Source organism: Erpetoichthys calabaricus, chromosome 10, assembly GCF_900747795.2.
Source record: "Erpetoichthys calabaricus chromosome 10, fErpCal1.3, whole genome shotgun sequence".
NCBI classification, from domain to species: domain Eukaryota; kingdom Metazoa; phylum Chordata; class Cladistia; order Polypteriformes; family Polypteridae; genus Erpetoichthys; species Erpetoichthys calabaricus.
The window spans coordinates 50,483,452-50,627,630 of record NC_041403.2 but is presented as its reverse complement, the minus strand read 5'-3'; the positions used below and the strand labels follow the sequence as shown (position 1 = coordinate 50,627,630).

At 38.0% G+C, this 144,179-nt stretch overlaps 3 protein-coding genes across 4 annotated transcripts in view; 2 read left to right on the top strand and 1 right to left on the bottom strand.

Moving 5' to 3' along the window:
• st6galnac5a (ST6 (alpha-N-acetyl-neuraminyl-2,3-beta-galactosyl-1,3)-N-acetylgalactosaminide alpha-2,6-sialyltransferase 5a) overlaps positions 1-33,372 on the top strand; it is a 259,090-nt gene extending 225,718 nt beyond the window's left edge. Inside the window, exons 4-5 of one of the 2 annotated variants that reach the window (XM_028811189.2) lie at positions 22,121-22,228; positions 31,572-33,372. In XM_028811189.2, coding sequence (XP_028667022.1) covers positions 22,121-22,228; positions 31,572-31,803 — 340 coding nt within the window. In that variant the 3' untranslated portion in view covers positions 31,804-33,372. The remainder of the gene's footprint in view (positions 1-22,120; positions 22,229-31,571) is intronic. The other variant, XM_051933117.1, reaches the window with a different exon arrangement.
• A 15,086-nt stretch (positions 33,373-48,458) lies between these two features.
• On the bottom strand, positions 48,459-117,706 carry pigk (phosphatidylinositol glycan anchor biosynthesis, class K). Its single transcript, XM_028811188.2, has 11 exons — positions 117,354-117,706; positions 116,915-116,968; positions 110,849-110,940; positions 103,666-103,801; positions 94,638-94,749; positions 94,176-94,272; positions 87,147-87,264; positions 86,262-86,372; positions 81,399-81,571; positions 60,659-60,734; positions 48,459-48,836 (listed from the first exon to the last, which is right to left on the bottom strand). The coding sequence occupies exons 1-11, from the start codon at positions 117,456-117,458 to the stop codon at positions 48,720-48,722; spliced, it is 1,191 nt and encodes a 396-aa protein (XP_028667021.1). The 5' UTR covers positions 117,459-117,706; the 3' UTR covers positions 48,459-48,719.
• A 23,558-nt stretch (positions 117,707-141,264) lies between these two features.
• ak5 (adenylate kinase 5) overlaps positions 141,265-144,179 on the top strand; it is a 480,651-nt gene continuing 477,736 nt past the window's right edge. Inside the window, 2 exon segments of the mRNA XM_028811187.2 lie at positions 141,265-141,390; positions 141,392-141,449. Of these exon segments, the coding sequence (XP_028667020.2) occupies positions 141,280-141,390; positions 141,392-141,449 (169 nt within the window). The 5' untranslated portion in view covers positions 141,265-141,279.

Here is a 144,179-nt window from a genome sequence, read left to right as displayed (position 1 = left end):
ATTGCTTACACAACTGTCCTGCCACCCTCGTGTTTGTCTTAATGATTAACTACACAAGTCAATGTTAACAACAAACAATAAATCAATTATGTGACAATACACAATTCAGTGAAATAGCAGAAGTGATTGGTGACCTCCTTATACTCCTCACTCTTTAAATTTAAAAACAAAAAAGCCTCAATGCACTTTGTGTCGATATGTTAGGATTTTAAGAAAAATAGTGGCCGAAATTCAAACTCTGGTCAAGGAGATATCCCCGCATGGTTCTTTGTGCTCACACGTCGGTCTCATCGCTGAATTTGGCACCCGATCAGTCCTCAAGGCAACTGTCAGCTTTACTTGGCATTGTGTTCAGTAAACTGACTGTACGTCAGTAGTCAGAAAAGAAGACGCTCATGAAAAATAAAAGAGAGTTCTAATTTATTTGCCATACATGGCAGCAACCCAGATATTAAAAAAAGCAATAACCGTGGGGAATGGCTTGTTCCCTGTATGGATTGTTGCATTCATTTGCACCGTAGCTTTGATTTTATTTCTGTGCCTACCCCTACAGTGCTCATAGAGCGCAAAAGCAAATCACATTATAGGCAGCACGTTGTGACTGATTGACATTTTCATGTGCTGCTTGTCGGGGGCTCAGACAATACGATGACGCTTATCTATTCTTACCAATGCTAATAAGAATCTCCGAAGGGCCCTGTTCTGTATTAGTGGGAGGACTGCATGCACTGCATGGACATGCCATTGTAATCCTAGAAAATATGTTCTAATCACAAAGATTCCCCCCGACAAATCTGGTCTCTGTATTCAAACACTTTTCAATTTAATTAACAAGTGTAGTATTGGGCAGAGGCTGATAAATGAGAGCACTGTATTTGCTTTCATTAATGTTGTGAAAATGAATAGCCAGCAGAGTGGAGCAGCCTTATAAATGAGGTCAGATCTGCGATGGATAGAAAATGAGAAAAGAGGAGGCCAGACCGATTGCTGGATAACGAAGACAGAACTGTGGTGCTTTATTAATTGAGGGCAGCTAACTCTGTTTGTCCCCAATATTTTGCATCCTTTATAGCTAAAGTCTCAGTCTATATAGAGAACAGAAGCACATAGAGTATCAAGGGGGCATTTAAGACCATACTTTGGCAGAATTTAGAATCACAGTCCCTATTCTGGTTTAAAGTGGGACTTGAAACTGTTGTGCAAACCAATGATATATTTCTTTACAACTGGCTGTTTAAATATAAGACATATATGGTTTGAAGAGATGTTAAGGCTCCTGCTGAGCTGATCAAAACCCTTCATTCAGTATAAGGCAGTGGGTTCAAAGGGAAACAAGATGATCAATAACACAGCAAATAGGATAAAGCAGCATTGCTTTGACTCACCAGTGCACTTGTCAGGATTCAGTCGTGAATTCAGTTTTGACCTTTACACTGTATATGCCCCCTAATACAGGTTAACTAGTTTGTATTCTTTTGGGATTAAAATCTTTGCTCATCTGGTCATCTGATAGGGGACACAATTTCACCTCACTACAGGATCTGATGGCAAAACCAGAACAGTTACCAGACGTATTCCTGGCTTGAAGGACATAGCAATGTTCAAGCTTGATGTGTTTAACTGAAACACCTTTGAAAAGTACTTGAAATAGAAAATAAAAAAAATAGATGAAAGGTACTTTTTAAAATCTAGGGGGCTTTGCCCCCTGCTCGCTTCGCTCACCAACCCCTGTGTTTGGTTAATTGGATATGCAGTTTAAAAAATTTTTTTTCTTTGGAATTGTTTCAATTTCATTATTTGCACTTTTACTTTAAAGCTTCATTAAAAGCAATATTTTTTGGAGACACATTGTGACAACGCAACGTATACCTGCCCGTGAGTGAATATTGTTTCTGTTTCTCTAATAAATTATTCGACTTTTTCTAATGTTTGTCCCTGTGATTTATTGATTGTCATAGCAAAAGCTATTCTCACGGTAAACTGTAAACATTTTAATACGAATGGCATATCACGATCTCCTTTAGTGTGTAATGTCATTCGCGGAATATATACATTACCTTTCTTTTTGCCTGTTAAAATTTGCATCACTTCTCCGTTGTCATCAATATACACCTGACCAAATTGTGTATTCTTTGAAATTTAACTTGTTGTTCCTTTAACTGTTCCGGGACCACAGATTCTCATAGCGTATGGTCCATTATTGTGTGAATCCACATTTTGTGCATTGAATGATGCGAATGTGAAAAGACTTCGTTGTCTACTCTTTGCCTTTTATTTCTGACCTCGATTTGTCCTGCTATTTTTTCAATTACACCTGGTTCTGATGATTAATCACCTTTTGTTTGCGGTAATGCGATCTTTTCTATCTTTTCTTTGATAATGTAGCAACTGACATGATAAAGTATCACAAAAGTTTTACTTCAACAATCGCTGACTTCTAACCCCAAACATAACTTTCTAGCACCCTCTCCAATGGCCCCCCCTTACCGCCCCAATCAATACCCTGCTATCTGTCTTCCGTGCTGTACTCCGCCCTCCCTCAATCGGACCTAACAGTCACTTAAAACCAAAAAGCCCTCAACCTAGCTGTGATGCTACAATACTTTCGAATTTTACTGCTTTCATATTCTGTACCCTTCTCTGCATGTGTATCATGCCATCGTTTGTTTGAGCCTTTCGAATTCCACTGCTTTCATAATCTCTTATCTGCCTTTTTTTCTCTCCAACGCCTTTGAGTCTCTATTCTCCGTATTGTCCTTATACGCTTTATATGTGCTGAGAGCACATGATCTGTGTGTACTATGTGCTTTTACACCACTGAGTGTTTTTAGATGGGTGTGCTGTTGTTTGATATCTTTGGTAAGTAGGGCGTGTCTTGCAAGAATCTCATGTTCCACGTCCCCGCGAAACGTCCCTGGGACAATCTCTTTGCACCAAGTCTCATGTTTACGGTCCCTGCAAGCCGCTCCATGGCAAGTCTCTTTTGTCTCGCGGGTCTTTTAAATGTCTTCCGAGAAGATCACGTATCGTAGCCTTGCTTTTGCTTTCCAGGATTTTTTTTTATAATAGAGAGATAAAGGGTTGAAAAATCCTAGCCACATTATCTCATTGTCACCCTACTGTTGTTTCTTGCTGGTTATTCTGCAAGACATGGACAATGATGTGCTTAAATGAAGCATCTTTGAATGTTCAACAAAAACAGAGATCACAGTCCACACAGTTTGAGAGCCTTAGTTTATCACATACATAGCATAAACAAAAGGCTCCTTAGCATGAGTATATTACTACTTTTAGAACAAACATGACCTGATGATATTGAGATATGTTATGAACTTGCGTGTGAAGCCACGGACTGGGTGTATTGAGGGGTCATCTGTTAGAAACAAAAGAGTGCAAGAAATAACAAACTGCAAAAAACAGAAAAATCACATCCACGTCTGAGTTCATTACACAGTAAATCATAAGTAAAACAAACTTAATAATCTGAACGTGGTCCAAACCTTAGGGAGTGTTAGGTTTAACGTGTTGCAGTACTAGTCTCTAAAAGCATTTTGTTACATTGGAAGCATATGTCACTGTTCTGTAGTTATTGTGACTATCCATTTTGTCCACCTGAAGCAGATGTGGGTCACAGATTCACTCAGTGAGACATTAAAGATGATTGTTGAAATGCCAGCCTCTACAACGTTTTAAAAGACATCCTGAAGTGCCACCTAGATTGTTTGCGCCAGAGACATAGAAGGATTAATCATGAAGTGCTGCAGGTATTTGGGATCAGAGAGTGAAGAAAGAATCGTGTTAATCCATATGAGAAAATGTAAATGCGGTAGGGTTAGGCTTTAGTTTGTCATATGGAAGTATCTGTAAACGTGTATTTTATGTGAATCATAACTGTCACTATACTGTGGCCAATATTTACATTTAGAAAAATTGTTTTCTGAGGGCATATCTGCATTTCTTGTATGTTTCAATTTCCCCCAATCTAAAATGCTTTGCAGAGAACATGTAGAATCTTTTTCCGACGTCAATGCTGCTCTATGCTTTCTTATTAGGAAATAAGCTGATTGTTTTGTAGACGCATAGCTGTCCATATATTATTATTATTATTTTTATTTATTTTTAAAAGATCTGGTTACTATGGTGGGCAGCATGGTGGCGCAGTGGGTAGCGCTGCTGCCTCGCAGTTGGGAGATCTGGGGACCTGGGTTCGATTCCCGGGTCCTCCCTGCGTGGAGTTTGCATGTTCTCCCCGTGTCTGCGTGGGTTTCCTCCGGGCGCTCCGGTTTCCTCCCACAGTCCAAAGACATGCAGGTTAGGTGGATTGGCGATTCTAAATTGGCCCTAGTGTGTGCTTGGTGTGTGGGTGTGTTTGTGTGTGTCCTGCGGTGGGTTGGCACCCTGCCCAGGATTGTTTCCTGCCTTGTGCCCTGTGTTGGCTGGGATTGGCTCCGGCAGACCCCCGTGACCCTGTGTTCGGATTCAGCGGGTTGGAAAATGGATGGATGGATGGATGGTTACTATGGTTGCTTACTCATCCAGATCTGATGACAAATCCCTAAACATGCCCCATTGTTATGAATGAAATGTGCTCCCTGTTTTTTCTTCCCCTTCTTTAGGCCCACAATGTTTCTTTTCTGCACCTTCCATTTTAGTCTTCCTCGTAAGTTGTTTCAGAGTGAGACATCATTACAAGTGTTTTCTCAGCTGGGTGAAGACAAGAGTGTGCACAATGTTTTCATGTTTGAGGCAGGCTTTGTCTGTGTGATTCATTGAAAAAACTGCTTGAATAGAGAAAGGGACTGTGACAAACAAACTAGCACTTTTTAAGCCCTGGTGGACCAAGGGGAACTGAGCCTGCACTCAATGAAGAGCACTACACAAAAATACACTGAACTGAATAGAATTAATCTGAGATATGTTTACTACTTTAGACCAGAGCCCACCGGGACCATTGGACACTTTGTACTAGTTGCCTATATTTCGGCAAAACGAAGTGATTAATTGAATAAAGGCTGTTTAATTGAATAATACAGTGTTAATTACTGTATTTAAAGGATTGCAGAAGATGTTCACATTGTGTTGTAAAGAAAAAGTGGAAGGAGTTGTTTAGCTTAGTGATTCTTAAATTTTTTATTCTTGAAACCCAATTTTGCCTATTGTTTCTTCATGACCGGTAATCATCATAGAATAGTGGCTAATCATTGTGCCATCTCCCCAAGCATCGGCTGGCGTTGGGGGGAGTTTCACTTGGAGAATGGTATCCAGGGAGAATTTGCACCCGCCTTGAAGATTCACCGACAAACAATATATCTGGGTGGTTTGTTTCAGCTATACAAGCAGTGACCCATCGCAAGGCTTTCCGCAAACCTTTTGTGACTTTCTTTCATTTCAGTTGTACTTCACCGCATGACCCGAGGTGCAATAGTACATAAATAATAAAATTATGTATTTTTTTTTACTGTATATGTTACTTACCCCATTTAGTTTATAGTGATGGCTGAGAAAAAAAAATGATTCCATGCAGAATGTACAGTAGATAACAAAGCTTCTGATATAATAGGGCTGTATAGTGACCAATACTGTATAACAGTAAACAATATCACAATATCCACAAACATCTCTGCTTACTCGCTTTGCATTGTCCATATGTGATGTCATGTCACCCAGTCATATGCTCACAACATCCCAAACACACATTTATATGAAAAATAAATATTGCAAAATAAACCACTTTTGAATACTTTGATGAAGTTTTCCATTTCCTTTCAGAGAGAGGTTAATGTCTACAAGGTAATCTCTTGGTGTAGTTGGCAATGGTGGTCCCAAAAAATACATTGACCTCAAGACTTGGTTCTACAGTTTTCTCTTTTGTAACTCTAATGTGGAGTAATGAGCATGACAATACAAAATATGCAAAGATTTATTTTTCACTTTATTATATAAAGAGAACTCGTTTGTCTGAAAATTTCCCACACATTCTCATAGCTCCAGGATGCAACATCTAATGTACTGTACCATCATATGACATGTCATATAGTCAGGTTGGGTTTAGAATCACTCATGTGGCTTACAATTTAATGTCTGCACTTATTAGTTGGTAGTTGCTTCTTCATCTTCTCCTTCTTAGTATTATTCACTTCTTTTGCTGACACTTCTATTCAAAGTGACTTTTTTGAGAGATGTTATTTGCTACATTTTTTTCCAGTGTCACTCGGCGTCAGTGGCAGGATTTGAACCCACAACCTCATGGTTTGAAGTCCAAAATCCAAAGCCTTAAGCATTACACCACACTGGTTTCTTACATACAGTGGATTCAGAAAGTGCTCAGACACTGTATAATTTCAAAAACAAGTACAATGTTTTAAGCACATTTAAGGTTCCAGTTCAGTTTTTTACTGACACATAGTAATCTTTTAATATATTAGATTAGACACACTTTGTAACGCTCTCTAATTAGAAAGTCTCTGTGCCATCCATTAATAAAATCTTGCCAAATACAAATAACCCCGAAGGTTAAGGCTGCTGTGGCATAACTGAAAGATTATGGAAAAAGAAAATGTCTGGAAATAGTAGGTCCAGTAGATAAACTTTAAATCTGACTGAAGAGTAAATAGGAGGAAACATAGTGAGCAGTATTTTAATAATATCCTCATTATGGTCAGCTAATGTACCCCTCAAATGAAAATATTGCAGGTTTTGTTTTTTCTCATTTTTAAATGCATGAGGAGTATTAATCCTGCTGAAGTACTGATCTGGTTGTGACATCACACATCATAAATTAATTACGCATGCTCAAAGGAGATTGGACAGTGATGTAAAGTGTGAGGTGGAGTATGCTTATAGTACGCATGCATGAAAGTTCTGTACTTGTGCAGAGCTAATCAGGCAGGTAGCTCAGATCAGTAGTAACATCCTCATCCAACATGGCTGCTACATCTCTGTGATTTCATGCTAGTCTGGCAAAACATCATGGGGTGCTGGGGAAAAATGTCTAAGCTGGACGCATGGGAAATTGTCAGGTAAAACTTCAGCGAACATATTCACCAGTAAACTCTGCAAATTCACTGCAAAAAAGACTTTGACGAATTTTGCCATGAACTCTACCGGTTAATAGAGAGTGAGCCATGTAATGGACTCGTACCCCATGTGTGGTCAGCTGCCGGAATAGGAACCAGCATTCTTCTACTCTGAACTGGATAAGCAGGAGTGAAAATGGATAAAAAGTGTCAACTGTAGTTGATTTATTTCAAAACAACACTTTTTGTTGTTACACTTACGAAAACACTGCGATCAGATACCTCAGCAGTAACTGAAGAATTCACTGAAAAAAAATGCCCCCTTCTATTGTTTTCTTTTGTGTAAGAGGCATTGGTAAGGTGCAGGGTGCCCAGACTACTTTACAACTGCAACGCTGAGCAGACGCCTAAATATTTTATGGATCCTGCCTGACCCTGTCATTCCCAGTGAGCCGAATAACTGTACGTCCAGAGGCACCCCAGGTCGCTTGCAAAGGCAGATCACGCAAAAAGCCATAACATTAGAAATGAGACAGCTATACGAAACATATTCCTGCTTCCCAAGATAAATCCATCTGGACTACTAAGACAGCAGACTGCTGCTCGGTTCCACTGCCTGTAAAATGTCTAGTGCGAGTGTGCTTCTTATGCCGGCTTAACAAGAATTATTATTTTTATATGCCTTTTTTTGTTGTGTTCATGTTTAAAAAAAGACATCTAAAAATAGATGTGGGAAGAAAGATTTCATAAATCAAAAAATATGACATTTTATTATCGACTGCTACATTGACTTACTTTAAAGGCATCCTGTCCTTGGTTTTGATGAAAGTGTCCATTTTTTTTTATTCAGCATCATCCATGTCGGTTGGCTTGACCTGCAGTATATGAGAAACCTCACCTGTTGAACACTTTTGGAGAAGCAATAAAGAGAATAAGCCAGGAGTGCAGTCAGCTCTTAGATAATATACTGTAGGACATTAATAGAGAGCTTTTAATAGACTGCCATCTGTATTGGTACCAAGGGTGCCAAAGCTGTGTTATATTGCTGTATAGTGAATTTGAAATATTGTCTTGAGGTATACGGCAGCGGTTGGATATACACGGCATCTTCAGTGCCATTAAACGGCTCGCTTTGCATTTGGACATGGGAGTGTATAAAACTGCTTTGTATTCTGGTCACAATTATACAGGCATGCCATGAATTCTGGATTCACCCTTTTAGTTTAAAGGCGCAGACATATTCTTTGAATGCTCTATGGTGGGTTTATAAAAACACCATTCTGTATTCATCAAGTCACCAGATTTTGGGAGGTTGTCACTTTTATTGATGCTTTTCTATATTTTTATGTTTTAAGATTTAGTCTGTTATATTGGTGTATATATAGAGATGCTTTAGAATATCAACTCTAGAGCTTCACTAACAGAATAAATTTTTTTTCTTTGCATGAATGAAATGCTAAGCACACCTCTCTTATTATAGCTTGATGGAAACATTTTTTCTGAGTAACCCAGTGCTGAAGCATAAGTTAAAGTAAAGCTAGTTGAAAACATCTGGTTCTCAAGCTGGTCGTGGGGGGGAAGGGGGGGGGGGGGGTTAAAATACAAGGACACAGCAGTATGGGATGGTATAAGCTTCAAGGCACAACTGGCCCTCGTATATAAAGTTTCATCTAAACATTTCTTTTACTTATTTAAGTACAGAAATTTTACTAAAAGACTGGATAAATTTATGAAACTTCTCTCAATATTAACTATAGAATTAAAAATGTAGATAGTAAGCCTTAGCTGTGCCAGTGTTTTCAAAAGAATACACTTTTACATAAACAGTGACACTGTTGGGTGTTGGACCTTTTAATTGGAGTCTCAGTTAATGAGAGGAAGTCAGTACCAAATAAGATATCCTTTTTCAGTCCCTGCAAAACTTGGCCTAACTCAACTCAGAATTATACATTACACCTTGTTCTCTTGATTCAGAATATCCAAAATTTATGTGAATGAAGAGCCAAAGAGTAAGTGATGTCGCCAAGCATCTGCTTCACTGGCTCGCATATGTTGGAAACGCTTCATGTAAAAACCACACTGGGATAAAATACTTATTTTTCAGACAGCCAATAATTCCCAGTCGTACATAGGTGTTGACATCCAATAGGACATCACTGCTTAATGAACAATTTATTGTGATAGATAAGCCGTGTTAAGAGCCTGTCACCTTAAGCCTGTGTCACATTTAGACGACTTTTCCAATGATTTTCAGTCGTAGCCTTCATTTACATCTTAGCAAGTCAGAGGCAGTCTTTGGCACAATCTTAATGAAGACTGGTCATCTAGTGATTCTAGTCCGTAACTCACCTCTGTCATAGAGGTGGGCTTTCTGTGCCTGAGAAATGACAAATAATAAATGCTCATCCAAAGTTACATTTCATATGATGCAGCAATGAGGAATAAGGAACATAGGTGTTTGAATCTCACAAACAGAAGAGAAGCTTGTCTGCCTAATGTCTTGTGTTTTATGTACTACAACAGAATGGAGATTGCAGCTGAACTTTGCATGCGTGTTAACCCTTCGTACAACATCAGCTATGACATGCCCAGGATCTTGTAGTGATTTCAATTGAAATGGTCCAGCAATAGGCAACTGCAGTCAGCAAGTCAGACATACCCAATGACTAGAAATTGTGTAATGGGACCTCATCTTTATTTTACTTAGCTGAACGAATCATATCCCACCCACCATAAAACAAGAAAAAGATGTCCTAGTTTACTTAAAATGAGAACTACTCAAATTCAGTTTGAGGTACTCTTTAGAATCTGCCAGGCATTTATGAGCCTCCTTGGGATTAACCTCGAGTATGACTTGGGCTCGGAATTCTGTGTAATTATGGTTTATCTTGCATGTTTAGCTACCAGGTGGCTGCCTGTCTTACTATGTTGATTGATATCATGGCCTTTGGTTGCTAGCATGATTCTGCAAGCATTAATTTATTCAATCCTTGTTAGTGATTCTGCCCTTTGACATGACTTGGCCCATGCGACCAGCTGCTGGTCAGCACGGACCTACCTGCTCATGTTCTCTCATCTCCGCCACCAGCTCTTCATTCCATCTATGCCTTTTCATTTTGGCCACGTGCATTTCCCCAGGCCATTTTTTCCAGGAAAATGGTGCTAATGTTTCTAAATTTGTCCTCCTTCCCAAGGTTCATATATTCTACAACCAGAGTGATGCAAATTACATACTTCAGAACAGCACTTAACAAAGGCTGATGGTTGGGTCATAAAAGTGTCCAAGCAACAACTGGCTTATTCAGTTCCCCTGCCTAGTTAAATGTTAAATGTTTTAGAATTAGATATTGTTATATCTAACATGAATAAATATATAAATAAAAAACTATCAATCTACATGATAGGCATTACTCTCCATTACAGAAACTGAATTAACATAATTAATGTCCATTAATTAATTGTTGAACAATGGCAGTGAAGGAGAGGAAAACAAAAAAAAAAAAACTCAAGTCAGCTGCATCCCTGTAGAAAATAAACCTCAGGATGTCCTCAGTTAGTTATTTAGAATTTTCCAAGGAATTTAGCATACAAGTGTTGGAGATATGGGAGGAGAAAGCACAACTCTCTTGGCTATTTATACATGTGACAATTTTCTGCTATTACTGTACAAATACCACTACTACTACAACAAAGAAAATCCTTATGCAAGCATCAAAATGTGTAATGCGCCTTGGAATGACAGGTGAATGCGAAGAGACAGTTAGCAACAGTGCCTCCTGTCTTCTTGGAGTAATGTCTCTTATGTCATTCTGAGCAGCGAAAAGAAACCCACCGACAGCAATTAACCTCAGCCCTAATGACCAGCAGGCTATAAATTAACAGACTTCCAGGAGAAAGTGTGCTTATATCAGAACCGTGTTATGGTCAACCTGGAGCTCCTGACAACGACCCCATTTGACTTCCGTCATGAGAAGACTAAAAGCTTGATTGAGATTCCCACTTATTTCTGACTATTTTAACACAATCGAGTGTTGTTTTTGTTTAGTTTTTGTGATGGATTAAAAGGGGAGGCCTGACACTTCATCACTTTCTAGTCTTTGAAGTTAACCACATTATTTGGAAGGAAGAGAATAAATATATATATATTTCTAGTCCAAATTCCAAATGTTGCAGGATAGCGACATTCTGAAAAGGATCATTCTCTAGGCAAACAACAACATTTCAGGCGATATTGTAAAATATGCCCATCATACAAGTATGTGACAATGCATCCACTGAACCACTGACCAAGTAAAAAGAAAAAAAAATGGTGAAGACTTGGCAAGGGAAAATCAAAAACAATAATTACAGTTTATTAAAAACATGAAACAGCCTCAGCAGCAGCTTCTCCATGTGAGGCCAATGCTAAAACACTGATGGTTTGGCCTTGCTTTAACCAGCGAGGCGTCTCTGTCCATATTCCCTACCTGTTTCCTGTCTGCTCCTTTATCTGATCACAGTTCTTGCTGTTTATTATAAGCCCTACAGACATGTTGTGTGAGCAGATAATTTTCACACACAAAATTAGAGTGGAAATTAGAGTGGAATTTATTATGATTCTTTTAATGAACTTTAATTATATGCAGCCTTTGAAAAAGAAAAGTGTGTTTTGACAGTATTGTGTTTATAGCTTCACCTCCATTAAGTAATTGAGATATATATTTAAAAATATTTATAAAAAATAAAACTTCAGCCGACCTTTGCCAAATATGCCATGGTATCAGGCTCCAGCAGTATATACTGTATCAAAGCCTGTGTCATTTGGGGACAGAGTAGGGAGTTGGCTTCAAAAAAAAAAAAGTTAACTTTTCATCATAATTTTTTAGTGACATTATTAATTTAAATGCATTTATTAGATATCATAGTTGTTGTTTTTTTTTCTTCCTTGAAACTGAATTGAAGCAAATACACAGAATCTATCCACCTGTTTTGTAAACCATTTAAATAAATTCAAGATTATGGTGAGCGGGTCCCATATCTTAAGCGCTTGTTGCAAGCCAGAAACCAACCCTGGATAGCATGCCATTGTATCTCAGTACACATGGTACATAAGGTCTCATTTTAGAGTTATTAGTTAATCTAACACACACACACACACACACATCTTTGGAATGTCCATCCAGGAATTACACTACCTTACATTCTCACTCCTGTTTATTTAAATTCTTAGTAGGCTATTAGGGGGATAACAACTATCCTGGCAGCACTGGGTGCAACACAGAAAAAAAATCCTAGACACGGCTACAGGTCAATTGAACGTCCGACTCACTGAGGTCAATGTAGAATTATCAATCAGTCTAATCTGCATGATTATGGGATGGAAAGGATCACAGGAGAAACCTCATGCAGAAATGTGGAGAACATGCAAATGCCACCCAGAGAACAACTAGGTAAGGAATTCAAACCCAGTACACTGGGTCCATGATGCAGTGGACCAAGAATACCAGTAATAAGATAATAGCAACTGAAATTCAATAGCTGAGGTAGAAATATTACCTCAGAGATTATAAATGTGATTACAGTCCAGCTGAAAAGTCCTAAATTTCTAACCAATTAGCCACCACAGTGCTCCTCCAATGACATGCATGTGTTGTAGGTGAGCTCAACAGCCGAAGAAATTTTGAAAAGGTGCAAACAGGCAGTAGATCATTTTTGGCTATTTAAGAATAAATTTTAGAAACAAACAACCCTGTTTGGGTCAGTTAATCAACAAAAGTATTGATGATTTGTTGTCCCTAAGGCTTCTGCTAGTCAATATTTTTCGTAGCGTTATTTAAAGAAACGTATATTAGTGTTTTGTATCAGACCAAAATATGAACTAATATCACTTTGGGCTTTGCTGTTGCATTTTATATGGATTCTACAGGTTGTCATTCAGGCCTTTTTTATATACTGTGAATAAATACATATGGACTATGTAGCAAGTTTATTACTGTTTAATACTGTTTGCTATTTGACTGCATGTATGATCTGTAGTCCTGTGACAAATGGGCTCCGAATATGGATGCTTGGATGGACTGTTCAGTTAAAGGCTTCTGGTTTAAATCACCCTTCAGGCACTCACGCACTATATGACCTTCAGCAAGTCAATTACGTCTGTGTGTTCCATCCTTTTACATGTGATGTGAAAGCTAAGGTCCTATTTCAAGTGATGTTGCCACAGCCACTGAGGTCTGTTGCTTAGTTTTTGAAAAGTGCCAGGCGATCCCCGGAGGCTGAAAGGAGTTATGTAAATGTAAGACAATGCAGTTATAATTGTCAGGCCTCGGTAGTTTATGACTAGATGAAACTGTGGTTTTTCCCACTTGTATATTAAAACTTGCTAAATGTGTTTCAAACTGGCTGATTTAAAATGAGCAACATATTGTGTGTTGTTCTGAGGTGAAACATGAAGTGATTCTGTGTCTCTGGTAATACAAAAGAAAATATGACTTTAGGAAATCTGAGTCTTTCTGATGTTAAATATCAGTTAATAAAACGTAAAATATAGATCATTGGGCAATTTGTCAATAGCTGTTCTCAAGGTCTATGAAGAAGGAGTTAAACAAATTGCCATCTGCTGCAAAAGGCTTGTATAAATGAAGTCATGTTGATTTTGTGCAACACAGCTGTTTAAGATGAATGAATGATTAAGGATAATTTAAAAAGTGACTAACAAAATGTGACTTATAACCAAGAATCTCAGTAATTAGATAATAGCAACTGAAATGGAATAATTTAGGTAGAAATATTACCTCAGAGATTATAAATGTGATTGCAGTGAAGCAGAAAAGTCCTCAACTGCAAATTACAGCCAATCACAGAGTTCTAATCAATGTACTGTCAGTTAATGCAGTGGGGTAATTTGTTTTTTGGATGATTCCATGTAAATGATGCATGACAGTCCCTTTATTACCTCATATTAAATTAAAAACTAATAAATGTTCAGTTATTACTGTTCATACTGCAAATTGCTTTCGTCAGTGATTTAATTAATTAATTATTTATTTATGCTTAAGCATGCTTTTTTGAATATGGTTGCTTTACTGCTGTCGGAAGTGAAACTTTCAGATATAATACAGCATAATATAGTTCAAAGAACTGAAATTTCAGGCGCAATTTACTTTTACACTGACTTCTATAGTGCATAGAAAACTTGACTTTGGCCACATTTAATTAAGATCATTGTGGAAGCTTGAAACTGCTTTGAAAGGACAATCGCGGTGCTGTAATTACTAGTGGTCAGTCCTCTGAAAGGAATACTCCACCCTAAAAGTGCAATTTTTTATTTTTCGTCTGTTACCTAGCCTGTATTGTTTGTAGTGGTGGCTGAGAAAACTTTTTATCTCGTGTTTTCATGGAGAACGGAGACAAGAAATTCATAATGCAATGTGTTTCATTGGAGACCCAACAAAAACAAACAGAAAACTTCCATGATAAAATCTCATTACTTGTGTTGCATTATCCAAATATCACGTATCAAGTCATATGTTCACAATGTCTCAAATACAAGTATTTTGGCTAAAATCTTGTTAAATCAAACAATTTCTACAAAAAGGCTTCCAACAAGACAGAAAAGCACAATCAAATAACATTGAGCTTTTGAATTGAAGACCCTTCTTGTCCCACCTATATTCGTTGGTTATCAATAGTGATGACCGAAACAGGCAAGTTTCAATTTGCGTACAGTTTTATGAAGCAGACACTAAACTTTGTTTCACAGGTGATTTTGCAATTGCAAACTGCAAAACTCATTACACTCTTCACTACAAAACACTTTTTAGGGGGTTTAAAAGTTTTTTTTTGTTTTTGGAAAACAAGAAATACCGTTTTCTAAAGCATTGATCAAACTCTCGCGTTTCCCCTGTGCTCTGTTGTGTGTTAACACACACACACCGCAGTTTTGCACCGTGGTAATGGCCAGCTGTGAACCTGTTACCTCTGGATTGTAATGGCCCTCTAAATGAGTCTCACTGTCAGCATTGTGAGCGTAAGGTGAAACTTCCCTGTCTCCAGGCTCAAGGAAAGGCAATAAGCAGAGAGCTTCCTGGTGATGTCAGCTGCACTCTCTCACACTCTGTCTCACCCAGACCCAACTGTACTACTCTGCCTCACACTGGCACTACACCTTGGGCTCTTTTCTACAGCTGGGTAAAGCATGTAATTTGTATCATTCCTGTTTATACCTCTCATTCACATCACCACGGACAAGTGCAGTACGTTTGTTCACAAGTGTAACATACTGCATATACGCTGGATGAAGACCCACTAAAATGCACCATTTTACACATCACTAAGGTTTTAGACTCACTCGCATGGAACTGTGCTGGTGTTAAGCAACATTTTCTAGAAAACCCTTTGAGAACATGCACATTTCCAGTGAGAACTACTAGAGATCTTTATTCAATGAATTAATAACAAATAGAAGAATGTGAAATTAATGCATGAAAGTGCTCCCAAACAGGAACTAAACACCCTTCTTCTTGTGTAAATGGTAATGGTAAATGAATTTTGCTGGAAGCAAAACACAATTCATTTTGATAATTTTTGTGTGAAATGAAATGCTGAGTTTTGCTGCAAGTTAAATTTTGTACAGATTGTTTTGCTCATCACTAGCCATCAAGCCACTGCTTTAGTACTTCCAGATTTTTGAACTGGACCAGTGAACTGACCTTCTGCTTTGTTGAAAAATCTCAGATATACTTGCATAGGAAGCATATTCTATCCAGGACTACTGACCAGTGAGTTAGGGGGAGCTGGGTCTGCAATTCAAAAGCTTGCTGTCTTTGTAACTCTCTCTCTCTCTGTCGTACAGGAACATTTTCCAAAAAGTGGTTTATTTTAACAATATGTTAGCCAAAATGTGTGTGTTTGGGACGTTGTGAGAATTTGACCGGATAGTTGACATTTGGCTTATGCAACACGTACTGTAATCTGGACATTTTTAACCAGCTAAAAGAGACAAGTTTAGATAAAGGTGGGCGTTCAGCTCTGGTTAATAATAATAATAATACATTTTATTTATTTGTAGGCACCTTTCTAAACACTCAACGAACAATAGATAAGACACAGATTATAAACAAAACTAAATTACAAAAATTTTGCTTATTGTAGTGAAAACCTACAGCTGCTCATTATGAGACTGCATTATCTATCTATCTATCTATCTATCTATCTATCTATCTATCTATCTATCTATCTATCTATCTATCTATCTAGGTTTGGAAATCTATTTGATATATTTGCCTACATTATTAATGTATTACTCTTTAATTTGAACTACAGTTTTAATGTAGCTTTATTATCAAATACATTCTACTGGAATCATTTGCTTTCCTTATGATATTATGCGTGTCTGTTTTAAGGAGAGAAAAAAAAACCTCAACAGTCAGACCTCCTCCTTAAAGAATTTTTAACAAAAATTGAATGCAACTTCAAAGGTAACATTTCTTCATGTCTAAGATTAGGCTCTTTTACTCCCTCTACTGGCAAAAAAGCATACTGATTTATAAAGAATTGGATTATTAGAAGTCCCTTCTGCACTGAGTTATGGTGTTAAAATACATTACTGTTAGTTTAATATACAAAGAAAAGTTTAAAATAATCTGAAGTTTTGAAAAATATATTCAAATGTACAGTATGTATGTGCTTATAGCGTACATATTTGGAACAAATATGGGATGGCAGGTTAGAGAGTGAGAACTTTATTTGTCCCCACGGGGAAATTTTGCAGATTTGGTTAGATGTCTTATTATGATTTACAAATGTAATTACATTGTATTTTCTTATTTATTAATGCCATTCCTTAATTCACAACCATGTCTTTTGCCAACATTAATGCTTCTTGCATATGCAGCAGCTCCAATGAAGTAGGAGAAGGTCCTGCACGGCCACTGAAATCATGCAGATTATGATATTAGAACACTGTAGACAACTGATAGCACATATCAAATCAACAATGACAACAAAAGCAGGAAGCAGACCACTAACTACAAATTCTAGACTTGTAAACCAAATCCAGTCAGCAATGTTACTGACAGCCATGCTGTAATTTACAAAAAATCTGAATTTAAAAATGTTCTTTCTTAACTGGAGTTGCTGGGCTGCTAATCTGTCTGTCTGTTTGATTTCTCTCTTGGAGTTGTGTTCATTTGAATAAAGCAGGCTACCTCAGTGAGGGTACACAGTGACATAAGCGTGAGCCACACAATCTCAGAACCTTTGGGTGGTCTGATCTGGCCTGTTTTCATTAGAAGTGAAATGTTTAGAGATTAAGCATACAGGAATGCATCAGTCTGCAGCCAAAAAGATGAAATAGTCACTGCAATGAAATTACTGCAAAGACAAATGGATTATGTTAACATTAAAGGACACACTATTTTTCCTTTAGGATTTTAATTAATAAGTCTAGAAATTAACATTGAGGTGGCATACATGACATTCCTAGTTAATTTGGGACAACTGCCAACCTGTGTATGTTCAGTTTGTTCAAACACAAATCAGTTGACAAAACTAAAAGCGTTTATAAATGTCGTTACACAGGTGTATGGCCCTTAATGATCTGTGAATGACTTGTACTTTCTTAAGCAACCAAGGTCCTTGATCTGCATCGGAGTGGATATAAATTCTCCACACCCTTCTTGAAGTTTCAGCATTTGTTAATTTAAAGGCTGACAAAAAAACAAGTCATATCAGATATTTTTCATCTTTTACAAGTTTTTGTATTTAGCGTTATTTCTGTGATTTTTTTTTTCTTATCTATGAATTTACTGTTCTTTTTCAGATTATTTATATATGTTCCATTCTAAGTGCACCTTTTTTGTATTGAATTTTTGTCAGCTATATGAGGCTACATCCATACTTTTAGCTTTTTGTCAAAAACGCAGATATTATTCATTATTTTGGCCTTTTGTCTTACTACCCCTGCGTTTTTAACCTCTGAAAACAGAGACTTTTGAAAATGCTCTCCAGAGCTGTTTACTTCTGGAAAATATCAGCTCAGCATTACATTGTGGATGGCTGAAAACAGACTTTTAAAAAACGCAGACCGTAATTGCACATTGATTTGTTCATGCTTATTACATGGCCCTTTCCCAAATGGATTACAACATCTCATTCCTTGATTGGTCACCCCTTGTGCAAGAAAAACATTCCAACATAGCAGGTACAGATGAGTTGCTTCCATAGTGCTTGTTATATTGCTTACCTGTGTGCATCTCAATTGCATTCTGTAATGTTTGAATGCTGCACACATGCACAAGACAAATAACTGACAGGTCACTACAGTTTTGTGATAAATCCCATGGAGGAAAACGTTACTGTCCCTTCAAGGATCTTTTCACCAATGCACGCATGTCCACTGTAGACAAATGTCTATGTCATATGCCTTTAAGATTGTTTTAGTGAAGATGAAAATACTTAAATAGACAATATGAAAATGCTAGTGTGACCAGTGATCATTTTCATTTAAAAAAAAAAAAAAAAAACATTTTTAAATGAAAAATTAGTAGTGTCGATATAGCCTGAGGAGACATGCAAGTGTGAATTTCATTGTACTATGCATATCTGATGATACACTTGACTTGATTTGAAATCCTATGAAATATGAAAAAGGCCAGTCCTGGTTGTAGTCTTTACATCAACAAAAGCAAGATTTCAATTAAGTGATACAGACTTTTGATATCTGCTATATCTTAAAATGACACTGGACACAGAGAACTGTCACTTTCCTGTTGTACTATGCAGAAACTGTGAGCCAGTAAACTGGGGGTCCTCCAATTTGATCCTGTAGGGCTGCGATGGCTGCAGATCTTTGTTCCAACCCAGTTGCTTAATTAGATGCCACTTACTGCTGCTGAACCAACTCTTCCTCAGACAACATTGTGCTTCATTTTAGTTGGGCTGTGTGTTAAAGTTGAAGTTATGCAGGGGTTGGATATTTCATCAAGACAATGACCCAAAGCACAGTTCAAAATCTACAAAGGCATTCATGCAGAGGGAGAAATACAATGTTCTGGAATGGCCGTCACAGTCCCCTGACTTTTGAATATCATCGAAAATCTATCGGGTGATTTGGAGCAGGCTGTCCATGCTTGGCAGCCATCAAATTTAACTGAACTGCAGAGATTTTGTATGGAAGAATGGTCAAAGATACCTCCATCCAGAATCCAGACATTCATCAAATGCTATAGGAGATGTCTAGAGGTTGTTATATTTGCAAAAGGAGATTCAACTAAGTATTGATGTAATATCTCTGTTGGGGTGCCCAAATTTATGCACTTGTCTAATTTTGTTATGATGCATATTGCATATTTTCTGTTAATCCAATAAACTTAATGTCACTACTGAAATACTACTGTTTCCATAAGGCATGTCATATATTAAAAGGAAGTTGCTACTTTGAAAGCGCAGCCAATGATAAACAAAAATCCAAAGAATTAAGAGGGGTTCCCAGACTTTTTATATATATATATATATATATATATATATATATATATATATATATATATATATATACAGTGGAACCTCTACATACGAGTTTAATTCGTTCCAGCACTGAGCATGTATAGCGAATTTCTCGTATCTAGAACAAACTTCCCCATTGAAAATAATGGAAATCCAGTTAATCCGTTCCGCACCCCAAATATATTAACATAAAAATCAATTTTCCTAACAAATAACACTGATAAATTATATATACTGTAATTATATATACTAACCCTAACCCTAACCCTTTAATAAATAACACTGGTAAATAATATAACTGATTATTAAAAGAATCAAAACAGGTGTCCAAAGTGCAGTAGAGCATTCAATAAATCTTTAAATAAATAATCCTTAAAACAGTTGTGAAGTGGAGGTTTAAAATACACAAGAATAACAATCCTTTTACATGAGGTTAAAACGTCAAAAGGATGCAGTCTTTAAAAAACAGATGACAATCCCCGGTGCTTCTTCTCTGTTAGCGTCTCACCTGCGGGCTCTGCAACAGGCGAGACGCTCTTAATGCAGCTGACCTTCTCTACACCGTCCTGCTTCAGCTGTTTGGCTCGCCTGTTCAGCTACACGCGAGCCTGCACTCGCTCGCTCTCCTGCACCGACTTCCTACTACTACTACAACTGCTGCCTGCCTGCCTCAACCTCCGTTCTCTCTCCTCTCTTTTCTTTTACTTCTTCTCCTCCTTAACCGGCTCGCGCTTCTCTATATATGTGGGGAGGACATGGCAGCTGCAGCCCATCAGCCACAGGAACAATCATGGATGTGGGCAGTTTGCCACCTGTGCACTTAAGTGAGAAACGCAGACACCGCAGATCGCGGCTCGCAACTGCTACCACGCCCCCTCGCTAAGCCGCGAGCTATACCCACAGCCTGGCTCGTGGCTCGTTACGTGAGCCAATGCTCGCATTTAGATCTGAATTTTTCGCTCATACTTTCCTCGTATTTTGAATTTCTCGTATACAGAGGTGATCGTATCTCGAGGTTCCACTGTATATATATTCATTTAAACATATATATGTATACATAACTAGAGGTTTACTTACCTTGGCAGTGACATTCATGTCTCTGGTGACTCGTCCTATGAAGTCAGTGGACGGATTGGGAGAGCATGGGGGGTCATGAGGTCGGTGGAGAAGGGTGTGTGGCGCTTCCAATGTCTATGCAAAAGGACGAAGGTCCAAGTTTTTAGAGTCCTGGTGCTTCCTGTTTTGCTATATGGTTGTGAGACATGGACGCTATCCAGTGACCTGAGACTATGACTGGACTCCTTTGGTACTGTGTCTCTCCGGAAAATCCTTGGGTACCGTTGGTTTGACTTTGTGTCAAATGAGTGGTTGCTCATGGAGTCCCGAATGAGGCACATTACCTGCATTGTGAGGGAGCGACAGTTACGGCACTACGGCCATGTGGCGCGTTTCCCCGAGAGTGATCCGGCTCATAAAATCCTCATTGTTGGGGACCCGAGTGGCTGGACCAGGCCAAGGGGTCGCCCACGTAACACCTGGCTGCGGCAGATAGAGGGTCATTTCCGGAGGGTGGGACTGGACCGCGTGTCTGCCTGGGGGGTTGCAAACCGGGATCCTGAGTTGTTTCGTCATGTGGTGGGTGTGGCGATGCGCTGTACCAGTGCATGCTTTCCAACTTCACTTGATATATATGTGTGTGTATATATATATATATATATATATATATATATATATATATATATATATATATATATATATATATATATACAGTATGTGTGTGTATATATATAATGTGTATATATGTGTGTATATATAATATATGTGTGTGTGTGTGTGTGTGTATATGTAAACATTAAACATATAGGCTGGATGTTTACTGACACTTTATCTTGGCACAGATAGTTTATGATCATTTTATGAATGATGTCCGATGTTGTGAGGAGTTGTTGCTCCAGGTTCAAGTGGAAGATTCTTCTTGCGTTGGAGTGCACTCTTGGTAATACTTCTAAGTGATACTGAGTTTTGTTGCAAACTCAATTTCATGCAAATCTTTTCACTCATTAGTGGTGTCAATATCATATTGTCAGTTGCTTTTCTTTGATAGGGAGTGTTTGGGAAAAGGTGTAATGAACTGAGTAACATTTAGAGTAAAACTGGAGCAAAGCCTCGTGTAGCCCAGATATATTTGAAAACTGGACAGCAATTCATACGTCAACAAAATACAAGGTTAAAGTTCCTCGTGATGGCTTAAATTGATTTAAATTTGATTTAAGGTTACTCTACCCCATCACTCCTCAAGTCACCTGCTGCAGTTAGAACACTTTACAATGAAGAGCAGGCAAATACTAAACCTCCAAAAGATGAAAAATCTGTTACAATATGCCACAAAGGACTGTGGACAGCAGTCAGACCTGAAGAAGATGAATCATTTTCAAAGCTAGGTTGTTCAGTCTTTTATTTCCTTGTCTTTTATAATAAAAGCGACTTTAGTCCATGAAACCATAATTTATGTTTTGTTAACCATATAAAAAAACCAAAATGTGTTAACACAGCAAATTGTAATAGTGTTCTGGGGCACCCAGAATTCCTTTCATTAAGATGTCAACCTTATTCTGTTGCAGACGAATATCAAACTCCTGGCTGAGCACCGGCTGGTTCACAATGACGATAGCCCTGGAGCTGTGTGACAGAATAAACGTCTATGGCATGGTGCCACCAGACTTCTGCAGGTATGCCACTTATTTCTAAAGCTGTGAGACACAGATATAGATGGTTACGGTCAATTTGATGTGTCCTCTATTGCCTTTGAAGGCTGCGCTGCCATTTAGATGTGCACTCTCTCTTTGTACCACAGCACATTGTCTGCCACCCTCCATTCAATTGATAGGATTTTAATCAATCGATTTAGCTGTCAGCTTCTATTTTTCAGTAACCTAAAAGAAGAGAGAGAAGAGCTGATATTTTTGACATATCTTGGTTTGAACAGAATTTTTGATGCACAGATAAGTTTCATCTTAAATTCCTGAGGTCACAGATGGCGTTGCCATTTGACTGGTATGAAAGAGAAAGGCTTCACATTTTCTGTTTCTATGGAGACTTTTAGCTTTTATCTGCAGGCATTGCGTCTGCAGAAGATTAAGGGGAAGTGCATTCATGATGGAAACCAGGAAACACTTCTTCACAAAAAGTGTAGTACAATAACAGACCAAATTACATTTAATTAAAGCAGAAAAGTATCTGAATGAGATATTGGGACAAGTCAGTTATGAGCTATCCTAATGAACTTGATGGACACTTTCCCCTTGTCTTTCAAACCCAAGTTCCTGCACTACTTCTGGCACTGTAGGTATAAGAGACTGGCTTGCATAATGACACAAGTGAAAACATTTTTCAGAATGCAAATTTATTAAAAATCAAGAACTGAAATCTGTAATTCATACAAGTACTCAGACTGTTAATTCAGTACTTTTTTATGATGGATATGTAAGATATAAGATTTTTTTCTGCAAACAGAAGTACAATGTGTGAAATTCTTTTTTTAAAGGTAAGCAGACATACTCAGTCTTTATTGTTCTAATAAATGACTTGAGCACTGTTCCATAAGTGATGAAGGATTTCTTAGATGGTAGCTTCATCTTTGTTATAACAGCTCAATGGTTTTGTTAACCGCATGATTTGTAGCAGGCTGGGAACTGAACTCTCAAATTATGAAACAGGCCAGATTACACTAGCACCTCTAAGGAGGACTAAATGCTATCAGATAAAAGTGTAATGACTAACATACTTTTTCATCTAACACCAGAAACAAGGCAGAATCAGGCAAAGCATGGCCCCTGTGTTATTTCCACAAGCCGGAGACACCTAAGGCGTGAAAATGACCAGGAAGCTTCAAGGCTTAACTGGCCCCTACTTTGTTTGTGGATCCCTTGTTTTCATCTTATAAAGACAAGTCAAAGCATTGGTGCTATGCATGCCATTTTTTAATCATTTGCTTGGGCGGCTTGACTCCTTTTGGCCAAAACACTTTCATGAGCACCCTGGACCAAAGATGAAGTGAGACCAAAGAGAGACTACAGCATTACATTCAAAAGACTGGAACAAAGAGCTCAGCTATCAAACATAAACTTTTCCAAGTAAAGAAAATATAGCAGTGAACATAATGTGTATGGCATGACATCAGATTGTATCTATTAAATGTAAAAATTAAAACAATAAGTGCACACAAATCCAGACTAATGATTGATATGAATCAGCCTTTGGATGTTTATTTAAGTAAAACCTATTTATAAAATGGATAGCAACTGGGATGAAGGAGTATTTGAAGCAGTTGCTTTTTATCTGTGGAGCCTTGAACCTGTGACCTGATGGTACAAACTGGAAATTTTGAATGAATGCAGTGGATGAGCTTTCTGAGATACACGCTCTGTTTTCTTCTGTACTTGCTTATTAAATAGGTCTGGTATATTTAACTGTTGGGACCTTATTGTTTTACTGTTTTATTTTACAAGTTTGATTTGTTTTTGTTCCTAATATTAAGATCTCCAAACCAAGCCAGCAGAACATAAGTTAAAACTGGCTCAGTGCAAGATTTATATATAAAAAAAAAAGGTTTTATGCTCGAATTCACACTAAAAAGACTCATCTTCCTTAGACAGTAGAGGGTAGAGGCCTCATTGTCCCTATATGCAGATGGCTTCTGTATTTTCATTTTAAAAAAAGTAACTTAGAATTAGAGTAGAATTAAGAGTACTTAGAATTTTCAACAGTCTCCATTGCCTAGACTTTGATGATTGTATTATGTGGGTGAAGTGTTTTTTCTGAAATCAGCTGTTAACTTTTTATAGAAAAGACTCATCACATCAGTTGAGAAAATCTTCTGCAACTTGACTGTGACTTATTTCATTCTCATTAAAGGATAAGTTCTTATTTTTCAAGTTAAGTTAGCTCTTCACAATCACAGTATATATTAAGTTACCACATAACTTCACTTTAGAATGCAAATTTTTTTTTTTTATACATTTTAAAAATATGTTGTCTGTTCTTGCAGCTTACAATAGGGCTTAAGGGTGCGCAAGGCCATAGGTGAATGATAAGGCCTTAAAACTTAAGTCCACTTAGAAGCTGCAAAAGTTTTACGTTTAGGAAACTATGTCTTCCGTATTTATGAGCCATCTTTGTGACAACGAAAAGAATCTAGAAATAATTATTTTGTCACAGATTCTTGGAACTCATTTTCTTGAATTATTTAGAAAATATAAAATATCACGAAAAGCCCCAACAAACGAAGGAAACCATAAACTTTGGCTTGTGCAGGATGTATTAACAAAAGCAGTGACAATGAATTGCTCCAAATAGGGCAAAAAGGGCATAAAAGGAATATCCAAAGGGCAAATCCGAAAAGAAAGCAAAGACCTAATAAAGTATTCCAAAGGGGATAGTTAAAAATAGAGTTAAAAGATCAAAATCCATTCATCATAAAACAAAGTAAATGCAAAACTTAAGTGAGAACTTGCCAACATCAGGCTTGAGCAATGTATTCCACTGAACTCCATGTCTCCATAGCCTTTATAGGCCTGTGGGAAGTTTTTAAATGGAAATGGACAGGTGGCCCCACCTCTTGGGGAACCACCCACAAAACATAAAGAACATAACAGAACCCAAACTTCCACATAGAAACATATTTTTACACAAAAATGAAATACTCGTATTATGAACTTAAAAAAAATTATCTCTCTATATATAAAAGGAAATCCTGGAATGGAAAGCAAATGCAAGGCTACGATATGTGATAATCTCAAAAGACATTTAAAAGACCGGTGAGACCAAGGAGACTTGCCACGGTGCGTCTCGCGGGGACCATAAACATGAGACTTGGTGCCAAGAGATTGTCCCAGGGCCGTAGCAAAAAGGACAGCGGCTGTACAGGCTTTAAAGAGATCGAAGGGCAGCGCGAGAGCAGCTATAACATACCCCCCAACCGGAACACGAGCAGCGTTATACATTCTGCAAGAAAGAATTCAAACACGCCCGGGGCCAGTAATAAAATACAGGTATTGCTTTAACAACGTCACGCGAGACCAGGCAGTGAGCCATCATTTAAAACAAGTCAACAGACCTCTAAGCTAGCAGTTGTTGGATTGCTTTTGGCAGGCAAGCATCATGTGCTCCGAACTCTTAACGACATGCGACAGGCAGAAGAGGCAGCTAGCAAGCAGCAAAAAGACAGCAAATGATCCAAAGGCATATCCTTAGCGTACGTTCAGCCACAACACCCTTCACAACACGAGCAGTATTATACGTCTGGGAAGAAAGAGATGTAACCAGGCACGTGGCCGAAAATAAAGGACAAGTATTGTTTTTACAAAAGTTTTTAAAGTAAAAGTGAAAATAATGCATATGTAACAATTCACAAGAAAATAACAATCTCTTTAAATTGTAGATTGCCTGCCCAAGGTAAAGTCATCCCTGATGAATGGGGAAGTGGGAATGAGGGGTCCTTTCATCGGATTAACGCTATTTCAGATGTTGAATGGCAAAATGGGGGAGGCAGCTTGATGAATGAGGTCTCCAGGACTTAAAACAAATCCAAATCATATTATGTGATATCATCTAATGTGAAATTCTACTCCGTACTTCTAGAATTTTTATTTTTATATTGTATTGAGGATTTATTTTGTTCTATGTATTGTACTGTACAGCTCAAATTAAAAGACTGAGTAAAATGAGAAACTAGAACTTCATAAAGATGTTTACAAACATTGACGCTAAACACATGCAGAGCAGGTTAGAGACTATGAAACCAGTGAAATTAGAAAGGCTCAAAAAAAAAAACAGCGCTATACACATGTGGAGAAAGTTAAAGGATATGAAAGTAGGAAAATTAGAAAATATAAAAAAAGAAAGTAACGACCGCAGTAGCACAAACAAACAAACTGCCTCATTTAACTATGCACCAGTCTAACTTTGGTTTTGGATAATAATTACTACACTTTTGCACCTTAACACTTAATTCAGCTTTATTCACATAATTTTACTTATTTATTATGTTCTACTATACTGTTATCTTTCAATCTATGACTTTTTGCTAATCTAACTGATATTCTTCTAACTTTGCACAGTTTTTGATAAGTGGATCAGGATTCATTTCACTGCGTGTTGTCCTGTATAACTATGCATGTGACAAATAAAGAATCTTGAGAATTTCAAAAACGGAGTTTACCGCACATGCATTTATTGATTACTTTGTTCATGTATATATATTTATCTGTCTGCTTATTTAAAAAGCTACATTTACCCCAGGAGTCAAAAACGTTCTGTCTAGCCCTTGTACAAAAATCTAGACAAAAGCTGGGGTATCACCTTGGTAACCTCATGTACCTTTGGAACTGTGAGAGGAAAATAGCACGACTTTACAGACAGGAGTCCAATGCAGAACTCTACTTACTTTTTTACTTTGTAAAAAAAAATTAACTGCTGATGATATAGATCGTTTTGTCTGTGCTGAAATTCCAAACAAAGAAACTTGTCCTGACCTCATTAAAAAGATTCAGCATATTGGGACTCGCAAGATTACAAATACAGTAATCCCTCCTCTATCACGGGGGTTGCGTTCCAGACCCCCCCCGCGAAAGGTGAAAATCCGCGAAGTAGAAACCATATATTTATATGGTTATTTTTATATTGTCATACTTGGGTCACAGATTTGCACAGAAACACAGGAGGTTGTAGAGAGACAGGAACTTTATTCAAACACTGCAAACAAACATTTGTCTCTTTTTCAAAAATTTAAACTGTGCTCCATGACAAGACAGAGATGACAGTTCCGTCTCACAATTAAAAGAATGCAAACATATCTTCCTCTTCAAAGGAGTGCTCGTCAGGAGCAGAGAATATCAGAGAGAGAGAGAGAGAGAGAAAAAAGCAAACAATCAAAAATCAATAGGGCTGTTTGGCTTTTAAGTATGCGAAGCACCGCCGGACAAAGCAGCTGCAAGGATGTACAATGTAAAGGTAGTCTTTCAGCATTTTTTAGAGGAGCGTCCATATCCTCTAGGCCAGTGTGCGAACAGCCCTTCTGCTCACACCCCCTCCATCAGGAGCAGAGAATGTCAGAGAGAGAGAGAGACAGAGAAAAACAAACAGTCAAAAATCAATACGTGCCCTTCGAGCTTTTAAGTATGCGAAGCAGTGTGCGGGAGGCATGTCGCTTGACAAAGCAGCTGCACAGAAGGGAGCAACGTGAAGGTAATCTTTCGGCATTTTTAGACGAGCGTCCGTATCATCTAGGGGTGCGAACAGCCCCCCTGCTCACACCCCCTCCGTCAGGAGCAGAGAATGTCAGAGCAAGAGAGAGAGAAAAGTAAACAATCAAAAATCAATACGTGCTGTTTGATCTTTTAAGTATGCGAAACACAGTGCGGGAAGCATATCGCTTGACAAAGCAGCCATATGTAAGCCCAGCAAGGAAGAGAGCAATGTGAAGGTAATCTTTCAGCGTTTTTTGAGGAGCGGCCGTATCCTCTAGGGGTGTAAACAGCCCCCGTGCTCACAATATATTTGAGGAGTTTTATTTAATACGTAATACGCGCTCTGGTTGGGTAGCTTCTCAGCCATCTACCAATAGCGTCCCTTGTATGAAATCAACTGGGCAAACCAACTGAGGAAGCATGTACCAGAAATTAAAAGACCCATTGTCCACAGAAACCCGCGAACCAGCAAAAAATCCGCGATATATATTTAAATATGCTTACATATAAAATCCGCGATAGAGTGAAGCCGCGAAAGTCGAAGCGCAATATAGCGAGGGATTACTGTATTGTTTTTACAGAAGTTCTGAAATAAAAGTGAAACTAATGAAATAGCAACAATTCAAAGAAAAAAAATCTTAAAAGTGTGTATCCGGAAAACCAAACACGGGGGTTGGCGAGCGAAGCCCCCTAGTAAATATATAAAAAGCTCATTAGATTAAATGGAAAAGACAAAAAAGAGGCATAAATAGAATATACAGAACATGAATGTGTAGACACAACACTCTCTTGATTGTTTTGTAGCAAAGATGAAGAGATTATTGTTCATTGTTGTGCAGGTTACAGTACTCAGACATTTTTCAAGAGTTCCTCAAACTGCAGTGATTGAAGTCTGTTAGAACAAAATGTGCAGACACATCCACTCTTCTTACTATGTCTCCTCCACAACAATATTACATTATTCTGCTAATGTAAAGAAATATTCCTTCCACTTATGAGACAAATGTTGATGTCTCTCCTGCAGCAGGTTATGCATACATTTGCCATGTCTCCTACCTTTTCTGCCATACAGACCTGAAACAACATGTACGTCATTTCAGACAGAAAGGTGGTAGGCACACACCTGAATGTCATTTAAGGTCTAGGCAGGTGTCACCACTACCTTCATAACCCTATTTCGATTTTGTGAAGCACAGCAACACAATTACAGGGTAGCCTCACCAATTAATGGGAAAGTAGATTACTTCCCTGCTGACCATACCTTTATCTGCTGAAATCTGTGCTTCAACCTCACTACAGAGCAACAAGAGACAGACAAAGAGTTTTTGGGTGCATGTGTTCTGGGAGACGCATATTACATTTATTATCTACTGTAAATTCATTTTAAGTTACATTAGTTTACCCAATTACAGATTTTTTCTACAATGAACAAAATTATATGTAAATATTATTTAAATCTCTATTCAGCATGTCTCAATATCGCTAACACTTGCCAAGTCTGTACACTTTCTTGAGGTGGTGATCGATGACCAGCTGTCCTTCAGGGACTATATTCGAACCATCTCTCAGTCTTGCTGATTGACTTTATACAACATTTGCAAGATCAGACTTACAATCTGATCAGACTATGCAGCACACTTCCTGGTCCAGGATTTGGTCTTGTCACGTCTGGACTATTGCAGCAGTCTGCATGTACAGTAGGAGTACCAGCAAGTGTTACCAAGGCGCTGCAGATGATTCAAAAAATGGTGGCATGTGTGGTGTTCAACCAGCCGAGCTGGGCACATGTCACTCCTCTTTTCAGATCTCCACACTGCCTTCCTGTAGCATCATGTGTTAAGTGCAAATCTTTGATCCTTGCCTACAGAGGTAGTCAGTATATCTGTATATGTGTATATACACGACACTTGTATTACTTGGCAGGTACTGTATCACATATCTTTGATCTGCTTCTTGCACCTGAGAGGTTGTGGTGAATGTTTGCTGACTGGCCGACCAACCACAAGCATTACTTGCTAGGTAACCACTCAAAATAATCAGATTGCGATTCAGACCTATGAAGAAAGAAGAAGATAAAAAAAAAAGTGGGTGCCCAGTCCAGTGTAGGCCCTACTGATGCAGGAAAAGTTCAGAAATGCCACTTAGCCAAACATGCAAGACTTTAGGCTGTGAAGAAAAATCCAGAGACAGCTTAGCTATTATCTAAACAAATAAACCTGATCAAGCGGAGGTCTCCTCCCAAATGTTGTGTGTTCTTATGTGCACCAAGCAAAATCCACATAGTTCCCAAGATATCAAAGTAAAAGTTTGGATTGCCTAATTTGTTACTCACATTATGAATGTTAATATTATCATTATCAGAAAGTTCAGCCCATAAGGATATTAGTATGACCCGGCATTTAGATAAGAAGAAAGAGAAGAGTCAATAGTCGGTATAGACGAACTACTACATGTGTCGCTTTCTTTTATATGAGATGTGTATTGGCATCATATGTCACTAAGCTGGTAATGGCTGCAAAAAATATTATAATGCCCATGCAACACCAACACTAAAATAATGATATGAATAAATAAAAACAAAATTGTATAATACATATTATAGTAAATGGCAATAGTCCAAAAAAATGAAAAATGGAAGAAACATTTAATGGGTTGTACTATCTTTTTCACATGAGTATAGATAAGGCAGCATTTGAACTACATATTATCCACAAATGGATAAAATAACCTCAAGAAATATGTAGGGTTAAGGCCATGCCACATTAAATGACTTTTCCAGCACTTTTCAGCTGTAGCCTTAATTTATATAATCTCAGCAAGTCAGAGGCGGTCGTCAGTGTGCTCTCGTGCAGGCTAGTCACATTATTTGAAATGCCTAAGTCTCACACCGAGAAAATCAAGCCAGTTTGATATTGACTTTAGGGAAATAAGGAACACGGGTATTTTGGACCACACAAACCGAAGAAGAGCTTGTCTCTCTGCTGTCTTGTGTTTTATATACCATGACTGAACGGAAAAAATAAAAAAGGAACAAGACCGCAGCTAAACTCACCATACCTGTTAATCCTTTTTACAGCAACAGCTCCATCAGGAAGTATTGCCTGTCAGAAAAAGGGGCGAGAAAGACTGTGCTGGAAAGTCAGCACACACTTAGTAAATGTTTGACCTGCCCGGTGATTTTCAGTCATTTAAATTGACATGATCGGGCAAGAAGATCAGCAATACCAGTCAGCAAGTCTGGCATATCTTACAACTCAAAGTTGCGTAATGTGACATCGACTTTAGTGATGTGAACGGAATCGTTTTGGTCATCAGTTTGAAAGAAACTCGAAATTGTCATGTGGGTCTATCTGATCAAGGGCTCTGTGACAAACTCTTAGCATTCTGTACAGGAGGGCTTATGAAGAAAGATTAAGAGAGCTGAGCCTTTTTAGTTAAAGCTAAAGAAGATTAACAGGTGACATGATTGAAGTGTTTAAAATTATGAAGAGAATGAGTACAGTGCATTGGGACTGTTACTTTAAAATGAGCTCATCAAGAGCATGGGGACAATTTCTTATGTAAATTTTGCACAAGCATTAGGAACTTTTTCTTTACACAGAGAACCAAAGACACATGGAATAAGTTAGTAGTGTGGTAGACAGCAGGACTTTAGGGACTTCCAAAACTAGACTTGGTGTTATTTTAGAAGATTTAAGTGGATGAGCTTTGTTGGGCTGAATGGCCTGTTCTTGTCTATTTTTTGTTTATGGATGAAAGAGTGAATTCCCTGGGTGTTTTTAAATTCCTCTGTTTACTCCTTTCTTTTTTCTTTCTCATTCTCTAGGGAACCTTACCATGCGTCAGTCCCTTACCATTACTATGAGCCCTCAGGACCTGACGAATGCACAATGTACATTTCCCATGAACGAGGCCGCAAGGGAAGCCACCACCGTTTTATCACAGAGAAGCGAGTTTTTGCCAAATGGGCACGAACCTATAACATTTTGTTTTACCAGCCAGACTGGAGTCCAACGGCAGCTTCGGTAAACAGGACCACAATGCTTCCTGCTTCTTAAAGGCCATGCTGCTTCGTCCTGGCAGCTGAGCAACATTGTTTTTAAGGTTATTGGGTCATTTATCATTCTTCTACTGTTACAGCCACTCTGGATTATGTGAATGAAAGCACTAACAGCTCGTCATTTGGCACATTCATCTCCCAAACTGCCGCTACTGAGATGTTGCTTTATAAAAAAAAAAAAAATCCAGCAGGCAGTGTTACTAAATTTTCTGGGCTCACAGCACTGGAGCACTTGCTGCCACATCCATTTGGAGAGCGGGAGCAGCTTGCTTTAGATCATTTAATCTCTCGGTTGTCAGCCTGAGGATTGCGTACACGGTAATGTTTTTTCACCCAAGGAACGAAAGAAAAGTAATTAGTTTATGGGTGATTAATGATTCTCCGGTCTGTATTTCTGGATGCTGTCAGAGCAAATAAGAGTCGTGGTGAATTTCATGTGTGAGGTTACTGGTGGCACTTGTGACTGGACTTGCTGGACCTAACAGCTTGAATCTTTTCCTTCCTGCCCCTTTCTCTCTTTCTCAGTTCAAATTAATTCTTCATTGGAATGATGTGTATGTAGTGTTACCAAAGTGTTAATAAAACATCTAAATACTTCTAAAAATCAAGCCATTATAATCTCCATACAAATGCACAAACACACATCTGTATAACATTATGGTGTAACAGAGGAGAAGTGGCTGAAGCTCAAATTAGAGGGGTGCTGCCCTTTTGCACAGGGGTCTCCAACTCCAGTCCTGGAGTGCTACTGTGGCTGCAGATTTTCATTCTAACCCTTTTCTTAATTAGTGAGCAGATTTTGCTGCTAATTAACTCTTTGCCTTAATTTTAATTGATGCACATCTTAAGACTCAGGCCCCTGAATTATTTCTTTTTCCCTTAATTAGCAACCAAACAATATTAAGACACAAAATGTACCAACACATAAACAACAACCTGCGTCCATCACACAATAAGTGAAAATAAAGAAAGGTGGAGGACTCAGTAATGTTGATCTGCTCAGGTCCACAAAACATTTTGACAGCGCTCTTAAAAAAGAAAATCAACAATTTTGGAAATGTGTGCCATGGCAGAATGAGCACCATGGAATTAAATAACGGGTTTAACTAGCAATGAGAATTGGCTTCAAATTAAGAAACTGAATGAAGTGAAGTTGGTTGGAGTTTGAGGCCCCAATTTAGTTGGTCATCTGTTGGCTCACTTCACATCAAATTTATGTTTAGGTGCCATTTAAGGAAAAAAAGGATCAATTCAGCAGTCAGAGTTTCAAGAAAAGTCAATTAAAATAAAGGGGAATAGTTAAATAGCAGCAAAAACTGGTCACTAATTAAGAAAAGAGTTAGAATGAAAACTTACAGCCATAGTCGCTCTCCAGGACTGGAGTTGGAGACCCCTGCTTTAGCATATCAAGAGAGTAAGTATTCATAAGACGTAGTCTGTCCCAGTCCTTCTATCGCACTGGCTTCCTGAACAAGTAATGGTCCCTGTTCCATCCCGGCTAGGATGCTAGCCCACCCATGTGTGCTGCCCATCATACCTATTCTGTCTCTCTGTCCCTGGCTGACATTCCCCAGCTGGAAGGCGATGCTGATGAACGCCTATAAACAAACAGACCTCAAGCATGTCTTGGTTTTGTATTCTTGTTTTCATCTCCCTGTAATGCCCATCAGAAAAGGACGCCTTTATTGGCCAAATGATGTTTAACAAAAAAGGTACAGAATAACCATGGTGAGAGGGTCTTCTTTTTACAGGAAATTTCAGAATGCTGGGTGGAGAAAACTGCTTGCCACCATGTACAAGCAAAAGGCTAAGAAACTTGACTCCATTTGAGATTCCTTCCCACCCCGATCATCTGCTGCTGTTTTTAATGAAAATGGGATACCTTTTTCAGGTTGATGGGATTTAACTGAGATGCATACCTCATTTTGATAAGTTGACATCTGTTTTGAAAGCCTGTTTATTTAAGCAAAATGTTTTCTGGGGAAGAATGATTTCTGTTATTTGGGTATCAGGATGGTTTGCTTTTTTTAAAGTGTTGTACTCCCTGACACCCCCAACTCCACGCCACGATGCATCTGTATGTTCTAAAAGTTGTAGTTTTCCATTTTATGGAGATTTGCAAGTTTAGGCATATTTCTCACAGACTTGGGAAAATTATATTGGTACCCTTGGAGCTCTTTGAAAAAGTGCCGTATGGCTCCTGAAAAGTGATTAAATGAAAATCAATTTTCTGGTGTTTAACTGCACGCCTTTGATATGTCATCGAGTAAAGCAAAGAAAGTGTGACAAGAGATCAGGTATTGCTTATTCTACAAAGATATTTTAGAATGGCCTGGACACGTGTTGGTACCCCTAGAAATCGATTATAAATTAGAGGGATTTTTTTCAAACTAGCTGTTTTCTTTCATCAGTATCACACATCTCTACAATTGTGCAGTCAGCCATGCAGCCCACTTAAATGGGGAAAAGTCGTCACTCTGCTGTTCAGTGTGAGACACACGATGATACAAAACATGGACCAGAGAAAGCAAAGCAGAGTTGTTTAAGGAGATCGGAAAGAAATTTAAAGGCAAGCATGTCAAAGGCAAAGGCTATAAGACCATCTGCAAGTAGCTACAGTAGATGTTCCTATGATAGCAGTTACAAATAGCATGAAGAAGTTTAAGGTCCACGGGACTGTAGTCTGCCTCCCTGGACATGGCTGCAAAAGGGTAATCAACCCCAGAATGGGCAGAAGGATAATGAGAATGGTAAAGAAAAAGTCAAGGACAACTTCCAAAGAGATACAAGCTGAACTCCAAGGTCGAGGTCCATCAGTGTCAGATCACACCATCCATCACTTTTTGAGTGACAGTGGGCTCAAAGAAAGAAGACCCAGGTGGAATCAAGTGTTGAAAGAAAAAGATAAAAAGCCAAACTGAAATTTGCTAGAGTGCATATTGAGAGGCTGCACTGCTTCTGGGAGCTTTTTGGCAAGTCATATCAGCTCAATGTCCACAGATGAAAAAAATAAAGCTTTCAAAGAAAAGAATGCCTTACATTCTCTGAAACATGGAGGGGGCTCAGTTATGCTTTGGGGCTGCTTTGCTGTGTCTGGCACAGGGTACCTCGAATCTGTGCAGGGAACAATGAAATCTCAAAATTATCAAAACCTCCTGGAGGGAAACGTACTGCGTACTGAGTCACAGGTCATGGATCCTCCTACCGGATACAGACTCGCAACACACTGCTAAAAGCACCCAAACATGGCTAAACACTTTTGGACCAGCCGGAAGTGGCCTTCTATGAGCCCTGATTTGAATCCTTTTGAACATCTATGGAGAGAACTGAAACATGAAGTCAGGAGAAGACCCCCCTTCAAACCTGACGCAGCTGGACAAGAAGAGTGGGCCAAACTACCTGTGGTCGGCGCAGAAGTCTCACTGAGAGCTCCAGGAGTTGCTTGTATGAGGTTAAGGGTCCCATCATTACTGTTGATGCCATTTTCATTTGTGTTGTTATTTGAAATATTATGTTGCATTAAAACTCTAAAGTAAAATTAGATTGTTGTTGAATGCAGAATAAACAACGATGGGTGCCAATTACTTTTGTAAGTTTCAAGTTATTTCACAGACAATTGTGGGTTTTTTGGTTTTCCTGGAGGTGTACCAACATATTTGTTCTGTCAGCCGCCTACTCTCCAGACTTGGACATTTACCTACATGTTTGGTTTGCCTGGTTTTATTCTCATAATGTGCCTATCAGCTACGTCATATTCAGCATTGCTGCCATTAGAACCTGCAAAAGGAACTCCGAAGTAGTAGAAAATGTGCCACAGGCATTGACGGCTCCTCAAGACAACTCAAGCACCCTCGATTATGCTTTCCCAGTGTAAGGTTAAAAGAGATGACCGCACTGACCCACCTTCTCGGAGGCGTCCTCAGAGTGAAGCATACACACATGGCACACTTATAGCTGAGAATCCCCACATCACTGCCTGCCGGGCAGCTCTAAACCCTTTACGTTCTGAAGTTTGCAGTAATCGAATCTGTGGGCTCCCCTAGAATTGAATGGACAGCAAAACAGCAAACATACAAGAAATTAGGGAAAAGACGATCTTGGTGTGCCAGATGAATTTGTTCTTGGTATCTGTGCAGGCTGACCATCTTAAGATGTCCATCTGCTTCTCCAGTCAGTGACCACATCGGATGAGCACACAGGTAGGAAAGAAAAAACAGACTGTGTGAATGCAGATCAGAGGAGGAATGGGCTAAAGACTAAAACATTTAGTGACTGTTGGTACAGAGTGGTTGATTAAGAGTCTGGAAGCTCATCTGATGCCAACTGCATTTAAGTAGCAATAGGAAGACATATCAAGGGATCATGAGTGCAGTCCATCACTGGATCTCCATTCACCCTAAGCTCTATGTCTTTCCACACAAACGGGGAGAATATGCAAACCACAATGAAAGCATGACCCAGTTGGGATTTGAACCCAAGTCCTTGCAGCTGTAATGCAGCAGCATGCTAAACCTGTACAGACATATTAGAAAAACCTAGAACTGGGTTGAAAAAGGCCAAGCAGAAGAGTCTCTGGGACATTTGTTCATGCTTAAATAGAAGGAATTAACTGCCCTCTGCAAAGACACATGTGATCTAAATGATACAGCTTGGTTGAGACTGGAAACAGACAAAGAAAAGAAGGTGTGGGATCTGAAGCTACCTGCTGAAAATGAGATGGTCAGTCCCAACAGGCACATGGAACCCGAAGGTGCGACACTCCGGGTTGGCTCCATGCTCACTTGTGTCCGGAGAGCCTCTTGAACCTGGATCATCCATAGTCATAACCGAGATGAGCGGGTGAGGACTCGCATGCAGCAGTAAGGGGTACGTGCATCTTCTTGTTTTGACTGCTCTTGTTAGGGGTCACCACAGTGGATCATCTTCTTCCATATCTTTCTGTCCTCTGCATCTTGTTCTGTTCACCCTTCACCTGCATGTCCTCTTTCACCACATCCATAAACCTTCTCTTAGGCCTTCCTCTTTTCCTCTTACCTGGCAGCTCTATCCATAGTATCCTTTGCACAAAGTGTCTAAAATAAAATGCAGTGCAGATCTTCAATGAAATAAATAATCCATTAAAATCGGCGACAGTCCGCGAGTTAAAAACGAGAGTAAAACCAACACAATCATTGGGTCCCAGCCCAACTCCATCTTTGCCTCCGCGTCTCACACGTTACTCGCTCAGCCAGCTGAGACTCCCAACAGCCACGGTCCTCACCTCCCGACCCCTGTCTTAGCTGTGTCAAGTGCCACTGGCCAGACCACTCGGCGTTGGTTGTCCTCCCATCATCCTTCACACTCCTGTGTTGTACTTCATATCCCTGGTGAGGACTCCTTGATGATTGCACCCACTCTTCTATAAATAATCAGTGGGGACAAGCCGATGCTTTGCTCCTCCATGGGGCCAGTGAGCATGTTGTGTCTCACGTGCTGCCTGGCTCGTCCTGCCAGCCCACCGACATTGTTCTCAGCAGCTCTGTCTGTGTTTCCCTTTTTGCTTTTTCTCTTCCATGCAGACCCCTCTTATCCTGGCTCACCTAATTGTTGCAGGTGCAAGATGGCACTATCGCCGAGGTGCAAATGAGGCACCTGACTGACACTCACAATCAGACAGGCACCCCAACCGTCCCTGGAGCAGAGCACAGCATGCCTGATTGGAGCCTGCACTTTACGGGGCACAGTTATTTATTTAAAATCTGTACGATGCCATGGACCACTTATCAAAGAAGGCTACTGCAAAAATCCATCACGAGAAGAGCCAGCACCTCAGAATCCATCAGGTGTAGATTGCTAAAAGCCAGACAGTGGAATTTATTACCAAACAAGTAAGAATTTGGAGACTAGGTTAGCTGGTTTTAAAGGAGTGTTTTTAAATTCATTGTTATCACAATTTTACTACATATTTTTGCTACAGTGAATCATATTCAGAAATAATACAGATACTGTAATATATTTCAATTACATGTACTAGTAGTGTGCATAAAATGTTTTTAGTGTCACATTTTAATATTGTGGCTGAAACTGCTTTCATAGAATTGCAGATTCCATCTCAACTGATGAAGATTCATGTGCTGTTTTTAGTTGTTGGATGTGGAGGGTCTCTGGCTAATTGTAGTTAAAATTTCATAAACGTAAACATTTTTAAAGAAGTGCCTGCTGGAGATTTAAACTCTGTTCTGAAGTCTCAAGCTAAAATTGTTGGCTGCATCCAAACATGACAGATAGTGGATCAATACAGTGCTTTGCAGATAAATTACACTGTCAGTGACATGTTGAATCAATAGAATCCTTAGATAATGCAGCAGTGAGGTTTAGGACCACTAGGGGACATTGCAACAATCCAAACCCCAGAGTCCCAGGTGCAAATACAGGTTTCTTTAAACAAATACCTTACAAAAAGCCTCTTGTAATTATAAACACAGGCGCAATTCTCTTCTTCCCTCTCCTTCCCCTCCTCCAGGTGAGTTTTATCCACTTGAACCCGAGTTCAGCTTGCCTGGATGAGGTTGAGCAGCTCCTTTATCTAAAACCTGGGAGATCTTATGGTAGGGCTAGGGCATTGGAAGTGGGTCAAATGAAAGTTCCACAAAGGGAATACATATTCCTGCGGCACCTCTAGTGGCCTCCACGGAACCAATAGGACTCTTGTTCCCAGCATGCTTTGCGGGTTTCCACACAGCGCCACCTAGCATGTCAGGGGGAGTAAGTAACCTGTCAGGTTGTCTCACCCTGTCCTTCCATCCTGCTGGCCTCATGGCCAGCTAAGGGTCTTCAGTCCATCCCTGTTGGGAAGCCAACATGCCCACGTTTTATCAGTCTTGGCAAGGGCAGGAAACATCTTGCCCATCTTTGCATTCACTCAGTGCCATGGGCTCCTGGCCAGGTAAGGGATTGGAACCCATTACGATGGATGCCAGTGCATGTGTGCTATCCATCATGGGGTCTTTTTAGTGTAACAGAAATACTGAGAACAGATTGTCACTGAGCCATCTTGCAGACATTTCTACATAAGGTAAGTTGCTTTTATTTTTTTATATTTACACACATCATGCTCCAGGAGAAGTGAGCTGCTGTGACTGAGGTTCAAAGAAAGTGCCACACAGCCGAATAGACGAGTGCAGGATGGACGCAGATAGAAGCCAGAATGTCGGCACGTAATGAGGCCTACCACTACATTCTGGTACGGTAAAGGATGGTGATGAATAAATAAAGAATACTATTAACACATCTAATGTCATCGCTTTCTTATATGGTAACACTTGGTCATCCAGCAGTGCGGGCTACTTGCTTCAGTGGGCACAGCTGCAGATGTTTCACTGTTTTGCATCTGGAGCAGCTGCTGAATGAGTAAAAGAAAAACAAAATATACAAAAATTGACAAGTTGAGGTAACCTCTCTCATGGTAAAATAGAAACTGTAAACTAATTCTTAGTTTAAATCTTACCGAAATTTGCTCATTTGTCAATGCTTTTCAATGGGATGTTTTTAGAAGCAGGGTGTACCGTGTTAGCCATTATGGATGTGATGACAGGTCAAGCAGAATGACACTTTTAATGGCTGACTGAACAGATTACAACATGCAAGCTTTCAAGTTACAACCTGCCTGATTGACGGGGCCTAAGCAGCCTTGAAATCTCGCGTATTGTAATCTGTTCAGTTAGCCAATTAAAGGTGTCATTCTGCTTGACTTCTCAACGGCAGGTTTTGAATTTTCAAAAATATTTACTTGACATTGAACTGTCTTGATAAATTTCCTTGAGTGTTCCAAATTTCGTAATGACAGATCCAGTGGAAGCTGAGCCGTTTCATGGGTACAGACGAGTGTCTGTTACAGTTGTGAACATCACGGCCGTGCACCACCAGGAGACTGGCATCAAATCGCGGCCTGATTGTGGTCTTAATTATCCTCCCGCATCCCAAAGACGTTCACATTAGCTTAACTGGCGACTGGCCTGTTGTGAGCGAGTGTGGGTGTGTGATGGGCCGAGACCCCAGCCAGGGCCCATTTAGGCCTTGTGCCTGATGCTGCCAGGGATGGCTCTGGTCTCTTGTGAACCAGAACTGGAGTAAACTGGTTTAATTGACAGTTAAAAGAAGAGTAACAGGACCTGCACAGAGGACGCATAAAATGAACACTCGGAACGCGTGGCAGCCATGATGCGGGCGCGTACGCGTTCTGAGCGTGAAGTATAAATGGACCCTAACGTCCCTGCCCTCACAATATTCTCCAGAGGCACTACAGCTGCACTGTTTCGGATCAGAAGTCCCTCCAGCGAGTGGTGAGGATAGCAGAGGAAATCACTGGAAACACCCTCCCGTCTACACATGATCTGTACTTGTCACGCTGCCTTAGTCGGAGACCCCCTTCACCCGGCCCATGGACTCCTCAATCTTGGTCTTCTAGCAAACGGCAGCGCAGTGTTGTGAGAGACTGGCAGAAGGCCTTCAGACTTCTCGGCTCCCACTAATGCCACACACACCATTGTGACTGTTGAATTTGCGAATGCATATATTTGGGATCTCATATCTCCTAAAATGCTTTTATGTCTGTGCATTAAGTTGATGTTTTTTTTGTTGCTTTCTACCGCTCCCTGAGCTGGCATGATTATAATATGAAGAGAGAAAAAAAAATAAACAAAGGAATGATCCGAGGCACAGGTGAACAACGCTACATCCCTACTTGAGTTAAACGAGAATTGTTATTGTGCAGTAAATACTGTAAGTGTACAAAACAAACAACCCCCCCGTACACACTTTATTGGGCCCTCCCAGTCAGGTGCTCCCTTCCCCATGGACCATTACAAATCCAGTCATTCCACAATTATCAGGACCAGGGGAAGGTACAACCAGCTAATGACACCACACACATACACAACGAACGTTACAATTTGAACACTTTACAACCATTCACCGATGTGTCTATTGGATTAAACACTCAGTCTATAATGTCTGTCTGTTGTTGTGTAGCGGGACTACATAATAATAAGCATTTCGTTTGTTTTTTTTTTTTTGTCTGGGCCGAGTGCGTTTTGTTTTCATTGTCCCGTTTACTATATGTGTGTATCTGTAAATGTCCCCGTAAGTTAAAAGAGGAAGGATGATGAAGGGAGACCACAACCCCAAGACGGAACTTACCTGTTCAATCCACCAGTTACATCCGGGACATTCTGTATTTAAACAAGAGCGAAAGGGAAAAGAAGGAGAGGAGAGAGAAGAAAAAGAATCATTTACACATCCGTATTTCAACTCATTTCTGTTCATCGTACAAGTCCATTACTCGCTTCTTAAGGATCTGCGGACCATTATCACAACTGCCAGCACTGAGAAACCCCGGGGTTTGGATACTCCTCAACCACTGATGAGGACGCTTACGGTGAGGTCGTTTTTTGTATTGTTGGAAGGAAGCAAAATATCACATCAGTCAATATTCAACTATTACCGGACTTTATTAGCTTTTGGACTCATTTATCACTTTCATTTCAATTGCTGTTTATCATTCATCTGTGCTTGTGTTTCGTGTTTATTTGTTTATTATTTGGAGGCAAGGGAGGGTTTTGTAAAAATTTGTATTTTTGTATGATTAATAATTATTCGGGCAGCACGGTGGCACAGTGGTAGTGCTGCTGCCTTGCAGTTAGGAGACCTGGGTTTGCTTCCTGGGTCCTCCCTGCGTGGAGTTTGCATGTTCTCCCCGTGTCTGCGTGGGTTTCCTCCCACAGTCCAAAGACATGCAGGTTAGGTGGATTGGCGATCCTAAATTGTCCCTAGTGTGTGTGCTGTGTGTCCTGCCCGGGGTTTGTTCCTGCCTTGCGCCCTGTGTTGGCTGGGATTGGCTCCAGCAGACCCCCGTGACCCTGTGTTAGGATATAGCGGGTTGGATAATGGATGGATGGATGGATAATTATTCACTGGTGTTATTGGGATAGTGGTGGTTTGTGTGCAGATATACTGTATATTATTGAATATTTATCTGTCTTCATGTGTATTTATATTTATCATTGTCAATATATCCGTATTTGGTTTTACATATTTATACTATCATATCTACTGTTTGTCCTATTTTTCCCGACACGACAAAATAACAAGCAATCTGTAAGGAGTACAGTGATGTAGTGGTCGGCTGTTACAGTTGTATAACATGCCCTTGTCTTTATGTTTGTGTTCGTTCAGCTGTGCACTCCTTCTTATATGGTTTGAATGACAATTAAGTAAATCCATCAATCGAGATGGCTGACTCCGTTATCCAAGGTGACATAACATTTATGACACAATTGGTTCCATTTCTTTTGGTTTTCTAATTGGATCACAGGCAGGTCAGGTGACTTGGGGTCAGGATCACACAGCGTCAGTGGTGGGATTTGAACCCCCAACCTCAGGGTTTGAAGTCCAGAGCTTTACCCACTATACCAGACTGCCTGTGTAAAGGGTGGAGACAGGTCACCTCTAGGGAACACTCTTGACTGCACTTGGTACGACAGATTTAAGGGACAGCCTTCTACCAAATGGACATTCAAGGAAGGCCCAGGCAATATCTGAGTGGCAGACAGTGAAACTGAAACCTGAGTGGAGGGTCAATCAGCCATTGAATGTTTCAATGTATTACGAGCGACGCCTCTGAAGTGACATTAAGCCAAGCAAACACTGAAGGATTTATTTACAACGTAATAGAGGCAGCCGCTTGGTTTCACGTCTGGCATGAAATACAATAAATGCATCTGACGTCTCAAAAAGCAATTGAGACCTGCACAGGGTCACCATGCAGACAGCTCATCTAAACGTTAGCGGGTTAGACGCACGCAGGCCTTTTAGTGTGCCGCTCAATCATTGGATGCTATTACACTGGGGCTGCTTAACGGCTAATTCCTGGTCTGGCAGCTTACCTTGTGGGAAATCAGGCTGGTCTCCCACGTGTCTAGTGCCTTTTCTGGACACGATTTGTGAGGCCTTTGAAGCACACGCAACTTTCATTCATCTGTCCATCTCCACAACCATCTTTGCAAATCATGGAGCACCTGCCCTAAGCTCAGCACACACTGTAGCAGCAAAAGAAGTATATCAGGGGAGGGCAAATGAACCAAAATGAGCAAAACTAGGACTACGTTAACATAAGAAGATGGCTCAGCTGCTAGCACTTCTGCCTCCCAGCCCTGGGGAGCCGGGTTCAAGTCTTCACCTGGTCACTCTCTGTGTGAGGTGTCATCTGGAGATTCTCAAGTCCTCTCACTTCCTGGAGACATGCAGGTTATGTTAGCTGGCATCTCGAAACATTGGCTACTACCCTTGGTATCATGGCTACCCAGGAGGCATGGGTGAAAAAGTAAAGAGCAGCCGAGAGAGAGCCCTAGTGTTGTATCTTCAGACAGCCATCAGGGCAACAAGTATGACAACACAGAAGTTGAACTTCACGTCATGCCGTTTACAGTGGATCTAAAACGTCTACACACCCCTGGCAAAATGGCAGGTTTTGTGTGATTAAAAAAAAAAATGAAACCAAGAGAATTCCTGTCAGAACGTACTCCACCTTTACTTCAAAATTACAAATGATACAACAAAGGTGAAAACAAATCAAAAAGTGTTTAGTGAAAAAAGTTCAACCAATCCTACAAAAACCTGGTTGCATTAGTGTGCACAGTTCCTAAACTGTCAGCACTCTGTCTTTTTGGGTGACTGACATCTATTAGTTTGGCACATCTGGATTTGCCTAATTTTCCTTCTTAAAATGTCCAGCTCTGTCAAACGATATTTGGGGGTATGGGGGGTGTCTCATGTGCACCACTCTCTTAAGTTCACACCCCAGATTTTCAATTGGATCCTCCTTTGCTTTGGGTTGTTGTGATGCTGAAAGGTAAGGTTCCTCTTCATCTTCAGTTTCCTAGCAGGTGCTTGAAGGTTTTGTGCCAGAACAGATGGATACTTGGAGCTATTCATGACTCCATCCACCTGGACTACTCACAAAGCCCCAGTCCCAGCTGAACAAAAGCAGCCCCAAAGTGTGATGATGCTGCCTCCACCTTGCTTCACAGTGGCTATGGTGGACACCCATTTCTCATTCTCCGCAGTTTCAGTGATTTCATTGGACTTTGTGTATGTGAATGTTTGTTGGTTATTTTGTAAATTGTACGCGTTTTCTGGTTAACACAATGGAGGACGAGGGAGATGGGGGCGAGGTCCGTTTTTTTTTTCCTTCTTTGAATTACTGTATATTTGCATCTGATTGTGGAATACAGAGATTTATGTATAATTTATTTCATCCTTTTCCAATATAGTCAAACCTAACCTGGCCTAGGTGGGGAATGGTGGTCTAAAAACAGATTAACGAGGGCTGAACCTTTAATCTTTGACCAACTTGTTTGTTTTTACAGTTGACTGGGAAACTTGAGTGGATGGCAGCTAAGAAACAAAAGGGTAAATACGGTTTGACCAGATCAGCCGGAGCAAGTAACTTGCTGCCACCCGAGTGCGAGTGCGGTTATTACAACTTTATTAATCTCCAATTGTAAATTTTTTTTTTGCATGACCTTTGGGGATCAGAGTGCAGGGTCAGCCACTGTACAGCACCTTTGGCGCAACTTTCAGGTTTAGGGTCTTGCTCAAGAGCCTAATGGAGTAGGATCCCTTCTGGCAATAATGGATTTGAACTGTCAACATTCCACATACCAGCACAGATCCTTAGCCACAGAGCCACCACTTCACCCTGTTGCGAGTTTCATGGGGGTACGCTGACCACTAGATACTACAAAACTAATTACCATATATACAGCCGTATAAGTTGGGTTTTGAAACCCAAAAAATCAATCATAAAATCAGACTCTGACTTATACGCCTGTTCAAAAATACGGTAAATACTTCTTGCCTCCTCCAATCTCACATCAGTTTCTCAGACGCATCAAATTTTGTTGCAGCAGCGCAGCTAACAATTTCTTTCACCACTTCAATGACTTTTAATGTAAAACCAGCTTCATATTTTCTTCAGAGTGAACGCTCCATCGTAGATAAGGGATGCTCTTACGATAAAGGTGTATGAGGTTGTGAGATACAAAAAACACAATTCAGTGCAAACGTTGCTTTGGAATAGTTTGGGTATTACTGTGTGGTCACGTGGGCACAATACATAGAAAAAAGAAGCAATGTGCTCTGTGGTTACTGTCTCAGGTGGGCCTTAGCATATGATAATCTCTTGGACCAATAGCGTGAGTGTTCCGCCTTCAGCTTATATGACCAACATAAAATACCAGAAATTATACGGTAAAATCAAATCATGACTTATCCGCGGGGGAACTTAAACACTAGTGTATACGGTATTAATTATATCTAAATATTTTGTTGGCTGGCAGTGCAGCAGATTTTTTTTTCACATACAGTAAGTGTGCTAACTGTCCTAACCTGGCCTAGGTGGGGAATGGCGCTCTGAAAACAGATTAACAATGGCTGCAGATTAATCTACACAGTAGTAGGTTTACACCAATAAGCTCTGAGCTACAAGTCTACATAAACTTGATACCCAACTGAAGGTTTTGTGGCACAAGACTAAACTTAGGAGCTGTGAGCGGAAGTGGGTGGTTAGATTATAGCCGTGATTAACAGTGGAGTAGTTCAAGAGTGCCAAAAATAACACTTCATTTACCAATTAACGGCACATTTACTTTACAAACACTCTGATGTCTCTCTGCTCATCACAATGATATATTCTGCCTTGCATCTTCATCTGCTTTTCTTTTTGTGGGCACTGAAGCATCTATTTTACGGATTATTTATTTAATGACTTTTTGAATGCACTGCACTTTATTTGGACACTGTTGTTTTGTTGTTGCTTTTAAATAAGGGCACTTTTGCAGCTTTTTACACCATCCCCTTGCTCCATTGTGCCTCACTGCCGAGCTCATCGGTGACATTACCGACGGTGAAGGGTTCAAGGGCTCCCAGAAGCTGAAAGGGAGCATGGAGTGAACCCGCATCGTCACAATAAGACTACACCAAGATTGAACAAAAAGCTGAGGCTGCAGTGGGCATGGGCTGACCAAAACAGACGTCCAGTTGAAGACTGGAAAACACAGCTTGGTCTGACAAATCTTGATTTCTGATGAGGCTGACAGATGGTGCCAAATTCTAACCCTAACAACAGCATGAATCCATGCACTTAACTTGGCATCTGGCAACAGTCCAGGCAGGTGGTTGTGGCGTAATGGTGTGGGGAATGTTTTCTTTGCACACTTTGGGCCCACTAATACTAATCAATCATTGCTAGAATGCCACGGCTTATCTGAGTATTGTTGCTGACCATGTGCATCCCTGCACTGCCAAAATTTACACATCTTCTAACAGCTAATTCCAGCATGATAATGCACCATGTCACAAATCAAAAGTCGTCTCATACTGGTTTGATGAACGTGACAATGATCTCCGTGCTCTTCAGTGGCCTTCCCATTCACTGGATCTGAATCCAATTGGACACCTTTGAGATGTGCTAGAAGGGGATTTTGCAGCATGAATGTCAGTTGACATTGCAGAAATTGTGTGATGCAATCACATCAACACAGTTCAGAATCTCAAACGAATGTTTCCAACATCTTGTGTAATCCATGCCATGAAGAACTGAGACCGTTTTGAAAGCAAACAGAGGCCCCACCCAGTGCTAGTACAGTGGTCCTAATAATTTAATTAGCGAGTACATGTAATGCAATATTAAAGATCCACCTGCTCCTCAGCCTCGTGACTCGTTTGAACTTCCCTACAAATAAAGCCATGGGGAACACACCTAAACTGTACCTTTTCCTTTACCTTTTCTCTGTCAGCCACTCTGTTCCACCTCAGTTCTCTTGCTGTGATCACGCTGGCACTCAGGCTCTCCCTCTTTCCTGGCACATTGTTCAGTCTTCTGCTCTCTCCTCGAGCTAATGGCATCTCTTTTACCATTCGTCCATCACATCAGCTGGAGCTCTACATCCTATAATAAGTATTCCAGAAGGCCACAACATATATTTATATGTAAAGATCTGGAAATCTAAATATTTGCAGACACTCAACATCCTTGCTTGAATTTGATCTGTCTGCCATCTGTACATTTAGCCATAATCTACTGAAATGTTTTACTGTAACTTAGACTTTAATTCCAGTCTTTACCCACATTTTACACTACGACAGCAATACCTTAGCTCTCAGACCACTCATCAACTGTTTTACTATACTTCAATAGTTGCACATTGCTTTCATAAATACAATAGCATTAAACAAAACTGTAATATGCAACTTTTCAATTTTTACAACTTAGCAATATTATAAGAAACACTGAAATAAGAAATTGACACCACAGAAACGTTCAGTTTCACCCTCTGCCACTTGGGCATATTTATTTTTCAAGGCAATTCCAAATGCCACACGTTTGGCACCAATGCTGTTGGTTTGCCAGCCTTTATGTTAACTTCATGGCAGTAGGCTTTCATGGATCAATGACTGAAACCTGGGACTTCAAAATGCAAATCCAACAAAGTATTTCTCACATAAACAGAAAGCAAAACAAATGTAGCAGATGTAACTCAGAAATTATGCTAAGGCCAGAGTGACTGTGGGCCAGAGGTGGAATACTGTAGCTTTGACTTTGGCAAAGTGGTCTTCAGTCCAAAACATTTTGATAACCTGAATTCAACACCTTCCATCTGTTTATCCAATTTCCCAACCCAATAGGTGCACCCATTCAGGGCTGGGCCATCACCCCTTTCTACGACAGTCTACAAACAGATTGTGTGTACTGAACACAGTTAGACAACTGAGAAGAGTTACCTGTAATCTCTCTCTAGAAGTAACATCATGCAACGCATTCAATGCAAGCAGTATCTTGGATAGGGCGTGCTGTACCTTGATCAAACAATTCTGAAATCAGCAGTAATTATTACTGGTGCTGTTAATGTAGATACAAGCTTTATATTCCTGTAAACTGATTCTTTATCTTTTTATGTGCCCCCTGTGTTGGACTGGCACATTTGTAAAGGATTGGTCTCTGTGGGATGTGCTTTGTATCTTTGTAACCCTAAAACTGGATTAAGCAGGTTCAATAAATGGTTTGTGGAATTTGCCTTCAACTGCCTCAATTTGCCTCACTCCAGCCAGACAGCCGATACAAACAGCAGGGTCAACATGGTCTCTCAGCACACCAGATACATAACAGTACATCCAAAAGGTGAGGGAATTCTATGAAAACTCCATTAACATATTACAGCCAAATATATAAACACGAAGAGCCACTGTCCCGAGCTGAGATTATTGCACTGCAACTTGTACATGAGTGGCAGCAGGAGAACAAGTCTCAGAGTACTTGCCAATGTGCAGCCTGGCATTGCTCTAACAATTATTTGTTTAAACCTTGCAAATCTGTTTTGACTTTTTGACAGCTGATATGAAGTTGATGCAAGTCATGTATGTGTGAGTTTACAACATTTCTAAGGCAGACAAAAGCTTGTGCAATGATGGACTAAGTGCAGCTGATATTTGGTTTAAAACGCTGGGGTAGGCTGTTGTCTTTGCGTTATCTATAATGAAGAAATTGCAGGAATATTTGGTTACCTCTTGTAGCATTCACAGAATTACTCAAATACTGTTTGATAAAAATAAAATAAATTTCAAAAACAAAAGGTTTATTGTAATTTAAATATTGTTTGATTTTAGTAACCCAAATATTTGTTATTGGCAAATATAATCACAATAAATAAACAATTTATAAACAACTGTAAATGTTGTCTTTCAAATATTAAAAATTGCATAAATATTAAACAATATGGATAAAAAGCAACATTCTAATAACTTTGTTAAAAAGTGACTTCGAAATTCTGAACAAATCAATTCATGTGGCATAACACTACTAGATGCATACCGTACGTCTTAAAATACATGTTTTAGGTGCTTGATTCCGTAAGTTTGAAAGAATATAAGAATTATTAATGTCCATAAACCAAGAATGAATCCATCTGGAGGATGCCAGTCTTTCTGCTTTGGTTTCTGTAAAACAGACAGAAAAAAAATATTATATAATATTGTCTTCAACTATAACTGTTGGTTAAGAATGTAAAACCTGGAAAAGTGTAGTGTACTGCCAGTGCAGAAATGTACTACAATGAAAAAAATACTCTTGAACACCTTGAGGACTGTGAAGGAAATTAGTCTTTTAATATAATACATTTTTTCATGGAAAAAACTTGCTGAATGGAGTCTTTTAGAATAATTTCACATTGACAAAGCTAGCAGTATTTATTGCAGAACTACACACACACACACAAAAAAAAAATCTCTGGGCAGAAATTCTACAGTATAACATTGCTGTAACACAAAAAGAAAGTCAAATACGCCATCTTCTAACATTTACAACCTTTTTGTTATCTCCTTTATGCTTTGCTTCTTTTACAATCAACTACAATTGCAAACACATATTTTGGGTTTGAGAGTAACCTGAAAGCACCTGCATGACCAACTGGATTAATGTACACTCACTGGCATCTTTATTAGGTACACCTTGCTAGTAACAGGTTGGACTCCCTTTTGACTTCAGAACTGTTTTAATTCTTTATGGCATAGATTCAACAAGGTGCTGAAAACATTCCTCTGGACTTCTGGTCCATATTGACGATGGCATCACGCAGTTGATGCAGATTTATTAGGTGCACATCCATGGTGCAAATCTCCAATTCCACTACATTCTAAAGGTGCTGTGTTGGATTGAGATAGGGGGCCTCATGCATAAACGGTGCGTATGTACAAAAATGTTGTGTACACCCGTTTCCACGCTCACATTGTGATGTATAAAAACTAAACTTGGCGTAAAGCCATACACATTTTCAAGCCAACTCAATCCCTGGTGTACGCAAGTTCTGCATGCAGTTTTGCAAACTGGCAGCACCCAGAGTCAAAGCAATGCTATTTTTCCCGTGTGGTTTTCCTTTCTTTTTTAGATCCACATCCCTGATGTATTTATCAAATACACTGAAATTAACTGCATATCGTTTATTAGTTTAAGTTTTCAGATTGTAATTAACCTGTAACAATATAATGGTCCACGGAATGGCCAAACTATTTCAAATACCATAGCTGCTTTAGTGTTGTTACTCTCACTGTATTTACAGTATTTCTCCCACTGTATCTGAGTGCAGAATCACAGCTCTACAGCAGCTGATCGGAAAGAGAATTATCAGTATACAACATCAAGCACACGCTGCCTCAACCATGCACACAGTCTATTGGAACTGCACCTATACAGCAAACGCTTCAGAGCCTTTCCTGTAGGGACCTCATGGTTCATAAACAGTTTCATCCCAAGAACTATAAATGCACTCAATCAGTCCATCAAGTGCTATGGTAGAACTGTTTGTACTTATAAATATAATTACCTCACTGTAAACTTGCGATACAGCTATAATATTGCACAACCTGAACCTCTTTATAAAGCGTGTATTTACATATGACGACTGGCTTCAATGTCGATGTAGATTTCCAACCGCTATCTTCTTGGAGCTCTTCATATCATTTTTAAGATAAAATGCAACAAAGTATGTTTATTACATTATACAGATAAAATTTTAACATCATTTAAATAATCTATATTGTTAATAATTAAACATGTGAGGAAACGGTGTCACAGCGCTAGTGATGAGCTGGCATCCCATTCAGGGATTGTTCCTGCCTCATGCTGTATGCTTGCTGGGGTTGGCGCAACCATGGATGGATAGATGGATGGAGTAATTAAACATGTACTACGAATATATTTCAATGTTCATTAAAAGTTTTGAAGAATTGGCGTTCTAAGCTTACAGATGGCTTTACATCTATTACAGAGCTGATTTTCTGGCGATTAGTTACTTGGAGAAGGTAAGGACAAGAATTGGGGGTTAGTACGTTTGACAGAGACAGTACTGCTGCAATAAATTATTTCATTGAAGGTCGTGCACGGCGCAGCAAGCATCTTACGGGAGGCTGGAACAATCTTTGGACGGGGCGCCAGCTTGTCAGTATCACTGCACCACCGTGTTCCCATGTTTAATACATGCTTTAATTCCTATCATCATGAAAATGATACCACGTATACATCCATCCATCCATTATCCAACCTGCTGAATCCGAACACAGGGTCACGGGGGTCTGCTGGAGCCAATCCCAGCCAACACAGGGCACAAGGCAGGAACCAAACGTATACATCTTAGTATTTAAATAGTTCAGAGAGCTGTAATATCACAAATGTAATGTATTCTGTATCCTGTCGGAGGAAGAGAAAGCCTGTTTAAGAAACACGTAGTGATTCACACACACAGAGCACATAGAAGAACACACAGAATATGAAGCATTTAATGTGGTACTTTAGTTACGCTGAGATTTGAGAAATTAGTAAATTAAACGATTTTAAGATGAAGTTTACGACATTCTACTTTAATGACAAAATAAACTACGTGATTAAAGTGGAAATTTCGAGATTAAAGTTGACATTTCAAATTTTTTTCCCCACTGCTTCCATATGACAGTCAAACAGTGGGCTACGACTCGCCATTTGACGGCAACTTTGATATCTGACAACTTCTTTTTTATTTCGGGCTCTGTGCGACTTTGTTTCTCCGACACTCTATGTCAGTCGATCAACTTCCTTTTGTTGTTAATACCACTGTTTAAACCAACAAATAGTACATTTTTCCTTGGCTCCACTTGGTATTCGCTGAAATTCTTCTATTCCCCCCCAACCCTGTGCTTTTTCCATTGTCTTTTCACAGAACGCTGAACTTAAGGGCTATTTATATTGATTTGTATCTATCTATCTATCTACAGTGTAACTCATTGTCACGTTCAAGAAACCAGTTTGAGATGATCTGAGCTTTGTGACATGGCATGTTTTCCTGCTGGAAGTAACCATCAGAAGATGGATGGGCATGGTCAGCAACAATACTCCAGTAGGCTGCTGCATTTAAATGATGCTTAACTGGTACTAAGGGGCCCAAAGTGTGCCAAGAAAATATCCCACACACCATTACACCACCACCACCAGCTTCAACCATTGACACAAGCTAGGATGGATCCATGCTTTCATGTTGTTGATGCCAAATTCTGAACCTACCATCTGAATTTCGCAGCAGAAATCGAGACTCAAACCAGGCAACATTTTTTCCAGTCTTCTGTTGTCCAATTTTGGTGAGCTTGTGTGAATTGTAGCCTCAGTTGCCTGTTCTTAGCTGACAGGAGTGGCACCCGGTGTGTAGTCCGTCTGCTTCAAGGTTCGACATATTGTGCATTCAGAGATATGCATACCTTAGTTGTAACAAGTGGTTATTTGAGTTACTGTTGCCTTTCTATCAGCTCCAACCAGTCTAACCATTCTTCTGTGACCTCTGGCATCAACAATGCATTTCCGCCCACCTAGTGATGGCTGTGTGCGAAAATTTGAGCAAATCAGCAGTTTCTGAAATACTCAGACCAGCCTGCCTGGCACCAACAGCCATGCCAAGTTCAAAGTCACTTCAATAACCTTTCTTCCCCATTCTGATGCTCAGTTTGAACTTCAGTAGGTTGCCTCGATAATGTTTACATGCCTAAATGCAATGAGTTGCTGCAATGTTTTTGGCTGATTAGATATTTGTGTTAACAAGTGGCTGAACAGGAGTTCCTAATAAAGTAGCCGGCGAGTGTATATTATCAGGTAGATTTAAAGCATTTATAAAGCATGTTTGGTTTTACTTAAACAGTAGTTTTAAAATTGCTCATTTAAAATAAGTGTTACATAATATAGAAAGCTGAAAGTAAGCAAGTGACACAGGTGATTTCATTCTTTACTTAGGTAATATCCCATGTGATAGCCACCACATTTTAAGATTATTCAGGATATCTGAAATCTTACCTGGTTACAAAATAAATGGAGAATAATTAAGAATTATTGTTGCATCTATAATGCAAGCAGCTTTATTAGCAGCTGTTCTACTCTCTCTCCTTTCAATTGTGTCTATTATCAAGATGAACATTGTATCCTGTTTTAATTTTATAGATGTTATGATTCATTTCCCATTTCTCACTAAATATTGTGCTGAAGGCATGTTCGCATTTCCAAATACTAGCAGAATGGTATGAGATCTAAACTTAAGCGCTCAACTCTAATTTGGGACAGTTTGAATGCTTTAAAACCTCACAAGTTTTAGGCCTCCCTAGATAATATTTAGAGATTACAAACACTGATTATTTGCTATACAGTCTAAAATAAATTTGAAAATGAGTGTATTGGGTACTCATCATTCTCAACTAAGAACCAAAGCTCAAGCAAGACAGTTAAAAGAAAGCAAGCATTTTTTCATCAATAATCCATTCAAAAATAAATGTAGTTTAGAAAGAGAGACTGAATCTAATGAAAAAATAGTCTGTTGACTGCATGCATAAAACAAATTAAATTATGGTGGAAGTGACAGCATCACAACCATAAAAGAAAATAATGTACTTATGACAAGCTCAGTCAGGCACATCCCTTGCTTATAAACAAAACAATGTTAAAATTCATACAACAAGGAAAACCTTCATTTTTTTTCTAAGCTTTGATATCTTATCCATAAGAAACAGGAAATTTTTAATAACAATTCAAGACGTATTATTTAGAAAGATGACTGCCATTCAAAGATGCCAATACTGTTATGAGCCATCATTCATCATCCATACATCTCTGAGCTCCCCCACTTTATGAAATTCACATTGTTCTACTGAACATAAGCTCTTAAAATTTTAGAAAAACTATACTCATTTTTTAATATTGACATAAAAATGAATACAGTAAATATAATAATTTTATCAATATTCCTGCAACCATGTTCAATAATAAACAGAAATGCTGATAATTATTAATTGACACACATTTTTTTTTTTTTTTACCACTTTTCAATGTGCAATTTTCTTATTATAACTATAGGAATTATAACTGAAGTAACTATAGGAGGATTCACTCAAATTTCACTTTAACTAGTCCTCAAAAATACATTATTTTTAAAAATTAGCTTTCTAAAGCAAAAGATGCACTTTGAAAATTCTACTTATCCGAACTGCCATAGCTCTGTCAGCAAGATAATAATGAATAAAGCATGAACAAATTTAATCTGTATCACAAAGTCAACATCCAGCCAGTTCATATTTCTTTCTCAGAGAAAATACACCAGGCAGACAGTACATACCTTTAAAAATGAATAACGTTTGCTATAGTTAAACACTTGTAATGTTAAATGTAAGACTTAATATCTGTGCTGTATCATTTGTGAAAAGAAGACCGTGGAGGTTTCAAAGCCAGGCTCAAGTTTGACTAATAACATCAGCTGATCAAGACATATGATGCATGTTGTTTAGACAAACAACTGGCAAGTTCCGTTTTCAAATGCTCTTCCAATGTTGTTATTTTTATCTGCACCTGTCATCAGCCTAATAGAATTTAGGGACTTCATAAGAGGCCAAAAGGCATATCATGAGCCTCTAATAGTATGGCCATGTCTAGCATATATACTTTTGTGTTTCTAGGCAGAGAATTGCATTGGTGGTCTCCTTCAGGAAATTCAACATATCATTGTGTAAAAGTTTTGCTACCTGAAATATGTGTCTGTATTTACCTCCTTCTAATTTGGTTATCTTTTCTGACAAGTTTCTTGTAACTTCTTGAATTACTACTTGACAGGAACCTTGTAATAACATGATATGTTACAATCATTGATAAAAGTTGACAAATACTTTTAAAATGAGAGCACAGGCAGAGAAAGTGTCCCTAAACACAAGCAGGCACAGAACTAGCAGGTTTGCAACAATGTACAACTTCATAGCAAAAGGCCACAGTGCCTGTCTGGGACATAATTAAGCTTTCCATAATGTTACTGCTGTCAGTCACAAAAAAACAGTAATGTCAGGAGTCTACCTTCTAATCTAAAGTACAGCTTGCTGTCACCTACAAATACTCCAACTTTCACATTCTTGTGGCACCAAAATACTTAAGTGAAGCTCAGTTTGTCACACATACAAACCTACTGTAGGACTGCTTCACTCTAGTAAAAACTACAGTGGGCACCATTAACTCACCAATTCTCATTGACTGCTGCTTGAACATACAGTATATTATCTTCATCTTAAGTGATGTTGAAGTGGACTGTTAATCAATCTAATATAAAATCCCAGTATTATAAATGCAGACTGATCTTAATGGAATATATACTGACTGGTATGAAATTAAACAGTACTATTTTGAAAAAAATTAAAATGTAATGGTTCAGATAGCTGTATAAGGGAGGAGCGGAGGAATTTAATTCAAGATGATTTTATAGGCTGTCTGTAATATCGGCTATGGTGTTGATGGATGGTAGACAGTAGTACTTTGTGAAACTTCAAAAGATAACTGACATTTTGGGAAAACTAGTGGAGCAGGATTGATAAAATGTTTTGGTCTGAATGGCCCGTTCTTTCCAAAACTGTTTTAATTATCAAGAGTTTTATTTCAGTAGTTTTCTGACGCAGAGTAGCTTCTTACACAACACCACCACAACATCCTCCTAACTTACTGTATTATGAATATTTTGATTGTACATGTAGCTAATTAACATTTATTCAGTTAACACAGACAACCATAACACAACCGTAATAATTAAGGGAGCTTGGTGAAAACAACAATCACTAAAACTGATATTTTCAGCCCCTGTTCTTCTAAGTTTTATGGTAATTTAGTTGCCATGCTCCCTTACATGAGGTAATAAGGTAGTTGAACAAGCCACATGTCCTTTTTGTTCTTTTGCAGCAAACTTCCTGCAGTGTAAACAAACAGCAGTAACTGGATCAGTGAAGAGAGGTGATTGGTATATTACCTATTACATTAAAGAAAGTGGAGTAATAAACTGGAAAAAAAAGTATTAATCTGAGAAGTTGTCCTGTGCAAATAGACAAATGGCCAAAAAAGCTACCTTAAGGAATTCAGACCTTTATTTTTGTCCTTAAAATTATAACAGACTCCGCTCGAGTTAATTGGACGCAACAAGAAGTCAAGCAAAATTACACCTTTTATTGGCCAACTGAACAGACTACAATATGCAGGCTTTCGAGGCAGGTAGGTTGTAAAAAGAAAAAAGAAAAGATAAACGCAAATTTGAAATTGCTACTTAGAAGATTTGTACTGTGGTTATATTTTGAAGCTGTGTGTCATACAGTATACGTTTTGGTAAGAAACCAGTACATCATCATTAAAATGCTAATCCATATTTTACAATTACACCTGAAGAATTATGAATGTCTAGCTGATACACTGAAGGAAAAAACACACCAATATAAATATACTAAACGTATATTTAACAGCAAAAAGCTGTAGTGCAGTTAATGCCTTAACATGATTAAGTGCATGTATATTTACATTTAAGCAGTTTTTAATTGCCAAAATCAATTAATTGATTGTGTGGGAATATATATATACACACACATATATATATATATATATTATAGATATAGTTGCTGTTAGAGAAATGGTGAAAACTACTTATTTTTTAAATTAAGTCTTGTTTCAGATAGGTACATTACAGAATAAATTAATATGACCACTTGTAATTATGAGAAGCATTTTATTTTCTTTTATGCCATATGTTTAAAAAAAACATTTTAGTATTTTACAGTCATTTTGATAATAAAAAATGAACAGTTAACACCTTTGGTCTATTAGTTACAAGTATACACTTTAATATAGGACATACAGTGCATCCGGAAAGTATTCACAGCGCATCACTTTTTCCACATTTTGTTATGTTACAGCCTTATTCCAAAATGGATTAAATTAATTTTTTCCCTCAGAATTCTACACACAACACCCATAATGACAACGTGAAAAAAGTTTGAGATTTTTGCAAATTTATTAAAAATAAAAAAATTGAGAAAGCACATGCACATAAGTATTCACAGCCTTTGCCATGAAGCTCAAAATTGAGCTCAGGTGCATCCTGTTTCCCCTGATCATCCTTGAGATGTTTCTGCAGCTTAACTGGAGTCCACCTGTGGTAAATTCAGTTGATTGGACATGATTTGGAAAGGCACACACCTGTCTATATAAGGTCCCACAGTTGACAGTTCATGTCAGAGCACAAACCAAGCATGAAGTCAAAGGAATTGTCTGTAGACCTCCGAGACAGGATTGTCTCGAGGCACAAATCTGGGGAAGGTTACAGAAAAATTTCTGCTGCTTTGAAGGTCCCAATGAGCACAGTGGCCTCCATCATCCGGAAATGGAAGAAGTTCGAAACCACTAGGACTCTTCCTACAGCTGGCCAGCCATCTAAACTGAGCGATCGGGGGAGAAAGGCCTTAGTCAGGGAGGTGACCAAGAACCCGATGGTCACTCTGTCAGAGCTCCAGAGGTCCTCTGTGCAGAGGGGAGAACCTTCCAGAAGGACAACCATCTCTGCAGCAATCCACCAATCAGGCCTGTATGGTAGAGTGGCCAGACGGAAGCCACTCCTTAGTAAAAGGCACATGGCAGCCCGCCTGGAGTTTACCAAAAGACACCTGAAAGACTCTCAGACCATGAGAAAGAAAATTCTCTGGTCTGATGAGACAAAGATTGAACTCTTTGGTGTGAATGCCAGACATCACCTTTGGTGGAAACCTGGCCCCATCCCTACAGTGAAGCATGGTGGTGGCAGCATCATGCTGTGGGGATGTTTTTCAGTGGCAGGAACTGGGAGACTAGTCAGGATAAAGGGAAAGATGACTGCAGCAATGTACAGAGACATCCTGGATGAAAACCTGCTCCAGAGCGCTCTTGACCTCAGACTGGGGTGACGGTTCATCTTTCAGCAGGACAATGACCCTAAGCACACAGCCAAGATATCAAAGGAGTGGCTTCAGGACAACTCTGTGAATGTCCTTGAGTGGCCCAACCAGAGCCCAGACTTGAATCCGATTGAACATCTCTGGAGAGATGGAGCTTGAGAGGTGCTGCAAAGAGGAATGGGCGAAACTGGCCAAGGATAGGTGTGCCAAGCTTGTGGCATCATATTCAAAAAGATTTGAGGCTGTAATTGCTACCAAAGGTGCATCGACAAAGTATTGAACAAAGGCTGTGAATACTTATGTACATGTGATTTCTCTTTTTTTTTTTTATTTTTAATAAATTTGCAAAAACCTCAAATAAACCTTTTTCACGTTGTCATTATAGGGTGTTGTGTGTAGAAGTCTGAGGGAAAAAAATGAATTTAATCCATTCTGGAATAAGGCTATAACATAAGAAAATGTGGAAAAAGTGATGTGCTGTGAATACTTTCTGGATGCACTGTAAGGCTTTTATGTGTCTAGTTATGCAGGAGCTTAATTTAAAAAGTATTTTAAAGGGATTATATTAAAACACAAAACAAAAAAACAAAAACAAAAAAGACAAAATCGGCCGATCGAGTAACATGAAAATCAGAGAATCCCCAATAATAATCTGTTACTTGTTCATAATAAATAAATGACTGATTTGAGTTTTTTGCTCTATAATTAGAAATCAATTAAACCTCTCATTCAAAATTAGTTTTGCAATGAATTTCACTAATGGTCCATCCTCATAATTTCATTTTTGTATTTAGATTTGCTAGTTTAACTGCACCAATTTCTGTTAATAGAAATTATATAATTACTATTAGTTTTTATTTTTTCTTTCATTTCTCGGAGTTACCTCAGTGTAAACCTGGGGAATGTAGTAGCTGTTTTAGTTTGTCAAAATAAAGTAAAATTTAACACAAAATACCATACGGACAAATAAGATGCAACTATTTATAAAAGAAAAACAAAGTATATTATAAAATGTAGAAGGAATACATTTCATTATAAACTAAAGCCTTTTAACATTATATACAGTAATGTGTGGTATGCATCTAGTATAGGGATCAGTAGTTGAAATATTGTACTGGGTAAATATTTAAAGATTTATTATTACTTGGTAAACTACTTTTTAAAATAAAACTAAGTAAGATGAAATGTAGTCAGTCAAGAGTGAGCAATATTGAGCACCTGAGAATTGATAGCAGAGTGTATTATTCCTGTGTTCTGCAGCTAACTTGTCAATAATTTTGAAACATGGTTCTTTCAGATATAAAGTGGCAATAAAAACAATATTAAATCCATTTGTCTTTTACAATGAATGTTTACAAATCTTTACCCGAACAAATAGTCTCCGAGTCTCATACAAGATTTAATTTTTATTTGGATTGACAATGAAAAACTGTTCTGAACATGAAAAACTACATTATAAAAGAGAAACATAACATAAAAGTAAATTAGCTGTTTAAAGTGGCTTTATGACTACTTAAGCGTGGAAATTTTCAGCAAACACATTATTGAGGTAAAAGAAAGCTTATAGAAACCAAAATGGATTTAAAATATTTTTTAGAGTACATCACTTATGTAAATAAGAACAAAGGAAAATAGTGTTACTGAAAAATTACATGAAAAGGAGATCCTTAAATTAGTTTTAGGCAAAGGGGTGGAAACTACGCTTCGGTTTATAAAATAAATTTCCAAGGATAGCTAATATATACTGCACATTTCTCTCTAGACTTTTCATGAAACCGTTATATTCAGTCTGTTCTAACTCTTTGCTTTGCATTACTTAATGTTATTATGATTTTGAAAACGTATACAGCATAATTAATAAAAAAGTAAACAAATCCATCTGCATTTGTAAGAGTAATGTGCATCTATATGTTCAAAAATATGGTCTATTCCATTCAGGTCCTTGTTTTAGGATTCACCAGCTCTTGCTGTTTCAAGAAAAGTGACTTGTTGAATATATATCTGTTCATTTAAGGAATGAATACTGAATTTTAAACATGTGACATTTACAGCCTGTTTGGCTATTTGAAGCTCAGACAACTCCAGGGAGTCCCTACCACAGTACCTGGTTCACATTTTTTAATCTTCCCTGCACATCACTTTTTATCCCCTCAGGTGAAAATTTCAAAGAATTGACTTGGACACCTTTCTGAATATACATAAGAAAAAAAAAACGTTAAACTATAAATGAGACTTGTGTCTTTTTATGTTTTAAAAGGAGGTGCCTGTGGGCAATTAAGGCCATAACGGAGGAGACAATCATAGAGGACAAGCTTATGAAGTTGTATATTTTCACCATGGATAAATACAGGAAAAGTATGAGATTTCATAACCCAGTAAATGAAAGGAACGTGCTTAACATGCACAAGGCAAGAAGTGAAGAAGCATAAATATACGTAGAATGCAAAATAATTAAACGGTCTTCTTGTTTTTTAAACAACATTTTAAAAAGTATAAAGACTGAGGAAAGTACAAAGGTCAGTGGAAATTTGCTTTCTACTAAAATTCAGTTTGCCTCCACTGATTCTGAAATCAAGAAAAACATTAATATGCTATTTCCACTTACATTCTTTATATGTCAGTGCCCCATTTTTAATAGCCCCACACAAGATTCGCAAAATGGTAATACTGCATATTATTTCATAATATAAAAAAAGATAAATATTTCTGCTTTAAAATAATGTAAAATTAAATGACTTTTATGACATCTGTTCCAGCATTCAACCAGTCAAACAACTGACATTTACTGACAGAAACTACACTTATTTAAGAAGAAGAATTCTGCCACTTTATAAATTTTTAAAAAACATTAGTCCCATTTAGTCCAATGTTTGCAAAGGCTTGCTAAACAATACCTTCATTTTTAACAAACGTGAAGTCTGCTTATATAAATCCACCTATTATGATAAATAACTGTGTTAAGACTGGTTAAATGAGTTTGTGTTATTTGCAGATTTGAAGCAAAACTAACCAGCAGACAAAAGAAATAAAGTTCTTACCTGATGAATTATTTCTGCAACTGGCAGCTGGTCAACATAGTGTTGTAATGTTGTTACCATTTCTTCATTGACATCTCTAAAATAAGATAAGAGTTGTATTACTATAATACTCACCATTTCAGAAAGTAAATCTACATTTTATTTATTTAAGCACACATCCATAATGTGAAACGAAACAGAAAAGTCACTGAAATACAGCGAGGTGGACAAATAAATAGCGTGGATGCCAAGGACTACCAGTTTTAAATTCTGGACAACCAAACAACAGAGTCAAAAAATGGCAGGACTACCAAATATATCGGATCTTTGGTCCATGCAATATTTTCCTGATCAAACACAATCTGATAAAAATTAAAGACCCAATATTTTATGTATGATTGTAATTTTGGTGTCACTTTTAAAGACAGCGGCTTATAGTGGGTCAGACTGATGTATCTCCTGTCTAAAGCCTGGTTTATACTTGACACATCAAAATTGTGGTGAGGGCAGCACAGCAAAAATAGCATCAGAAGTAGTGGCATACACTGGGTTTTTGCTATGTGCTGTGCATGGAATTTTTTTTTTCTAACCATGTGGCGATGCAGGTAAGGCACTGTGCACCCTAAATGGTAAATTCTGAAGAGAGGCTGGGTACGTCGGTGACAGAATAAACAACGAAGGACTGAATATGACGCGGGCGGCATGGTGGCGCAGTGGTAGCACTGCTGCCTCGCAGTTAGGAGACCTGGGTTCGCTTCCCGGGTCCTCCCTGCGTGGAGTTTGCATGTTCTCCCTGTGTCTGCGTGGGTTTCCTCCCACAGTCCAAAGACATGCAGGTTACGTGGATTGGCGATTCTAAATTGGCCCTAGTGTGTGCTTGTTGTGTGGGTGTGTTTGTGTGTGTGTCCTGCGGTGGGTTGGCACCCTACCCGGGATTGGTTCCTGCCTTGTGCCCTGTGTTGGCTGGGATTAGCTCCAGCAGACCCCCATGACCCTGTGTTCGGATTCAGCGGGTTGGAAAATGGATGGATGGATGAATATGACGCAACAAGTCATAAATGTGCAAAGGTGCACATGCACCTCACCCACTCACAAGAATATTATACTCAACTCCGTTTGCCACATTTGTTTTAACACGTTTCTTTGCACGCACATGGTAGTAAGCAAGAGAAATTGTGCAGCAAGTCTATAAAAGCACTGTCACAAACATATGCAGTCACAGAGAGGAATTTCATAATTTTCTTTATTTCCCCCATTTAGCACAGACAGGCTGCAAATTGAATGCCATCAGAACAACAATGCTATTTGCTAAAAAAAGTGAACAGACAAGTGAATAAGTGGAAGTGTTCTGACAAGGGAAAAGAAACTGAATGATTTGTGGCGTGACCTCTGGAAGAGGGAATGTTCACTGAAGCTGAACTAAAATGTGGTTACACATCCAAGATGCGCTATATACCTTGAGTCCAGCTGTCAGGGAGGGAGAGAGAAATACAGGAGTTAAGATTCCTCACACCTAAAACAATAAGCCATGACTGATGCCACTAGCACAGTTCAGAAGAGAGAGAAGATGGACACTGTATACAATGCTAGCGTGTAACAGCAAGGGGGACACAGCCCTTCCACTATCTATATCTATATACACACATTCAGTATATTATATATCCCCCCCCCTTTATTATACCAAGAACTGAACATGTGGACACTATACACCAAGCCCCTAAAACCCAACTCTCAGGCATTGTATGGAAAAATGGCATCAAAATTCCCAAGCAAGGGCATGATATTCACACAGTTCGCCTTGGATACCAACAATGCTAGCACCAACACCAACCATACATGCATACATGATTTCTTTTCTACAAGGTTCCATTTGCGACTGAATTTAGTTTTCATAGTACATACACAAAATACTGCGTACACGGTGTATGAAAACATATACACAATCTGTTGCGTTAATATATAGTCAAATTTTATTCTCTTTGCCAGTGTTCTCCTCCTCTGGTTGTGACAATAAAACATATGTTGAAATTTTCATAAACAATACACAAACATTTACTGATGTGTCTGTTACAGACCAATTACAGATCAGATCAAAAAAGGATTTTGTTTTTTATACGGTCAACTTCCTGCCAAGTAATGCCTGGGGGTGAGCATTACTCTGATTCAAATTGTGGTGTGGGGCGGCATGGTGGCACAGTGGTAGTGCTGCTGCCTCGCAGTTAGGAGACCTGGGTTCACTTCCTGGGTCCTCCATGCATGGAGTTTTCATGTTCTCCCAGTGTCTGCATGGGTTTCCTCCCACAGTCCAAAGACATGCAGATTAGGTGCACTGGCGATCCTAAATTCTCCCTAGTCTGTGCTTGGTGTGTGTGGCCTGCGGTGGGTTGGTGCCCTGCCCAGGATTTGTACCTGCCTTGCGCCCTTTGTTGGCTGACCCCCCCGTAACCCTGCGTTAGGATATAGCAGGTTGGACAATGACTGACTGACATTGTGGTGTGATGCCCTGAAAATTGCACAACACATTATTCTCCTTTTAACAACAAAAAACCTGTTCTTTGTTATTTTACCAATAGGTTCCATTGAACATAGATGTATATTCCATTGCTTTTCAACATTTAGTTCCATTCTCATGAACAGCCCAATCCCATTCCTGGCCTCTTGGCTCAAGGAGGTGGTGGTGGTTTCACTTCTGTATGCTGTGCATGTATTTTAGTATAAAATGTGAGCATTTGAGAAATTTAAGTCATTGCATGCGCCGTATAAAAGTAAAATATGATTCAGTGTTACAACTTTATTATCAGGCTATAGCTAAGGCGAAAAAAAAAAAAAACACCTTAAGTTTGAACATGCAACTCACAAAATACATGAACATAAACATGAACATAAACAATGCTTAGGGGAACGATGTAAACAAACAAAAATCATTACCAAATAATAACAGTAATCCATCCATCCATTTTGTAACTCTGCGTTTTCCTGAGCAGGGTTGCCAGGGAAACTGGACTCTATCCCAGCAAGCATAGGGTGGTAAGGCAGATGGACATAAAAACTCAAAATTCCTATTGTTCCTACTAATCACCTCTCTGAATTTGAAAGAACAGTTTCAAGAGTACGGAGCTCTAGTGAGCTAATAACACTTGCCCCTAGTTAATTATAATAAAAAAACCTATTACAAATATTGTTTACAAAAAATAGTTAGATACGTAGTACTTCTAATACATCCAATTAACTAACAGCTCTAAGGCGGGTAGCATAGCTAGTCTAAGGTATAAAAGTCTAAGGCATAAGGACCCAGTGAATTGCTCCAGCTGCAGCATGCATGTCTGACTCTGTGTGTTATCTTTGTTCTCTTGGTCATGTTATTCTAAGTGTTAGTTTAAGTTGTATTTAATATCTCACAGATCCTGGAGTATAAATTTTCATCAGCCAAGGTATCTACCTGCATTTGGATGCAGTAGTTGGATGAGCCAAAACAGCCTAGCTGTTGTATGTAAGCGTGTCCTTGGTTTCTGGACACTGAGCAACAATAACATCCAAGTCATTAACAAATAAATGATGAATAATGAACAATTTATTAACTACTGCATTAAGTTATTTTTTTTTTGTGAAATGTATGTTGTGTCAGCTATGTACTATAATAATGTCAACAACAATCCTTTTGCTCTTATGACATATTGAATGTAGTGTGCAGAAAATGAAGTCAATTAATACACAACGGTGACTTATGTTTTAACTGGTTATGCAAATATATAATTTTTTTATATACTTATATACATAACACATAAATATAGCTTACACACACACACAAGTACTTTAGCTTGTACTGGGAAGATTAGATACTGTTAGTCAGTTACAGTGTGCTATGAGCTCTGGTGTTAGTACAATAAATATTTATGGTAACAAAACTAACTTCTGAATTTAGCACCCTTACAGGGTGCTTCAGAGCTGTGAGTTAGCAGTGGATCAAGACTATGTGCAGCTGTAGTGTGCTTTTTGGAGTAATAGAATGGAAACAAAACTGTGTGCTAACTTAGACCACCTCGTGAGTAGGTTTAATGGACTTAGTATGGCTGGTAATGTTACAAAATGAAATCTGTGCAAACTAGGCTCCAAATTTTTGGTATATTAACATAATCACAAAAAAATGTGTAGCTTATATCACAGGAAAATCAGCAATTTCATAGACAGCTTGAATTAACACATTTTTATGAATCGCAGAGTGGACTCTAAATTGGTGCTTTACAAGGGAGGATTGGTAGGAGAGAGAGTGCTTTGCGATGGACTGGTGTACCATCAAGGGTTAAGTTCAGCATTGCGCCCAATGCTGCAAGGTTCTGGCCCAATATCAAACTATAACAGAATTTTCTATATTTGGAAGTTTAAAGTGATTCAAAACTTTATGAACCACACATTAATCTTACTGTCAAAATTTTAGCTTTTATTTTATTAGCTAACACTACTGGACCTATTTATAACTCAATTAGTTACAGGAAGCTATTAAAGCCATTATTCTTCAAATTCTCTATTAATGGCAAATGGTAACATGGATGCATGTTTTAAATGAGCCAATTAGATACTCATTATGTTCTGCAAAATGAAATAAAGAACAAGTTTTTAGCTTCTATACCAGGGTATTCAACTGCAATCCAGAAGGTCCACAGTGGCAGCATGTTTTTGCTTTAACCAAATTTTAATTGTGAAGTACTAGGGGGCTTCGCTCGCCAACCGCCGCGTTTGGTTTTCCAGATACACACTTTTAAGATTTTTTTTTTCTTTGAATTGTTGCTATTTATTAGTTATTAGTTTCACGTTTATTTCAGAACTTCTTTAAAAACAATATTTGGAATCTTTCCAGTCCCAATATGCTGAATCTTTTAAATGAGGTCCGTGAGACATGTGTTTAATGACCTTGTACCATAATTCATGATAATTTCCATCCATCCATCGTCCAACCCGCTGAATCCGAACACAGGGCCCTGCTGGAGCCAATCCCAGCCAACACAGGGCACAAGGCAGGAACCAATCCCGGGCAGGGTGCCAACCCACCGCAGGACACACACAAACACACCCACACACCAAGCACACGCTAGGGTCAATTTAGAATCGCCAATCCACCTAACCTGCATGTCTTTGGACTGTGGGAGGAAACCGGAGCGCCCGGAGGAAACCCACGCAGACACGGGGAGAACATGCAAACTCCACGCAGGGAAGACCCGGGAAGTGAACCCAGGTCCCCAGATCTCCCAACTGCGAGGCAGCAGCGCTACCCACTGCGCCACCGTGCCGCCCATGATAAGTTTCTCTGTTTGGAATTTCAGCAGAAAAAGCAATCTACATCATCAGCAGTTAATAATCTTTTTTGCAAAGTAACCAATAAATGCATGTGAGGTAAACCCCGTTTTTGAAATTCTCTGACTTAAACTTCAAAGCCTTACAATACTTTACAAAGCCTTTACATACTTATGACATATCACCTATGTCCATATATTCGATCTCTATTTGCCTTTTCGTTATTTCTCAGAGTAATGATTTCTCTTTGCGCTAATGCAATGTTTACTTTCTTTGTTTTGACACTGTTGTTTTTTTCTGCTTTCATAATCTGTATCTTGCTCCACATGTTTCACGCCTACGTTTTTTTTTTTGTCTTTTGAATTCCAGTTTTCATTATCTCTAACCTGCTCTGCATGTGTTTGGCCCCCTTGTTTTTTAACCTCTTTATGACGTTTTACTTTGTTTTCTACTCTTTGACTTCTATCACTGACCTCGCTTTGTCCTGCTATTTTTTCAATTACACTTGGTCCATGATGATTATTTTCCCTTTTTTCAAGTAATAATTTCCTTTTGTTTGCGTTAATGCAATCTTTACTATCTTTTTTTGATACTGTAGCAACGTCCGTGTCCGGCTCGAAAAGAGAAGTAGTAAAAAAAAAAAAAAAAAAGACAGACAGACATAGTATAGTCTCATAAAAGTTTTACTTGAATCAAGAAAAAAAGAACGCCGACTTAATAACCCCAAACACAACCCTCTAGCATCCTCTCCAACCACCTCCTCCCATCCCGGGACCCACCCCATCAACCAATACCCCGCTGTCAGTCTTCTGTGCTGTACTCCGTGCCCCCCCCCAATCGAACCTAACAGTCACTCTAAAAAAAAAAAGGCTTCAACCTGGCTGGGACGCTACAATACTTTCGAATGTTCCTGCTTTCATATTCTTTACCTTTCTCTGCATGTGTTTCACGCCATCGTTTTTTTTGAGCCTTTCGAATTCCACTGCTTTCATAATCTCTAATCTGCTCTGCATGTGTATAGCGCCAACATTGTTGAACGTCTTTATGGAGTTATACTTTGTCTTTTAATTCTGAGCACGATTGGATGTGCTTTTTTTTAATTCCACTTGTTCCAGACTGATTATTACTTTGCTTATTTTCTGAATTTGCACCTAGATTATTCTTTTTTTTTTTTGCATTTTTTTTCTTTCCAGCGCTTTTGAGTCTCTTTTCTCCGCGCTGCACTTTCTTCTTCGCTTAGTCGTCGACGTTTCATCTATAACGTATTGTCCTTATACGCTTTAAATGTGCTGAGAGCCCTGGATCTGTGTGTGCTCAAAGCCTTGACACGACTTAGTGTTTTTCTGCCCATGGTCTTATTTGATATTGGTTGTAAGTAGGGTGTGCCTTGCAAGAATCTTATGTTCTATGTCCCTGTGAGACGGTTTTGGGTCAATCTCTTGGCACAAAGTCTCATGTTTAAGGTCCCTGCGAGACACTCCGTGGCCAATTTCTTTCGTCTCACAGGTCTTTTAAGTGTCTTCCGTGATCTTCACGTGAAGATCACGTCTCGTCTCCCTAGTCACTCTCTCCCAGGATTATTATTATTTTTTTTTTTTTAACAATAGAGAGATATAGTTGTCTATACATATGTCACAGCTATACCTAAAAAGCAGGAAATACAATGAGTTTGCAACAGCTCATCTTTATGCACCAAGCTTCTGTGAGCGTCTTATTTGAGTTTATACTAGGGAAAAATGTCTTCCAAAAAAAAAAGAAAAGTTACAGAATGCTAGTGATATGGAACATGAAGACCCTGAATTACAGCTTTGTCCCTGAGTTAAAGCTGCATGATTTGTGAGAAATGCTTATAACTCTGAAGTATTGCAGCATTTAGTTTTACCAGTTCAAGCACTGTGTGTTCAATTACCATATTCAAACGATGTCTGCTGCACTCTCTCCCAGTTTTTGAAGTAGTGCACTTCCGGTGTCAACTTCGCAGCATACTGTCAAAGTACCATTACACTGCTTGATGCTTTGATCAACTGTCACTGAATCACACCATGTAAACTTTCATAAGGGATCGCTCTTCGATTGAACGTGTTGAATGTACTTGTATCGAGCCATGCCATGCTGCTGCTCACAGTTTTATGTGTGTAATTCCCCCTTATCCAAAGTCACTTAAATCACACCACATGAACTTTCACAGGTGACTGCTCTTTAATTGTATGCATTTGTCTCATGCCATACCACCACACACAGTTTTATGTTGGGGAACCCTAGAACGTTGTTCAAAATATCACTGTTTTACTCTCCTCTTTCTGAGTATGCCAGTTTTCAATCTGCATTCCAAAAATGTTCTGTTTAGGTTGATTGTCCCCATGTGAATGGTTTAGGTTTATGTGTGTGCCCTGCCGGGAATGGTGTTGCCTCCGGCACTGGAGAAAGCTGGTATGAAAATGTATGTACGTACGTACGTACTTAGTTTATTCTAGATGTGAAACGTATGAAAAAAAAAAAAAAAAGGCAACAACATATATAATAAATAACTACACAAATAAATAAACAAACAAATCTTTGTGGGATGACTTCAACAGATGATGGGAGATGTGTGAACTGCAGTACAAAAAACCCAATACATTTTGTACAATAGAAGGTTTCTCTGTGTCTGGAGGTAAACAGAAATTGTTTCAAGAACTGGCAGGAAAAAGTTTTGAAAGTAAAGGTTTAGAGGAGTATGTTATTATACATATAAAGTTGCAAATTGTTTACTTGTAGCTTGTGTGGGTGTATTTTTTTTTCTTGTTTTTGAGAGGTTGATTAGGTGCAAGTAACTATATATTTCCAAAAAAGGGGACACCTTGTGCTAAACAGTTAAAGTTTGCGATGCTATGTTATATGAAATCTAAACTTGGTACAATGATAGCGGACAGATTTGGTGACATGAAATATTAATTATATATTGTAAAATCCAGTTTTTTGGGGAGAAATTCCTAAAATGCCAATTTTTTATGGTTTATTTAGTTGGTATTGGTGTGAAAAGTTAGGTTTTTACTCAAATAAAGACTTTTTTTGTAAAATTTGGAGTGTTATACTCATTACTCTTCAGTCATTTGAAGCTCCTTTATTACATAAGCAGAATAATAATCATTTTTCTGTACATGATTTTCACACAATAATGCCAAAAACCCCTTCGGGCATAAGGGGCTAACAGTAATAGGCCTTTTAGTTGTAATACCAGATGGTGCATCTGGTGCTTAAATTACCATAATCTTTCTAGCAGTGTTATAAAGTACTAGGTGTTGTTTTTTTTTTTCCTTTACATACATAAATATATTCTCATATAACTGTTTTTCTTTTTGCTTCATTTGGTGAGGCAGAGAGATTTGAATGTGATACCTAGATAACACATCAATTCTACAGTTGCACTCAGTTTAGTAATTTGCAATATGCATTAAACCCTCATTATAAGGAAAATATGAACTTACAACAGCAAATGTGTACCTAAACAAAGTGGAAAAACACACATAAACTAAGTTGGGAGAGTAAAAACATTTACTGACACGATACCTCCATATGAAAAACATTTTCAATAAAAGAAATGGTGTAAATTCTATTACTTAATGAAAGATAACTGAATAAGTCAACTGCTACATTTGCTAAAAGATGAGATTATTTATAAAGAATTTATGCAAAAAGTTGGTTGCAATAATTACTGTTATAATTAAAGTGAAATGTAGTAGTTGAAGCTTTTTATATTAATAATATAGAACGGTAAAGTTTGTGAGGTGAAATTATGCCTGAAATGTTCTAAGCACCTTTATTTAGATAAGTGTGCCTTTAAATACTTTTAACAATAAGGAAAACTTTCTAGATTATTTGTTTGCAGCAACATGGCAGACCAGTCTAACAATACTTATTCATTTAGAACCCATTAAAGCCCGATGCTGCTATGCTTTAAGAAATAATGTATTGTTTTTGTAAGAAAACACAATGGCAGATGTAATGTAATGTAATGATGTATTGAGGGTCTCAGCTTTTAAATCCCAGCTGAAGACTCACTACTTCAGTTTAGCATATCCTGACTAGAGCTGCTGATTATCATTACCACTAAAACATAAGTAACATGATAGTTATGATTTGTTACTAACCCTCACCTATTCTGTTTCTCTTCTCGGCACTCAAATGTGGCACATGGTGCCACGGCCCACCTGCCAAGTTGTTTTGCCTGCCTAATGTAAAGTCATGCCTAATAGAGGATCACAGGAATCGTGGGGTAGAGGGGTCCTTTCATCGGATTGGCTTGCCCAGCGCTGTTTCAGCTGTGGAATGGCCAACAGGGGGAGGCAGCTTGATGGCTGAGATCTCTAAGACTCTAAACAAATCCAAATCATATTGTATAATATCATCTACTGTTAAATTCTGTTCTGTACTTGTAAATTTTTATATTGTATTGAGGATTTGTGCTGTTCTCTGTATTGTATTGACCCCCTTCTTTTTGACACCCACTGCATGCCCAACCTGCCTGGTCTCTTTGAACTGCCTTTCCCAAGGTTTCTTCCATTTTTTCCCTACAAGGATTTTTTTGGGAGTTTTTCCTTGTCTTCTTAGAGAGTCAAGGCTGGGGGACTGTCAAAAGCCAGGGCCTGTTAAAGCCCATTGCGCCACTTCTTGTGTGATTTTGAGCTATATAAAATTAAATTGTATTGTATTGTAATAACATCAAGTGATAAACGCACATAAAATTTTAATTTTGTCTAAAAAGCTGAAAACAAATGATGATGAAAAAAATGAAGTTATTAGTTACATTTCTGTCATACGAAATAACTTCATAACTGCATTTTAAAATAATTCACTTAAGGTTTCCTAAAGCTACTAACAGGTTACAGCTACCTTTTTGCTCTTGCTTTTTGGTCTGGATGCTGACAATCTTAACAATTTCCAGCCTATTTCCCACTTACCTTTCCTGTCAAAAGTTCTTCAGCGTGTTGTAGCTTCCCAACTCACCAATTACCTAACCTCTAATAATTTGATGGAACCCTTTCAGTCTGGTTTCAGGACCCGGCACAGCTGTGAAACTGCTCTTCTTCGGGTAACCAATGATTTGCTTATGGCAGCAGACTCTGGACAAACCAGCATATTAATTCTGTTAGAACTCAGTGCAGCATTTGACACTGTTAGACATGACATCCTACTGTCCAGAATGGAGAACATGCTGGGTATCTCTGGCACTGCCCTCCATTGGTTCAAGTCCTATCTGACTGATAGGCAAGAGTTTGTTAGTCTTGGCAACAGCAGATACAGCTCGGCGCCGGTCACACAAGGAGTTCCTCAGGGCTCTGTCCTCGGTCCTCTGTTTTTCTGTATTTACATGCTTCCCCTTGGCCATATTATCTGTAGCTATGGACTGGGTTATCATTTTTATGCAGATGATACTCAACTCTACTTCAATTTTAAAAGTGGAACGTCAGAGCTTTCTCAACTCACAGCCTCCCTTAGTGAAATTAAAACCTGGATGGAGCAGAACTCTTTAAAATTAAATTGCAATAAAACTGAACTCCTGCAAATTGGGACTAAAATGCAACTTAATAAAATGAGCTCCTTCCCAGTCTATCTTGGCGATGATCTCATCAGACCTGCCTCTACCGTAAAGAATCTTGGTGTCATTTTTAATTCCTCCCGCTCTTATTCCGCCCACATAAATCACATTAAGAAACTTTCTTACTTTCACCTCCGTAACATTTCCCGTGTTCGCTCCTTCCTCTCCTTCTCTAATGCTGAGAAACTTGTCCATGCTTTTATCACATCCCGATTGGAAGGTGCCCTTTCTAATCTTTGATATAAGATCAAAACAGCTTATTCAAAACTCAGCTGCAAGAGTCCTTACTCGAACCAGCAGCAGCGAGCACATCACACCCATCCTGCTCCGTCTTCACTGGCTTCCTGTGTCTTACAGAATCGAATATAAAATCTTACTAATAACCTACAAAGCCTTAAATAACCTTGCGCCAAACTACATCAGTGACCTTCTCCATCACTATGTGCCTGCCCGCCCACTAAGGTCCTCTGATTCTGGCAATCTTGTTGTGCCCCTCACTAATCTACACTCCATGGGTGACAGGGCCTTCAGCTGTATAGCGCCCAGACTCTGGAATGACCTACCGAAATTAATCAGGTCAGCTGACTCCACGAATTCTTTTAAAGAACAACTCAAAACTCATCTGTTCAGGAAGGCTTTTAGCTCTACTTGACTTTACTACCCTTCTCTCAGTTTACCTCTCTATCAAGATACTAATGTAACCTCTGTGTGTGTGTGCTATGCCATCAATTATGTTGTTTTTTTTTCTCCAGAATTCACTGTCTTAATCTTCTTTATTTATCTGGTTTGTACAATGCTATATACTGTATATGCTGCCGTTGTTTACTATATTCTGTAAGTGCCTTGAGCATGGGAAAGGCGCTATATAAATAAAATGTATTATTATTAACTTGTGAAAGTTTGTAAAATGACATTGTTCCAGAGGTATACAAAGTTTTGGACTGGGATGAAAACTATAGTGATGTTGAGTGACTGCTTTTTACCTGCACTACAGTTACATATGATGAGAGAGATTTGTGGTGCTGTGCGTTTTTTAAAGTTAAATAATCCGAGGCATGTTGGCTCCAGGTGGGAGCAGATGCACGTGAATACATTCACAAGCCACCCAGGGGTGGATTGAGGTGCTTGGCTGATCGTGTTTTCACATGCAGATGTGAGTGGGTCAGTAAAGTGTTTCTTTCACACTTTTGAGTTGGTGACTGCAGCACCTGTGCCTGGAGGCAGCTTAAATAAAAAAGAACCTGCATAGGGAAACAGGGAAAAGCAGTACAGTAAGAGAACTGTGAGTGAGAAAACAGGTTCAGGTGTACCAGCTGTTGTGAAGAGGAGGAGGCAGCTGATTCATGATCCCAAATGGAGAATGACAGGAACTACTCTGAACTACTCTCTATGGAAGAATCATCCCCCACCGAGTATATATGGAGGTGTGGAGGATGATGGTGGTGTTCCCCTAGGGTACCCAAAGACGGTGAATGGAGATTAATGGAAGACAGAGGGCCAGGAGACTCAGTGCATTCTGGCAAATGTGGGTGGAAACGGTCGGGACGAGACCAGGAAGTGGGGACCACACCTGCTGATGTCTCTTGTCAGCTGGGAACACCAATGTGGTGAGCTGAGAAGATAATGAATGGTGCTAGGCTCAGAGAGAGGAAGGAAGCAGAAAGTACACGATTAATGCATGGTTTTATTCACAGATTATTTATGAATTGATTTTCAACTCACGGATAGGCACAGCTTTTATGGATTCTTTATTTATTTAGTAGAAGGAGCATCGCACTATATTGCACATGACATTGATTTCATTTTGTTTTTTAAATAAAAACACTAATGCACCTTTCACCACCTCTTACTGAATGCATGTGCTCTCACTTGCAGGGCTCATCCTTGGGTACAGGTTCAAGCTGCTAAAAAGACATTGACCGTCACAAGAAAATTGGAAAAAAATTTACTAGCTAAATAATTAAGTAATTTATACAAATAAGAGGAGTTAAAATACATTAACAGAACAAAATAAGCAGAATTAATAAAGGAATTCAATCAACAAGAAAGAACATACTAAGACAAAAAAAAATTTTCAAAGGGAATACTTGACAGATGAATTGTGGTTACATCCACTGTAGCTGCAATTCAAAGCACTTTTCATAGAACTGTATTATGCTTAGGTGTTGCAAAATGACAAAATGGTGGGAGAGAAACTGTGCAGGCAACATAAAAAAACATTGAATCATAATGGACTACACTTAGACATGGATATGAACTGCTGCAAAATCTCAAAAGTAGAAAATGCACTTGACGGACACAATACTAGTAAACCTGATGTCTGACTGCAGGTACCAGGGACAATAATAGGATGTACGCACGGATGGTCCACGAGAGGGTTGATACCTCCCCTGGGCCACGAGAGGGCAGCCACCCGGGTCTGCTTGGGGGCCATTGGAACGGAGCTGAGAAGCTCATCCCTATGGGAGGACGTGGCTACTGCCAGGGGGCGCCCGGACAATTATGGAACCCTGGATGGCAGCACTTCTGCAACACCAGGAAGTGCTGCCGAAGAAATCCCAGGGATGCCCGGAGTGCTTCCGGGTGCTCTCATGATACTTCCGCCACACCAGGAAGTGTCGTCAGACGGAGCACCTGGAGCTTATCCGGGTCATTATAAAAGGGGCCACCTCCCTCCAGTAAGAGGGCCGGAGTTGGGAGGAAGGAGACCAAGCTTGTGAGGAGGGGAGTGGAGGTCCAAGAAAGAGAAAGAAAAGAAGAAAGTTGTTGGGATAAGGCATTGTGGAGCTGTACAGAAAATAAAGGACTGTGCTTTTGGACATTCTGGTGTCTGTCTGTCTGTCTGTGTCCAGGGGTATGCTTTCCACAGATGTTATTACAATGTAATGTTTTCTTGGATATTCCCTCTTAATAGCAGAGGTATGTCTGTAAGACTTCACCAAAGGTTTTTATCCTGGAAGTTTAAAAGCACTTTTTCCCCCAGAATTTTACTTTGCCTCATTGATGGACCTGCATTCATTTCCTGAAGGGATTCATTTTTTTGTTTTTACTGCATTACTGTATTGTGAGACATGTCCATTTTTTTTGTTTTCTTTATCTTGTTTTAGATTTTAGGGCATACTTCTTGGAAGAATGTTACTCAGCAATGGTGCACACAAGGCATCAGTGTGGCATATTTTGTTGGGCAATAGCCATAGCTTATATAACATTTTTAAGTTTACAGTTCATATGGCAACATTACCGAGGCAGTTAAGTCTATCACTTGCTGTCTGTGGTATTCTGATAACAGATGGGCGGAAGAATACAAAGAATACTTCCTTTGCTCCAAAATATAAAAGCAGGAAACAAATTAATTTTGAAATACTGAAAAAATACATTAGAATAAACTTTGCTGATCTTAGATTTACAAGCACTGTTCAAAGTGTAGGAAGCAGCAATGTATTTAATATATCATTGGTTTTAAACGTTGAAAAGTTTCGGTGTGGTGTGGGAAAAGACTTTATTAGAGTATACTTTTGGGACAAACATCATAAACAAATATTAAAGCATTGGGTCTGGTAAAAGTTGAAACAACCCCCTGCATCAACGGGGTATTTAAGCATTAAGGGTACTATGTTATAAGGGGTCTCTGACAGGCACAGTTGACCTAAGAATGCAATTACCATTGGGGTAGACTTACAAATGGTTTCTTCTTGTCAGAGACAAACAAAATATAATTGGAAGTCTGAGACATGAATTCTCAGGCAGGAGGTGGAGGAGTCTTTAACAAGAGTGCCGAAAAACCGTCAGGATGGAAAGATGCTGTGTAAAGAATTGGGAGAGCTATCCCGAAGTAATAATCAGAAATGCCATTGGCAAGTGAAGCAAACATGCATTCTTTGTTTTTGATATCTTCTTCCCCCAATAATCTTCATTTTGATGTGTTTTGGTGTTTAAGCCTTTATTGTCAAAACTCTGTTGTCTGAAGGTTTTGCAATCAGGTTCCTAGGAGATGTCTATAAGGGGCAACAGTTTAAACGAAATGTTTTATGTTGAATATCAATATTCTGTATATTACATAATCATTATTCTGCCCATTAAAAATAGTGTATAGCAAACACTTTATCATTTACAAAGGCAACTATAATTTCAAGGACTGTTTTTTTTTCATTCACCAATGAAATAAATGATAGACAATATTTCACTGCCATCTGGTGTTATAAAACTTCTACTGCATGCATGCAATTTCATTTGGATTTACTAAAATTATATTTTTGTTTTATTTTGCTCACAGTATAGATGCATATCTAGTCTATTCCTTAGTTGTTTAGACATTTGTCTTACTTGTAGTCTCCATGAAACAATACAGTAGAACAATAAATGCTATCCTGTAATAAAGGGATTTTGAAATCAAAAGTATTACATTAAGGTTAACCATACAGAGGTGAGATCATAGTGGTCTTATAATATAATATTCTCAAACCAGCTTAATCCAACTCAGCATTACAAAAGGTCTGTTATGGTTTAATATACTTTGAAAAAAATCAGAAGGGTGGTAAGATATGGGGCAAAAATGACTGCTCCTCCATGTGTGGGTTTTCCTTCCACATCCCCAAATAAATGCTGACAAAATTATATGGTGATACAAGATTTGCCCTAGTGTATTTGCAAATGTGGGTGTGTGCCTGTTTCCTGTTTTACACACAGTACTGTTTGGATAGGATCCAGACCCTCTGAGACACTTAAATGGAGTAAAGCATGTCTGAGAAGGTTATGTCAAAATAATATTAACAGGCACTTAGAAATTGCAATATGGCTTAGTATTTACATTTCAAGTAGTAGGGTGATGTACCGTGTTAGCCATTATGGATGCAATGAGAAGTGAAGCAAAATGACACCTTTTATTGGCTAACTGAACAGATTACAATATGGAAGCTTTTGAGGCAGCTCAGGCCCCTTCTTCAGGTAATACAACTAGACAGAAAAGAAATGGCTATACTGTGAGTGTATTTTTTACTGGGAAATCTAACATATTTCTGTACTTGCAGACTTTACGTTTATTATAATTATCATGGAAGGTTAAATATACTGAACAGGAATAGACTAAGTTAGTACTAATTAAAATATCTGGAATAGAGATGCCAACAATTAACATATGTTAAAAGTTCAAACCAGCTAATCTTACTGATGACACAGTCCTAAAAACATATGGCTGCAATGGCTGTTTTATTGATAAACTTTAACAGACATACAGTAACTGTATTTTCAAACAGCTGGGAAAATGCCCAAGTATTCATTTAGGCTAGTGTATCAATCCATCCATTATATTTCATACCCGGTTTTTCCCATTCAGGGTCAAAGGAAGCCAGACTACAGAGGCAAGAATGAGCAACGTTTGGATATTGGTTGTAAACAGAAAGCCAGTCCATGAAGAGCTCACATGATAATTCCACAAGAAGGCACTATACTCCACAGTTGAATCCAGCATTATCAAACCATGGGGTACAAATACTATGCTTTGTACCACTGAAAGAGCTCAAATAACATTAAAATATTTTCAAGTAGTATCTGTTAATGATATAAACCTACATTTGAAAAATGGCTGTTAGAATAACATTGTACATATTTACTGACATACTCTGTTTCACGTGAAGACTTCAGCCATGCTTTGTTTCCTGTCAGCTAAAATTGCATATAAAAACTACATCAATATTAACAAATTTCTCTTTGATTTGTATGTTTTTTTATTTTAAATTTACGTTCACATCTTTAAATATTAACTTGTTCCTTGATTAGGAGAAACACATGTAAAACAAACCTCTCGAAAATGATGCAAGAATGTTACTATTATGAATCAAAACCGGATTCTTGGCTTATCAGCACAGTTTTACTATGCTGAAGGGCAAAAAGTACCCTACAGTATTTATAGAGGAGTAAAACTGTATATATACAGGGTGAGCCAAAAAGAAGTACCACATTTCAAATGTTTATTCTACAAAAATGCTACAAGATCAAATAAATTTCATTACGACAGGAAAATATATACAAAATAGATTTTTTTCTCTGTGTTTTAAAAATGATGTCTTCAAGGTGGTGGCCATCACTAGTGATAAACTCTTCCGAGACGATTTCTGAACGCTCACGTGACTTGTTCACCCATTTCAAGGGGAATAGCGTCCTTGAGAGTTTCAAGGTTTTGAGGTCAGTGTGTGTATACCTTCGACTTGAAATAGCTCCACAAGAAGAAAATCGCATGGAGTGAGATCGGGTGAACGTGAATGCCACCAGACATCACCACGCAGGGAGATCAGCTTCCCCGGAAACATCTCCCGCAAAACTTGCATGATCTCCGTGCCATATGAGCTGTTTTTCCATCCTGTTGAAACCAGGCATCCACCACATCCATTTCTTCCAGTTGGGACCGCAAAAAGTTCTCTAGCATTTCAATGTAATGTTCTGAAGGGACGGTGACTGTAGCTCCACCTCCTCAAAAAAGTAAGGGCCTACAATGCCAAATTCTGCAACAGCGCACCAAACTGTAACACACTCACTGTAGCGAAAGGTTTTACTTATTTAAGCAACCATTCAAATGTAAACGTGCCTCAACGCTGAACATGACGATGGCATCATAATGAACGGTTTGCAGAATGTTCGTCCACAACTCTCTACGGCTCTCCGTCTCTCTCAGCAAGTTCCTGCACTACCATCATTTTGTATGGATGGAAATTAAGTTCCTCATGCAAAATCCTCCTCAAAGACGTGTTGGAAATGACTAAGGCAGAAGCATGTTTGCGCGCTGAACGTCTAGGGGACTGCAAAATTGATGCCCTTACAGCTTGGATGTTTTCAGGCATTCGTACAGTCTGAGGACGGCCTAGAGATTTTCTGCTCAATGTTCTACCCGTCTGTCTAAATTTAGCCACCCACTGAAGAATTGTTTTCTGATTTGGGACATCACCGTTAGGAGGAATGCTGAAGTGTGTTCGGAAGGTGCATTGCGTAGTGATGATGAATTTGTTGCTGTTGAAGAACGCTTTGACAGCGAAACCACTGTGTGCACCGGACCAAGGATTGCCCATCAAACGACCCTCAACCCAACCCACTCGGCTGCCTCTACCTCACCCAAAGACCTTGAGAAATGTGGTACTTCATTTTGGCTCACCCTGTATTTCATTGTGAATTCTATGATTTTCAGGAGTTATAGTAGTATACAGTATAGTGGCACTGCAGACACAAACCAATACCATTGAAATTGCTAACACATAGGCTCCTGAGATGCATCATGCCATATAATTCTGAAAACCATCTGTAAAAATTTTGTGTCAGTAGAATATGGTTTTGTACCCTTTCCAGACAGACATAAACCCAATTAAAATGCTACAGTAACAGCTGAAATAATTAGTTGATGCTCCCAAATCCACAAATGACAAGGAGGTATTCTGCAAGGAGGGGTTAGCAAAAATTCTTCAAATGTTTTTTGTGACAGAGTAAGAAATAATTACATATTGTTGAAATCATTGCTACTATAAGGGTGCTATGAATTATACATAAGGTACTGGGTATTGCAGAAGTTAAGTAAATGAAATGCTTGATAAAATTAGTTGTTACATTATATAATTAAACGTTGCATTACTTGTTCAAGCTGAAAATTTTTTTGGGTAATAGCAGGTTTTGATTTAACTGTGTATTAGATATTTGTGGTTAAATACAGAGGAACCTCGGTTCACGAACGTCTCGGTACATGTACAAATCGGTTTACGACCAAAAAGTTCGCCAAACTTTTGCCTCGGTTCACGACCACATACTTGGTATACGAACAAGCCAGTTTCCCTTTTCGGTTTGTACATGTTCAGTCTCTCCCTGTGCATTTCCTGTGCAGCGAGAGAGAGAGAACACACACACAGGCAGCGCGAGAGAGAGAACACACATACACACACACACACACACACAGGCAGAGAGAGAGAGCGCGTGCGCACACACACAGGCAGCCCGAGAGAGAGCGCGCACACACACAGGCAGCGCGAGAGAGACACGCGCGCACACACACAGGCAGCGCGAGAGAGACGCGCGCACACACACACAGGCAGCGCGAGAGAGACGCGCGCACACACACACACAGGCAGCGTGAGAGAGAGGGGGCTGGACACATAAGGTAGGAAGGCAGTTAAAGAATGCACTGGGCTTGATTTTGTTTTCACTTCTGTTTACAGCGATCGGTTCATAGTGTGCATTGTTGCAATGTTACTTTTCTTGGTGGTTTATTAAATTACGGATTTTTTCAAATGTTCATTTTTTTTCCCTGTGCTTAAAACTCATTAAAAAAAAAAGTGTTTTTAGCCAGCGGTTGGTAGCGCGAACTATTGCAGTGTTAGTTTTCTCTGTTGTTCAAGGTTTTCTCAGTGTTATTCAGTGTTTTTACATTTAGTTTACTATTACGCTGTGCATTCTATAGTTTACTTAACTATATTTGTGCTTAAAAACCTAAAAATATATATATTTACATACAGTTCATATGGTCTGGAACAGATTAATTGTATTTACATACAATCCTATGGAGGAAATTGCTTTGGTTCACGACTAAATCAGTTTACGACCAGAGTTTTGGAACGAATTATGGTCGAGAACCAAGGTTCCACTGTATATGTAATAATGCAGAGGTTTAGCGAGGGACAATACTGTTCCATAACAATGGCCATCTGTGTACATAAGACTGAAATTCCTTTCTTATTTGTACAGTATATCAGCTTCAATTCCACTTTTCCAATTTAATACCATCTTGTTTTGAATTAATTACTCTACATACTGCAATAACTGCATATACAGGAAAAAATATTAATGTTGCATTGGTCATATTTAAAGATTTAACCACTACAGGGCAACTGTGAACCACTAAAAATTAAAAGAATGTTCACAAATAAAACAATATTATTTCAAAACTCCTATCCAAAAGAGGCAGGCAGAATATGTGAGGGAAATATTTTCTAAAGGATTTTGGAGAGAAAAGCCAAGCAAAATGACACCTTTTATTGGCTAACTAAAAAGATTACAATATGCAAGCTTTCGAGGCAACTCAGGCCCCTTCTTCAGGCAAGATGTAATCTTATAAAAGGTGTCATTTTGCTTGGATTTTCTCTACATTCATTATGGCTAACACAGTACAACACCCTAGTACTAAAAGATTTTGAAAAGTTAGTATTCGGAGTTCTGAAATTTAGAATGTAGGAGTTTAGAAATACTAGTTAAACTAAAGTGCATGACTTCAAGAACATTGGCGGGAAACACAAGTATCTGCAGTAAAACCTACAGAGTAAAAGGAGAACATATGCACACTTCAAACACAGAACAACCAGGCTTTGACTTCAAAGACAGTATGCTGGATGCAAGAGGCAGGAGTGCTAACAACTGTGCCACTATGCTACTCTAAACAAGACGTGTTTGCTGTTATTTATTTCACATTGCTTGTTGGAATATACTATACTGTACAACATTAGGACATTCTGTGTCAAACAATAATATCCACTTTTATGACAGCTCAGTGGTTATTCACATTTGCTCGCAAGCTGCTCATTCATGCTGTATTCGAACCTGCTTAAGGCAATACATGTTTGTGAAGGCCACAGTGTATCTCAACAGACCTCAAGCATAAGACAGGAAACCTTGAACAAGCCAGTCTATTACAAGGTACACTTGTTCAGCTCTGATAAAGGCTGTTAACTCACACTCTCTTGAGCATATTTAAACTGTATAAATAGACAATATCTTCAATAAATCACTATTACTGCTTTATGCTGATGACTACTGCTGGTAAATGAAAGCCACTTAATTACAAATGCAGGACAACTTTATTTTTCAAATTGAAAGAGAACTCTATTTAAAAACTCAGCATTTATTAATACATATTTAACACATACTTACATTTCATTCTTCTCTGTATTGTTCGGATTTAGCTTCATAGTACTCATAGTAATTTCAACTTTTCTGACACTTCCAAAGAAATCTGTGATCAGAACACTGTTAGGATTTCTCTGAAAGAGGTCTGTTCTGTGTCCTGGAGTAGACACACACTGACTCTTTGGGCAGACTTTAAACTGCAAAGGTAAAAAATAACACACAATTACTTAAAAAGAAAACTGCAATAGTTGACAGCATATGAGTGATTTCTGTATCTGTGAACTAAGCAGTGCATAAACACTTTTTGGCATCTGTAAAATGAAATACATTTTTCACTCCCATCTTGCTCTATTATTTTTCCCTTCTTGTAAGAGATGTGGATGCCTCTGTATTGACACTGCAAGGTGGGTACTCTCTTTTTGCAAGTAATTCTCATCTTTAACAGCTGCAATTTTTAGGGTTCTATAGCTTTCAGAATCTCTGCGGAAACCTGCTTACTACTAATAGGTAACAATTATCACTCATTAAGCTTTGTCACCCATAATCCCTACGATGTTCTCCCCAGCTCTGTTGCTGAAGCTCCATCAGTGGTTGCATTAAGTCACACTTAAAATACAAGAAAAAAATCAGCTTTAAATTTACCATACATGTCAGTGAAGTTTCTGTACAAATTGGCATGTTATACTGGAAATCCATTCCTATTAACTACTAGCACCTGTTGTACTTCTATGTGCCTTGTAAAATTAATAGCGATGGCATGTTCTAGGAAGTAGGCTATAAGAATCAAGTATTCATGATGGTTATAATGCTGTGCCAGTGAAAATATTGGTAGTTATTTCAGATAATGAAGGCAAAAAGTTTTGAGATAAGGTAGTTATACTCATTAATCATGGTGACTGAGAAAACATGATGCAAGTCAATTAGGACCTTAAAGAAATTCACTACACTCTGTACACATGAAAATATAGACCCTATAAAACTATAAACTTATATAAACCTATTAGACATTAACACCATGTACATTTTTTTTTTTTTTTTTTTAACTATAGGGTAAAATATTCATGTACTCTGTAAGCACTCTAACCCACTTCTGAAACACTAAGATTGAAGAACTCAATAAGAAAAAAAAGAAGAACCCACTTTAATTCTTAAGAGCTGAAATAAAGAAAAATTTTGGATTTTGAAATTATCATATACATAATGAGATTTTGAGGAAATCTTTGTTTAAGTTGGAAAATGCAGACAAAGTAGCTAAATTACGACTCGCACATATAATAATTCAAACCACTGAGCCATTATTATTATGTGCATTGAGGTGACAAACATATTCATCATTTTTGAGGTTGAATATGATTTATCTAGACTGTATTTTGTTCCCTCTTGCCAACATAAAAAACTGCCAAAATAAAAAGGCAATTTGCAGCAGTGTCTGGCTTTCCTAACGTAATTGGAACAATTTACTGAACTAATATTGCAATAATTGCACCTAGCGAAAATGAAACTGCTTTTGTTCCCCATAAGCAGTAACATTCCATTATCACTCAAGTCATTTGTAATTTAAAAGGTGCCAAGCACCACTTTTTAACTTGGGAGTTATCATGCCGCTTCACTGGGGACAAAACTCAGGCATTGCGTTGCTTAACTGCGCTTGATGCTTCATGGGGGACCTCTACCACTCCCATTCTGCTCTGAAAGAATAAATCTGTAGATATATTATTTACATCCACTTTTTGGCATAAGCATATTTTCACGCCTAAGTAAAGTTTTATAAAAGAGGCCCTGGTGGAATTTTCCACTTGTGGCATCATGTCAGCCCTCAAAAAGTTTCTGATACTGGAAACTCAACTTGTACTAGCTTTGCTCAATCCAGTTTTTGGCAATACTGTGTATGTTTCAATTCACATATGCAGAGGTGGCAGAGGTGAAAATCAACTTTAATATTTTTCGTCACAAGGCTGGTAATGTTGCAGAAATATACAGTCCTCTCCAAAAGTATTTGAACAGCAAGGCCAATTAATTTGTTTTTGCTGTGCACTGAAGACATTGGTATGGAAGATCAAAAGATGAATAAGAGAGACCAGAGTTTCAGTTTTGTTCCCTGGTATTTACATCTGGGTATGTTAAACAACATAGAACATAGCACATTTTGTATCAAGCCAACCAGTTTTGAGAGCAAAAGTATTTGAATAGAATGTTTTCAATTAAAGTCAAAAATACTTAATATTTGGTTGCATATCTCTTGGTCATAATAACTGCATCAAGTCTATAGACCCATAGACTACACCAGATTTCTTGTTTCTTCATTGGTTATGCTTTTCCAGGCTTTTGCCAGAGCATCTTTTAGTTTTTGTCCAATTGTGGGTTTTTTTCCTTCAGTCTTTTCTTCAGGAAGTGAAATGCATGATCAGTTGGGTTAAGATCTAGTGACTGACCTGGCCAGTCCAAAGCCTTCCTTTTTTTTTTTTTCTTTGATGAATTGATGAAGTTCTTTGTTGAGGTGGCAGTGTGTTTTGGATCATTTACTTTGCTGCATAAGGGCAGCACGGTGGTGGCGCTGCTGCCTCGCAGTGAGGAGACCCGGGTTCGCTTCCCGGGTCCTCCCTATGTGGAGTTTGCATGTTTCCTCTGGGTGCTCCGGTTTCCTCCCACGGTCCAAAGATATGCAGGTTAGGTGCACTGGCGATCCTAAATTGTCCCTAGTGTGTGGGGGTGTGTGTGTGTGTGTGTGTGCGCCTTGCCCGGGTTTTGTTCCTGCCTTGTGCCCTGTGCTGGCTGGGATTGGCTCCAGCAGACCCCCGTGACCCCGTGTTAGGATATAGTGGGTTGGATAATGACTGACTGACCTTGCTGCATAATAAATTCCTCCTGATTAGTTTGGAAGCATTTCTCTGAAGACAATATGTTTCTGTAGACTTCTGAGTTCATTCTGCTACTATCATTATGAGTTATATCATCAGTAAAAATGATTGAGCCTGCTTCAGAAACAGCAATGCAAGTGTAAGCCATGACACAACCTCCACCATGCTTCACATATGAGCTTGTATGTTTAGGATTATGAGCAGATCCCTTCTTTCACCATACTTTGGTGTCTGTCACTTTGGTAGAGGTGAATCTTTGTTTCATCTCTCTCTAAATCTCCTTCGAACAGTGGACTGTGACATTGCCACTCCTGCTCTTTGGAGGTTGTTCATGATGTTACGAACTGATGTTTTGGGGTTTTTCTTTACTGTTCTCAACCAATTGTGTGTCATCAGTTGTTGTTTTCCTTGGATGACCAGTTCGATGGTCGTTGCTCAGTATACCAGTGGCTTCCTTCTTTTGCAGGACATTCTAAATTGTGTTATTGGCTATACAAAATGTTTTTGAAATGCCTCCGATGGATTTTTCCCCCTTTTCTCAGCTTCAGAATGGCCTGTCTTTCTCCCATTAACAGCTCTCGTCTTCCTGTTGGTGTACCCCCCTTAATTGCAAATGCAGTCTTCAGAGGTGAAAGCCAAAGCTTAAACTCCAGAGTAGATATCGAGGGATACTTAATGATTAAACAATCAATTTTATATGACACACATGGGTGACAAGAAACACCTGTTGCTTGTCACGTTCCAGTAATTTTGCTCACTTGAAAAACGGGGTGGTTTGATAGAAAATGTACAGCGTTCTACATTAACATATGTGATCTCTCTTCTCATATTCATCTTTTGATCTCACACACAAATGTCTTCAGTGCACAACAAAAACAAATTGGCCTTGCTGTTCTAATACTTTTGGAGGAGACTTATATTTATATTTTTCTTGTGTATTCTTCTACATAAGGACAAAAAGACAGGCAAAATGTACTATTCTATCATAGAAAGTAATGCAGGGCTGTGGAGTAGTAGAATTATGCATTATTGTACCAGGAATGAATATAAATAAAATCACAATATACAGGAAAACTTTATAACATCAGTCATTGCTAACACTAGTTTGCGGGGCATATACATGTTTTCTAAGATCTAGCCCTGCTTGTACTGCAGTGATTCGTGGGAACAGTGTGAAAACTAATCTATAAATCAAGGAAATTACTGCCCTGTCTTACCAGCAGCAGCAAATGAAGGTCCTCTAATGGTTTGGAGTTGGGGCAAGCAATTTAAGCTTCAACATATATACTGCAAAAACACACATATGCAAAAACTAGGAAAAAAACACTCTAAACATAAGTTATTTCGCTTTTATTTACCAATGGCTTGATATAAAAACCTTTCACTAGCTTAGATTTGATTTTACAATGAAAAGACTGATGTAATTTACCTCAACCAGGGTGATATTTCTAAACAGCATTTTTCCAATAAGAATACTTTTTCATTGGCTCAGCAATATACTCACTGCCAGACAAAGTCATGACAAACAAGCTAGTTTTCAGAAACCCAACCCCTACATGACTAGGACAATAAAAAACAGACTTAACCTGGTGTGGCTCAGGTCCTGCATCTACATGCCAAGGTTCTCACAACGTTTACTCTCGTGTGTACAGAGTACAGTGAAAGTCTTATTTGAATATGCTAATCAACATGCAACACATCACCTTTGTCCCCTTCTAACCAAAAACATAAATAGAATCTACAGTTCAAATTATCATTAAATCATGTTTAGCACCAGAGAGTCAAATATCTAACAATACTAAATATCTAACAATAGTAAACATTACTTAAGCTACTAATATCATTATTTTATTATAATAAACAACAATACTGAGAATGGTTTAAACTATGCATAATTAATTGTTAATATGTTAAAAATATAACCACCCTTAATAGAAACATTTTTTCATTTGTATTTGTGCTTTACAAGTAGTGAAGAATATATCACAGTTCATTTTATTGTGTAGTTCATTTAAGTGCGAATACTTACTAGGTCATTCATGTTGCTTTGACTAGCCGGATGAATATCCTCTAGAAATTCCAACAGATAGAAGGTGTATCTATCCATAAGATGTACTCCAATTGCAAGATCAGGTTGGTGCTGTATTAAATGGGGGGGGGGGGTTGGGGAGAGAGAGATTGTAGAATGTAAAATAATAATGAAAATTGGACAGATTTACATGTACGGTAAAAAAACAAATGAACATATAAAACATTCGTATTTACAATGACACATTTTACGTAAGCCTTTGCTTTATTCAAAGTGCCTCCTCTCACTTTTGTAAAAAAGCACTGTTTATAATAAGCACACAAAAACTTATAATAATAAATGATTAATTGCATTTATATAGTGAATTTGCCATGCTCAAAGACCTTCCTCTATTTTTCTTAACTTTTTCCTTTTTCAAATTTTAAAACATAACAAATATACAAACGTTGCCTTGACGACACATCACCAGCAGGATCTGGTTATACAGCTCAAGCTTCTAGCAAGGGTTATTTGTTACCTATGCTCCTATATTAAAGATAACCAATAAAGTGTGAGTTAAATTTATTCAACATAAAGTATAATTTCCATTGTTTAAGGCAGTTAGAAAATAACTGGCAAAAATATAATCATTTTTGTACAAAAAGAGATTAGAGATAATGGGGAATGTAGTAATGAGAGTGTAATAGGGGTTACAACTCATTAATCAATTTTCAAACTTGCTTATCAAACTCCACTTCCTGGTAGCTAATGGCACAAACAAAAACCTGATTCATGTGAAGCCACTAGGGTAGGGTGCTCTCTTTCACAAAATTAAACAAAAATGGTTAAGTAGTTATATAATGGCACATTACTAGCTGAAAAAAAAAAAAAAGAATTAGATCTTACTGAAAGAGAGTCTTCCCCAACTTGGCTGCTGGCCAAAGCCATGATATTTGGTGAATAGAACCTTTCATACATTGAGGCTCCTTGGCAAGTATCAATGATGAACAGAAGCTCATTGTACCTGAAAAATCAGTAGTTTATTAGGTGGGATTACAGTCTTTAGACTAAATGAACATGCAGCATATCACAAGCCTAATTTTGTTTATATAACAACAGGAGTTTAAACTGTATATTAGTTATATTTTTGTAATTGGGTATGCTAAAGAGTTTAAGCTCTACACATTCTTAAAATCATAATTCACACAATTCAGATTGTCACACACGGGTGCCTGAATATCACCTTACAGGCTCAGACAAGGTATGCAATTTCCCACGAGGGTAAATGGGGGCACCAATATGCTAACAAGCCTTAGCTCGCCCAGACACCAAAGCTACTGTGACCTTCGCCTAATCTAAGCCTCTTTCGGTCACAATAACTATAATATAAACTCGGGGGCTTTCGGAAGATGGCTTCTCAGTCTGAGGGACAAAATCCTGCAAGACAGAGCTCCTTGACCCAGACCTGTTCAAGAGAGACAATTTATTTCAAAATCCTCAGAGGCTAGGAAGGCACTTGTTATGCATTATTCTGTTGCGCCACCATGTGCCTATTTCTCACTAAACAGGGTGGTCTGGTTAGAACCCAACTTTTCTTTGGCTCTTCTCTCCCTCATTTGCACCTCACAACACACTGGTTTGTTAACATTCCAATTGTAATTCCCTATTGTTAACAAAACAATTCCAGATTATTTACTCTTGATGTTCTTGTTTCATTCCTAATAAATGTTTGGCTGAGAACCAGACCTATTATTAGAATGTGAAATCCTAGTTTGTTGACTAATAATAAAAAATGGATCCATTGGCAAAAAACTTCAGCATCTAAGGAATGTAAAACAGGCTAAAGTTTAAAAAGGTGCCCATTGCAAAATACAGAATAAACTAAAGTGAAAGGGGAATCACTATGGTGTAAAAAGTATATACTCTTTAATCAGAAAGCTGAAAACTAACTATAAATGGCCATGAAGGTTGTAAGATTACCAGTCTTTAAAAGACAGGAAAAAATACGCAGAATTAGAAAATTGTTTTAAAAGCCAAATTTTGATTACTACTCCAGAGTGAGAGAAAAACAACAAGCCTTGTGTGTTAATTGTAACAATACCTAATTTGGTAAATGAGAAATCAGAGCTGGTCACCACAATTACTTAATCTAAGTAGCTATGACTTCATTGCTCCCCTTTTAATGATAAACTAGATACTAAAACATTAAAGACTGAACGGTCAAAAAACAAAAACACACAATGATATATTAAGTTGACTGGAAACACTAGGCATTAACAATTACCAACACAGCACCAGTATGCCATAGTTTACACAAGGACATCCACATCTTAAGATGTGTGGAGAACTCTGTCATAGTTATTATTTTCTATGACAAGGGAAACAAATATGGATGTACTTTCAGTTATTTTGTTAAACAATATGATTATTCTTTTTAATAGCTACACATCTCTAAAAACAAGGTTATGACTGTAGATTTCAATGTTCTTCACCTCCCCTCACTAAAGAAGACTAAAAGAACCGACAGTAGAGGTGATGGAGCACTACAAATATTCAGGGACAATCATTGATAGGCTGACCTTAGATCCATATACAGAGGAAGAAAAGCCCGTTGTTTCTTGTGAAGCTCTATTGTTTTAAAATACACAAATCTGCATTACCACGCTTTAAAAGTATATCATTGAATCTGTAGTTACATTTACTTTAATATGTTGGTTTGGGAATCTTAGTAATAAGAACAAAACTGCCCTATCAATACAGTCAAAATTAGAAGTACCACTAGTCTTCTTTCACTCAATAGCATCACATGCTGGTTGTAAAAAAAAAAAAAAAAAAAAAAAAAAAAAAAAAAAATTCACTTCTGTCAGTCAGCAGCCATTCTCTAGATTAAATAAGCAATAGATCTAAGAACTTTCATTTCCAGTTCCATAAGCATTCTGAATTCTAGAAGCTACTGGCTCCAGATGAATGGTAATTACTTATAGTGTACAGTTAGAATTTAACTAGGGGGCTTTGCCCCCTGCTCGCTTCGCTCGCCAACCCCCTGTTTGGTGTTCCGGATACACACCTTTAAGATTGTTGCTATTTCATTAATTTCACTTTTATTTCAGAACTTGCGTAAAAACAATATTTGGAATCCTTTGAGTCCCAATGTGCTGAATCCTTTAAATGAGGTCCGTGAGACATGTGTTTAATGACTGTGTACCATAATTCAGGATAGGTTTTGGAATTCCAGCACAGACCAAGCGATCCACATCATCAGCAGTTATTAATTTGTTTTGGAAAGTAAGCAATAAATGCATGTGAGGTACAACAGCCTTACAATATTTACATACATCTGACATATCACCTGTGTCCATATATATTCGATGACTATCCACCGTTTAGTTATTTCTCAGAGTAATAATTTCTCTTTTTTTGCGCTAATGCAATGTTTACGTTATTTGTTTGACGCTGTCATTTATTTCTGCTTTCATTTTCTGTATCTTGCTCTGAATGTGTTTCGTGCCCACGTTTTTGTTTGAGTCTTTTGAATTGCAGTTTTCATTATCTGTAACCTGCTCTGCACGTGTTTGGCCTCCTTGCATTATAACCTCTTTATGACATTGTACTTTGTTGTCTACTCTGTCTTTTGCCAACCCCCGGCATTTTGAACCTGTGCCTGCTGTTTACCATTAGTAATATGGGTAAGTAATATGGATGATTGCACTTACTGTTAATATGGAGCGTTTTCTGTGGCTGTACTGTTAATAATGCATCACTGTAATGAGATTCACCTATGCTGTATAGTTTGTACGTGCGAGGATGACGTACGTGTAATACGGATCGTTCGTTTATTCTTATTACCCATCAGGTGTTGCGGCTGTGTTATCTGTGGTTGTACGGTTAATATTGTATTACTGTAATGTGATTCAAATATGTTGTTTTGTCCGTATATGTGTTGTAGGCGAATACGCCTTTCGTAGTATCTGGTGATTTCCGTACTATGTGGACTCCGTAGTCTGTCCTGTTTTACTCTGGGGCGGGGATAATGTGATTCAAATATGTTGTATTATCCGTATTTGTGGGGTTTCTGTATGATGTCGGGTGTGTGCTTGCGGTTATTTTAGAAATGCGTGGATTCTGCTGTGTAGTGTGTACGTTTATTTCAGTTGCGCGTTGTAGGCGAATACAACTTTCGTAGTATCTGGCGATTTCCGTAGTACAAATCCTTTTCCGTACTATGTCGGGCTTGATTTGTCAACCTTTGTGGAGTCTGTAGTCTGTACCGTTTCACTCTGGGTCAGGGGGCTGACTCCCGTGTTTTGTGTGGTGGTGTCGTTGCCTATGGGCGCATTGCCTCATTTCTTATTTCTGTCAGTGGAGCTCTTTCGGTTTTGAGCCGTAATCTCGGGCTTGACGTGTGACCCTTTGTGGACTCCGTAGTCTGTCCCGTTTCACTCGGGGGCGTGGGTCTGACTCCTGTAACCAGCTCTCCATGTGTTTGGCCCCGTTCTTTAACCTCTTTATGACGTTTTACTTTGTTTCCTACTCTGTCTTATTTCTGACCTCGCTTTATCCTGCTTGCGGCATGTCAGACGGTTCGTAGTCTCTCCCGTTACGTTGTCTATCCCGTTTCGCTATGGGGCGGAGGGGCTTTGTGTGGCGCCTTCGCACATTCGTAGTCTCTCCCGTTTCACTCTGGGGAGGGGGGCTTTGTGTGGCGCCTGCGCACTATGTCTCCTGCGTCCACGGGCAGGTCCCTGCGTCCATATCCGGTTTACCATTCTCGGTTAGTAATATGGATATTTTTATTGGCCAGAAACCTACAATTGTGTGTTCAGAGAAAATGGATACAATTTTTACCTCTATGTTTATTTTCTGTATTAGTGGATCTGTATTATGTTTGCACATTCCTGCTGCAAAGAAATTTGCAGACTCCCTAGATGTTTAATTTTTTCAGGCATTGTGTTAAGTAGAGTTTTTATTTTCCTCTCCTCCACCACCAGCAATTAGTCATATCTTATCATCTGGATCTCTGTGAACACAGTTACATTAACAAATGTTGTTTAAACTTTGTAAAACATTTAACTATATATGTGCTTATGTAATTAAATACAGTGTGTATACAGCTTAATCATAGCAGCTGAAAACTATGTTAGCATGAGAAAAGCTGGATAAAAACATCTATTAAGCTGAATACTCCACAGTAGCTACAAAAAAACCTCAATGTTTATTACTGAACAATTCCTTCTCAAATAATAGCACCCCACAGGAAATATGGTGCAGTGTCTATGGAAGCACACTTGTAACCACAATACTGTCACTTCACTTTCAGCCTGTGAATCACTGACCTCTAGTCGCTTAACCTACCTGTGCTCCAACTGTATAAAATATTTATAAACTGTTGTAGAATATTCTGATCTTGTAAGCTGTCTTTTATAAAGCCGTCAGCCAAAAACTGTATATATGTTTATAATCAACAAAAAAGATTAAATGTCAACATCTTGAATATTGAGTAGGGCTGCCACAAATCTATCAACTATTTTGGTGATTAATTAATTCAATAAAGTTTAATTTAAGCAGTTTGTGTGTAAGAATTTATTTCGGTCTTGTGTGATTACAGTTAGCCTTTTTTAGTTATAGGAACAGGTCAGTGGTACACTGCAGGCACAATAGGATTGGGTATATATTTGAACATATTCAAACATAGGGTGATGATCAGGGGCTATACGTATGTCTTCTCTGTATGTATTTTATATATTTTATTCTACATACTTTTAATGTTTTGCTCAAGGCGAATATGCACAGATGAAGTGCTTCTTACTTGTGTAGTGTTGCTTAAAGAAAGCAAGGGAAATTTCAACTTTCAAAGTAATTTGAAACTAGAGAACATGCTCTTTCACAAAAATGGGATATACTGTGATTACAAAGTAATGTTATCAAAGAGTAAGTGGAGCTAGCCGCACTTTCCACTGATTTTCCCTCTTACAATATTCATTAAGAAACCAAGGCAAAAATCACTTTTGTTTGGTCGAACATGCTAAACACTAGTATTAATCAATTTCTCTGTTTCCCAGCTATTGCTTATTTTTGCACCTAGAGGCCAAATGGATATAATGTTCCTTACCCATTTTCATTTATACTGTATAAACTGAGGCATAGTGAGTCATTACTAGGTTTACAAATGGCTTTTGAGTATTTTCTTTTTATAATTACTTTTTAGTAAACTCCTGTATTTAAAACAAGTTACAAAAAATTTTTTTAAACGAGTTTAAGCAATTATCATAAAATTACTAAGTGAACAATACTGCTTAAATTTGTTTCATGGTCAACTGGAGCAACTGGAGTAAATATGTAACACAGAAGAACTGATTTTTTTATTGTTACTCATTGCTTTATGGAATGTGTGTCATTTCAGCAGCAAACTAAAATGCAGACTGCACATGAAACTGCAGATTAACTAAGGCAATTATATTAAACATTGCTAAACATTTAACATTTTATTTGATCTGAATGACACTTAAATGTTTTACCATAAGGTGCAACGGGTTTCCATGTTACTAATGAAAACAAAAAATATCCAGTCAAAAATACAAATAGTTTGATCCTGGAAGTGATGTTAAAAAAAATGATGGCAAAATAAGTGTTACATAAAACACCCATTGGATTACAATATCAGTTTTTGCCTTTGGATTATATTCAAGTAATGACATTCAATCTGACATGCCTTAGACTGCAACCTGTCCAAGCTCGCACTTACAGTAGTTCAGTGAACAAGAAAGGTTCATGCAGTTAGGATATACTAGCATACACAATAACAACAACATTCATTAAAGGTAGCATAGAGTGGATCATAGGCAGTTACCAAAAAATAACCTGATGCAGGAAAAATGTCTAACTGTAGATGGAAGCTAACACTGCAGAGCAATGGCCTAAAAGAAGCCAGAAACCTATCAGAAGCAGGCTAAAAAAGAAATAAAAAAAAACACCAAAAAGCAGAAAACAGAAATAAAAACATTGCTGTATCCTTTTGTTGCTTATATGTGAAAACTGCTGAAGGATCAGTAGTCAGCACACATGCCAGTGAGTGCTAAAGTACAACAGTAATCCAGAGAAGGATCTAACAGACAGAATGGACAACAAGAATGCAAATAAACAGATTAACCAGCTCCAATACTTAACGCACCCCTACACATGTGTAAATTGCATTTTCTTCCTCTTAGAGTATTTCTGGTAGATTAAAGTAGATGGGTTATCCCTTCATACTTAAGTGGCTGCAACACACTGTTTGCACACACGTTTCTGCTGTTATTCAGGAGTGTCATGCATTTACACAGTCAATACAGGCACACAAAAACAAAAAGCAGGTGTGAGGACAGCTCTCTGGGACAATATTGGTTAATTTTTTAATATCCTTAGTCAAAACAGTAACACTAACTTTATATTAAAACAGGTTTTTGAAATTATAAAGGTAAAATAAAAAAAATTTAAAAAGTGTCAGAGAAAAACAGATGGAAACATAAAAAATGAAAAAATAAGCTGCTTCAACAGCTACTGTATATTCTAAATGAAATACTGAAAATTCTTATGTTAAACTAAAATATGATTTGCATATTACAAAATTTTTTTTGATGATACTGTAACAGAGAATAAGAAGTGACATGAATGAAGTGGATTAGTACAGTGGATCCCTACTGCTACTTTAAAATAAAATTCAACATGAACAGAGATAGAGTTGGAAACTTACTGACAGTAAATTCAGCACAAACATTACAAAGTTTTTCAAGTTGTGGAATAAATTACAATTTACCATACTACTTGGTAAGATTTTAGAGACCATCAAATCTAAACTTGATTTTTATTTTTTTTTAGAATGTAGATGAATAAGAGTTGCAAGTTTGTTGGGGTGAATGGCTGGTTATCGGCAAAAACTTATGTTTTATTCACTCTTACCTTCTTTTCTGCCACATTTGTTCAAAGGCATCCGCAAGCTCAACATTTGTTATTTCTTCTGAATCTTGAAACTTCAAGAATCCATTTCCTCCATGACCTGCATAAAATATTTACAAAACACACAAAAGTACTCTGAGAATAAACTACATAGTAGGAGTGTAACTGTAATGTCAAAAGATGTACACGAAGCAATAGAGAGTTTGTGATACCAGTCCTGATTTTAAAAGGAAAAATAAGTTTAATACATCAAAGAACAAGGGAGGACAGATGCCACTGCTATAAAGACGACTGACCAAATTATGGTCTTGCATATTGTCGGCTGCCAAGTTAACCGATACCATAAAAATTTGTTATAAAATAACTAAAATTTGGAGTTTCCTAAAATATTCAGCTGCAATGTCCTAGAGCAGAAGAAAACACACTATTTGTACAGTATATACAAGTTTCTCAAAAGGAACCAACCTGTCATATAAATGAGTATGTTGCTTCTGTCATCAGATAACAGACGTTTTGATCGAGGAGTGCTTGCTGGTAGCCTTCCAGTTAATACACGGAGGAAATTTTCAACAGTTACCTGTGTTTTTGGCAAAAGACTAGTAAATTTAAAATAGTAGGCAACTCATAAAATTCATGTACCACAGTCATATTTTACTAAATGTACTTTATTTTCACAATGTAATGAATTCTTAAATACTTTGACCATCAGGGCAAAACCCAGAAATAAAAATTACACACTACATACATGGTGAGGCATTGCAGGCTACTGTATTCAGATATTTTTACAGTATGTTTTTAAAAGAAACACCATTCATTGGTGGAAGACAAAAATAGATTAATGGTTGAAAATGCCAACAGACTTGCATACATATTATTCTTCCCCACTTCCTGCTTTTTATGGTGATATGCACACACCATATCATTAACCCCCAACCGCCTAGCATTTTCAAGGCTCTAATAATCACTAAACAAAATGTTAAAGCATTAATGAATCAAAAACGTGTTAAGAATGCAATCACTTTCAGAAATGCCTGGACGTTGTCATTTAGCAGAAGAAAAATGTGGACTACAGCATTAACAAATAACTCTTTAATTACTGTTTAACTGTCAACTAGGCTGATAAAAACTGTGTGCTATTAAAGAGAATCAACTGTGGCACTTTGAATGGACAGGTTCAGAAACATGCAGAATTCTAAAATATACAGAGAGATACCAGTGATGTTGCCATGTGTTTTAATTAGAACAAAAGAAAAAAAGAGAGGTAGCATTCCTGCTGACTGACTTATTGATTTGTACAATACCTCTCAGAACCAGGAGAATTGGATTCAAATCGTGGCCTTTTCACTTTCTGTGTAAAATAGGGCTGCCATATTGAATTTCGACATTTGAATATAATTCAAATTTATTATAAAAAAGGGCTTATTCAAAGGTAAAGGCTGATTCGATTGTTTAAAATAAATAAATAAATAAAATAAAAAGATAGTTGCTTGTTTTACCCACACCAATTTTGACATTGGGTTACTCAAAAAGTGCTATGCAAAGCTGCAGTATTTTATTAAACGTTTTTTGCATTTCACTTTCATGATGAACTAGTGCAGGGCGGTATACTGGTTCATACCTAAAACTGTTTTTTATTTTTGTTATGATATGGATTTTTCTTATACCGCAACACCAGTTTAAATAGCCTAAACAACGTTCAGAATGTGGTGCAGTGGGAAACTGTTTGGGGGGGGACCTTTTTCTCTGCTGCACCGCTAAACACGCATGCAACGGAGTACATGCATTAGTGGAGGTATTGAACGGTGAAAATGGACAGAGAACATTCTGAAACTGAAGCTGTAGCAGACGATAAAGTTGAACATGATGTAGAGGTGGGCGGTATGACCAAAATTCTATATCACGGTATTTTTCTAAATTCTGCCGGTTTCACGGTATTAGATGGTATGTTTTTCCCCATGCATGAGTGGATGTTAACCACATTTTCCACTGCTATTACTGCAGTAGACTGGCTAAGAATAACCTATTAGACTGTTATGAGAATTGTACATCGTACAAAAAGACATTTTAATGTGCACACAAGTATTAATCCAGGTTTGCATGGCCCCATAAAGTGATAGTTTTCAAGGGGGTGGCACTAAAGAGAAGGAATCACATTGCATGACAGATGCAGTCAAAATATAGAACCTTTAATTGAACAAATTTTGCAAAAGCTTAAACTATGATTTTGACAACATATTTTCAACCATCCAAAGAGGCATTTAGACTTAGTAAAATATCCAGAGGTGTTTGTCAAAAGTTGGATTGCACTGAACACGTCTTAGAAAAGGAATAAATAGTAAATATTTTTTGTAAACCAACTACACTTTCTGTTAATGTTAACAATCTCTGTCCACTGACACGTTAAAGTGACTTTTTAAACAATTTTACCATCATTAAACTGCATAATATTTAAACTAATAAATAATAACAATAAAATACATAATAGTATTACTGATAGTTGCACCATTACTTCAAGGTTTCAAGCCCAGGTGCATTACACAGTATCCACCAAATTAAAATAAAATAAAACAAGTGCAATCTTGGTGATGACATCTTACCAACTGTACCATCATTTAGGCAAACTGCATTAATATGGACCTTGCTTCAAGCTAAGCTATATACATAAATAATAAAAACTGCAACTTGCATTTATAATGCTGTTTGTGGTATAGCCCTATGGAAGCGCATTAGGGCCACTGTGAAGAAAAAAAAATATGGACACGGAAGAAAAAAACAAACTATATGTCGAGAATAAATTCGACATGTTGACTATGTCAAGATTAAAGTCGACATTTCCACTTTCTTCTCAGTTTATTTTATAATTAAAGTAGAATGTTGTAAACTAAACTTCATCCTAAAATCAATGTTTAATTTACTGGATTTTCTCAAACCCCGTCACAAGTTAATGCAGCACATCAAATATTTTGTGTTAAGTGTTCCCCGACCCAGTCGTTAATCACTACGCTTGTAATACGGTGCTATATAGCGCCCGACCCGGCACAGACTCAGACAGAGGCACGTACTTAAATAAAGCACACTTCTTTATTTTTCTTCAGCCATGGGGCACGCCTTCCCCGTGTCCCACAGGCCCAACACAGTCCCAAAACACTCACAAACCACAACACTCTTTTCTTCCTTTCTTTCTTTCTTTACCACCACTCCTCCTCAGGCTTAGTCCTCCTCCTCCTGAGTCTGGCTCTCTCGAGTGGTGGTGGCTGGCCTTTTTTATACCCCACCCGGAAGTGTTCCAGGTGCTTGGCCACCTGGTCCTAATTGCCCTTCTGGGTGGGGCTGAAGATATGACCAGCCAGGCTGCTGACTCCATGGCAGCTCCCCCTGGCGGCCATCCAAGCCCCCAACCAGGCTGTGGAGGACTCCATGTCCCATGGAGCCATGCGCCAGGCTGGGGAATCATCATCCGCCAGGGAGGCTGCCACCAAGCGTCCCGGGGGAGGTATTGAGCTGCCCATGGTGGCTCCCCCGGAACAGATGCAGCAGAGGCGTCCCTGCCGGGCATAGAACCCGGCTGTCCTTTACAGCTTCTTAAACTGACTTCCTTCGCACTAAGAGCAGGCGCCTGCAGCAATCACCGCACAGAATCTATTCACTTCATGATATTCCTGCTCTCTACCAAAACCACACGATAATTACCAATCACCACACGATAAACGTCTTTGTGAAATTAAAACTAGTTATTAACTTAGCCGACGGAGTGTTCAGAACTAAAAATATCTTTGAATGGATGGCATAATTAAACATGTATAACAGAGTTGCGCCCATCTCTGAACGAGTCGATAGCACATCGCAGAATGAATACAAGCAAAACATACACTAGCAAGTACAAAAACAAGTACAACTTGGCTTGTAGTATTATCCAGTAGTATAGAAACAGTATTTACACATCTGACCTTTTAAAACTAAAGTATCTCCAGGCGACGGATGTGACTCCTTTTTTTCGGCAAAAGTTCTTCTATTCATCACATGTTCAACTTTACTTTTAGTTCAGTTTCGAAATGCTCTCTGTCCATTTTCACCGCGCGGCATACCTATGCTACCGTCCACTATTTGGTGGTGTAGCAGTGAAAAAGAGCCCTAGTGCAACAAATCTGTGTTTAGCGGTGTAGCAGTAAAAAAAGGTCCCCACTTAAACAGTTTCCCGCTGCGCCACGTTCCGAACGTCGTTTAGGCAATTTAAACCGGTGTTGCGGTATAAGAAAAATCCATATCATAAAAAAAATAAAAAACGGTTTTCGGTATGAACCGGTATACCGCCCAGCACTAACATGATGACACACAAGAACTTTTGCCGAAAAAAGGATCCGTGTCTGTTGTCTGGAGATACTTTGGTTTTAAAAGGTCGGATGTGGACCATTATGTTCAAATGTGTGAATTCTGTTTCTATACTACTGGATAATACTGCAAACCAAGTTGTACTTGTTTTATTTATTTTTCTTCCCCCCCAATACTGTGTAATGTACCTGGTTACTGTGTAATAGTGTGACGACATGTTGAATTTATTCTCGACATTTTCACTTTAATCTCGACGCTTATGACGAGAATAAAGTCGACATGTTGACTTTATTCTCAACATTTCTACTTTATTCTCGCCATTTATGTCAAGACTAGCAAAATACCCGCGCTTCGCAGCGGAGAAGTAGTGTGTTAAAGAGGTTATGAAAAAGTAAAGGAAACATTTTAAAAATAACGTAACATGATTGTCAATGTAATTGTGTTGTCATTGTTATGAGTGTTGCTGTCATATATATATATATACATATACACACATATACAGATATATTATATATACATATACACATATTTTTTATATTATTTATATATATATATATATATATATATATATATATATATATATATATATATATATATATATATACACACACACACACACACATACATACATACATACATATACACACATAGATGCACTTACAATAACATAGAAATCAATATAAACAACATTAACATCATTATCATATGAGAATATGAAGTAATATATAAGAAGCACATTTCATATAAATATAAATTATTAAACAGTAAAATGTTCTTGTATAATTTGCTACCGTGGCTTTTCGTTGGTCTGTCCAGGATTTTAAATCACATGTAGCTTGCAAACCGTTTCACGTATTGACTTGAAATGTGGTACACATATAATACGTCACGTCTGCTATCCGCTTTATGGGTGATGAATGTATTACTCTTTTTATGTTTATTTTATTTTAGAATCAACTCCTATCTGCACACACCAGGGCGGCCGTGGGCAGATGCGTATGGTGTATTCACTCCATGTTATCGTGCATTGCGCTGTCAGTGGTATTTTGATAAAAGAATTTCAACAATATATAAGAAGCGTATAAATTATTAAACAGTAAAACATTAACATTTAAGAAGTAAAGTTACATTGAGTACTACTGCAGTGCCTTCGGGTATACCTCATTTTTTCTTTGCCCATTACATGCTGAAATGTATACATTTTTTGGTGTACCTACCCGAGAACACGCGACATATAACCGACCGTGGGAGAAGCATGGATTTTAAACACGCGTTGAGTTCATCTGCTGGTCTCCCTCGTGGAATAACTGGTAATGTTTGACTAAAATCTACAGCGAGTAAAATGACATTACCTCCTTTTTTTTTTTTTACGATCTCTGAGATGTTGCTTTTTTCGGTTCAAGGCTTCATAAGCTCTTTTATGTTCAGTGTTGTACTTAATAAGTACTAATTATCCCAAACCATCATCTTTGAATGTTGCAAGACTTTCGCCTTGTATGTAGATCGGGGTAATTACATTCATTGCATTCCTAGTGTGAATCACAATCTGATTGTATGGGTGGTTACCTGGCACTGTAGGGTTGCCACCCGTCCTTTAAAATACGGAATCGTGCCGCGTTTGAGAATGAAATTGCGCGTCCCGTTTTGAATCAATACTGGACGGGATTTATCCCGTATTTTTTTTATCATTTTTTTTTTTAAAGCAGCGTCTCATGCAAATCATCCCACACGCATTTTATGAAGATGCCTCCTTTCCTACTTTTGATTGGGTAATACTTGACGTCATCGTTAGTTTGATTGGTGTTTTTAACTGTCCAGTGAGGAGGGCATGTCTTTTAATTACAGTCTGCAAAGTGTTGGCACTGAGATGTTGCGTCAGCGCCATAGTTGAAGCCCCTAACGTTGCGGTCAGCAAGTCGGCTAACATCCGCCATGTGCCGTCTTTCAGTTGCGAGAAGCAGATCATAGAATGGTTGAAACTGTTGCCCCTAACGTTGCGCCACGGCGTGTGCTTCGTTTATACCTCGTGTCTTCTCATTAAAGTTTTATCTCGCGAATATGTTATTGCAATCCTTAACGGGAGCGTTTCAATAAACTGATTGAAAATAGTTTTGCATTTACCTTTTTAGTAAAAGGCGAGCTTTTAAGCCTGAGAAATCACCCCGTAAATGCACACGTTTAATTGGACATGTGTTAATATGTATGATTACACAGTATTAAAAGACAGTGAACAACGTCAGTTACCTTTCTTCCCGCGTTTGATAAAAGGTGAGCTTTTAAGCCTCAGAAATCACCCCGTAAATGCACACGTTTAATTGCACATGTGTTAATATGTATGCTCACACAGTATTAAAAGACAGTCAAAAATTAACGTCATTTACCTTCGTTCCCGCGTGTGACTCGTGCTGTAAATGTCTTCCTTGTTTTTAGTTCACGTGATTACGTAGGAGGCGTGATGACGCGATACGTGACTCCGCCTCCTCCATTACAGTGTATGGACAAAAAATATGTTCCAGTTATGACCATTACGCTTTGAATTTCGAAATGAAACCTGCCTAACTTTTGTAAGTAAGCTGTAAGGAATGAGCCTGCCAAATTTCAGCCTTCCACCTACACGGGAAGTTGGAGAATTAGTGATGAGTGAGTCAGTCAGTGAGTGAGTGAGTCAGTCAGTGAGGGCTTTGCCTTTTATTATTATAGATTAAAGTCGACATGTTGACTTTATTCTAGTAATTTGTCATTAAAGCAGTAATTAATTTACTAGATTTTCTCAAACCCTGTCATAAGTTATGTAGCACATTAAATGCTTTGTGTTAAGTGTTCCCGGAGACATGTTAATTGCTACGTGCTTCTTAAACTGACTTCCTCTTGCACTAAGAGGAAGCGCAGGCAGTGATCACCACACAGAATACATTAATTTCATGATATTCCTGCTCCCTGAACATTTAGACTGCTAAGATAAATACCTGATATCATTTTCATGATGAAATGCATTAAAGAATGTATTAATCATATGGGGGCATGGTGGCATGGAGGGTGCACTGCTGCGTCACAGCAAGGGGGTTCCGGGTGTTCCCTTCTTTGAATTTGCATGTTTTTCTGGTGGGTTTACTCAGCATGCTTCTGTTTTTTTCCAAAGTCATGTAGGATGTGGGGTTTTGCTATGCTATATTGACCCTGCTAGTGTATGTATTGCTCGTATTCACCCTGCGATATGCTGGCGTCCTGTTCAGGATTTGCTCCTGCCTCGCACACAATGCTTGCTGAGATGGGTGCAACCCTGAATGGATGGCATAATTAAACATGTATAACAAATATTTTTTTTAAAGTTCTGAACCCTCTGTGGTCTAAGTTTATAACTAGTTTTAATTTCACAAAGACGTTTATTGTGTGGTGATTGGTTATGTGGAGAAAGAAAAAGGAAGGATAGGAACTGGGGGTTTGGTACGTCAGACAGAGACAGCATGCATGCAATAAAGAAAGCCCATTCAGAAGAACATCCATTGAATTCTGTACTTGTGTCTCCGACCACCAGATCACGAACCCAACATTTACACAATATTTAAGTTAAACCTGTGCGATACCCATTCATACATCCAGTTTTCTGGAGCCTTGTCACACCTGTCATAAAGTTCTCTACACTGAACGTACACCTGGGGACCTCTTACTGCGAGGGAGCAGCACTACAGTGCATGTTTAATACCTGCTTTAATGCATTTCATCAGCGTCGAGATTATAGTGGAAATGTCGAGAATTAAGTCAACATGTCGACTTTATTCTCGACAGTTTTTTTTTTTCTTCACTGTGTCCGTATTTTTTTTCTTCACCGTGGTCCTAATACACTTCCGTAGGGCTATACCACAAATAGCATTATAAGTGCAAGTTGCAGTTTTAGTATTTATGTATATCCAACGTCCATATTAATGCAATTTGCCTTAATGATGGTTCAGTTGGTAGAGATGTCTCACCAAGTTGCACTTGTTTTATTTTAATTTTTATTTGGTGAATACTGTGTAATGCACCTGGGCTTGAAGTCTTGAAATAACAGTATTATTACTGGAAGTTGCACTATTATTTATTTTTGTTATTTATTACTTTAAGTATTATGCAGTTTAATGATGGTAAAGTTGTTTAAAAAGTCACTTTAACGTGTCAGTGGACAGAGACTGTTAACATTAACAGAAAGTGTAGTTGGTTTACAAAAAATATTTACTATTTATTCCTTTTCTAAGACATGTTCAGTGCAATACAACTTTTGACAAGCACCTCTGGATATTTTACTAAGTCTATATTCCTCTTTGGATGGTTGAAAATATGTTGTCAAAATTTTGGTTTAAGTTGTTTGCAAAATTTGTTCAATAAAAAGGTTCTATATTTTGACTGCAACTGTCATTCAATGTGATTCCCTCTCTTCATTAGTGCCACCCCCTTGAAAACGATCACTTTATGGGGCCATGCAAACCTGTATTAATACTTGTGTGCACATTAAAATGTTTTTTTGTACAATGCTCTTGACAGTGGAATAGGTTATTCTTAGCCAGTCTACTGCAGTAATTGCTGTGGAAAATGTGGTTAACATCCACTCATGCATGGGAAAAAAAATAAATTTTGAAAAATACCGTAATATAGAATTTTGGTCATACTGCCCAGCACTAGTTCTCACCCTGTTGCAATCTAAATAACTGACCTGTATTACTCCTGATCCCTGTCAGGACAGTGAGCCCTAAAAGCAGCCACAAAAAGAAATTTAAATCCTTTGAAGCCACATGCACTGGATCCACTACATTATTACTAACTTTGTTAAAATTGTGGTGCCTCAGCAAAGCAGGAACTGCTTATGACAATGTTGTGTGCATCCGGTTTGTAACATTCAGTTGGTGTCCTGCACTACAAACGTATCCTGGTGTATTTTGCTGTTGGCATTTGTTCTTATTGTGCAACCGCTGCCGTCACCATAATAATAAAGTATAAAAATGCAAGTACAAACATATATGTAACTCCAGAATAACTAACCTAAGTTTATCTTAAAAATATATGCATATTTAACTGTACCATAAACTATAGTTTTTTTTCACTAAAATATTCACAACTGATGAACATGACACCACTTTTTAAAAGCCAATTCAAATTTAAAGCATGTTTAATGTTTAAAACATATTAGTACCTCATATCCCCTGTAGTCCACTTCAACATCATCTCCATATACATTAAGCTCCATATTTTTATGGCTAAATACAGTAGCTGGCTTGGGGTTCCTATGGTTGCAGGCCATATCATCAGCCAACATCAACACAATATGGCTAAAACAAGAATAAATATATATTAAATTTCAACAAATACAACTTTCTCACAGTAAAAATAATTACTATATTTCCTATTTATATTTGAATCTAGAGTATTTTTTAATAAAATCCTATTTACTATTTTTCAAGGGTCAGATTTTTAAGGACAGCTATGCAAGGTGACTTATTTTGTACTTCTTATTTTTTTCTATTTCATTTTAGTATTGTCAGGGAAAAATACTGAAGTCAGAGTTCCTAGAGCCAGAAGCAGTCATACACTAAAACAATGATAAAATCAAATCTTTGAAATTAAAACAGCAGAAAACAGAAAAGCTCTTTATTACACTAATGGCAGAGTTATGTGCTGTGCATATTTGAACCACCCATAAGCCATCATAAATGAGTTGTATTGCATCAGCTTCTATCCACTGTGGTTACCGCTTAAATTTTCAAATTGCCTTTGCTTGTAAACTGCCTAAAGAACACAAGACCTAATGTCAAGCATGGTTGTGACATCTAAGTCAACCAAGAAATCGCTCTAAATAAAAACTATCTTAGAGTGGCCCAAAGCCTAGAACACAGTTCTTTGAAAAAATAAATAAATGATCTCATCTAAAGATCCACGCACAGGAGATTCCCTTGAACTTTGACAAATAAAACTGCATTTTAAATTTTTTTTAATAAACCTATTTACTTATGCATGCGCTGTTTTTCCTTTGTGCTTATGACATTCTTGAAATACAAGAAAGGTGTGGTGTGAAATCCCTTTCAATGACATTAGGTTGCAATTACGCTTTATCCATTAAACATAATAACTATTCTTGTTTACACTGCCTCATTTAAACATTTAACAATGTTTGATTTTTTTTTTATACTTATGATAATAAATTATTAACTTTTAATTAAAATAAATCTAGAATTCACATTCTTAGCCCATGGGGAAAAAAATAATGTGCTTTATACTTTTTGTTTGCAACAAATCTTTGTCTAGATGTTAATTTATGCCCTTAAATGCAAGAATGAAACATTTCCTCTTTTTTTTACTTTTAATGAATAAGTAATCACTGTAAAATAATTTCCTTTCCTGAATGTACTTACTAATTTTTGTTCCATTATTGATAAAAATTACTGCTTAATGATAAACAAAAATGAAACAGAATTTACAATTTCTATAATTGGGACACAGTTCTTCTGCAATCATCAAAGGTCAGCTATTTGTTATATTTCTTAAAGGTAAACTAAGCATTTCAACTAATGTTTGTCTTTATTTTCTTGTACATATCAGAATTTAAAGCAACTTAGATAATAAGGCATTTAAGAAAACAAACATTACAATAATATTATTAACACCACATTTTACTAGTCCTATGTTTGTTTAAATATACAGTTATGCGACGATTTATAGCCAGCTGAATCAAGGCTGTTCGTGTTTATGGCCACGGGCCAAAGGAAACCAATAGGGTAATCATGTAACAAAAGTTGCCAATACTAGCCGCTACAGACAGTATGCCTTTTGTTTATCACATACTTGTGGCTGTGCTGCCAAACATACAATAATACACTCTGCAGTGAAACAGTTACAGAAGTGGTGTCTTCCTCGCTATACTGATGCTGCAACCAACAAATGTTCACAAACTAGCAATAAGTTAGTAAATAAATAATATTAATATATATATACACACACACACACACACAAATACACACACACACACACACACACAAATACACACACAGTACTGTGCAAATGTTTTAGGCAGGTGTGAAAAAATGCTGTTAAAAAAAAAAAAAAAAAAAAAAGCTTTCAGAAATATAAATAATGATTGTTTATTGTTATCAATTTATAAAATGCAAAGTCAGCAAACAAAAGAAAAATCTAAATCAAATCAATACTTGGTGTTACTACCTTTTGCGTTCAAACCAGCATCAATTCTTATAGGTACACTTGCACAAAATCAGGGATTTTGGTTGATCATATACCTGACTATAATCCTACAATTATACCAAACAGGTGCTAATGATCGTCAATGTCACACGAAGGTTGAAACACAGTCATTAACTGAATCAGAAACAGCTGTGTAGGAGGCTTAAAACTGGGTGAGGAACAGCCAAACTCTGCTACCAAGGTGAGGTTGTGGAAGACAGTTTCATGTCATGGCAAGATTTAGCACAGCAACAAGACACAAGGTAGTTATACTGCATCAGCAAAGTCTCTCCCAGACAAAGATTTCAAAGCAGACTGGGGTTTCAAGATGTGTTGTTCAAGCTCTTTTGAAGAAGCACAAAGAAACAGGCAACGTTGAGGATCGTAGACGCAGTGGTCGGCCAAGGAAACTTAGTGCAGCAGATGAAAGACACATCAAGCTTATTACCCTTCGAAATCGGAAGATGTCCAGCAGTGCCATCAACTCATAACTGGCAGAAACCAGTGGGACCCAGGTACACCCATCTACTGTCCGGAGAAGTCTGGCCAGATGTGGTCTTCATGGAAGAGTTGCAGCTAAAAAGCCACACCTCCGAAATGGAAACAAGGCCATGCGACTCAAGTATGCACGAAAACATAGGAACTGGGGTGCAGAAAAATGGCAGCAGGTGCTCTGGGCTGATGAGTCAAAATTTGAAATATTTGGCTGTAGCAGAAGGCAGTTTGTTTGTCGAAGGGCTGGAGAGCGGTACAATAATGAGTGTCTGCAGGCAACAGTGAAGCATGGTGGAGGTTCTTTGAACGTTTGGGGCTGCATTTCTACAAATGGAGTTGGAGATTTGGTAAGGATTAATGGTGTTCTCAATGCTGAGAAATACAGGCAGATACTTATCCATCATGCAATACTATCAGGGAGGCATATGATTGGCCCCAAATTTATTCTGCAGCAGGACAACGACCCCACATATACAGCCAAAGTCATTAAGAACTATCTTCAGCGTAAAGAAGAACAAGAAGTCCTGGAAGTGATGGGGTGGTCACACCAAATATTGTTTTGATTTAGACTTCTCTTTTGTTCATTCACTGCATTTTGTTGATTGATGAAAATAAATGATTAACACTTCCATTTTTGAAAGCATTCTTTCACACCTGCCTAAAACATTTGCACAGTAATATATATATTAGTAGCTGGAGATCCACAAAGGGAGAAAAAAAAAAAAAAATGAATCACATATCATATAGTAGTTTTTATTCCTGAGCTTTCAGCCCCTACCAGGAGCTTTCATCAGAGGATAATGCTTAGACTTACAAGAATTAAAGGCAATATATAGCACAGTCCATTGGGGGGTTGGGGAAACAGGTTGTAACGTTTTATTTATTATGAACAAGTTCTACTTAAGTTTGCATATGCTGGTTTTATGTCCAAATGTCTGTTAATGGCGTTTTTGTCTGATAGCCAAGATTCAGCTAGTTCTCTGGCACTTTTAGTACTGGCCTTAAATCTTACTTGTACATTGTCCCAGATAAACGTATGTCCTGTTGATTTTGTATGTGTATAGATCTGTGATCGTGAGTCCTTCCTTCTAACGGTGTTGCAATGTTCCTGTATGCGAGTTGTAATTCTTTTTGATGTTTGTCCTATGTATACCGCTGGGCAACAGCAGCATGGAATGCTATAAACTGCAATTTGTGTTTCTGCTGTCGATTCCTTGTTTTTAGCGTTGAAAAGGACAGTGCGCAGACTGTTCGTGGGTTTGTGTGCAATTCTGATGCCTGATTTGGACAGGATGCGTGCTGTACCTTCAGACACACCGTGTTGATAAGGGAGTGTGTACCAAGTGGGACGGGGGGAGGTTAGGGGGGGGGGGGGGGGGGGGGGGGTCTGGTTCGAGTCAATTGTTTGCTGAGTTTGTTGGTGTCTTCTGTGTAGGCAATGCTTAATGAATGTCTTTGAGTATCCGTTTGAAGTGAAAAGGTGGAAAAGATAGCGTCTTTCGTTCATTTTTGTTCCCTTCATATTACAATGGGTGTGGACTCTTCTGAATAAAGTTTTAACACAGCTCAGTTTATGAGACAATGGGTGGTTGTTAGCGAAGTGTAATATCTTGTCTGCATAGCATTCCTTACAGTAAACACTAGTGGGCAGGGTGGTGTCATTATTTCTTTCAATGGAGATGTCCAGGAAGCCGATGTGTCGGTTCATTTCTTTTTCCATGGTGAATTGGATTGCAGGGAATGTTGTGTTAATATGGTTGTAGAACTCGTTCAGCTGGTCATTTTTTAATATGACAAATGTGTCATCTACGTAGCATATCCAAATTTTAGGTGTGAAATGGGACAGAGTCACATTTTCGAATTGCTGCATTACCAGTTCTGCTAGGAGTCCTGATAGCAGCGATCCCATTGGCATGCCTTCTTTTTGAATGTAGTATTTGTCATTGAAATGAAACTCGCATACAGGAACATCGCAACGCCGTTAGAAGGAAGGACTCACGATCACAGATCTATACACATACAAAATCAACAGGACATACGTTTAACTGGGACAATGTACAAGTAAGATTTAAGGTCAGTACTAAAAGTCCCAGAGAACTGGCTGAATCTTGGCTATCAGACAAAAACGCCATTAACAGACATTTGAACATAAACCCAGCATATGCAAACTTAAGCAGAACATGTTCATAATAAATAAAACGTTACGACCTATACTCAACATACTAAACCCCCCCCCCCCCCCCCCCCAAATGGCTGGTCCCAAATGGAGCCAAAAGGTCTGCATATAACATACAAATTTATAGCACAAGATAACTTCATAACAGACTAACACATCTTGGTAACTTCTAGGAATCTTAGTAACTAGTCAGAATTAGAAAGCAATTCAGAGGTGTTAACTGATCCCATAAGAATATCTTTGGGATTTGGAGGAAAAACCTATAGTAAATGGAGGAAAGCTTAAACAGACAGAGAATGACAAGCAAATTCCACAGAAACAGCAAAGGATTCCAGCCCAGTCTCTAGAAGCTGTGAGTGCTGCATGCTGCAAAGTTTGTGACCAACAAAAGTTGCTTGAAACACTCTGGTGTATTAGATTAAAACTGAAAAATAATTTCTGGTTTCTTTAATATAGGATTTAGTTATACTTGTTCTGTTACACAAAAACAGTCATTCTACCTTTTATCTTAATGTGTGTTGCACTAGGCACAAGAGCATAACCGAGTCCAAGATTCATTCTTACCAAAATGAATCGCAATATCCTTTATATGTTACTGCTTTGATGCTGAAACACAGCTAGCTGCCATAGCAATTTATCCATGATGAACATGTTAGCAACAAGCCTTTAAAATGGTGACAAATAGGATATCATTAATTTGTTTGTGGTTCATGTAGAACCTTTGTAAATTAGAACTTTATAACAAATTGTTTTGTTAATGATAAACAAGGAGTGAAATATTATTGGAAATTTTGTAAGATGGTTTAAAAGAATTATAATAATATGCTGAAAGATTCGCTAGGTTTATCAAGTTCCACTTGCTCAACGTGATCTTCACATGAAGATCACGGAAGACACTTAAATGACCCGTGAGATGAAAGAGATTTGCCACGGAGTGTCTCGCGGGGACCTTAAACATGAGACTTTGTGCCAAGAGATTGACCCAGGACCGTCTCGCGGGGACGTAGAACATGCGATTCTTGTAAGACACACCCTACTTACAACGAATATCAAATAAGACCACGGGCAGCAAAACACTCAGTCATGTAAAGGCTTTGAGCACACACAGATCCAGGGCTCTCAGTGCATATAAAGTGTATAAGGACAATACATTATAGATGAAACGTTGACGACTAAGCAAAGAACAAAGCAACACAGAGAAAAGAGACCCAAAAGCGTTGGAGAGAAAAAAATGCAAAAAAGAAAAAGAATAATTTAGGTGCAAATTCAGAAAATAAGGAAAGTAATAATCAGTCCGGAACAAGTGGAATAGAAAAAAAAAAGCATGTCCAATCAGGCTCAGAATTAAAAGACAAAGTAGAACTTCATAAAGATGTTCAAAAATGTTGACGCTATATACACATGCAGAGCAGGTTAGAGATTATGAAAGCAGTGGAATTCGAAAGGCTCAAAAAAAAAAAAAAAAAAAAAAAAAACGATGGCGCGATACAAATGCCTAACTTGCTCCCAGCTCTTAAAATAACGACAAGTGACAAGCAAAACATGCAGCTCGCCAGCAGCAGAAACCCAGCGGATGATCCGACAGCTTCTCCTTAGCATGCGTTCAGCAGCACCCCCCCTTGACAACGCGAGCATCGTTATACGTCCTGCGAGAAAGATGTAACCACACCCAGGACCGGAAAAAAAGGACAAGTATTGTTTTTACAAACGTTTTAAAGTAAAAGTGAAAATAATGCATATGTAACAATTCCCATGAAACTAACAATCTCTTTAAATTGTGTATTGGGTAAACCAAACCTGGGGGTGGGCAAGCGAAGTAAGCAGGGGGCAGAGCCCCCTAGTTTAGCATACTTTTCATGAGCAGCAAGGTTGTCGAATGTTTTGTAGTGCTGCCTTACCAATCCAGAACCCTAGGTTTGAATGTCAGACAACCTGTCACTCTTTGTGTAGAGTTCTCCCCATTTCTGCATAGGCTCTCCAGTCTTCTTTCGTGTCCCCACAAGAGAGGTGGATGTTAAGTTAACTTGTGACTCTAAACTGGCCGCAGTCAAATGTGCTTGTGTTTGTGAGTATGCGGGTGCGTTTTCTGCCTTACACCCAGGGTAACTTTGAAGAGCAGCAACTCCCCCAAAATCCCCAAACTGGATTTAGAAGAACATTTGAGAAAGCTGTGTTGTAAATTGCAAGCGAATCTACATTTCAAATGCAGTAGCTTTAACACATTCATTTACTGTTATGCAAGCTGTGGAACCAAGAAAACCTCAACCTTATGCTGGGCATTTTAAGCTGAATATAACATATTCATAACATAAGTTTCATATTTGACAGAATAAAGCATCCTGGTAATTCAGGTGTTGTTTAATACTGGCATACTGTATTTCTGAAACAAATTTTGACTAAATTTTATTGTAGATTAATGTGAAAACTTCAAATAAAAGAACAGTTCAGCATTTAATATACAAGTTGTATTCACCTGTCTGGAATGCCAAGTCTTTTGACACTCCTATAAACTGAAAGTGTATTGGCCACATGTCGATAGTTGAACCAAAACCTTGATGTGCAGACCTGAAAAGAAACAAATGATAAAATTTTTCAGTTTAGCTGACTGCTAAATATCCTCTTACATATTTACAGACTATGCTTTATGGATTTTTTTTACACTTTAGATGACTGTAATATAACAACTAATATTCTCACAAACAGATCTAGAATTGTAATAATGCAAAAAACAAGTTAGGCCCATGTCATAACTGTATTCTCTCAAAAAGTGGAAAAAATATTTAACAAAACCTTAAAATGAATGGACATTTACTAGCTAAGAGAGTGATACCTTGTTATCTGCTCTTTAATTCAAAGACTAAAGCCAGCAAAGCACTGAACAGAAAACAAAGATTTTTTTAAAATATTATATAAATAATCCTCTTTAATAAAATCCCTGTGTGCGTCCAGGTGTCCGTGTGTGTGTGTGTCTTCTGGTGAAGTGCGCATGCGCGGGGCATGGTGCAATGCGCGATATTACTGTCACAGAAAGTTACAGGCGTTTTACGGAAATTCAAACCAGTATTACTGCGAGAGGAAATTAAAGGTACACAATACAGTGACTCATATTATAGCCACATACAAGCCAGTATTACTGTCAGAGGAGATTAAAGGCATATTACCGACATGCACGCCTGTATTACCCCCAGAGAAAATTAAAGGTATATTACGGACGTACAAGACAGTATTACTGTCACAGAAAATTAAAGACACACAATACACGGCGGCAGCCCACGAAGAACGGTCAGCTCAGCAAGTAAACATCAACAAAAGAAAGGCTGAAAGAAAGAAAAATACGACCAACAAAAAGAATGAGGTCAAAGTCCCTTGCCATTTAATATAGACTGTTCCTACTAATGTTTATGCACTACTGTTCTAGCGCCCGTTATTGTAATGGGCTAAATGACTAGTACAATAATAAAGTTAAATTAATTTTGTGAAAGTTAAGACAAACATTGGACACTAAAACAAATAAGGAAGCAAGCAATTGCAACTAATTAAAAAAGCAAGATCAAAGTTACACATTATCAGTATGATGATAGCTGAATTCCACCAAGTCAATTTTTTCTAAGCACTCTTTCATTAAATTTGCAAAAAATAAAATTGTTGGAACACATTAAGCCAGAATTCCAGGGTCCGCAAGGCCAAAAGATGCAGATAACTTGCTAATCCTGCTTTTTTTAAAACGCACTCAGAATTTTTTTTTTTTTTTTTTTTTTTTTATGGAACAGACAAAGATTTGATGAAATCTGGCTCAGTTACTGAGCAACCAATGCTTTGAAACTAACCTGCAAATAGAAGGTTTAACATGAAGGATTAAGCTTTGAGGTTGCAATAATTAATGCACATTATTTAATCTCTAATCATAAGAGTAAAGTCCATAAATGCCCCAGCTGCGCTATTTAAGAAACAGAGAAAGTTGACTAAATGTTGAAAATGTCAATTCCCTTCCTAAACAAACAATTCACATAAAAGCACAACTCCTTCACGAAATTCTGCCCAGAAAAAAGTAATCACACTCTGATCAGACATTCTGGCATGCCCAGAGAAGTGTCTGCATGAACATTACCATTTTACATCCGAGACTTTAATATATCTGAGCAACCTTCTAAAGCACGAAATGTTTAATGTCACTAATCATGACTTTTAGCTGACATTGATGCATATAATGAACAATTCTCTCTTTTTTACATTTTTTTTTGCAATGGGGCATTTTCTACACAACACTAGGGATGCCACACATATTGGCAAAGCAATGGCAAAAGTGTGCCAAACTTTGAAGTTGGATCTACTCACACATGTATGCTGTCTTTATGAGAGAGAAATAAATAACAATCATCAGGAGGAATTTCACAGAGCCGCAGGTAGGGCAATCAAATTCAAACAACTCTGCATTTTTTGAGCAATAATAATTAATACACTTGATAATGGAACAAGCTGCACCCCTTCTGTAGAGTCCCTTGACTTTTAAAGAAATTCCTTTGATGAATCTCCACTTCAGTGCATGCCTATACCCAATATGCGTATTAATGTAGTTTAAATTTGGGGTTCTGTAATATAATAAGGTAACAATATTACTTCTGTACAGGTAGTCATCAATATACTATCATTACCACGTCTTATGGGCAAACAGCAGATTTTGCCATGCCAGCTCTCTTCTTCCTACTACTGTACACATGCTGCATCATTCAGCACAATCTCAGTTTATTTCTTGCAGCAGTTTCACTACATTCAGTTACAACATTAAGAATGTGGAAAACTTATGAATACAGAACTTAGCACTTTGGAAGAAGAAAGAATTGCTGAAGAAGAGAAAAGGTATGACAAGTAGAAGCCAGAAAGGAAATTCGCCACTAAGGGGTTATCTAAAGGTTTTGCTGAACTAAAGCTGTTCACATATTTTCAGCAAATGGACACAAATATCAAAAGATTTGCAAGGATTGATTGAACGACACAAGATACTTTTCATTCATATTGTGAAATATACGAGCAGAGAAAGCTCAGTGTGTTTATTAAAAAAAAAAAACCTTCAAATACCTCTAGTGGCAACATTGACGATTGCTACCTAAGCACGAGCGGTCAGTAAAACATTTTGTATCTATTTTCTACATACATTTTTTATTTTTGTATGTTCTATAAATTTTAAGCCAACTGTGGTGTGAGCATTGCTTGATTTAATGAAAATAAAACAGTAAAAATATCTACAGTACTGTAATAATATCTTCACACTATCTAAAGAAAGTTAATAAAAAGGTTGTAAAGATAACAAAATGGTTAAAATAATAGTAATTTTTTATATTTATACAGCATTTTTCTCAATACTCAAAGCATTTTGTGAACTTCTTGCAGGAAGGACGTGGGACCCAAACATCTGATCTCACAACTACTGTACAAAGTAGCCATGTTACTACTGCGCCCCTAGACCATTTGAATGAGCCGGTCCATCTTATGTCCATTTTGACTTACAACCAGTCTGTCGGAACCTAACATGGTCGTAAATCAACGACTACCTGTACTGTACTGTAGCTCATTTGACTAATGACTTTTACAAATTAAGTTTAAGTAGGAATATCAAACACTCAGTACAAATATCAATGTGTCCTCATTCATTCTTAAAATAATATGAGACACCATGCAAGTTTAACAAGAAAAAACATTTTTCCCTTTTTTTTTTCCCTTTTTTCTTTTATTCTACGTGTGTAACAACTTTTCTCTATTCTTGTGTGGACTGTTCGCTTTGAATTTTCACTAAATGTTTTTAATCAAATTTGGACTGAAAGATTTCCTTTGGTACACATTTGACCCATGCTTGATCCTGCCTTACTTACCAGCAGCTACAGCGCCAGAGTTTTGGCTGAATCTTGGCTCTCTACTTAAAATGCCATTAACAGCCACTTGGACTTGAACCATGTTCGTTTTTTGTTCAGTTAGAATAAAAGAGAGCATTTCTTAACAAATATTGTGCAGGGTTCCTCTGGAATGTGCATCCCAGCAATTTTTTAAATTACATTATTACCAGTAATTTAACATTAGTCATACCATAAATAAACTCATAAATCAGCCAGTGGCTAGGGATGCAAGGGGGTTTTGGAAATTGTGTTCTGAGGAACTCTGAAGTAAGTACTAATTGGGTTAAGATTTGAGAACAGCCCATTGCAGCCTAAAAACATCAAGTGCTGAAATCATAAACACCCACGAAAATGAGCGTTTTACATCAAAACTGAAACAATAGAATACCATTACATAATACATAATTACATAATATTTTTAAACCCACTTATTCCAGTCTATCAAAAGAGCAAAACTGCAGAATGTAAACTTCAGAATCTTCCTGTGAACTTACAGCTGCAAAAGTGTTATAAATCTGCTTGCTATTAGCGTATCAATGTAATACACTACTCAAACAAAAACAAAAGATGGTGCAGCTGTATAGTATATTAATTTGAAAATTCTGAAGTGTATGTGCTGTCATTTATTCATTACTATGCTGGCTGTTGATGTGAAGAAAATAACATTTTGCTAAAGCACAGTGAATCACTCAAAAACTACCCCCTTGGTTTCACAATATACAAATGGCTTTGTTGAATTAACTCAACATGATCAATGCCTTAGTGTAATTTTTGTTCACCATATAGCTAACTGCACTTGCCTGAATCTCATTCCAAGATTTATATGGTACATGCACATTAAAAAGAGGCAAAATAAACTGTGTGTGTTTTCCTTTATAACAATACTTCCAAAATACTAAAGAAAACTCCCATTTACTATGTTCACTTACTTGAAATACCACCTCTAAATGCAATACATGTGTGCGCCTTTTGATGAAATGTTGTCGCACCCTAGTTTGTGTCGCGGTGATGGATAAAGCTTGTTCAGTAATTGGACAGACATGTACTACAGAAAAGAGAACACACATCTCTGGGTTTCTTGCATAACATTGTACTGTGGCCTATATTATGTGCTTGCCTTTCCAGTCACACAGCACTTAAAGCAATTCAGTACAAGTTCAATGGGTTTAGCTGCACTTAAGTTTTAAAAATAATAAGATAATCAATCCATTTTTGAAAGGGAAGCCAAACAACAGCAGACTTGCCTTTTGAAAAGGGTACATAATGTCTACATGTACTATACTTGCACTTTGTTTTCACAGCCACTGATAAAAAATTTGAACACCTTGAAAGGTGAAACTCCTGCGTTGTTGAAGTCTAAAATTAAAAAGGTAGTGTTATTTATTGACTAATTTCACATAACTCTAGAATGAGCTTAAATGTCCAGAACATTAAAATAGTTAGCACAGCGAAACATCTATTTATTAAAATGGGGATAGTAGTAAGTCTGTCTGTTTCAATCCCATTGCGCATTCAAAAACCTGTTAACCTGATATGCTAGGCCTTATGTCCCTCTTTCTTTGGCTGTCTTGTTGCCTTTGTTCATTGGATATTCTAGCCGAAGTTCTTCATAGTTACACAAAAAATTATTACAGGATTATGGCCATTCAGATGCGTTTAGAATTTAGATTTCAGAAAGAGCATTACAGTATAGTGGTTTGTTTGAATCCCCCATGTACCATGTATGTGTTACGATAGAATTTGAACATGTCTGTGAAAGCTGGGCTCATTTCATGTGCAATTGTTTTTGGGATATGTGATAAAAACGCATCTGGGCCAGACACATCATTTTTGCAAAATGTTATCCTCATGACAATCCTATGAATATTATGTTCACTGTGTTTTAGGACTAAACTCAATGGTTTAACTGAAGCTTTGTGTATTGAATGTAATAATAAACTAATTATCAAGTCTTCCTATAAGTAACTTTAGTCTTAAAGAAGCTATGTCTTGTTAAGAAATACAAATTATGTATTTTGAGGACTTTATTCCGTAGCCAGCTGGTAATGGGCAGAGTGGTGGCTCTGAGGTAGGGATCTGCACTAGCAAGGTTGCCGGTTCAAATCCCATAAACACCAGACGTGACTCTGCTCCATTGGGCAAGGCCCTGAACCTGCAATTGCTCAGTCCTGGGTATGACGTTCATCTGCATCCAGCCCTGCAAGGAAAAAACCCTGCACTCCAGCCACCATAAAAACCCTCACACTGTTCCCTTCCATCTGAACTAGTGTGATGCGGAGCTGTCACCCATTGTATGGTTGCACTCAGGCCCTAATCGGGATCTTGAGGTGGTTTGTCATGTGGTGGATGCGGCAACACACTGATCAGTGCAGGCTCCTAACCTCTCTCACTCTCTGTTGGTAATTATGTTATTTCAAATAATTTTGGGCCACAACAATTCCTTTAAAATCTTGGTTACATAAATTAGTTTTTTCCACTCATATATGTATAGTCAAATTCAATTCCTTATCCTAGTTTGACAATTTACATGCAGGTCTTCTTCCATATTTCACAATGGTGTCCTTTAAATGAAACATTCAGTGCTATCATTTACAGTTGCCATCCGAAACATACAGTACTAAAGACAATGAAGAGACAATTAAATTACTCACCAGTACTGCCCAGTTGTTTGTATGTCCACTTCTAAAAAAATGACTTGCTTGGGTCTTAATTTGGGGAAAACAAAAAAATATTACACACAGTACATGAAATGTTATGAAACTCAACATTAACCATTTAGCTTATAATTAAAAAAAATTGAATCGTCCAAACATTTCCTGATTACACAACCCTATCTATAAGTATTCATATGTTCACATGAAAAAAATGCCTATAATTTTGTAGGACAGATGCCTAATTGATGTATTTCCTCGGTTAGTTTAATGTACCTTTCAGTTTTATATCTTCGATGCGTTGTTCTTGCTTGAAACAAAAAAAGTTGTGTTCACTTAAGCTGTGAAACAAATAATGTAATGCCAAATAATGACAGACAAGATACCCTTATCCAGTGTAACAAATACAAACAGTACAATTGTATTGCTATACATTTACCTCAATTTCGTGAGCCGACAAAGACGTCCGATAAAAATGTAAGAAAAATAATGTGACAACTATCCGAAACCAGTATATAATTGGAACTCCCACGAATGAAGCCATAATAAATTAAAACTGTCACAATATACAACCTCAAGAAAGTGCTTCCTGAGTAATTAATCACGTACGTGTACCAAATTAAGGCACCTGCACTAATGATTACAATACTGTGGTTTAATTTAAAAAAATCTACGACATGTAAAAATACATAAAATACTTTATCTCTGGAGAACCAAAGTAAAACGTTTGCTAAAGCTTAAGCTTCATTCACACAGGCGTCTCCAGAGCTTGTGTGCACATAAAATACATTCCGGCCACTTATCGTTCCCCGTGCCAATTGGTTCCTTCACTATATTTTGACCGTCCCCGAACTCAAAATAACAGAAGGGGTTTAGGTTGTGATAAAATATTTATTTTCATAAGTATCCGAAGAACAAACACATTAGCAAGTATGCTATTAATTTCAATTGTTGTTTAATACTGCTTTAGTTTAATCAACTAAAATTGATCCTTCAATTCGCTTTACCACATGCAATCATTTTTTATTTTTATTTTACATAATTTTTAAACCCTTGTGTTTTATACTCAAACACTATAAATCTGTATTCTCTGTATATTATAAATGCGTAAAAAACATTAAGTTCCGCTCCTGCTGTTATTGATCAAGTTAAAATGAGTTACTGCCCTGGCACTGCAGTGACCTCGGGTGGGGCAGAGGTCGGTGTACAAGATGGATAGATTTAATTAGGATGGCTCCTTTAATATGCTTTGTGTTGTGCAACATTAATTAAGTAGAATGACACAATGTGGGTTTATTGACCAGTTGATTGAAATACCAGCATGAATATTCCTCACTTTAGTAATCAGTTGTATTTCAGAATTATCCACTCTAATAAACACAGAATAGCTGGAAGATATTATTATACACGTGTTTAGTGAATGGAGGTCTTTATTCCATTAATGCGATTATCTGTAAAATACAGATAAACGATAACTGTCCGTGGAGCACTGAATACAGTTATGAAGGTATATGCCCTGGAGCATCGCAAAAATATTGGCACACAACTATTTTTATTTGTGAGACTCTTGTGAGGAAAATATTGTAAAACAATAAGCTGTTGGGTCACTGCGGGAGAAGTAAAGATACGATTGTCAAAGTCCGTTAGCTCGATCCAATTCGCGGCTCGGGCTGCTTCTGGTTGTTTCAGTGGAGCATTCGCGTATTTCGCAGATTAAACAAATAGAATTAGAACTGAAAATGTGTTTGCACTTATGCGTACTAATTCAACATTAGTGTGCTGATCTGTAAGTATCAATGCCTGCTTAGTCTGATACGCTGTCGTATTTAAGGAAATCTATCAATCTGTTACAGATACGCTGTACATGGACGGAGTTTGACATTTAAGCTGGGTTGGCAGTCGAACAATAAAATATAATTGGCTTTTTGTAAGTCACAACCATACTGCTAGATATTTACATGACATTCCCAGTCAAAAACCATAAATTGTTCGTAATACATATTTATAAACAATAACACGTTTAAAACTCGTTGGGTCGAGAGTTGAAATTATGAAAAAGTACACACGTTCCATTTTTTTTCTTTTCGTGTCTGCTTATTAAACATATGGCAAAATAAACATTTATTTTTAAACAATTTACAAAATGTATGCATGGCGTGATATTAGTGTTCTATAGGCCTGAGTAAACTGTTTTGAAAGACATGCAGTCTCGTTAGGTTAGGGATGTTGAATTGGTCCCGTATGTGTGCTGCTTGTCTGTGTATGCGAGTGTGTTTATCCTACGATGGGCTGGCGTCCTGTCCAGTAATTGTTCCTGCCTTATTGTCTCCGATGCTTGCTGGGTTTAAGCGCCAGCTTCTCTGCGTTCTTATTCTGGATAACTGGATTAGAAAATGGATTGAATGATGGAAAGTTAGAGTATTCTTTATTTTTCATTTACTTTATCAAAGAAAATTTTATTTTTGTGAAATATTTTGTCACGGTGGTGTGTGTGACTCGCGACTGAGGTTTCCTCCGATTGATCCACCGCTGTTTGTACGTGCGACACATTCAAGGATACGACGCGGGTACACAGACATCCGCTCGTGACATTGCAGTCATTCAAATAGCTGCTTGAGGATCAGTTTTAGTAGATGGAGCAGCAGCTATATGACATGTAAAAGAGGAAAATACTGTATACAAAATATTGAAGTGATTTCCCTCAAGCTAAATTTAAAACAGTAAAATAATCCCTCAATTTTAAGAGTAGGTGACGTAAGTGAAAGTTTATTAGGAAGGATAAATTAAATGATCGTATTCGTTGATTATAAACATTTTTGCACAAGCCGTGGCTAAAAATGTAAAAATATATATATATATATATATATTCAAGTAACATGTGGATCCGCTGGGAGGTTCAGGATCCCCTTAAACTCCGCCCAGCAGGTATTGTGCCTCTGGTTATCTATTCATCAATGAAATAGCAGCCTGTCTGTCTAATCTCTGCAGTTTAGAGACATCTGTTGTTTTAAGTATTTTACCCGAGGGTTCTTCACCTATGGCTTCATGTACTTTATTTTTAGTCCTGCTGCATTCTTAGTATTCTGAAAGTTTTGACTTTTGATGTTGCTGAAATACTAATTACAGTATCTATCGTATACATTTTGCTTTCTAGCTGTGATAAACATATAGTACTGTACTTACAAACTGTAATAGTGTTTTAGAAATGGTTCAACTGTAGATAATCTGAGATGGAGCTAAAATATTCTTGGGAACGGGACATTTAACTTAGACTTTCATGAAATAAATGGAAGTCAGTTCTAGAGAAGATTCTCTTCATTAATCTGCGTGAAACAGTCTCTAATTCAACTCAAAAATATGCATCCTTGTTTTTGTCGAATCAAAATAGATACGATGTAGTCGGCTCAAGACTTTAATTGTAAGTGATATCAGGCATCTATCTGTCTCTTTGGCTGAAGGTGTATTCATTTCACGTTTTTTACGTAACTGGACATTCCTTTTTCCACGTCCTGTTTCTAAAATTCAAATATAACAATACGGATTTTTTTTTCATTATCTCGGCTTTACTATTCTCGTCAGGACGTATCTTAACTTTACGGGACAACATTATTTCTTCCACTTTTCTTTGTAATTCCGTCAAGGTCTAATGCGGGAAGATGACCAGTAGTGGGCGCTACCGTTTCACTGCTGTTCGTTGCCTGCCTCCGCAGGTTTCTGTTGACGTCTACAGTTCAGTGCCTCGCAGCTACACATAACTAAACGGACCGTTATTTTTCATTTAAACGAAATCATGTTTTAAAACTGTTGTGCTTATTAGTATAAAAGAACGCTTGCGTCATATATCACAAGTGGTAGAACAGCGGATAGGTGCATGCATGAAAGCTAACGTTTTATATAAATGGCATATTATGCAACTGCAAGTTTGGAGCGCTTCTGAGCCCCATTGAACCCAATACCGATCATGTCACCCCAGTGAAACCAATGTCGATGATGTTACACCTCCAACAATTGCTTAAATGAAGTTAAAATCATACGAAAATAAATTTGTTTTTACAAATTGTATTTATAACAGAGCAAGCAGTCTTGTTCCATGCACAGGCTGTGTGTGTATTAAAGATTGACGTGTTTTTAATCATTATTAACTACATGCATTTGTACATCACATTCAAATATTGACAAAGAAGCTCCCTGAAGAGTTCTATTAATATTTAATTTCTATGTGTATAATTTATTGTATGTTGCTTAATGTTTGCTTTGCAATTATTAAGGATCCTGCAGTGGCAAGATATACAGAATTATCAATACATTTAATGTTTGTGTTTGTTTTTAATTGAACACTGCTTTGATGTTGCTCCACATCCAAGAGGAGTGATGTCTTCTGTTTTATTTGTTGCTTTGACAAACGTCCTAATATGTAGTGTAAAAATAAAAAATGAAATCTTTAATGTATGGTTAGGCTACCTATAGGAGGACACTAACAGATTTAGAAAGTTTTTTAAAACCATGAGCCACTGGTATTTCACAAATCTGTTACCATCTGTACATGGCTAATTACTATATGGAGCAGATTACATATCTAAATAAATAAAGGGTCTTTCTAGAATGTTCATGTGAATGGTTCTTCTGTTAAAATGATAAATGCAATGCATTTTATTACAAAAATGCTTGTGATGCAGTATCATTTGGAATGACAGAGACACAGCAACTGAGTACAAGAGAAAAAAATAAAAAGTAGTATTTATAAAAGAAGTTTGTTAATTGCCAATTTTATTTTTCAACAAATAACGTGCACTTACAATAACATAGAAATCAATATAAACAACATTATTAACATAATTATCATATAAGAATATGATATAATATATAAGAAACACATTGCATATAAATATAAAATTATTAAACAGTAAAATCTTCTTCTATAATACGCTAACGTGGCTGTTCGTTTGTCTGTCCAGGATTTTAAATCACCTGTAGCTGGCAAACCGTTTCACCTATTGACTTGAAATTTGGTACACATATACTACATGATGTCTACTATCCGCTTTCGGGGTGATGATTTTATTACTCTTATCTTTATTTTATTTTATTGTAGAATCAACTCTCGGCAGCGCGCAGCAGGGCGTTTGTGAGGTGCATGCGTATGGGCGCCGTTCTCATTCCCTACCACCTTCGCTAATCATTCTTGAGGCAGATTGAAGACTTAAGTGCCAGATTAAGTGAAAGGTTAAAGAAAATGTACTAAGTAATTGCAACACAAAAACTAACTTAATCAGTTTTAACGCGAAAAGATGCCGACGAAAGAGAAGCAGCGGGCCATTAGGGTGGAGTAAAGAAGAGCTGCTCAGGAAGCAGCAAGCACATCAACCTCTGAGCAAACGAATGCTAAACGTACAGAGAAAGAGGATGAATACTATGAATGCTCAAGTCAAGTGTATTCACTGCACGTTATCGTGCAGTGCGCCATTACTGGTATTTTAATAAAAGAATTTGAACAACATATAAGAAAAGTATATTAAACAGTAATACATTAACATTTAAGAAGTAAAGATACATTGAGTACTACTGCAGTGCTTTCGGGTATACTACATTTTTTGTTTGCCCATTACGTGTATAAATGTATAAATTTTTTGGTGTACCTACTCGAGAACATGCGACATATAACTGACCGTGGGAGAATCATGGATTTTAAACACACGCTGAGTTCATCTGCTGGTGTCCCTTGTGGAATAACTGATAATGTTTGACAAAAATCTCCTGCGAGTAAAATGACAGTACCTCCCATTATTTTGGTAGGATCTCTGAGATCTTGCATTGTTCGGTTCAAGGCTTCATAAGCTCTTTTATGTGCCATGGTGCATTCATCCCAAACTATTATCGTTGAATGTTGCAAGACTTTTGCCTTTCCAGAGCCCTTGCGTATGTTGCAAATTGGATTTTCGTCGTGAGCGAGGTTTAATGGTAATTGCAATGCCGAATGTGCTGTACGGCCTCCATCTAATAATGTAGAAGCGATTCCCCATAAAGCTACAGCCAGAGCTATGTCACCATTTGCTCTCTCGGCAAGAATCAGGTTTATTAAGAATGTTTTTCCTGTTCCTCTGTGGTCATACGTAATTTCCGTTTCAAACGCTCATACGTAATTTCCGTTTCAAACGCGAAAAGAATTTTATATATATAGATATACTGTATATCATGTGTCACTAGAGGGCGCTGTCACTCCTCAAACCCACTAGACAAACGTCCAAGACACCAGGTAAAAGCACCAGAAAATATTTTAATTTCTTTTTTCTTCAATATAATGTGCCTTCAAAGCACCACCACCACAATACACAATAAATCAATAATCAATACTACAATATCTTTCCTCCTCTCCTCCCAGCAGCTCCGTCACACTCCTTCCCAACTCCGGCTCGCTTGCTGGGTCTCCTATAGACCTTTATATAGTTCTTGACCCGGAAGTGCTCCTGTCCTTCTGCACTTCCGGGTCAGATGGAGACTTGTATTTTTCTTCAGCCCGGAAGTACTTCTGTTCTTCCGTCCCTGTGACTTGGGAGTACTTCCGGGCTATACGGGAAACAAAAATCCCCTTGTCTCCCTGCAGCGTTATACGGTGGCACCCACGGTACCCAGCAGGGTTGTGAAGCACGGGGCACCTCTAGGCTGCAGGGAAGACGGCATCTAGCATCCTTGGTGTGTCGGCCAGGATGAGCTGCTGGCCGTCCATCACAATCATCACACACGCGAGCATGGGAAGCAGTCAAATGGCTTAACTTAGGGTAAAACGTGGAGTCAGAGGTTGTCGAAGTGCACTAATGTCTTTCCTCCCTACTCTGCAGATCACCAGAGGGGATGACCAACTAAACCCCAAACAGGTTCCATGTCCCTATCAAGACCATGCCCTACTACTGACCTCATTTCCACTGGTTTCCTGTTGGACCCTCCTCTTCCTCCCCACTGCCTAAAAAAACCAGCCACTTGTCTTTTCTAGTCAGCCCCGCTTTGAATACAGTCCTTTAAGATTACTCTGAACCAGTGGTTCTTAAACTGTGGGGCGGGCCCCCCTAGGGGGGCGTGAAGTAACAAAAAGGGGGGTACGAAGATGTCAAAAAAAGAAAACAAGAATCGATAATATGAAAAATACATCTATTGAAACCAAAACAAATTAACTTAAACTACATTCTGATACTAGAAAAATAAATATAGAGTTAGATAAATGTCGATAAAAATTAAGTAGGTATAATAAAATATGCATCTATGATATATCATTAATTTAAAAAGAACAAATTGGTATTAGTGGGCTCCTTTCAAAAAACGTTAGGGGGCCGCGATTAAAACTGTTATGAAAACTCGGGTCACAAATACTTAAAGGTTGAGAAACGCTGCTCTGAGCTATTACAATATACGGGATGGAACCCCAAACCTTCTCTGTTTTTATCTCTCTTTATTACTATATATATATATATATGGAAGTCAAGGTCTGTGACAGTTTGCTTATTTGAAGCTGTAAATCCACAAAGGGAGAAAATGAATCACATATCTTAAATAGTTTTTTATTCCTAAGCTTTCAACTTCTAGTAGGAATCATCATCATCAGAGGAACATGATTAGACTTATAGGAATCCAAGGCAATGCATAGCAAATGAGGAAGGGAAGGTAGGTGGATGGTGGGGGAGGGCAATGATTGATGAGATGGGATTCAGAAGGTGTTGGTCATAAAGTCTCATTTATTATTTGTATGTTCTTCTGTTCTAGCCTGCACATGGTGGGTTCATGTCCAAATGTTTGTTAGTGGCTATCCAATGAAAACGCCATTAACAGACATTTGGACATGTAGCATATGGAGGCTTGAAAAGAAGAACATATAAATAAGACTTTATGACCAACAACCTCCGAACCCCACCTCATCTACTGGTTCCACCTACCCTCCCTTCCTTATTTGCTATATACTGCTTTGGATTCCTGTAAGTCTAATCATGTTCCTCTGATGATGATTCCTGGTAGGAGTCAAAAGCTTAAAAATAAAAAACTATTTTAATTTATGTGATTCATTTTCTCCCTTTGTGGATTTCCATATATACAGTATATATTTGGTCATATTTTGTCATGCATGCACACCTGTGGATCACTCTCTGGGCTCATCTGAGGTGAATACTACCACCCTGGGTCAAGATGGGGTGCTCACGATAAAGGGAAGGGCGCTTTATAAAAAAAAGGCATTATTATTATCGGGATGGAGCGCCTTTCACCATGACTAGAACTAAACGATTGCCTAGCCTGGCGGCTTTCATATTTGATGATCTGAGGTCCTGTATTGCAGCACATAGAGTTCCTTTTTCATTAATTTTTGCTGAAAGAACTAAAACAGGTACAACTGAGCTTTTGCCCCAACATTTCTTTACGGAACTTGCAGTGCTTTCCTCATCTACTATACTCTTTATTTCAAAGCTTATTTTTCTCCAGAATGTTATTTATGTATCCATGTTTTGCATGGTTTATGTTGCAAAGTTAATTGCTGTCATATAAGATACATTTGTTTTTCATGACTTAATTGAAGTAATTGAATTGCTGCGTTTTTATTGGGGGTGTTTTTCTTCAAGGCAGTTCAGCATTGATTTTTGAGGGTTTTAGTAGCACATAATCAGATTTATTACACATTGTTCAGGCTTGGTTGACTTACTGTATATTATTTGTACCTTGTAAAGCACCTTATGAAGATTTGCTCTTGTAAAGAAACTACATAATATAAAAACAAAATATGTGGAAGTTGCTTCTCTTAATGCAAACTTAAAAGGTGTGATGATATGGCCCCCAGGCACAGGACCTGGATCCTATCAAAGCATACTCAATCTTTAATGAGTTTCCATGTTCTCTCTGTTTGTTTATGGGCTTTTTTGGTGGTCATCCAGTTCCTTAACTGTCCCAAAGACATGCTTGTTACTTTGAGTGGTGACCGTAATTTGGTCAGGTGTGTGTGTTCAGCGTTTAACTGGCACCCTGTTCAAAGATGTTATTTGCACTGCTACTGTACTTCAGGGATGGACTACTGGCTCCAACAGCCCTGTGTTAAATTCAACAGTTTCAGGATGGAGGAATGGGTGAAAGGAAACAACTTTATCTTCTGCAACCCTTTTCTAACTCTGTTATATATGATAAAGACTGGTTGAAATCAATTTACTTTAATGTTTGGCGCAGCACATACAGTAAGTCCAAGGTGAAGATTAGGCTTCAAATGAAGAGGCCTAAGAAGGTTCCCCACAGAATAAACCCTCAACAGCTGAACAGATATTTTAAAAATAACATTTTCTTTATTGTTTACTATAAGAGAAATGTGGATGCATTATGGAAACACAGAATAATGAACAAATGAATAATAATTTCCACTGACTAAATAAGATTAAACATAAAGATACACCTGCAATAGCTATACACACATTTTGTTTTTTTGAATTGTCCAAACTCCAGTGACATAAAAAGCCTATACAAATACCTATAACATGCACATGTACGATAAATAAATGGCACAGGTCAAATTGTTCACCTTAAGTGTTACCTGTTGTTTAAGTGACAGGTGTGGAAAAAAGATTTAGTTTAATGTTTCAACCCAGGATTGGCAGTGTTTGCTTCTTCCCTGAGAAAATTAACTGGATTCAGAACACAGCTAAGGAAGATCTAAAATGGTAGTTACAGTTTGCATTCTTAGGCTAAGGTCTGGCTGGAAACTTCCTAAGGGACAGAGAATGAGGTCTCCTATGTTTTTATTCCTACCAACTTAAAGGGTCTGAGTATGTGAGATCTGAAGAGAGTGAAGTCGCCAAAAGCAGTAAAGAAACAGAGAATTGACTCAGTGGTGTACCCATACTATACAAGAGAATAATGGCTTTCTTATCCATACTGTAAATCTAACATTAATGGAGAAGTTTCAAACCTGGTTAATGTGCACTCATACATCCAGCATTAATGATATGACCACCAATATTTTTATAGCAGTTGACATGCTTAATATTTGGTGGGGTGACTGGCAATTATGAATTTCAAGTCTACTTCCTCATATTGGTTTCTTGTCTTGAGTGTAACATTATATCATTACTAAATCATTTACATTCACATTCAACTTATTTATGATCATGGGAAAACTTTAAACAACAGAATTTTGAAATAATTTTACACCTCTTGATCCTAGCAAGTAACTTATCTGTCCTCCAAATATCAGAAACATATGCAAACCTATAACCTAAACTTGTATGTGGCAAAGAAGGTAAAATAATGGACTTTAAACTGTAAAACTAAGTCAATTTTCCGCTTGAGATTATCTCTTGACTCTGAGCAAGTGACTTTACCTCTCTATACTCCAACTATCTGAAGCAGCTGTATTGAAATATCTAAAAACAGTCCCACCAAAAGATTACTATCATAGCTAAAGATCACTATATATATACAGTACTGTATTATACACATTGATAATGGCTGTTGGTTCTGATTTTCATTTCTGAAATCCCTACTTGAAATAATTATATGACACATGATCAGTCAATACCCTGTGACAGGCTGGTGCCCTGTCCAGGGATTGTTCCTGCCATGTGCCCGCTGCTTGCCACAATAGGCTCCAGCTTCCCTGCAACACTGCTTTGGATAAGCAGGTTTAGAAAAATGGGTGGGTGATCAATCAATTTGACATATATCTTAAAGAAAACTAGGTTAGAATGTATGTCATTAAGACCTTGTATAAAAATGTAAAAAGTAGTTTATAGTAAATGCAGTCATTAATCTTTTAATCCACCAACTAATCGATCACTAATTCCATCCACTCTATTTATTTTCTGTGCTCATGTGTTCCATTATAAGGCAACAGGGAGTAAAAGCCTACTCCAGAAACATCGGAAGGCAGAATCCTCAGCAGAACAATCCTTAAAATAGCTTCTTTTAAAAAACACCATCATAAGGTACTTAACAAAGCACATACACATATAATTGAAAGCAACAATATTCTTTATAATACCATTCTGATATATTACGAATCCCACACAATTTGCCAACTGAAAAAGGTATAATCATAACATTACATTATCAAAAAACATTAAAGCAATTCATAGTTGTGTAATGCTGGAGCTTATCTTTATAACATCAGGTGCAAGGCAGAAATCAGAACTGTCCATTAGCCCAGCACCTACTTCTTTAACATGTACAAGGAAAACTATGGTATCCTGGGCCCAATACACTCACACCCACATGGACACATATATAATGTACATCTTAGAAAGAACTTGCAAACCATACAAGCAGTGCAGGATTCATTCTTGTGTCTTGGTTTGGCCAAGCAGCAGAGCTAACTACTAAGCCACCAATGAAAAAGTATAATAACCACACGTGAAAATATCAAAGCAATAACTTTTTTGGAGACATACATTTAACCGATTGGATAAAAATAGTAAATGCCTAACGTCGAATTACCTGCAAACTTAGTTTCTAGCTCCCACAATACGGTACCGCGGGGGTTGTGCAGGTGCTTTCAATGACCTTTCAAGCGCCACCGTTTACTTTCATTACACAGATGTGAACTCTGCCATCTGCCATGGACTGTGTTTTTATTGTATGTGACGTGTGCTTGTGAATGATGCCTTGATATAGGAATAATCGAGACACACTGCAGACTGCATGTAACCACTTGTGCTTTTCTTGCGATCGGAAAGACGCGCTATAACAGCTGACGCCTCGCTTCTTGTAGGTGTCATTCGATTTGGGTGGTGAGCGCGGATTAGCAGTGGTTAAAGGTTCGGCGCTAAAGTAAAATCGGACTGCTCTTTTTATCAACTGTAAACGACTATGTGAAGAGGGGGGCTGGATTAAATGTGGCTATCAACGTAAAATCAATTCAATAGGATCAGAGTTTCCTTGAGGGATCGGTGTTTATTTTACAGAGGCAGCAGCCCGAGGGATTGCTGCTTGATTTTGGCTGGTCTTCCGGCGGTCGCCTGCCTTATGGAGTTGCACCCCTTTCTTTTTAAACATCTCGTCTGAGAGTACCCTCTGTACAGAACAAAAAGAAAAGGATATCGGAAAGGTGCGTCCAGACAGCGCTCCTCGCTTATCAACAATGAATACCAGCGATGCGAAGGAGTATCTTGCGAAGAAAGAGATACCTCAACTGTTTGAGGTGAGCACCGTTCCGCACCTGTCAGTGGGCTAGGGGAGACGGCGAAGGGTGGATGGGCTAGTTTTGCACACTAGGGATATGTGGCTGATGCACACTTTGGGAGTCGTCAGTACAAAACAGGAGTGATTTTTATATTTTAGTTTGCATGCCAAGATTACCGATTTATGTGTACATCATTAGAGCATATAGTGTACGCAAATGTGCTGCACAGTATGTTTTAACTGAATCGTTATCATTAAAAAAGCAACCTAACCAGTTAATCTGGCGTGAGAGTTAATGCAAATTTAAGTGCAATGTGAAACAAATAAAGGTGAGACTATTCCAGCTGGTTTACGTACAGAGGGATTTTAACACTTCTTTGAATAAAAAATGTCAAAAGGTGTTTAGCGTATTCAGTACTGAGAAACATGTCGACTTGTAGGAGAGGCAGATAGCCGGCTTCTATTAAAATCCAATTAACATCACTTTTTTGCAACCCTCATTTTCTGCTTACAAAATAGCAGTATATTTTTTTCTAGCCACGATTTGAAAAAGGGCAATTTACAGAGATCTGGTTTATCAGTAGCTTTCATTTAACGAGCAAACTTTTGTTTTTAACTGTAACCAAAACATAAATCTTAATTAAAATCTCAGTTCTAGAAAATAATACCACAGGAAAAGAATGTTAATTAGTTAATTAATTATAATGACCTCTATCTGCTTAGAAAATTAACGCGCAGACACTGGGATATGTCGCCCTCGAGTTTCATTTTGAATAACCGAGGTAAAGTTAGTTTAGCGTACAGCATGCATTTGACATTGGCCGCTTCAGTCCATCTCCGGAGCTCAAATTAGACACTGGGGAAACAGTGAATGTAACACTTTTCACTTTTTATAAAAACCTAAACATATTCTTCTCCAAAGCCTAACTTGAACACAAACGCCCGCCGTTTGTTTATTTATTTTTTAATAATAACTTTGTCTCAATAATTTAAAACCATCTAGATAACGATTTTGAGAACTATCATTATTCTTCCATTTAGTAAACTGCTAATCCAGTTTTGGGGTCTCACGAACCGCAGCTTATGCTGACGTAACCGATTTCAAAAGGTAAATGTCACACGGCGCCATCCCGTCGCAGAGAGCACTCAGACCCACACCAATACTCTCCTTTAAAAATAAGGGTCCCAAAAGTGGACCTTCAGAGGAGTCATAAATGGCTCCCAAAAGAACGATCGACGTGAAGGTCCCAGAAAGAACCCTTATTTATTCAGATCTGAGGTTCCCTACATCACCATAAATAGATGATAACATGTTTGGGGAAATAAGCAATGAGTCTGCATTTTCAAAGGACTTTCCTGTACACAATAACAAATGCTAAGTTCAGGATTTCTTCATCTGTTGGTAGCCTGTTACTGTACATGTGTTTTGTCCATGTTATGATCCAAAGAACCAATTTAATAAGCAAATAACCCTTCCCAGAATGAAATGTTGTTTTGTTAAGCAATAGTTCTATGAGGAATCATGCAAACCAGTAAAGTGCCATTGTAGAACTTTTATAAAACAGAAAACAAAACAAAACTGGAGTTACTTTGCAGTTATTAAATAATGCTTCCCTCCAGATACCATTGTTCTTAGTAACCCTCAAAATGCTTTTGCCATTTTATTGCGCCGGTCAGTCAATACTTTTCAAAATAATTTCTTTAATATATCAGTTGGTATATGGACTTTTGTAGGTTGTTAAACATTGTTGGTACCTTACAACTTTGGGGACACTGAGAGATCATTAAAGTACCACAGAGCTGTGTTTGAATCAAGCCTACAGTAGTTTTGAGACATCAGAGTTAATATTTGTGCCTTAATTATAAACAATTTTTTCAGGTTACTTTGAAATTCTTACTTTAAAAGTTATGAAGGCTAGGATACTTAAAGAAATTCATAGGAAACTAATTGCTTTTCTCCAAGATTAGAGATGAATCAGTATCTCTGAGAGATAAAGATATTCAATACAATATAATATAACACACATTTTGACATGCTTTTTTTAAGATTTAATCCAATTCAGCATCCAAACCAGGAGCTTACACAGGCAGCACTGGGAACAAGGCAGAAAAAACACCCCTGGACACTGGGCCCACTTGCACACACATCCACCCTCATTCCTGTATAGTGGTCAACTGGGAATCACCAGCTAACCTAAACTGCCCATTTTTGGGTATATGGAATTAAAACCACAGAGATAATCTCTAACAGACACGGGATCTTGTGCACAATCCACACAGACAATGTCTAGGTCAGAATCTTTGAGCCCAAAACGATGCATCCATGAGACCACAGAATTATGGCACTTTTTTTAGAAAAGGTTAACCAGAGTATTGGTTAAGACAGTTTGAAACCAGGCTGAGAGATCCAATATCTTGATGATGTCTCCTGGGTACCTGTGGCACGTAAATGGAAAGCATGAGCTCAGAGTGTGAAAGCCTAAAGCACCTTGATTATCATATTTACGGGTGTAAAAAATGCTTGTAAAGCACTTGATATGCTTTTGTTTACCATTATACATGCCACATGAGCCAAGGAGGATGGAATTTCATTTCTGGCAGACCCTTTAAATGTGACACTTGATACAAGTTATTAGGGAGATGGTAGATTTTTCTTTAATTTGTTGTGGAAAATGGGTAGTTACACATACAGATTAAATGAATCCCATTTGAATTTAATTCTGTTTTATATTGGATTTGACACAGATCCCTTTATAACAGGCCACACTAAAGAATATCCAACATAAAAAAAACCTTTAATACAATAATGTCTCTTGTCCCCAAGGGTGCCCAAAACTGTACAAAGTAATGAAAGGAAGCAAACATCTAACAATATCACATTTCATGAATAGTCATTGAACTCCACTATTTTATCTTGACAGAGACAAACTCATTTGCTCTTGTTAGAATACCAAAAAAACCTATAGATTTGTGTAAAATTTGTGCTTATCCATTGTTTGTACCAAAATGTGCATCATATACATCAAATGGACGTGAATCGTCATATACAACAGGACTTTTCTCTTGATATTTACACAACACCAAACTTGAATTGTGCTTTTATAGAAGATACAGAAAAGAATCGGACTGAATATTCTTTCAATCTATTTCATGTTCTATAGCAGGACCAAAATGCCTACTGCGCTGTTTGCACAGAGTTCATTTAGGTGTCAAGTTTTAAATATTAAACATTACAAACTAGGTTACATCTCACCATATTGTATTAAAGTAGAAAGAATAGGTTTTGAGACCTACTCAATCACATTTATTTTTTAAACATTTTGTAATATGAGTAAACATTTTTTAATCATTTGTAATTTCTTTAATAATGATGTTTTGATAACTTAGCAAGCTTTATTTTTTTTTTCCAAATATTCTTGATAAGTGTTATACTGTCAGTACCTAAACTCATGGTGCAACATTTTTGAACAGTTTAGCAATGCAGTTTAATGCCCTTTAATAACTAACTTGACTCCATTATGTATGCATACTAATGATTAAAAATGAAGAAAATCATTTATTTAGATGTATTAGTTTATACCGACCATTTTCTTAATCCATTTTTAGCTCTCTCTGGCATGGATATACCCGTACTTATTCCCACTGGGCCACTTCAGTGTTTTAAATCAAGACAACACTCTTATGTCTTGGTTAAGTACACTAGGAGGATGCCAAACCACCCAGAACATAGCTTTTCAATTCTTCAAGGCCTTAACACTGAAAAAATGCTTTTTGAAATTAATTACTTTTTGTGGTAAGTGGTTGCACAAAATGTATTCATGTAATCTCTCTATTTAATTACGTTATAGTTACCAATTGGTTTTTAACAGTATCAGCTCACCTAGTTTGTACAGTTTTTACTGATTTTTTTTGCATGATTACAACTACCTATGCATGTTCAGGTTCAGTTTAAACCGTTGGTCCAGATGACATAACTGTGGAAGCATTTTACTAAAATAGTTTACTAAAAAGGTGGTCCCTTAATGCAAATGAATTAAAATTATGCTAATGAAGCATTTTTGCTAATAAAAAATAACTGAAAATTGTACATTCTAGAATATACCCAAACACCTAGCACTCTGCCAAAACATCTTTTTTTTTTACCCAATGCAAAATGTGAAAAGAAAAATCACTTGACTTAGGGGATCTAGCGCACTTTACTACATTGCTGACTGCCATTCCACTGTGAATGATGAAATCATTTTCTAAAGCTTTAAAACATACAGTATTCATTTTGAATGAAATCAATGTAAGATGATTGTGTAGTGGTAATATAAATTATTTTAGTAGGTGGTGCTGGCATTTAAAACAATTTAAATCCTTTCATATGGTTTCTATATTAAAATATGCTTCTTGATGCAACACCCAAGAAACGTAAGTCAGTTGTATTAGAAACAGATCTATACTGTATATACAACCTTGAAACCAGCTCATTTTGAATAAAGTCAATGACAATTAGCTTAGGAAAGGCAGCATACCCTAAGAATATTTCTTTTTGATTGACATCTTCTATCAAATGTTTTTTTTAATGAGAAAGTAAATTGACTAAACCTAATTTGAAGTGGTTCTTCGTGTATATTAAGACAGTGGAGATCATTTAGCAGAGACCCAGCATATTTTTTTTAGAATCACATTAATGAAGTCTAGACAGAAATAAATCTTGAATATATGTAGAGAAATTAAAAATTTTCCAAGTTTTACATTATATACAACTTTGTTTTTCCATTGAAATAAGGGGGTGGTTTAGGATTAATCTGGTTAAACAAAATGAGTGCTCATGTGAGGAATTTATGGTAGGATATCATTCTAGATTTCCATTGCATGTTGTTATCCTATTAGGTGTTAGTCTGAATACTGCTATTAAAGGATTGGGAGTAAATTCAGATCCAAAGCTGGCTAAGACATATGTACTGTAGATATCTTAAGTAAAAATATTTTAGGTGTAATACATTCCTAAAGCATATAACCTGGAAAGGTGGTCGTTTGTAAACATGGCTAAATTCTTTTCTGAAATGTAGTTGGTGCTTCAATTCTAATTGAAGGACCTCTTTCCCATTATTCAATTCATCTAGGGATGAATACCTTGAAATCTGTTGATAAAGCTTATAAATATTATCTGTATCTTCCATCAAAACTAGCCAGTATTGCTTCAGGAACAGACGTTGATGGAAGGTGAGGAACATTGGAAAGGGTGCTCTCTTATGATCCACTTTATCCCTGGCCACTTCCAAAGACCAATAGTATTCTAATGTGACATAGTAAGATTTAATATTCTTTATTCGAATCCTGACCTTCACACACATTTATTGGGAATAAACCAAAAGTTGTGCCATAAAGTAAAAAATTACCCAAAAGATAACAGAACTTCTTGAAAGTCGGATACTGCAGGAAAGTATATTACATTAATCTGTCATCAAGTGCATTCATATGTGCTTTAATAACCCAGTTAGTCACAGAAACCTGGTTTCTAAAATGCCAAGTAAAGCATTATTCTGATTAGAGAAGCTGAGTTATTGGTCTCTCTGAAGCCAGGTTAACACATGTAGATTTCTCAACGAGTAACCAGGTTTTTTTGGTCATGTAAATTATGAACCAGGTTACAATTAAGCATGTCTTAGTCTGCACATGTCTGTGAGCACATGTTAGCTTGGTACATGTTTTCAGGAGTCACAGGTAGAACATCCACAGCATAGATTTTCTGAGGCAAATGCAGCAGCACTGGGTATAAAGCAAGAAGCACTCATACTGGTTTGCTGCACCTTTGTAGTAAACAACCATACAGCCAAGCAGAAAATAGTTTATCTTTGTGATTTGGTAACAGAAGCCTATAAATAAAGTGCCAGTTAAATTTTTAATGCAGCGGTTTGCTATAGATACAGTTTGATGAAACCGTGTAATCGGGTGATGTAGTGGCCAGTATTCAGCCCCAAATCATCGGTGACTCAGGTTGAGGACATAAAAAAGTGATGGATATTTTTTACTTTTGAGCACATGAACGATTAAACGTACAGTATTATAAAACACAATAAATTATCAAGGGCTTCATACTTGTTTTTAGATTCAAGACAACGGATGATGAAGTTTAACTTTTTTTTTGCACAGTTTAATGAGGCCGTAGAATTTTGCCATACTTGTGAATGTAAACAGAGGCTTTTAAGAATTTGTGTTTCTGCCTTAACCTTATCCTGGTTTTGTGTGTAAAAACACACTCTTTGAAGGTTTGACACAAGATGTCATCCTTATGTAAATTCATATCTTGTACTATTATGCAAGAGAGCACTTTCTGGATTTTTCTACTCATAGAGTGCTTTAAAGAGGTATTTTCTTTTTTTTCTTAATTTTAAGCCCATTTGTGACTCTGAGACTTTTTTTTGGTTGCTTTATTGGTGGCTAAATGTGTAATTCGTGATTAAAGTAAAAAAAAATCTAATCTTTCCATTTTTATCTTAAAAAAGTCTTAAATACAAAAAAATACTAATCATTAATTTAACAACAAATGTCTTAATCATGGGCGGCATGGTGGCACAGTGGGTAGCGCTGCTGCCAAGCAGTAAGGAGACCCGGGTTCACTTCCCGGGGCCTCCCTGCGTGGAGTTTGCATGTTCTCCCCGTGTCTGCGTGGGTTTCCTCCGGGCGCTCCGGTTTCCTCCCACAGTCCAAAGATATGCAGGTTAGGTGGATTGGTGATTCTAAATTGCCCCTAGTGTGTGCTTGGTGTTTGTGTGTGTCCTGCGGTGGGTTGGCACCCTGCCCGGGATTGGTTCCTGCCTTGTACCCTGTGTTGGCTGGGATTAGCTCCAGCAGACTCCCGTGACCCTGTGTTCGGATTCAGCGGGTTGGAAAATGGATGGATGGATGTCTTAATCATGAACATAAGAGGGAAAAATTCTCTCAAGTTTTAATTCTTTGAGGGCAAATGTAGCATTATTATCGGATACCCACTTACATAATATGAATCACTCTCCACTGAAAAAACTTTAAATTGGTTAAATTTTCCTGTCTACCTAAGATAAAAAAATCTGGGGCCTCATTTATAAAGCTTGCGTATGTATAAAAAGAGGCTAGAAATGTACATATGCAACTTCACATGCAAAAATGTGGATTTATTAAAGAAATCTTGACAGGTAGCACGTGTATATTTACTATTTATGGCAACTCTGACCCATGTGTCTGCAACATTTCAAAGAAACTGGGAAAGGATGACACTCTTGATCAAGTAAGGAGATGTAGCCAAATCAGGTAAATGGCAACTTGCAAACCGAATAAACAATATCACCGAGCTGTTATTATAATGTACATTGACGTGACAAACATATGAACACTCTAATGTGATGAATATGATACACAGACTGAATTTTAGTTCCCTTTCAAGAGCACCAATGCTCCATATTTATTTATTTCTTTAATTTTATTTTAATTATTTTTTTTAATGTCAGTTTAGACTACCTGTTGTCACTTCTCAGAGAATCGTCTGAAAGGTCAGGAATATCCCAGCTAAACTTTACTTTGTCATGTCTCCTCTGCTGGTTGTCTTTAACCACCTGAAGAAGTGCTACATCCAGATTTCATGTGGTGTGGGTGCTTATACATATAACATAACATGTTGTTACCAACATAAAAAGGCAATTTGCAGCACTATCTGTTTTCCTAACGTAATTGGAGCAGTTTAATGCACTCATATTGCAATGAGGTCACCTAGCAAGAATGAAGCTGCTTTTGTTAACTGTAAGCACTTACATTCTATTAACATGCAAGTCATCTGTGATGCCAAGATAGGACTGACAATTATCAGGACTGCTATGGCATAATTCTGCATAAAAGGCATCTCCAATTACAGATGCCATTCACAAAGTGAAATCAGAGACCATAGATGTGTTTTTTTTTTTCCTCCTCCCAATACACACACACTTTGCTGATGATTAGTGATCCACCTCATCGCCACAGATTGAACCTATTTTTATTTCAAACATGGTGTGGCTGGAGCTCATGGCATTTATAAGCAGCAGTTAACATGTTGCCATTTAACATACAGTATTTGCTCTTGTTACTTAGGCCACCATGTAAAAGTTCTTTGCGTGTGTCTAATTTAGAGACATAAACTTCTGCCTACTTCGCACTACTGGATGCGTCATGTGACTGCATCACCAGCTAGTGGTGGTCTGCAGCATTGTGAATGCATATTTCTGAGGTTGATTGGCATGGTTCATACATGGTTGTTTCAGGGTGGAACTGGGTGGGGTTTGAGGTGCGTTCACAAACGCACATTTACTGTTTCTTGGTGTACACGTATTTTCATGCTCATAATCACACACATTTTTATAAATGAGACCCCAGAGGAGTGAATAAGTTAATTTGCCAAGCATTCCAGATATCAGCCCCTCAAGGGGACACTGCAGGAAACTATCTGAACCAAATTTAATTCTGCCTTATATGCTGCATATTCACCAAATATGGATGATAATGAATTCATGGTTAAGATTGTGGCACGCGGGTGGGGGTGGTGCCCAGCCGGGACGCCCAGGAGGACAGGAGGAGGGCTCATTCCTCCTCCGGACCACGAGGGGGCGGCCGCCCTGGTTCCTTTGAGGGCCACGGGTGCAGGGCTTGGAAGCCCAACCCTGTAGGGGCCCATGGTCTCCGCCAGGGGGCGCCCCCATGCCTGAAGGACCCGGAACCCCAATACTTCCGCCACACCAGGAAGTATTGGGGGGAAGAAGATTGGGAACACCCGGAGGGCTTCTGGGAACACAGCCGGCACTTCCGCCACACAGGGGAGTGTCTAGGGAGTGTCGGGGATCACCTGGAGCCCATCCGGGCACTTATAAAAGGGGCCGCCTCCCTGCAGAGAAGGACTGGAGTTGGGTGAGGAGTGGACAAGGTTTTGGAGGCAGGAGAGAGGAGGCGGCCTGACGAGCAGGCAGAGAGAGTGTGAGAGCCTGGACTTTGGGGGAGATTGGTGTGAGAAGCACTGGGTTGTGCACTTTATTGGACTATTTATTATGAACAATAAACGTGTGGTGGACTTGAATATGGTGTCCATCTATCTGTGTCCGGGCAGCGTATCACAAGATTATTGTGTTAAATCTCTTCATAGGCTGGAGATCAAGTCACTGTGTTCCACTAATATAACATATCATTTGTACAAACATTGGTATTTTCTTAAACGTCAATATCTTTAGAGATATCTTCGGAAATACTCTGGAAAATGCTTAAGGCCTGTCTAAGGAACAAATTATGTAATACCAGTAATGGCGCACTGCATGATAATGTGCAGCGAATACACTTGACTTGAGCATTCCTAGTTTTCATTCTCTTTCTCTGTACATTTAGCATTCATTTGCTCAGAGGTTGATGCGCTTGCTGCTTTCTGAGCAGCTGTTCTTTTCTCCATCCTAGCGGCCCACTTCTTCTCTTCTTTCGTCGGCATCTCTTTGCGTTTAAACTGATTAAGGCAGTGTTTGTGTTGCAATTAGTATGTTTACTTTAATTTTTCACTTAAGCTGGCACTTAAGTCTTCAACCTGCGTCAAGAACGATTTAAGATAAAAAAGAGGTAGGGGAAGTGTCGGCGAAGGGATGAGAATGGCACCTGTACACATGCACCGCACAGCCGCCCTGCTGGCTGCTACCGAGAGTTGATTCTACAATAAAATAAATAAAAATAAAAAGCGGAATAACCTTGGAGGTCAATCATTACCCCGAAAGTGAATAGTAGACTTTACGTAGTATATGTGTTCCAAATTTCAGGTCAATTGTTCAAACGATTTGCGAGCTACAGGTGATTTAAAACCCTGGACAGACAAACGAACAGCCACAGTAGCGTATTATATATTGTCAGTAAAACAACCACAAGACATCGAGAAGGTTTGGGGCAGCCACCCATATAATTGTTCTCGGCTGCAAAATTGATTAAATAATAGAGACATGCTCATTCAACAGAGTCCAAAACAGAACTGACTTCCATGAAGCAAGATGGCAGCTTTAAAGCCCAGTAGCGGAAGTGATGTCATCAATACCGGAACCAGAAGTGACGTCAGTGGCTGCCCCAGAGCCGGGTGGGATTTCCCTAGAATGGTCTGCAAAAGATCGAGAGGGAAAATTAGTGCACTTCGCCACCCCCTGGTCTGGCATGGAATCACAAGTATTTAAGCCCTTTAGCTGTCTCCTAAACACACATGTGTGACAATATAATGATTATTTACTAAAAGTAATAACAACCTATAAGGCAAAATCTATGTAACTGATCAGGAACGTGCTAGATTGTTTAATAATATGCTGCCAGTTCAATCAGAATGTACTTTTTTGGCTAAAAGAGAACCAGGGAAAATAACTTTAAATTCATATTTTCTTTTTGTGAGTAGGGAGAAAGGGGCAGTTAGATTTTAGCCACCAAATACACGGAAATTAAGCAATTGTACAGATTAACAGTCATCTCGAACTACATATCAGTGAATAGAAATAAATAACCAACAAATTTAAGTAGTACTAGGGTGTTGTACCGTGTTAGATTACATCTTGCCTGAAGAAGGGGCCTGAGTTGCCTTGAAAGCTTGTATATTGTAATCTTTTTAGTTAGCCAATAAAAGGTGTCATTTTGCTTGACTTCTCACTACAACATATTTAAGGAATACTAGAACTCCTTAAACATGTCTGTGTTTTGAAAAAACAAAGCTGTGCATAAAGAGCAAAGTTGCAGAGATTTTGGTTTATATGTAGAGAGAATAATCTATAGCTTCATTATGTATTTTTTACACTTCCAAAAATCCCATTTTAAAAATTCCTCCAGTTCATCTTGGAACTTGCTCAATTCAGTGCATAGTCATTTTGACCACAGTATGTCCTGGAGAAAGGAGAAAACCTGAGCAGAATGCTAGTCCACATTTGGCCAGTTTAGAGCCACAGATGAACCAGTCTTGTATAGTACCCCTGAAAAGTCTGGACACAACCAGAAATTGATTTGTTTTTATTATAAATTTATACCTGTTTTTATTAAAATAACATTAAATTGATTTAAAAATACAGCCAGAATAATACTTCTGTTTATAATGACGTTTATTGCTTGAAATGCCTAATTTTTAATTTATAATGCCTCAGTTGGCTTCTTCCTTAAATACTTTACATGCCAAATACCAATGTCATCTGCAGCAGTGAAATGGCAACTCCGGGACGCTGGCCTAAGTGTCTAAGTTTCAAAGAAAAGGCTCTATGTAAAACTGGCAAATAAATGAAAAGATTAAAACGGGCAAAAGAACACAAACATTGGACCAGACTGGAAAAGTGTATTATGGTCTGCACCCTGGAGTCGGCTTTTCTCTGTTGTATACAACATTGGTATTTGACGTTTATTTAAGGAAGAAGCCAACTGAGGACCTGAGAGGCATTTGTTTCTCCAACTACAGACTCTTATGTACTTATCTTCTCATGCAGTTGCCCCTTCTTTTTCTATTCTGTTTTGACAAAGTTTGCCCACTTCTTTCAAGACAGTAACATGCACTTTTGTATGAAGCTTGTAGTTTCTTGGCAATCTGTCACATGGAACTACCTTGATTCTGTCAAAAAAAATGCAGAAACAATACACTGACATGTTTATTGAGAAAGTTGTTTCATTTTGGCCACTTTTGAACCCAGACCTGAACTTTAGGAATGCCAGTACCTTGCAAACCAAGTGAACAGAGTAACAGGATCCAGCAGTGCTAATGCAGCGACAAAGGTTTGTCTAATAACAAATTAGCATTTAGACATAACTAATTAGGATAAGCTAAGGAAGTTTACCGTTAGGTTAGTGAAGGAATGGCTGCCAAAAATGGGAATGTGCACTCATATGTGAATAATAAATTCTAAATGTGTCATTTCAAGCAGTAATAGCCATTAGCAGTGGCTATATTTTTAAATCAATTTGTTGGCGTCTTGATAAAAAAAGTAATCACTTTCTATTAAAAACATGAAAATTGCTGGGTGTGTCCAAACTTTTGACTTACACTGTATGTCTTTGGTATGAAAAAAAAAACACATAGACTTCACATAAACAGTCTGCAATCTGGGATTCTAACTTCTGATTCTGTATCAGCATTGTTAAATAATAATCAACATGTCCCAACCAACATTGACAAACCCAGACTGACTTTGTCCCAAATGTTTAAATAATTATGATTCTCCAATCTGTTATTCCCCCTGTAGAGTCTGCTGACTGGATTGATGTACTACAGACCAGATGATCCAGTTGAGTACATGGAAGGCTGCTTGAAAAAGGTCCGAGAACTTGGGGGGACAGACAAAGTGAGGTGGGACACGTTTGTTGGACAGGAGAAAAAAAACCCTTCCCCCACTCAATGGAGGCCAATCCAGGAGATCATTTTTCAGAAATGGTAAGACAGATGATATCTTTAAAATAATGATCATACACGGCACAGACAGTGTTTTCTTTGTTTTTCTAAAAAATGTTATTCATTATCAATTTTGCAACAGAGGGTAGACCTCAAAACCTGACTAGACATTCTGTGTATTTTTCATGAAAAACAAACTAACAGCGCATTTTCATATGCATGAATGTAGCTCAAAGTGTTTAACAAGATGTCAAAGAAAATCAAAAAGAAAGGACCAAAAAACAAAAACAAGTTAAATTAGTTAAAATGAATAAGTAATAAAAATAAATCAATGCAAGCTTACATAACATAGGTATATTATTAGTTGAAAAGTGAGAGCGAGAGAGATGTTGGTAGCTTGCACTGATACAGTGCATTGCTGCACCTACCACACAACGAATCACCAAAAAGTGGAGTCCTTATAAATAATATTATATTCTAAGTCTCTAAAGATAAGTCTGATGATAGCTGAGAGGCCAAAAAGATAAGCAAACAAAACAAAACAGAAACAAAAATCTATGGGGGTTCCAAGGCCAAAAGACCACCCAGCTCCTACTGGGCATTCTACCTAACATAAATGTTCTTAAGTCATTCCTCATTGTTTCCAGGCTTTGTCCTAGAGGATTTGACGCTGCAGGACTCGTAGGCAGTTGGGCATCTGCGCAGTGCCTCGAAAGGAAATGAATTCAATGATCAGAACATCTGGAACAGCCTTGTTTTTGCTTCCTTATCCTGTATATACAGCAGCATTTATGTGACTCTGACTGTGACGAGTCACCCACAGTGAAGTGTGCGATGATCCTAAGTGCTCTTTAGCTATGGAGATGCTTGTGGAGGCGAAATAAGATGAGGATTTTTTTTTATCACCAAACTTTGCAAAGTTAATTAAACTCAGACAGTCTTTTTGATCTTTTTTGCAATCAATTTTCAAGGAGGCAGAAGGGAAAGGCTTAATCGTTTAATCTGTGCTGAATCTTTTGTCATCATTACTTAATTGAAATGTGTTAGCTGCTAAGAAAGTGTTACCAAAACAAGAGTGTTGCTAATGTTTGCTTCTGTTTAGCTCTTGCCTTAAATTCCTGAATTGCTCATGTATACTTTGTTACATGAGAAAGAAAATGTGCCCAGATCAAAAGAGTTTTCATTTTTTGTTGCTTTGTTGTTTTTAAGGATGTAGGAGTAGAGGCCTATGCTAATCCAGCAGATCAATATTCTTGGATTCTTTGCTCTCCCTATCTGATTATATCATGTCTTCTGAAATGTGATTTATTTGTTCACTGTGGGGATTGGCAGTTCCACAAGGCTGTGGGTGTACAGTTCTTCCAAGTCCATCTCAAAGCAGTCTGCTGTGAACACATCACACAGGGCATCATATGAATCATGGTGTGTGCAGAAGGAAAATTGGCTAGCAAAAGCGAAACATTTGGTGGCTCGGGTTGTAAATAAGAATGTATTGTAAAATTTACACACAATGTTCATGTTATTAGTCTATAATGAGGTTCAAAGAGGCAGATGTTATTAACAAGACAGTGGCTGGAGATAGAAGGATCAGTGGAAGAATATGGAGCAGATTACAAATGATGGCAAAGCACCTTCTCTGTTGGGAGTAGGTCTAGGAACACGGTCAGCCAGGAAAGGTTTAAGCTCCCTCTAACATAGTTGGGGGGTTATTAATGGAAATGGTGTCCTGTATAATTACACTTGCTGTTCGGGTGTACACTTTTACAGAATATTTCCTCAACTGTGCACCTGTTTGCATCAGTTTCATGTGTAAATACAGTGGCCATCAGTCCCAAGAGAGAAGAGGGGCTCTTTGTTGATGATAACCCACTCAATACCTATCTACAGCTGCCCAGACTGATCAAGTCCAACACCAGCTCAGATGCATTTTCCAGTAGCAAATGATCAATGGATAATTGATAATGGATGATCTGAATTGCGTTTTACCTCTGTGAATTATCAGCCTAGAGTCCACGGCCATTACCGGGTTCACAATGTACAACATCTGTAAACATCACATAGCTTTGACATCTGCATTATAATGACATGATGCACCATCTACCAGTCTCTCCTGTGTGTGTGTGTTTTTTTTTTTTTTTTTATCTATCCCTCTGGACTTTTCATATCCTGCAAGTGCTTTTCTGTAGCAGCCATTGTCAGTATCATCTCAATACCACATACCCAACATGTTCTGCAGCATGTTCGATTGACCATGTATTGCATAAAACAGAAATTTGACTGAGTTGTTAATATAACTCAAGAATGGGTTATTGAAGCACTGTTGGGGTACTGTGCAGCAAAAAATCCTAATAACCTAAAATCATTGTAATTTATTATTGCCTTTTTAATATAAAGATTAAAATTATTGTGTGCATAATGGACATGATTGAAAAGTATGATCACTAGACTGAGATTGCCTTTCCTTGGAAGCATTTAAAAGGAATGTAGCAAGGGCCAGGCCTTGTGCTGGAAGGATGACATGTCTGTTTCTTCAGTCCATAGTGAAAAACAGAAGAATACTGACACCAAACCTGTCATCTGGCCACCGATGCATCAATAAAAGGAGCCCATTTCCTAATAAAAGTTTGAGAGTACAGGAGGTAATATGGACAGACTCAGCTGAAGAGACAGAAGAAGAATACCAAAGGTCCATGAGTTAAGAATAAATATACCAGTGGGTAACAAAAGCATCACTATTTGGTCCCCCTTCCTTCAAATTGTATTGGATAAGAG

What these genes read in the sequence shown, in the direction of transcription:
- pigk (XM_028811188.2), bottom strand. Translation starts at nt 117,458, where the DNA reads ATGGCTTCATTCGTGGGAGTTCCAATTATATACTGGTTTCGGATAGTT. An exon ending in TGGACTACAGGGGATATGAG is followed by an intron (nt 94,750 to 103,665) that starts GTACTAATATGT and finishes CCAAAAACACAG; the next exon opens with GTAACTGTTGAAAATTTCCT. An exon ending in CATACTCATTTATATGACAG is followed by an intron (nt 94,273 to 94,637) that starts GTTGGTTCCTTT and finishes TATTTTATGCAG; the next exon opens with GTCATGGAGGAAATGGATTC.